At 34.5% G+C, this 118,522-nt stretch overlaps 1 protein-coding gene across 3 annotated transcripts; it reads right to left on the minus strand.

The window, feature by feature from the left end:
- Nucleotides 1-387: 387 nt before the first annotated feature.
- Nucleotides 388-63,317, minus strand: RTKN2 (rhotekin 2). Of its 3 annotated transcripts, XM_019731898.2 has the most exons (13): nt 62,984-63,290; nt 59,222-59,493; nt 57,000-57,196; nt 46,335-46,393; nt 41,052-41,105; nt 39,590-39,707; nt 36,961-37,155; nt 30,645-30,739; nt 22,059-22,165; nt 21,012-21,143; nt 10,146-10,311; nt 6,000-6,107; nt 2,914-4,682 (listed from the first exon to the last, which is right to left on the minus strand). In XM_019731898.2, the coding sequence occupies exons 3-13, from the start codon at nt 57,155-57,157 to the stop codon at nt 4,144-4,146; spliced, it is 1,731 nt and encodes a 576-aa protein (XP_019587457.2). In that variant the 5' UTR covers nt 57,158-57,196; nt 59,222-59,493; nt 62,984-63,290; the 3' UTR covers nt 2,914-4,143. The 3 variants fall into 3 exon arrangements, with proteins under 3 accessions (XP_019587456.2, XP_019587457.2, XP_019587458.2); XM_019731897.2 differs by lacking the exon at nt 59,222-59,493 and having other exon boundaries at nt 388-4,682; nt 62,984-63,317; XM_019731899.2 differs by lacking the exons at nt 57,000-57,196; nt 59,222-59,493.
- Between the last annotated feature and the right edge of the window lie 55,205 nt (nt 63,318-118,522).

The raw sequence follows: 118,522 nt of genomic DNA on the forward strand, positions 1-118,522 counted from the left end.
CCCCTCTCCCCTGAGGTGTTCCATGGGAATAAATTAAGTACTGAGGGAGGTGCATTAAAATAAGAAATCTTATGGCTGACAGCGACTGAGTATCCTCAGTCCCTAATTTTTTTTTTTATCCGAGTGACTTAAATTCGGGGGAAATTCTGCATCACTAACCTAAAATTAAGGTTACGTCAATCAAGATTTTTAAAAGAGTATACTGCAAGAAGGATTATATACAAACATTTTAATAAATGTTAGTTATACCAAGGCTATCGAATATTATTCTTAAAATAATTAGCATCAGCTATTGGATATCTCTTTCTCTGATTAAACTGACTTCGCAGCACTGTTTACTTCTATAATCTAGCCCAGAGAGGGAACCTAAGAAAAAAAGCTAGAAAATGTTTTCATGAATCAGTTCTTTTAATGTACAGACATTTTTAATCACATGACCTTAGCTTCCTTACCAATCTTTAATACTTTAATGAATACGTAATCCGTGATATAATAGTTTTTAATCCAGAAGTTTGACCCACATTGAATTAATAAAAATACAAACAATGCCAATTATACAAGCATGTCTTAGAAACGAACACACCTTACTATACTCATATTTTCAAATGAAATCTTGTCTTTCAAAAAGTCAAAGGTAACATCTTTTCTAGTAGCTAAGAATATGCATGATCCAGAATGAAGCATTTTCACATAATTATTATTACCAATGAAGCAATCATATATAAACATGTAAACATTTAAAAATAGTGATATCTTTGAAGTGTAAATGCCAAAAGTCAACTCTATCTACACTATAGGTTAAGACAAATAGAACACTGAAGACAGCTATACGAAAACAAATGGTCATCAGTTAAAGTTTAATTACTGTTCAATAATTCACTCTTTAGAAAAACAATGAGTTTTGATAAATTCTGACCCACAGGAACAGATATTTTTCCTGCCAAAGCACTTCTCTTCTTGTTCATGGTATAGCACTCTGTCTCTATCGGGTAAGGCTGCGCCTCATCCATGTAACACAGGTGATTACACTCAAATGGTATTTAACATAAATTGCACCAAACTGCCTTATTTCATTTTGGACTGAATTAATTAACTTCACTGTAGGTGGATGAAGTATTTAACATAAACCTAAAGAACTGTTTCACTGCTTAACCTACCATACATGAATTGTCTCTGAATCAAAAAGTATCAGGTAAAATAACATTCAGTAGGATCCTAAAGGGAAAAGATACAGCATTTATAATAGATGGATTCAGTTTTCCACATATATGCATATCCATCTAAAAGAAGTCAGGGGGCACTGCAAACAGTTAAGAAGGATTTAATAAAACTCACCAAGAGTTGGCATGCCTGATATTTTGAAAGACTGTTTACTTTAGGATGTATGCATTTAATAGCAAAATGCCTCCTTTGTTTTTGTAAGATGTTTAAATAAAAAGCTCACCACTTTGCAGCAATCAAAAATAATACTATCTTAATACTGTTGTAAGTTATTTATATCCCAGAGCTTGAAACGTAAATGAAATTTTCTAAAATATTATCTTCTGATCATCAGTATTATAATATCATAAAATATCTATTCTTTCTATTATGTTTCTCCAATTATAATATTATAAAGATCTGACAGCTAATTCTTTGTTTCAAGTTTATAGTCTTCATATATCAAGAAACAAATTAAGAAGACAAACAAAGAATGTGAAAAGCCAGCTCATAAAAAGCTGAAATGTCTTTTATTACATGGCATATTTTTCTGTCATAAACTTCCAGTTTAGAAAATGAGAAAACAAATACTTCTTTTGATGAACTCCTTAACAAACTGTTTAACTCAGTATTTTATTTTATTTTATTTTTAACTGTGGAAGGAAGGGAGGGAAGGAGGGAGGGAGGGAGGGAGGGAGGGAGAAAAGGAAGGAGGAAGAAGCCTCAACTTTGTATACCTTTTGGGGAAACTGAGCTAACATTTAACAAGCACAATGTCAAAGAAAGTGCCGTTGAAATCTTCAGCCCAATTTCAAAAGCTTTGTAACACACAGTAAGATTGGCCCCTAGAGAGAGCCTGAATAATTTTGATGGGGAAGGTGGTCCTTGGCCAGGCTTCACCTAAATGGTTCTAGAAAGAAGAGCTTCAGCCTTGTTTCAAAGTACCTCACTGAGGGCACAACTGCTAGGTAATTTCTCTATGAATAAATTGTCTTTCCTGTACAACTTAAATTCTTCTTGATATAATATGCATAAGAAATGACAAGAATATAATTTGGAAATTTTAACGTTGGTTTGTTATAAGGAAGGCTTCAACTGAAAAAAAATAAGAATGCTTAGATGCCACTTTCGGAAACAATTTTGCCTACAGCATCTTCTAGCTCAATAATTTAGTGGCAATGACAGTCACAAATGCTGTCAAAAACAGCAGTGAGGTTTAAAAAAATAAAAATTCAAACAACAATACCCTTTCGCTTTTTAATACCTCATTTACTGAACTGGCAATTACAACAGAGATTTACAAGAGGCTTCTAGTTAGAAAAAAATTAACCCTACCTTTTTAGCTTTTCATATATGTGTTGTCTCTAAATTCTATCAGGCAATCATATAGGTTTCTTTCTCAACAAACACTGTGTCTATCCTGATGTTGCCACTCACAAGAGACCTTTCGTATCATTGCTCCCTCGAGCCCCAATTCTTACTGGAGTCCTGGGCAAACACAAAAGTAACTGGCAGTTACATCATTCTATGTAAATGAAAAAAGACTCTGCTATGTGAAATTAAAGAAAGGCTCCATTTAAATTAATGTTATTTTTTTGTCAAGTGTCCATTTTATTTTGTTATTGTCTAGTTCTGATCCAAAGAGAATTCTTACGGGCTTTGAAAGGATCTCTAGAAATTATACGCAGGGCAGTAATTTTTTATTTTTTGCAATGACATTTAGGGTTCACTGTGATTTGAGATTTTTAGTGCAGTTGCTGACACATTATGGAAACTGTTTTATTGGGAAGTTCTGATTAGATTTTAAAAACTGTTCAGCTCTTGTTTACATGAAGCATTATTATAACAAATGGATTTGTTCCTTTAAGGTATTCAATCTCTTGCTATTTATTCCTGCCTTGATTTTATAATTCTGTTTGGGTCACTATGATTAGTTGCTATGGAAATTACCTCCTATGGAAATGATTCCGATGTCATTATTGTAAGAATATGACTTATAATGAATAATATCAATAGCAGACATCAACCCTTACCAGAAAAAGGAAATCTAATTAAAAATTTTAAAAAGGATTAATTTTGAAATTTATTATCATGGCCCACTTTTGATATTTTTGAATTGGCCACCTGCTTTTTAAATAAGTATTAAATGAATTTTAAGGTGTTAATCAGCTACTCATTTCCCCAAATTCCAATGTCACAATGGAAATTAGCACTATGCGTAGAAAAATGGAAGTGAAGAACATTTTATCTACCTTTTCTTTAATAAATGTTATGCTTTACTTTTGAGAGTTAATATCTACAGGATTTCAGGGCTCATCAAGGAAACAACTTTGAATAGCACATTACAAATTCCCTTTAAAAATTAAGAATTTAATAATCCAAACTTTACCCCAGGAATTTAAAAGGTCAGTGAGTTAATGAGTCAAACAATAGATGAGAGCCAGTGAACCATTAGATGAGAATTCCAGAATGCTAAGAAGAAATTTTCTTGGGTGGATTTTATAATTTGTGGTTTAAATAAAACTTTTGAAACATTCCATTAGAATTAAAATTCTCACAATGAGAATATGGCTCATATTTAACACATTTTAAATTACTAGACAGTCTCTCCCCAAAGAAATTTTAATGCTTTCTTCTGCGTAGTGCTTGTTCACTGCCTGGTACTAATTTAGGAATAAATTAACCCTTCCAACAATTAAGATATTGTCTAGAAACTGCCTCTTACACTCTGCTAGGAAAATCACTTACATTCTGAAAATCAAAAGTAAAAGAGAAATTCACTTCTTCACTATAAAACATTTTTATACCTAATAGCTTATTAATTATTTATGCAAATAACTATCTTATTTGTGTACATAATTTCATATTACCACATCTATAGCGCTTCTGAATCAAGATTCACAGTTACAGATTATGTTAAATGTTTTATACATTAAGGGTTTTCTATTCTTGTGCCTGTAACCATGATCTAGGGTCCAAAATATCTTTGATGGATTTCTGCCTTGGTGCTGGCACTGGCTTGGCTTCAAAATTGGTTTTAGTGTCTATGTGTTCACCATCAGTTAAACTATTTTTCCTGGCAGGAAGAAGTTTTCGAGGAGCAGCCGTTGGTTTCTGTAAATGATGCATTAGGGTTGATAATTTGGTATTTAATGACGAAGTTTGAGATACACTTCCTGCTTTTTCCCAGTTGTCTTTAACCAATTGATCTGTATTGCTCTGTGTTTTTAAGCTGAATGGGGCTTTATCAGAAGGAGGAAGGGGAGCTCTTCTCTTCTTCCCTTTCCCATCATGTAACTGCTCGCTTGCAGAAGATAATACCTTTTTCTGGATGACCACTGGATGATTACCCTCAAAGAGTGCTGCCCAAGGAGGAGGTGAGGCTTCTTCATGCTGACCAATAAGGAACTGTCCATTCGTCGCTTCAATTTTTTTTTGTATTATATCAGTTAAACTTTCAAGTTTTACAGGTGAATCAATGCCTGTAATAATTTAAAGAAAAAATACATGGGGAAAAAATTCAAAACAGTATGTATTTTATCAGAGTAAGTTATTATTTTCCAAACCAATACGCTATCTGTAATAGTCATCAAAAATAGACTAGGAAAAGCAATAAACAAGTGGGGTTTTTTTCAAGTGTTTACTTATAAAAATAACCATACTAATAAAACCAAAAAATAAGATCATGTATTGTGCACTGCACACACACACACACACACACACACACACACACACACACAGGCATACGTACATAAATATATGCATTCCTAAATAAATAAGTAAAATCCAGCTTTCAAAGGAGTGGAGTTACATCAGATTTTTTTCTTTTTAATTCTATAGATTCGGTATTTATTAAATAACTTCCCTTGAATTTAAAATCCATTCTGACTTTTAGGTAAGCGTGGATTCCATTTTTATAAATGTCTGCTATATAAACTAGGATGAATGCAACTGAATTATTCTTTCCTGTAGACCAGCAAAGTCTCTGTTAATAGAGTAAAAATACAAAACCAAAACCCCAGAGAAATTCAGTGAATCCCTGATACCATTTTGGTGATAAGAATGCTGGGAGAAATTTTCCTTGGCAAAAGTTAGAGAACAGAAATAAATGTCTATTAAGTGAATCACTGGTATTTTCAAATGTATAAACCTAAAGGCATCATTTTTAATCTAACATTTTAAATTATATGTCAGTGCAGGGACACTGGTGGCAAAATAGACTAGATTTTAATGTTGACTTGTGCTTGTTCACACTGTTCACTGAGGCATCTTACAAAGATAAATAAATATCCTTCAATGTGTGAGAAAAAGGAACATTAATGAGTTTAGAAATTTTAATTTTTCCAAAGTATTAAACTTAACCAATTTTTTTGACCTGAGATGAAAGCTTCAATTTATTAATATTCATTTATCAATACTACTTTAAAACAAATTTAATAAAATACAGAAAAAAAATTACCAAACATGATTACATTTTAGAATCTGCAAGTTTACATTTTCAGAATTTTCATCAGCTACTCAGCTAATATTTATTTTCAGTGCACCTGTATTCATTTTGAAGCTTTAACATTTTTGTTTGATCTTAAGCATTCAAACTAACGAAAAATGTGTATTCATTAATTTTGTATTAAATCATCTATTAAACATGAGTTCCTTAGTCTATAATCATAGTCTTTTTTCATTCATTTTGACTGTGCCCTGAAAATTTTAGCATTTTAATGTCAATAGAATAAGCTGCTTGAGTATGGACAATGTTGTTTTTGTTACCCTGCAGCTTAGAAAAGACAAACCCCACTTACTCATATCATGGTAGACTGAAGTCGCCTCTTTTGTCAAGAACAAAGGTGGTTTCCGTGGTGACATAATCTCAATTTTCATAAGTTCTTCACAACAATGCTTCCATTGGCCTAAAGAAAGACAGAAAAAGGCAGGCTAGTTTAAAACATAAATGTGAAGATGTATATTTCATTTTCAATAGATATCAACACATTTTTCACTTTGAAAAATAACAATGAATTTATAAAACATTACCTTAAGGAAGCCACACAATCTAGTACTATCCATAATTTCAAAGTCCAAGTCTAGGCATAAAAATAATCTATTTTAAAAATGAAGTTCTCTGCACAGATATTAAGCTAAGATCTCTAGGCTATTAAATGTTATACTATTTTACTAAATGGTCAATAAATAAAATTTCTATTCATGGCAAAAATTTATACAAGTTGTCTTCTTTTAAATATTAAATAAAAATGTCCAGTATTTAAGATAGTTGAAAAGTAAAAATCAATTCAAATATAGTTACCTAGGACACAGTAGAAAAAAAAATAAAGAGTAATGGTTCTCAAAAATGATTTTAACTTTGAAAATTCTAATTAAGAAAAAGAAATTGGTTATTTAACAATTACCTTTTCAAGATAATTATTATGCTTTTAAAAATCATACAACTCTAGAAAAACGCTGTAATTTCATTTAAGTAAAAGCTATATAAAAGCCTATTATTATAAAGACAGAACACTCAAAATTCTAATTGAATCTAATTTATTTTAGGAAATACACTTTAAATAAAGCCATTAGGCATTCAGAATAAAAAAATACTCTAGAATAAGTTGTTTCGATTATTAAGTTAAACTTTAAAAGTGTGGCCAGCATTAATTTTTCCTTTAATTTTATTTTACTATTTTCATCTTAAAATAAAACTCTCAGATTTACTTCTTCAGAGTGGGTATAAAAAAATTTAACTTTTCCATATTTATTGTGCTCCTGCATGCTGGATAACAACTGTGTGAGAAACTGTATGTGTATATATTCATATTATAAAAGTTTAAGTTATTGAGGGTCACCATTCTTACATCAGTAGAAAAGTAATTGTAAATACACATGTGCCTTTTAGACTGATTTATGATCTGTATTTGTTTTCCTTTTATTATAGTCTCAATATCTATACTCAATATCCACCTTAATTATTTTTCCATGGCTTAAAAATTAAAGACATTTCATGTTTATTCAAATTATCTGTTCATTTCTGTTGTTTTAAGTCTAATATACTGTCACAGTAATGTATGCATAAATTTTAAATCCATCACCTTAAATAGTTAAGCAACATAAGAAATCTTTTTGTATGTTTTATTATAATGCTAAATGCAGAATATCATAAAAATTTCAAAATAACCCACAGAGCAACTCATAAAGGGAATAAAATCTTGAGTTTGAGGCTTCAAAGGTTGCTCTGCAGAATGTAAATCTAATAGGATCTGAGATCTGATAACTTATTCCTCCCCTACACTTCCTTTTTTTAGATAAATATATAAAAGCCAGCTTTTCCTTCTTAGGGGCAGAGAAAAAGGCCACATCTAATGGAAAAATAATGAAACACTTTAAACTAGCAAACATTTCTCTGTCAAATCTTAGACAAATTATAAAGTGCAGTATTTTCTCTATATTGATAGATGAAAGCTTTTGATGGTTAAACTGGTAGCAGAATACTAATCATGCTGAAAATTGGAATATAAAGCCACATTATCCCATGTGTTACTGAAGTCAGAGGTACAAAAATGTGGTATGTTCACTGGTCAAGACTTCACAATTGAAACATTTTAACCAGTGAATAAATGAGTATGCCTCGTTATATGTGCTAACATATGCTAACATAAAGACCCAGTATGAAATATTAAATAAATGTTTTATTTACATAAAATCTGTATATTGAATATGTTTCCCACAGTATTTATTGTTACAATATTGCCAGTCAAAACAATCTGTTATGCTAAGCTGCTTATGTAACTCAATATTTATATTATTAAATATTTGAAAAAAATTTATTTTTCACCCACTATTCCTAGGCTCTACCCTTTTTGATCATCATCCAGAACAAGTGCCATTCCCCTTTTACATGTTGGTTAGCTCTCAAGTATTAAAAATTAACTATTACATCCCCCTTGCCTCCTAACTTCCGCTCCTCAGGCTATTCTTCTACAGGCTGAACAGACCTAATTTCATTAATGTTTTCTCATGATTTCTAATTATCTCACCCTCCTGATTTTCTACTCTTAAGCAGCGTCAAATAATTGAAATTTGCTCTAAACATTAAATTACTTTTTATTGTGTGCTGGATATCTATCCTTTACTTTGTTCTACATATCATATTTCACCTAAGACCACAAGAGGCTAGCTAGCTACGCTTATCACTAGGAAGGTAAAAATTTTAAAGTGCAAGTCAATCTTTAGGACAGTATAAACACTTCCATCTTTGCTTTGTATCTCCATACACAATGAATTTTAAAGTGCGAATGTAATAAAATTTATACTTTGAAAATTAGATTGGCAGATTTTATCCCTAAAGCATTTAGTACCAAAGAAATAGCCAGACCTAAGAACCCCGTTGTCATCGCTTTCTTATTACTTTGACAGTACAAAAATGCCATGAGATTCTTATCCCTACAACTCCCCTTTTTAGCACGATAAATTATTTTACGTAATCTGCAGAATGAAAATATGAGATCATCTGATAGTAGTTTATATCCAGACTATAATATCCTGGCATTTTCACCTCCTTTTACCCCTCCTTCCTGGTTTATAAAAATTATAAAAATCATTTCTAAAAATAATATAGTCTTTTGTAAGACAGACTCTCTAAATCAGAGCATTCAGGAAAGCAGTTAAAATTTTAGCAGTGATCAGCAAACAAAAGGAAGTTGTTGTCTTTTTAGTAACACCTAAGATCAACTGAAATTTTAAAAGAAAGAAATGCAGTGCATTGCTGATAAGTATGCAACAAATATTTAAACACCTAGTGAGTGCTTAGGGATAGTATTTAAGGAAAACAAGTCTTAAGGATCCCAAGAAAGCCAAGGAGGGAGTCTTCTGGTTCCCTGCAGCAAACCAGAAACCTTTTCAGGACTCAGTTTTCTCATTTTAGAGCAGAGGAAAATAATTTCTACATCACTAGGTTGTTATGAGTAATGAAAGAAGCCATATGGTACGTGGAAGGTAATCAATAAATTTAGTCCCCTTTCTGCCCCCTCTGCCACCAATCACTGTAATACTTGACCTGGCCATGGATCAGAGTAGGTTTATAAAACTTAATCTGAGTACTGCAGATATTAACTCTTTCATAGAGTTCTCAAAAAACAGCTTCTCTAGGATTATTTCCAGGAGTTGCACAAGTAACTATTGTTTGGAAATGGCTGTACTTGTAATTCTAAAGATAAGCATTCTAAAGACATAAAATACTGGTTAAATCTGACAGTAGGCTTAATTTGGTTAGAACTAGCCATTATTACTAGTCAACATTTTCAATATACAATTTCAGTATTTTCCTTTTGATAAAATTCTTCTTTAAATTGAGAATATTAGAGCCTCAAATATTTTACATACTGGAAATCTATTACATTACTATCACATTGTTTTTATAATCCATGCCCTTGGACTCTATTATTGAAACTCAAAAACCATATGTACGGGGTTTAAAAAAAAAATCTCCTTGGATGATGTCCACGATGACATTATAATGAATCTGGAGTTAACAGAAGGTTATAGAACAATGAGCCTCCTTCTGAACATTTCAATATTTTAGGATCATCACTAGCCTAGAGAAGCTTTTTATTTCTCAAATATCATTTTATCCCTTTGATCAAACACATTGCCTTAAGCAGCTAAAACCTCATATTTTGAAAAAACGGGGTCTAGTTGTTTTAAGGACCAGAGGAACTCAAAAATAAGAGGTAGGGATACTAGGAATTCAAAGGTAAGCTATGCTTTAGTCAGTCAGGCACTAGGGAAAGGTTGAGGGAAAGAAGCATCATTGCATGGGTATATGCTACCATTTTATTCAAGAGCATAAAAATTTTGATACAAACCATAAGATTATAATTTTAATATTTAGATTGCTGTGTGCATCTTTTCATGCTAAATGAATATACTACTAGAAAATCCAAACATCAACTTACTAAGATCAAAGAAATGCTGCCAGAAGGCTTCCATCCACTTCTGAAGATCTTCTCTATTGTCAGCTGCAAAAATATGAGTTATAGCCTGTCCAGCAACAGGGTTGATGACAGAGAAATTATGGATTCTAGTCTTGGCATTCTTATCCATTGCCCGAATTCTGGTTTCCTAAATAGGAAGACAAAATTGGTGTTTTACAAGAGAATACTTCTGTAATGATCAAATGTTTTATTGCTTAGCTACCATATTTACACCAGATGCAATTATAATCTTATTGCTGATCATCTGAAATTTAAAATATGTAATTTTGAGAACTTTCAATATTCAAACTGAAATCTAGGTTTTTAACAAAATGCTTTATATTAAAAATACTTTACATTAGAAAAGTAATGTTTCAAAGTATGCTACATATAGCACTTACGTTAAATTACATGAGATTAAAACATAACCTCTGTTTTGATCTCTCAGTTTAAGTTTGCTGTCTTTTTTATATACATCTTAAAATTTGCAATAAAACAAGTACAGCATGCCATAACTGCAATGTGAATTATGTTAACTATATTTCCAACAGTAATAAAATAGAAGAATCAGTAAAGTGTATTTCTTATTCTAACATTCATGGATAATACAGTGTTATCAGTTAAAGTAGTAAAACCATAACTGAGTGTTGACTGCAGCAAAACTGTTAGGGTTTCCTCATTAACATTTATTTCAAACATAATGTTCATTTACAAAACTCTGGCCAAAGATCCATAAAGTAATATAACCCTCATAATGGTAAAAACTATTTTTTCAAATGCCAAGTGCAAGACTCTAGAATAAAGGCCATGTTTTCATTTATGCTGATAGTCCAGACCTTCGTTCTGAGTGGTACTAAGTATGTCGCTGTGGTGATACTTATTGTGTCTGCATATAGAAGACAAACGTCTATTCCCAAGTCACATACAAGCACCGCCACACCAAAAGACAAGCTGGCAACTACATGTAGTTTCCAAGGAATCTTGGGGGGAAAGTCTGGAACAGAACTATATTATGCAAAGACAGGGAGTTGGATGCCTGGATCATGATTGATATTACACAATTCTAGAGCAGTGCTGTCCATTAAAAAGTATAATGTGAGCCACATATGTAATTTAAGATGTTCTAATAACCACATTAAAGGTAAAATGAAAATGGTTAAAATAATTATGTAATGATTATCACATTATTTGAAAATAATGTATTTTATGTAACCCAACATATCCAAAATACTAACATAGAATGGACAAAGATTTTGAGACATTTTGCATTCTTTTTTCATACTAAGTGTCCAAAATCCAATCTATCTTATACTTACAGCACATCTCAATTCAGACCAGCGACAGTTTAAGAACCTAACAGCTACTGATGGCTAATGGCTACTGTGTTGGGTAGAGCAGCTCTAGAGGAATATGATTAAACCTACTATAATGTGTGCAGGATATCTGGCTGGCAGTTACAAGAGTTGATTGAGAACGGGAAGAAATTCTTCACATTGTTGAGTTTAGAGCAAAGAGACACTGTATGTACAGTCACACAACAAAACCAACATACTCATATAGTGTGTCTATGTGGACATTATAGAAGTAGCAGAGTTAGGAAGAAAATCCATTCATTCCCTGAAAAATGGGTACAGATGGACAGGTGAACACCAAATGTACTATATGAGAAGTTATTTTTTGAAGGAAGGAATTTTTATTCAAAAATCACATGAGAAAAAAATGTATGTTGTATAAAGCAGCAACATAACTTGGAAACTCTGGAGCATCACAAAATGTAATGATTGGTAACCACTGTCATTTAAAAAAAGTAGGAAAGTGAGTTCAGGGGATTATAATGGATTTATGGCCAGCACTGTAATTTTATCATATAACAGGGTCTTTTTATACTTGTATGCAATGGTAATAAACTTTGTGAATTAACTCTTTTAAGTAATTATTTATAGATATTTAAAAATGTTGTCCGAAACGGCATCCTTGAAGCCTGAAAACGCATGTAATCAATCTCTGTAAGTTTAAAGCTTACTATCACTATCAAAGAATGATTTAGCTCTAGGAAGAATCTTTGATATACTTTTCTATCCGACTAACTGAAGGCTGACTCAGTGAGAGGCCGGGGGGGGGGGGGACGACCGTCTATTGTTATTATCATTAAAAAGACACCCAAATAATAAAATATGAAGTATTTTTTGTTGCTGAAATTGTTCTTCCCTTGACCTAAATCCATTTTAATACAAATTTATGACTACCTTGTCTATATAGAATTAAAATAGATTCAACTTTTAAATAAGAAAAGTGTGATTTTTCTAAATAGATATGAACATTTTTAATACAACCATATCATTTCAAATGAAAATCACTATGTAGAAAAGCTGATGAATTGAGTCATTTATATCCTTCTAAGATAATATAATGCTATAATATATAAATACTGTTTACTCCATTAACTCTGATAACCAAAAATATTTTTAACGAAGTTTTTAAAGGTGCAAATGAAACACAGAATAGATTATTTAAATTAACTTCTATATTTTATCACCCCAAATAATTTAACTAATGAGAAATTTTTTAAACCAAAAAGCTTCATGTCAAAGAAAAAGTGATTAGACAAAGTTTAATTAATGTTAGAAAGTTCATGCAAGCTATTTCTCAGTATGGGAAAGTACCAGTAACAGTGCTCAGGACTTCACTTCTCATATAAGAAATGGATTAGAAAACACAAGGTGAATTTTAGGACTGTTATCATTATGTTATCATTACACAATGAATAGATGATGGAAGTATCTCCTCTTAGCAGGGTATGAAGGGAAAAAACTTGGGTATTTTTGTCCACATTATTTCTACCACCAAACACATTGCCTGGCAATATTAATTAATACCACCCATTAAGTGACTGAAAATATTTAATGAATAAAAGTATAAGAAAGGAAAAGATCAACTCGGATAATGATAAAAAGTTTTACAGATCCTAGAGAAAATCTCTAATCCAAGTCCTTAATTTATAGATGAGAAAATTTACGTTCTAAGTGTTCTATCCAAAGTCAGAGTTTCCAGTTTTGCTTTTGATAATCCCAAACCTTTTAGTTGATTTTGGAGGTTTTATAGTCAATTTTTATTGATTTGTGGATAGATTTGAGATTATTCACTGTGAAATTTTAATCCTTGTTGGCTCAACTTTTATCAATCAGCACATATTGAACTACAATTTTCCACTGCATGAGATGGTGGCTACCCAGAGGAGGCCAAAAATATAATCTGAGAAACCAATTTTGTAACAAAATGTAACTCTAAAGTCAAAGGAAAGTTTCTTTCAGGTTATTCATAATTTTGAATTAAAACTGTACTTCAACCTCTCCATTTCTGTGATAATGGAAAATTACTAGTTCAGAACTGTCCTAACCTTACTTTTGACTACATGACTTTAAAAAAATTTGCTATGTACCCAGATTATGGTCTCTAAATACTCTTTGCTATTAAAAAGCACCTTAGATGCTCTTTAGATGGCTGATTACCAGCCTGGTTCAGGAAATATATAGGAGGATCCTAGAATATAGGGTGATCCAGAAATGAAAGATTACTAAGGTTGTATCAAATGGACCAACTTGGAGAAGTTTCCAGTAGCCAAGATAGGACAATCTGAACATCAATAGAATAACAATGGTAATGGACTGATGTATGAAATGTTTTTAAATCCATAAATTCATAATGATATTTAAAAACTTATTAGTCGTTTTTGAAGGATGCTAGGAACCACCTTCATTGTTTTGGTAACTAGTATATAAATGCAAAAAATCAAGCCGTTAGATTGTCTTTCCTGTAAGAATTGTACCTCAACTAAATAGGTGAAGTAGAGCTATCTCCACTAATAAATGAAGAAAGAAATTTAAAATATCACCAGTTTGCAATTCCTAATGAAATAATGGAGCTAAGCAATGTTCATCAGTGGGTGTTAATATGAGTGGAAGGCCCATATTATTATTTAAAATTCTTTTAAAGTTTTTCAATTATAGTTGACAAACAATATTAGTTTCAGATGTATAACATAGTGATTATACATTTCTATAACTTACAAAGTAATCACCTTGATAAATCTAGTACCCAGGCATATATGACTCCTGATAAAAGCAAACAATATTTCCTAAAACATATTTACTAACTAACCAACCAACCAACCAATCAACCAAACTAAATCTGAACCCAAAATACGGTGTTTCCCTGAAAGTAAGACCTAGCCAGACCATCAGTTCTAATGCGTCTTTTGGAGCAATAATTAATATAAGACCCGGTATTATATTTATTATACTATACTCTACTCTACTCTACTCTACTCTACTCTACTCTACTCTACTCTACTCTACTCTACTCTACTATACATGGTCTTATATAAGACCTGGTCTTATATTAAAATAAGACCGAGTCTTATATTGATTTTTGCTCCAAAAGACACATTAGAGCTGACGGTCCAGCTAGGTCTTATTTTTGGGGAAATACACTAGAGGAAAAAAACCAACTCTAAGATGCAATCAGCAAAACCCAGACTGTAGGATAAACGACCCACTTTCTTCAATTTCTTCAACAACGAATTGTGTGTGTGTGTGTGTGTGTGTGTGTGTGTGTGTGTGAGAGAGAGAGAGAGAGAGAAAGAATTAAGCCAACAGATTAAGAGATTTAAGAGACCTAATTGACTAAAATGTATGGCTCTTATTTGGATCCTGACTCAAAAAACTATTTAAAAAATTACAACACTGGAAAATTTGAACCGTCTGGATTTTTGATGATATATTGACTACATATATAGCTGTACATTTTCTTAAGTATGACAAGTGTAATATTTACAAGTAAAATGATATGGTCTCTAGGATTTCCTTCAAAATAATTCTATGGTAGGGGTAATGTGTGAGGGTACAGATGATTCAGTTATATTATTCTCTTTATAGATTATCTTGAAATTAAAAAAAAAACCAATTAAAAAAAATGCAGTACAAAAACCTAAGTGTCTGCTTTCTCATCTATAATGCTGAGATAGTATTTCACTCATACCTTCCTCAGAAACTTGTTCTAAAGATAAATGAGTTCTTTGAGAGCTGTTTGGTCTAAAGTTAATCAGGAATGGAGACAAAATTGCTGGCTAAAGTTGCTGGCTAAAAACAAGATTTAGACCTTGTATATATTCTAATAACAAAGGATACATAGTTTCATAATATATGACAAGGAATGTAAAGTATAACCATAAATTAAACCAAGCACTACGTATAATTAGTACTAGTGTGATATAATTATTTTCAATTTATGGCAATGAAACAAGATATAAACTGCTAATGGAATCGGCTGTTTAAAAAATTATTTTTGCTGTATTTAATAAAGGATAATATGAATAGTTGGCAGGGTTAAGACATTAGGACTAACATAATCAGAAGAAAATCCCCTGTGCTTCATAATAATTTTGCCTGCTAGAGTCCATGATAAACATAATGGTTAAAAGCAATTTCAAGACAATTTAACAAAGGTCTACCACCCCAACTAGTGTTATGACTTGTTTAGTACAGATTTTAATATTCATTAAAATGAAGTGATGCATAATATTTAAATCAAGAAAAGAACACTGATCTCAAAGAACCACACTTCTTTTCCTTTCCACTCCCCATTGGAAGTGGATAAAACTTTGGCTAATAAAATGCTTTCTACCATGTATAGGAGATTCAGTGGCTCCAGTTAAGTACCCATTATTGAGAATGTCTTACTCAACAACATTCACAAGGAAGTTTTTTGAAGTTGAAGCAATCACTTTGAAGTAAATCATCCTTTCAAATTGGGATTGAAAAGAAGAAGGGAATAGCTTTTAGGCTTTTCTTCCCTTAATGTGACTATTTCCACAGATGGCTCCCTATGAAAATTAATGAACTGACTAAGCCTTACAGGAAGTGCCATTTAGAAGGACAAGAATTATAGTTAGAGAACAGATTCTGTGATCAAAATAACAGAACAATTATTTATATACCTTAGCAACAGCAAAATTTATGTTGTCACATAATTTTTAAAGTAGCATTAAGCAAAATTATTATTTTCTAAATCATGAGAGAAGACAACCAAAATAAAGGAATTCTGGTTTGTATTTATTTAACATTATTAAGTATAAAAATATCTTAGACACCCACCATTGGAAGTGTACTAAAAACTAAAACAAAATACTATTCTTAAAAGTTTTATTCGGTCCTTACTTGCTCTACATATCAGAAAACACCAACTCGGCATTTATCAAAGCTCCTGTTTATTGAAGAATACATTAATAACTATGTCCCTTAAAAATTTCCAAAGTAAGCAAAACAAGTAAAACATGTATCTCATATTTTAAAACCAAGCAATTTAAAACATTCAATAGATAAAAATCTGTAAGTTTATTGTAATATTTGTGGGGTGGTGAGACATGACAGTCGTTTGCTACTTCTTGGAGTGGTAATATCACTCTAATACATATTGCAAATATCAATACAATACCAATATTCAATACCAATTGGCAATTAAAAGAATAAGCATTTCTCCTGCCTTTTCAGGAGGAACTGTAATAGTTCATTCCTAGTTGATGAGAAAAGGTCCTCAAAACGAATACAAAAGAATGCCAGATAATATATCTACAAGGAAAGACAGCATGGAGAAAAACATAGCAATCTCCAAGGTAATAACACATTCAGGCAAGGGCAATCACAAACCATTTACCTCTTAGACTACTTGCTAATTGTAAAGAGCTTACATATTCTAGAGAGAGCTAATGGTCACCACCTTAACCGAGTCTTTACACTAGGTATTGCCAATAGTGAGATAACCTGACAACATGTGCCTCTCAACAGGAGGCTCTATAAACTATTTGTCATCATCTATGAAATATTCTTATAAAAAATGTTTTAAAATAATCTAATCAAGCCTCTAGACCTAATTTACAGTTTAGAAGAACAAAGGATTCCCAATACTTAAATATTCCTAGATTGAAAGCAAAAGCTAAAAGAACATTTTGGGGATAATGGGATTCAATATAAACTGGATATTAGATGATATAAGAAAATTATTGTTAATTTGACTGGCTGTGATAATAGTATTGTAAATGTGTGTGTGTGTGTGTGTGTGTGTGTGTTTATAGATATAGATTTTTTTTTTCCAAAGAGGTTAGCCAAAAACATGGATAAGTAGAGGCTTTATAAGCTTTTAGCTATAAGATGAATAAGGTCCAAGGATTGAATGTAAAACATGGTGACTATCGTTGACAACACTGTATTGTATAACTGAAATTTGCTAAGAGAGTAGAACTTAAATGTTCTTACAAAAAGATTAAAAATAAAATAATACTGTAATCCAATGATTGTAGTAATTACATAAGTGTATATTTGTCAAAATTATCAGAATGTACACTTAAAACTGGTGAATTTTATTTTACATAAACTGTGCCACCATGAAGCTGATTAAAAATTAAATAAAATATAAAGTGTTCAGCCCCATATTACAAAAAAAGGAGAAAAAGATAAAGCAAATATGACAAAATGTTAACTGTTGAATCTAGATGGTTTACAAGTGATTGCTATAGTATTTTTTCAACTTTTCTGTCAATTTGAATAATTTCATATGTTTAAAAAAATAAGTAAAAATTACTTTAATTAATAGGAGACATAATTATATAACAAATGTCTTCTCAGAAGTTAACAAATAGATTTCTTGACTGAGATGATATTTGACATATTTAAATAAGGAGACCAATGGCAATTACTGTTACAAGAGTGAAGTTTTCAGGTGAATAGAAGAGTTCAAAGGAAACCTGAGGTAGAAGTACGAAATACAAAGGGAAAAGGTTCTACAGAGAAAGGAGAGGAATCAAGAGAAATTAAGATGACAATACTGTAAAGCTAGACAATGGAGGACTTTCCCATCAGTTTAATATTTGAGATTAACAACTAACTTATATTAATCTTTCCAACCTTAATTCTTACCTCATAGTTTAATCTTAAATTCTTTTTTGTACTTTAGACAAAAGTCGTGAACAATGGAAGAGATATTTGTCATCAGTGTTTAGGGTCAAATACAACCCATGTTATTCCCAAGTCTAAGACTGAGTTTATACAAATTAGTAGGTTTATCATTTTTCTGTGAATTTGTAATGGTCAATTGTGGAACCACCGTTGGGATTTCTAAGTATGTTGATTTCAGTCATCTTAATAATGGCGTTGATTGACTACAGAATCTTATTAATTGCCAGGTCATCAGCCTTTTATTACCACAAGGAAAAATGAGTCACTTGAAAAAAGGTCAATTCAGTCCAGCCATGTAAACACTGTTAACCACTTTTCAGGAATTAGACTCTTGTCATCAGACAAGAAAATACAGATGCACTGCCTATAATAACAGTAGTTTCCTTATAACTGCCCTCTGAAATTTAAATGGCAAAGATTCAACACATGCCTAAGCCATAGGTAGTGACTTCAGGCTCAGAACCTCATTTCAGAGCTACTTTTGACTTCCAAAACTGAATCAGAACAGGTATGGAGATAGGAAAGTCTAATTTGCCTTCCAAATCTAGTCTAGCAGTATGTTTATGAGGAAATAGAAAAAAGCAGTCTATGAATTATTATCTACCCATTAAGAAAAGAGTGAGCCATATAATTTTCCTTACTAGCTAGGCAAGTTCTAGCTCATCTGAGTCTATTTCGTCACTTGTAAAACAGAAATAATATACCCGTAAAACAGGGCAGACTTACCTGTTCTGACTACCTTAAAGGGCTGAGATAAAGTAAAATGAATACCTTGAAGACTGTTTTCAAATAAAATAAATGGCTTTAAATATACCATTTATTTAGATTACATTTTATTTGGTTTATGATTATCCATATTCCATTGTACAACATGTAAGAAAAAAATTGGTAGGATTCCATTTTTACTACATAGCCACTCAGTAAAAAACAGGTTAGACAAAATCATCTATGTAGAACTCTTGCCAAAAATATTTAACCTGAATCTAGTAAACTAATTAGTCAAATACAGATTTGAGGACTGGTCTGGACTTTTCAAAAAATGTCAATGTAATGAAAGACCCTCCCCCCTCAAGTGAAGGGCAAAATTTAGATGAAAAGGAAACAAACAAAAGACATGGTGACCAGATGCAATTTGTGATCCTTGACTGGGTCTTGAATTAAACAATAAATAAAAATTGGAAAGAACATTTTGGGGACAATTGGGGCAATTTGCCCTGTATGTCAGATAATATTATTTTATCAACAATAAATTTCTTGACTGTGCTAATAATATTATGGTTATGAAAGAAATGTCCTTGTTTTTAGGAGAAACATGCTGAAATATTCTAGGGAAGAAATGTTATGTTTTTTTGTTACATTCAAATGGTTTAGAAAAAAAACTTTAAACTAGAAAGAAGGCAAATGTGGCAAAATGTTAGCAAGAGTTAAAGAATATAAGTGAAGGGTACACAGGTGTTCATTATTCTATTCTTTCAACTTTCCTGTACATTTGAAATTTGCAAAAGACTAAGGTGGAGAAAAGTGAATGATAAATTAACAAAATGAAAATATAAAAAAATATAAAAATTACATCAATTTTCCAGTAAAATTGTACTTTCATAAACCTAATTTTCTAGACCAAAATAAATTCACTATGTTGCATAATAATATTGAGGTTTATTATTTAAGAATAACACTAATCTTTCTAATACACAAAACAGATAAATTAAGTGAATTTATTTATATAATCTAAGGTCTCACTGAAGAAGGATTCCCTTTAAGGAAAAAGCAGTGTAATTTCTAAAAGCAGGATAGCAACAGACCAAACTGGAAAAGATTACAGAAATTAACTCAAGTCCTTATAGGTTAGCAGACCAGTATCTACATGTTTTTCAGGGCATGCCACATTACATTTTTCTTCAAAAGAAAATTTACACACAAGTAGAACATGCAGAGTTAACAGATGTGATGGCTCATATTTTGTAATGTACTTCAATTCAACCACACCAAAGGCAAGCAAATTAAAACACTAGAAACAATTAAGTGCAGTCCATAAGCAGAAAACACAATATTCTGCTTTAGAAATGCCATTAAAGTATTCTTGAGTAGGAATGCTGTAAAAAGGGGGGGAAAAACCCTCTAATAAACACTAGACTTGGATGATAGATGAAGACAAATTTAAGATCCTGGGATAAAAGAAAGTCTGGTTTACGTGTATTGTGACAAGTTTTCCTACAGATTGCAGGTGAAAAATTTGTAACTAAATTTTAATAATCCCCTTTGTATGAAACGTGTGTGTGTGTGTGTGTGTGTGTGTGTGTGTGTGTATTTGATAGATTCTCTAGGTGGTGTAGCACTACTTTTTAAATGTAGTGTAAGTACTCAAGTATTCTAAATGGAGTGTCAGGCTTTCCTGTTCTGACAGAAGGTTGGACAACCGCCCATCAACCCCATAAGAAATCAGAAAGTATACTCAAGAATGTCTTTTTATGGGTTCATATGAATACTAACTAGAAAGAGTATCACTGTAACCTGAGCTAACAATTTATGTTTATATACTCTTAATTACACAACTTCATGAAAAATTTAAATATCCTATTATGGAGTTACATCCTCTGCTTTCAAAACTATTTACTGGTATAGCTTTCCAATCACTGTTTTTTTAAGGAAATATATAGTATTTCCTTTACCAGATAAGCTCTATAATGGAAAGAAAAATAAGATTACTTATCTTATGAACTAACCTATTTTTAGCAGTACTTCCCTTTTCTTTTTAAGATAGCAACAATGTAAACTGTATAAAAAGGAACAAACTTCATAAAATGTTATATCTTTATTTTCAAAATATCATTTTATTTACCTTGTTAATGGACACTACCAAAGCTGGTTCCACTTTAGCTTCAATTTCTTCTGGAGTATAAAAACAGTAGAGTTTACCCCCTCTCAGAACACAATATAACCTTCTCCAACTAATCAGACCTTCTACCATTTGCTGGGGGAAAAAAAAAATCAAGAAACTATCAACCTTAAATCATTATTTACCATCATAACTCAAAACTCAATAAAATAGTTAAATTATCAAAGTTAAATTAGCTGTTTGAAATTTTTAAATGTGATAGCGTTACCCATTAATTTACTGTGTAATAAGTCAATAGCCCAAAATCAAAGAGTAAGTTAATTTAGAGAAGAAAGGTTTAGAATTTTCAAAAGGATTAAATAAGCAAAATGGAGGTAATGATTACCACATAACTATTATACACATAAAATCATAAATCAACGCAGTTTTCCAGAAGCTATTAAAAAAACGAGTGCTTAGAATTCCACGGCAATTTATTTAAGGACTCAGAAAAATTATAAAAATAACTCATTCAAAACACAATTTTCCCTTACTGTCCTTAGACCATCGGAAAATGTTGACTACCCGGAAGAATGCAAATTTTCTTTCCTCTTAACGGATTCTTTTAGAAAAAGCTATTGATTCATTGGAGCCCATAATTAATTATTTACTGAATATAAATGACTATGGCTATAAATAAATCAGGAGTAGGTGGCACAGAGACAGCTTTGGAAGCCCAGAGGCCTACACTGTGCCAAAACCTGTCTGCCAGAAAGGCCTTTATGTGAAAGGTGGTGAGTGGTCGTCATCAGTTTCCACAAGGAGTCCTCTGTTGCTGATTATCTTGTTACTGGTATTAATGAGGCAGAGGAACCTGGAGAGGTAGTTCCTTAGCCTTCTAAACTGCATGGGACCCCTCCCCTTCCCACCTTCTCATCATCCCCCAGTCTACATCTAACACTGAGAAAACCGTTATTTAAAAGAAGATTTTACAAAATACTTCTCAACATCAGAAGGATTAAGATCTAAATTGGAGCTGCAATTATTATAGGATATTTAAAGTCCTCTAACCTGCTGATTCAGAAATCCTGCAAATGCATCTTCAGCCATACAAGCTGGCTGGGCGACTAATCGGCAGCACATGTTGCCATATAAGGGAAGCCAAAATGAAGACTCCTCTATTTAAACAAAAGAGAAAAAAATCAAGTTATATATGTTTATTTAAGGTCATTATACATTTTGGTTTTTTCTTTTTACAGTTTTTTTTTTTTTTTTTTTTGCTTTATATAAGAACATATGTAAAGGTTCATCCTTCTCAAATACTAGTACCATATTTAAAATCAAATCAGAGATATTAAACGGACAGTTTATAGCATGCCATCACCTGGAACAAGACATGGAACTTTCAGTCTCTTGACCTTGTTTGATCTTAAAGTAATTAATCAATAGAAGTAGTTCAGAGCACATAAAGTGAACTCATTTATTATTAAAAACATTCTAATAAAGTGATTTTTTTAAATTTTATTTTATTAAATTTATTGGGGTGACAATTGTTAGTAAAATTACATAGATTTCAGGTGTACAATTCTGTATTACATTATCTATAAATCCCATTGTGTGTTCATCACCCAGAGTCAGTTCTCCTTCCATCACCATATATTCGATCCCCCTTACCCTCATCTCCCACCCCCTACCCCCCACCCAATAAAGTGATTTTTATATGTTGAATCCTACTTTTGCTCTTTCATTATAATAGTTAGTAAAGGGATCCTCTGAATAAAACATTTCAGAACACAACTTTAAGATAATAATTTTAAAACTTTTTGGCTTTTCCTCTTCCCCTCCCCTTACTGAATAATTCAGTTATAAGCCATTAGGTGGAGCCCACCAAGATGGGCATCTGTGCCAGAGGTTTGGGGTGGAGCTGGGGTATGTCACAGCTGGGAGCTGGAGGACGAGAGTGAGTAGACCTGCTAGGCCTCAGAGGGGCTGAGGACAGATCACAGGAGGCACAGCCTGGAGCCCAGGGGGGAGCTGTGCTCAAGGGATGGCCTGGAACAGGGAGTCAGGGACCAAGCAGAGTAAGGAGTATGCACATTTGTGGCATAGCCCAGCCATGGGAGTGAGAGTCTGAAAGCAGTGAGGAAGCCATCCACACATTCAATGACCCAGAACAGTATGTCAGAGCCTTATAAGAAGGACATCTAAGCAGAGAGGCAGCTGGGTATGGAGTGTCAGAGCACAGGCAGGCTGAGAAGGGTGTCCACATGGGGTTAGGTCAGGGCAGCCAGGCCTGGGGAGGTAAAGCCTGAGCAGAAGGAGGAATGTCTACATGGGACAAGGGCCCACCCAGAATGAAGAGTCAGAGCCCCAGCAAGGAGAAGGAAGCATCCTTGTGGGGGCGATGGGAGAATGGTTGTGTTCAGGGAGACCGAGCAAAGAAGAAAAAGCATTAAAGATAACAGGAGACAGGTTTCTCACTGTCACAGAAAGGAATTACAAATATATAGAGTGAACTCTCTGTGGTGTGGGATTAGAACTGGAGGTACTAGTACAAACTCATGGTTTTCAACATATAGAGATTAACATGACAAAATATATGTGCATATATGTAGCTCTGTCTACTAAGGGGACTTAGGGAAAGCAATTCCCTAATGGTGATACTCCCATAGCAATGAATATACAGTGTTTCCCCGAAAATAAGACCTAGCCAGACAATCAGCTCTAATGCGTCTTTTGGAGCAAAAATTAATATAAGACCCAGTATTATATTATATTGTATTGTGTTGTACTGTACTGTACTGTACTATACTATACTGTATTATGTTAGACCCAGTCTTATAGTAAAATAAGACTGGGTATTATATTATATTATATATTATGTTACATTATATTATATAAGACCCGGTGTTATAGTAGAATAGTAAAATAAGACCAGGTCTTAATTTTTTCTCCAAAAGACGCATTAGAGCTGATTGTCCGGCTAGGTCTTATTTTCAGGGAAACACAGTATATGGAACATAATCTATTCTGTGAATCAGGGGTGCAAATAAAAATCTAGCATATGGCCCTTTGTTCACCTGGACCACACAAAAATGAATTTTAAAGTTTTCACTGTACTTCTGTTAGTAGTGTCTATCAAATGGCTAGTAATTGGCTGTTACTATTATTGACCAAAAGTCTTAGTACTCTGGAAAATAAAACATTTCTAGTAAAAGTAAAATTATTTAATATATAGATGCAATGTAGCCACGGTTTACTATACCAGTTAAATGAAAAAGACCAGCCTAAAATGAAGAGTACAAAGTAAAACAAAACAGGTTTTCATTAAGTTACCTGCTCAACATTCTATTATAGAATAGCACACAACAAATTGTTGGGGACTATTCAATCTTTTTTTGTTATTATCATGTTAAAGATGCTATCTTTTAGAAATAAAGGGCTTGCCTGAGAGAAATAAACACATATACACTACACAGGCAATGATTCCCAAATGCAGACATACAGACAGACAGACAGAAATAAATAAACATACAAATAAATAATCTTCTTTCCTAAAATAGGCTGGAAAGGAAATAAAAGTTCTGTAAAAGCATGCATCTGAGTAACACATCTGAAATCAACTTTGGGATTTGTGATTAAAGTTTGAAAACAAATTTCTTTATAAGCAATCTCAGATTTATTAATAACATGTCCTAAATATCTGTAAGCTAGTTGTTTTTAAATTAGGATTCACTTCCTAAAAACAGAATCATAAATGATTAGTTTTGCAGACCAGTTCCTAACGTTTGTTCAATCAGTAATGTACCGGCACCTAAATATCACATGTAACAATGTGCTTCTCTGATAAAACAAGCTCAGGTTTCATGGCCCACCAAGAAAAAATAATTCCTTCCTGATTGCAGTCGTTGAAAAGGACTATTGGATGTAGACTTCCTTGCCACATACCAGGCAATCGCCTGTTACTTCTAATCTAGGTTTCTTTACAGGTTAGGAGCACTGTGGATTAAAATGTAGTCGATCTCCTCTCTACTTCTGACAAGAAATATGGCATCTAGACTAGTCACTTAACTTATCTCAGTATAAATTTCTCATTTAAAAAATACTACCTATCTTAAGTAGGAGGGCTGTGAAAATCAAATAAGATAATGTGTATATGACATCTATCATTGTGTCTGGCATATAATAGATACTTCTCATAATTTCATATCCAGAGTAGTCTTACTCCCCAAACCATACCCTTTCCATTTTTCAATGCTGCCTCTCAGTCCTTGTGTCAACACATTTAATCAAAATACTCAATTCTTCTTTTCTAACCAAGGGAGGTATAAGGACAAGATGAAATGAAACAGGAAGTGAAAGAGCAGTTCGACTTTTCATTACTTAAAGATATTATCTAATTCATCTGTAGTTTCAAATGAGGAACAAAATGGAGTTTAAAAACGGCCGCAACAACAAAAACAATACACAGGCAAGAGAAAGACTCCAGATAACATCTCAGTTCCGTGTGAGTCAATCTTCACAATGTGGTTTCATTGTTTTGTAAAAAGTATAAAAATTTCTTGATGACAAATATAAACCATATCATTTTGGCTTTTCTAGGAAGAATAATAAAGTTGAGTTATAAATTTCAAAATCCTTGTATTTCCTCTTGATTTTATGGTAAACATCAACATAACTTTATTTAGGAAAACTCCATTATAATAACGTAGACTTAAATTAATGAAAAAATCAGGTGTCTTTTTCTATATAAAACTTTTCATTTTAAGATTTAATTACAAGTTTTTAATTTACACACACTTCTAGGAATATACTTATTACATAAAAAAAGTTAGGCATATAGGTTAGTATTTCTTAGATTATTTTCCAGTGGAATTTACAAATTCTAAAGTCAACAATTTTGGGGTGTTATTGCTTTAAGTATAGGTCTATTCAGTCTTTAATATGCTAATCTGCACAGTGTTTCTATAAGAATGAGCTATAACCACACAGTTTTCATGCTTATTTGCCCAGGAGCATTTTATTCAAGGAGAATGTAGTAATATCTTAAAGAACACTGAAGACAACTGAGAAATCACTGCTAAAATTGATGCTCCCTTTGTGAATTTTATTCCTTCCCCCAACTTTTCGGATGATTCGGTTGAAAGAATGGGGCCTTTTATTATCAAGTCCATTTTTCACACATGGGTAGTATTTTGAGTCTTTTAGTTGCTTTAACAGTAACCATGCCTGACCAGAAAACAGAGCAGAAAGAGCACAGCCTGTCCTGGATTATTTAAAGTCTAGCTCAACCACTTGCTAGCTGCATGGCCTAGTATATTATATTCTCTGAACTGTATTTTACTCATCTGTAGACTGTAAATGATAATGAGGAACTTGCAAAGGTCACAGAGCTGGCCAGTGGTAGATCTAGAATGTGAATCCAAGGCTGTGGCCCCACTATTAACCACTTCACTGTAATGTTTCCTTATAACTATATCTCACAGTGACTAAGAATAAAAACTGTGTTAAAAGTGCTTGTTTGCTTATTTATTTATTTCTATTTTATTGTGGTAAGAACAGGTAACAGGAGATTTACCCTCTTCACAGATTTTTAAGTGTACAATACAGTCTAGTTAACAAAAGGCACTATGTTGTCAGCGGATCTCTAGAGCTTATTCATCTTGCCTAACTGAAACTTTATACCTGTTCATTAGTAACTCTCCATGTCCCCCTCCCTCCAGCCCCTGGTAACTACCATTCTACTCTCTGCTTCTATGGGTTTTACTATTTTAGAGACCTCATGTAGGTGGAATCATGCAGTATTTGTCCTTCTGTGACTGGCTATTTCAGTTAGCATAATGTCCTCAAGGTTCATTCATGTTGTCGCATATCGTAGAATTTCCTTCTTTTTGAAGGCTGAATAATATTTTATAGAATAGCATCTGACACATAAGAGGCACTGAACATATGGTAGTAATATATATAATTCTAGAGAACTGTCACAAATGGGATGACAACGTTCATTTGCCAAATTTTCTGATAAAATTGATAATGCTACTACTACTGCCATACTTCAAGTGTGGGATGATGAAAGGCTAGACTATTCAGACCAATCCTCCTACTGAAAATGCTGAATCAACAATATTAAAAAATTTTTTTTCCAGAGCAACAAAGAGGTAACAAGACTACAAGAAATTATCAGTACAAATTGGATAAATGAGAACCAGTGAGTACAGTTGCTGTGTTTGTCTTGACAGCATTCGCTGCTGCCAGCAAATCTGAATTTATGATTTAATGATTCTGCAAGCTGAGGGAAACAGAACGAAATCACAGGGCCTGACAATGTAAGCAGTTTAATGGGAGATTTACCTCATACTAAGTTGATATCCCAAAGGAATCACCAATAGGGTAGTGGTGAGCCAGAAGCAAACCCGCCTTGCTATCCAGAATTCCCATTGCCTGGAAGTGAGGAGGAGGGATCCAGAGAAACTCAGACATGGCCTTTGGATAAAGTGGTCCTAGACTGACAGTCCCCCCATGTGCCAGCCAGAAGCAAACAGAAACACTAAACATCAACTTATTCCTATACTTGAACAACTTTCAATCACAATGACAAGTACATAAAGATAACCAGATATGCAGGAAATTGAAACATCATGAGAGAACGAGTAGAAAACAACAACAGAAACCAACCTAGAAAGACTATATATCTGAATTACTAGTCATACATTATAAAACAGCTATGCTTACTCTTTTAATAAAAACCTAAAAGATAATATTAACAATATATGCAGGGAATACAAAGTGGAATAGCAGATTTGAAAAAGTAAAATAAAACTTGTAGAGCTGAGAAATATAATAACTGAAATAAAGAACTTAGTATACAAGTTTAACAGCAAATCAGACAGAGCTGCAGAGAGAATAAAGGAAATGGAAGATAGTTCAATAAAAATCCAGAAAAGTATCAAAGACAGAAAAAAAATGAAAAGTACATCATAGAGGGTAAGAAACATAGAGAGTACAGTGAGAAAGACTAACATAGGTGTAACAGGAATGCTAGAAGGAGAAAAGCAAGAGAATGGAGCAGAGGCTGTCTGAATAGACAAGTGACATTTTGTGCAGAATTAATGAAAGATACCAATTTAGAGGAGGAGTTCAAAGAGTTCCAGAAGCAGCATAAATAAAATTAAATTCTATACCTATATCATAGTGAAACTTCAGAAAATCAAAGACAATGAGCAAATAAAAAGTTAGCTTCACAGAAGTGACACACTGACAAATGATTTTCAATAGCTAGTTAAAGAAGCCAGAAGATAGTGGAATTATATCTTTAATATTCAAAAATAACTTTTAACTGTCAAACTTCTATATTATATAAAAATACTTTCAGAAAGCAAAATAAGGTCATCTTCACACAAACACAAAGAACCAAGAAGTAGACCAGCAGAACATACTAAAATAAATTCTAAATTATACTTCAAGCAAAAGGAAAATGATCCCAGATGTAAGGTATAAGATACACATAGTGCATAGAAACATGTAGATAAATCTAAATAAATATTAAATGCATAAAACATCTTGTGAAATTTAGAAATCAAATAGAATTATAATACACAATAATAGCATATCGGTCAGAGAAATGGTATTTAACTGTTCCAGCATTATCTGAAAAGAAGGCAAAATTATGTTTTAATTTTAGCTTTTAATAAATATGATTAACAAAATTTCTAGAGGTAATATATAAAAGATGAGAAAAAGAATTATAACTTTAATTAGAAAAAGAAAAAACTGAAGTGATAAAACCATCAATCCTTAAAAGGCAAGAAAGAACAGAGAACCACCATGGGAGAGGTAAGACAAATAGAAAATACATGATATAATGGTAGATTTAAACCCAAGTATTTAATGTAATGTGGGTTATAAACTATTTGGTATTATTTTCAAAATGACCAAATGCTCCAGTAAAAAAAAAACACCACACAAATATTGTCAAATTGGATAAAAATTAAAATTCAATATATAACCCTGTTTGAAGCATATTTACAACATAAATATAAGTAGTTTGAGGTAAAAGCGTAGAAGAAAATACACAATTAAAAACTGTGTGCACCAAATAGTAAAGGCTCAAATTATATAAAGCAAAAATAGACAACCATATGAGAACTAGAAAAATATATAATTATAGAGTGTATTATTATAATTGTAATATAGAATATGTAAACTACAATCATTATTTCTAACAAATAATTAGCATATATAGAACACACCAATGAATAAAAACTGACAAACCTACTGCAAGACTGACAATAAAAAAACAGAGAAAGTACAAAAAGCCAGTAACAGGAATAGAAAGGAGGGGCATTGCTACAGATGCTACAGAAATTCAATAAAGTTAATGCTTATGATGCTTATAATCCTCAAATTCTAGATTAAATAGATCCATATGTATAAAAATATAACTTAACTAAACCTGATTCATGAAACAGTAAACCCCCCAAACCCTAAAACTATTAAAAATAACTGAATAAGGGATAATTATAATTATACAATGAAATGTAATTATACAAAGATATAATTATACAATAAAATACTATAAGCAAAGAAGTGCAAATATACTGAAAAAGAAACAAAAAGCAAGTCACCAAGAAGACATGATGGGATTCTATCTACATAAAGTTCAATCCAGGAAAAACTAAATTATATTATTTAGGGAATCACACATAGGTGGTAAAACCATAAAGAAATACAAGGAAGTGAATTTCATAGAAGTTGGGACATATTTACACCTAGGGTAATTGAGGGGAAGTAGTGTTGGTAATGTTCTAGTTATTGATATGGAGGTAATTATGCACACATTCATCTCATACTTATTTGTTAAACTGTTCAATTACATTTTATCAACTTTCCTCTATTTTTAATGTAATTTCTAGTGTGAAACAAAAATATTGCTGTAAAATTGTCCATCTCATCAGTACACAGCCACTCAACCTTTACAACAGTATTAATAAAGTACAATCTACTTGTAATTGTATATATTCTGCTTCAGAATATGAACAAGAATAAATAACCCAAATCTTATTTCCAAACTACTTTACCAACACCAGTCTATATTCTTCATCACAGGTAAAATAATCTGGGAGAGTGGGGAGCGCTCATGCTAAGTTTTACAAACCTTCCTAATAACCTAACTCTCTTCTTCACCTTGCCACATATTTCTTCTGGATAAACTACAACTAACAATATCATCCAGAGAGAAAACAGTTAAGACTGATTTAACCCTATCAGCTCATATCCTCTGAGTCCCACAACAGAAGGGGTGGCTTCCTCAATTTTAAATTTAAAAATTAGACAGGTCTTTGATTGCCAACTGGTAGGGTAGTGAAGTCATCAATTTCAAGTCAAAGACAAGGATTCAGAATACACAAAACCTTTCTGTTCTCACTAAGCTAGCCTCACACACAAATCTTTGGCAAACAGCATGGAGAAGGGAAACAAACTTTTCACTTGTGGGGAAAAGGGATGGACATAATTGAAAGAACCTACAGAATCACTCATGCCTACATTATTTAAGCCAATATCCACTTCAGGGGAACATGTTAAAACTAGAAATTATTACTGTCATCACATATATATGGACATAATCTATGTAATAAGTAAAATATAGACTGTACTTACCATTTCCATTAATAGACAGATTATGTGTCTTGAAACTGTCCTCAGCATTTTCCAAGGTCAAGGTAGTATGAGCTAGCAAATTATACTTTGCACCACTAATAGTGAGAAAGAAGACATGTTTTAAGTATTTTAGTAATCTTCTAGTACATAAAATATTTAGATGTTCAACAACAACAAAAAACCTGATTAAAAAGTGGGCAAAGGACTTGCATACATTTCTCTAAAAGAGTTATACAAATGGCCAATAAAAACATGGAAAGATGCTCAAGATCACTAGTCATGCAAATCAAAACAACAAGGAAATTATCACTTCACACCCTTTATGATGGCTATTCCTAAAAATCAACAAAGAAAAATAGAAAATAACAAATGTTGCCTGGGATATGGAAAAGCTTGAACCTTTGTACAAAGCTGATGGGACTATAAAGTGGTGTAACCACTATGCAAAACAGTGTGGTGATTCCTCAAAAAATTGGAAATATTAGGTTGGTGCAAAAGTAATTGTGGTTTTCCCAATTAATTTTAAGCTTTTAAACCGCAATGACTTTTGCATCAACCTAATAGCATCAACATATAATTCAGCAATTCCACTTCTGGGTATATAGCCAAAGAACTGAAAGGGAGGACTCAAGTAGATATATGTACACCCATGTTAATAACAGCATTATTCACAATATCCAAATAGTGGAAGAAGCCCGAGTGTCCATTCAAGGGTGAAAGGATAAACAAATGTGGTATATACATACAATGGAGTATTTTCAGCCTTAAAAAGGAAAAAAATTCTGACACTTGCTACAACACGGTTGTACTGCAAAGACATTGTGCTAAGTGAAATAAGCTACTCTCAAAAGAACAAATAGTGTATGACTCCACTTATATGAGGATCTAGAGTAGTCACATTCATAGAGACAGAAAGTAGCGTGGAAGTTGCCAAGGGCTGGGTGGAGTCAGGGAAACAGGGTGTTATTATTTAATGGGTACAGAGTTTCAGGTGGTGACCGTTGCACAACATTGTGTATGTACTTAATGCCACTGAACTATGCTCAAAAATGGTTAAAAGGTAAATGTTATGTATACTTTACCACAATAAAAAATGAATTAAAAAAACATTTAGATGTTATAAATGAGTTTATAGTTAACAAATGATTAATCAACTTAGCATGTTTATCTCTTTATGCTATTTTACCTTAAGAAAATATGAAAATTATTTGGTTTAACTTATTAAGTATTTCTTTTGAAAGATCTCCATTCACTCAAAAATATTAACTGAACCCTAATATGTGTCAAGTCTTATGCAAGGTGATGGGCATTAATAGTAAACGAGACTCAGTATTATATTCTGATGCAGGAAGGAGGAAAAAACGCAGAATTTATCAAATATTCACATTTGGAAGTTATAATGAAACTTTTTCTATGAAAGAAACAAAGGGCATGAGAAAACTGAGGACCTGTGTTAGGTAGGGGGACCGGGAAAGAACTCTCTAAAAAGGTAAGAGTTATGAACTAATAAAAGGATCTAGCCAAGCAAAGAAGGCAGAAAAACATTCTAAGCAGAGAGAACATGTGCAAAGAAGCTGAAAGATGAGAGTGGCTAAAGCACAGCAAGCAAGCAGAAAACATGGTACAAAACAAGAGTGAAAAGACAGACAGGGATTAGATCACCTAAGACGTTCTGGGCCTGGGAAGAAGGGTGGATTTAATTCCAAGTGTAATGGGAAGTCACTGGAGAACGTTAACAAGAAGAGTAGTGATGAAATCTGATTCATATTTATTTCCAGTAATGGTTCATATTTTCAGATGAAGAAACTCAAGTCCAGAGAATGTAACTGACTTGCCTGTAGCTAGAAAGTGCTATATTAAAAAGAGAACCCCACTATACTAACTACCTATATAGTTCATTCAGCAATAGTTTAAAATTAAGGTACTTTTAAAACAGATACAGAGTGACCATATTTTACTACTGCAAGAATTGTGAATGCAGGGAGCATGACTTTGAATCCAATGTACCACATGATATAACTGCTGAATAATCATTTCTAAGGTCATTAAATGAATGAATAAATAAATTACACTCAATAGCTGAGTAATTCCTTAGTTATATTTGAACACTGCATCATCTTTCACACTACCAAACCATTAATACCCTTGTTCCTCAAAACATAAATAATCCATTTTATTCTGGACAAGTGTTAGTATAGTTATTTTGTAACTTCTATCTAATTTAAAATGTAGTGTAGTGGCTTTTTAAAAAAGTTAATACACCTGTTTGTCAAGTAAATAATCACTCTCAATTTTACCAGTTTTCACAAGATGATTGTTTAAAATGATGTATATTTACACAATGAAGAATAATGTACTAAATAGTTCTTAAGGAACATAAAATAGTTAATTCAGCTATTAGAGGCACTGGGAAAATCTAGCTAAAAGAATTTCAGTAAGCTCAATTCCACAAATTAAATGAATAAATGAATCACATGAAGGAGCATGCTAAAAATTACCAAAAATGTTCAGTGTCTTCTTTCAGATCAAACAATAATACTTTATGATGATATTTCAAGTTACTTCATTTTTAAACCATGACTAATTACAATGGCAATACTTCCAAAACCAACAATGATCTCACTTTTAAAACATTCTTGTCAGGATAACATTTTCTTACTAAAACATTACACTCATTCCTTTTGGCCAACCCTAATATTGAGTTCCCAAAAGTTTAATCAGATACATTTTTTAAATCAAATAGGTCAATTGTTATAACTTTGGGGGGGGGGATGTCCAAAAATGTTATGAAAAAATAAATAACTATTATACTTTAAATGGTAGTCTGAAAAAATGCACTCTTTTGTCAGAAGAACAGCTATACTTTGTCACAGGCCATATTACTAGATAAGATACATGAGTATATTGCCCAAATTTGATCTCTTATGCCCATTTTGGCTAAAATTTAAAAGCTGTATTAGGAATCTTCTTATTGAACTAGATCACAATTAAAAAAATAACATTGATCCCTTTATGATTACTAATACTATTCTCCAAGTCTTATGGTGGTGCTGAAGTACTCAGTTAAGGAAGTATCAGTCAAAAGTGGTTTAACCTTGTATACTCTGGATTCACACCAGAAGCTCAACAGTATGCCAGTATTAGGAGAAAATGATTTGGTGAAATGTTGTAAAAGGTTGTATTCTATCTTTTGACCAAGTTTAATGGTGTAAATAAACAAATGGCATGCAAGTTTCATGGGAAATGTTATTCATAAAGGAAATTAATATTTGGATTCATGTATAAACCAAGTAGAATGACAGCTCTAAATAGAAGAATGACTACTTCAAGACAAATATGTCAATCCCTGTTAAACAGAACTTAAGACCAATAATGTGCCTCAAAAATTCCTTTAGGCTTTGAAGAAGAATATAAGTTAAATGCAAGTTCTAACATCACTTAGATTATCTTCTATGAAATTATAAACAATGAGTTTAAATTTTATTATAAAATATATGTTTATATTTTATAACCCTATGTTAAGTTTCTAAACTACAATGCTTCAGCATGACTTTAAAAAAAAAGCACTGGCCTTAGAACATTAAAATAGTAACAATAATAGTAAGAGCTACATTTATTAAATGCTTACAATATACCAAGTTCATGCATTATCTTTTTGAATCTCATAATAATCCTATGTTGTCAGATATGATTACATTACCATTATTCCCATTTTACAGAGAGAAAAACAAAAACCCAGAGAGTAAATTAATCTGCTTTGGGCCACACAAATAAATGACAGGATAACAAAATGTAAATATTCACTGCCAAACAATAAAGTTTTAAAACTGTTTGAGAGGTCTACTCATTTTTCTTATAGGCTTTAAAGGTGTATGAAACCTTGAAAATGTCTCTAAGGATCCTTCTAAAAAGAAATTATTATATCTAAGCATCCTTATCTTTCATATGAGAAAACAGAGGCCCTGGGAATCATGTACCTTGTCCAGAACACTATTTGTTCTGTCATTTCTTTTAAATAAGGAATTTTGCTGCTTAAAAAAGTTTTAAAACTACAGAACTCGGTGATTATCTCTAATGTCTCAGTTCTAAAATCTATGTTTTGTAATTGCTTATTTAATCATCAAAAAGAAATAGTTCCACTACCTTATAGTTGAATTAAAGCACCTTTCAGCAAATACGTGACATAATCTTAACCTAGAAAAGTTTTAAGATGGCCTTAATTCCAGAGGAAGAAAATTAAAGGGTACCCTTTCTCCTTTTGAACAACATTTATATTAGGGAAGACATATCTTCTGTGACTGGTTTTCAGTGGCTTGGACCCATTTATGGATCATGAAATCAATTTAATAATTCATAAACAGATTTTTTAATGGAAAATAACTTAATAAAAAGTTTGATAACTATATTATAAACAGCAAGAGTTAAGTATTGCTTCATGAAATCTGCTTATGTAGCTATGCACTCAGTCATGATGTAAAATTAAAATGTATTTCTTACTATGGGTCTCCAGCAAAATAGACTGAAAGCCACAATGCTAGAGTGCCAAGGCATTTTTCACATGTAATATATCTGACATAAAAAATTATTTAATTACATTATGATGACTGATATTTCCAGGATCTACACCCAAAATATTTTCTTTTTGTAATTATAGTAAAATTATTGGCATGCTGAAGGGGCTAACTCTACTAAGACATGCAAAGAAATTCTAGGAATGTAGCCTGATCAACAGTTTTCTCAAGATACATCAACATAAAACTATTTGTGAAGCAACAAACACAATGTTTAAAGAAAGTACCTGAAAGAAACCAGGGCTACTTGAAGAAATGGTAATTCCAAGTCTGGGCAGAAAAGTACAAGATGAACATGGAACATCGTGTGTCAGAAAGCAAAGAAGCTATGAGAGATTAGGTTGTGTCAAAAAGATGCAGGAGTCAGCTTGAAAGAGCCCCACTGATCAAAGATGGGACTATTTGGCTTCAAAGAGAATAATAACTATAATAGATTGAAACAGAAATATATAAAAATTCAAGAGTTCAAATAAACAGAACATTGATTACCTCCTCCATGCTTGCTAGGATATCAACTTATTCTAAATTTGGGTAAATAAAAAAAAAAAGCAAATGATTTTTTCCCTTTCTTTCATCATTTTTTTGCATTTATATCCAGAGAGTTCATGAAGGAAAGTTCTTTGAGAAAATTCCAGGTTTAAAAAAAAAGAAAAAAAAAGTAAAACAAATGTAGAAAGTCACCAAATGAAATAATGAAATAATGAATGACCTGCAATGACTGCTAAGACCATTAGATAAAAGATTGAGAAGGAACTTTATAACGGATGGATCAGGAGGGCAACACCTGAACCCACTGATCAATTTTAGTATATGTGCTGCCGAAGCGAACACCCACTGATCAATTTTAACATGACTAAAAGTGGGACAAGGCCTCCTAATGGGAGACAGTAGGAAGTACATATAATCAATATGAAGTATTATTGCCCTAGAAAAGAACCTGAATCTAATCAGCCCTCTAAATCTACCAGTTGTAGGAAATACAGGGTATAAAAAAAGATGTTTTAAAAAAACCCACAAGGATGCAATTAGCTAAATTAAAAAATATGGGAAATTCTATAAGATCTGGTTTCTTCAATAAATAATGGAAAGGAAAAAAGTAGATGGGAAATTGTTAAAGATTAAAAGAAACTTAAAAGACTCACTTGCACTGTAGACCTTTTTTGGATCCTGATTTGCACAAATAAACCACAACAGGAGTTTTTCAGAATTGGGGCAACTTGAATACAGACTGGATATAAGATGATATTAAACTTATTTTTTATTTTGTTAGGAGTGAAAATGGTAATGTAGTTTTGTTATAAAGAGACAAGTTATTTTTAAAAATCTGTAAGAACAAAGCATGACATAAATATAGAAATCTAATTAGCAGACTGTATTTTTTAAAATGTATAAGAATAAAGCATGACACAAATATAGAAATCCAATTAGCAGACTGATATGTAGTAAATACTTTGACATATAGATAGTCCCTTTTCAAGAAAAACATTTCATCTTTCTGGTAGATACTAGATTTCCAAATCACTAAAAACACAATCACCCAACTTCTTACTTTCAAAGTAAGGTATTAAGGCTACCTCAGCTGGGTAAATGTCAGACAACCAAGTTTTGTTTCTGCTTCAGGATGTTGTTTTCCATTTAAAATGTAAACATACACTCCACAGGCAATACTTTAAAATGTCACAAACATATAATTATACTATGTCACTGTAATTATACTATGTCACTACATTGTATTAGAAACTTACAAAATAGCAGAACTGAAGGACAAGCACGTTTCATGAACTTCTTGAAGCACTGAGTTTATTTTCTTTCCGGTAGCTTTACTTATAGATGTCTTCAGTTTCTTAGCTAATTTTTTTGGTGTGTTGATTATAGAAGATTCCTCTGTACAGCAACTATATAGTTCCACCTTTATCTGAAAGTCTGGCTTTGCTTCATTACTAAAAACAAGGGCATTCGTAATGTTAGAAATTTAACTGAGTAAAAATAAAATTATAACATCTCTTGATGTTTTCATACATTTAGAATCACCATTTGAAATAGGTTTATGCTAATATATGTTAATGAGACAAAAATCTCACTGTGTTTATTTAGTATCTAAATGACCTGAGTCACTGCAACATTCAGAGCTACCAGCTTCTAAAGTAGGTCAGTCATAACTCAAGTTAATGAATATGTACAGGCATAGTACTTAAAGAATAAAATGTCCTGGTCATTTTGCTGCCAATATTATTTCTCCTTGTTATTCCTTTAATAGTTATACTTAAGGTATTTACGTTATATATGCGATTTCCTGAAATGACTATTCTTCCAAAAGAAAAAGGTTTGAAAACAAAAAAGGAAAGAAAACAAAAAGGAAAAAAACAAAGACTTCATCTACTAAAATCTTTAGTTTTCATTTCTTTTTCATAGAGTCACTTACACTCACCACCTTGCCGCTACCTCCCCCCACAACCTGTCCCACCTTTGTACCTAAGAACTCTAAAATAAGATTTCATTATTTAGTTATTAATATGTAGCGGAAAACAAACAAACATACAAGAAATAACATAGAGATATAGTCAAGGTATGAACTCCTTGAAGGCAAGTGCTCTCTTGGTAATCTTTGTATTCTTAACCATAAAAGTTACTCAATAAAGACTTATTAAACAAATAGGCAGAAGTTCTGCAATTTAACAAACACTAATATTGGCTTTACCCCTCTCAGACACGATTGACTACCTTTTCTATACAAGACTGTGGGGGAGTTACTAACAATAAAATATACTTAAAACTGCAAAAGAGGTCCATCAGCAGGAGATGTTGCCTGTAGACGATCCATCAGCCTCAGAGATTTTTAAAATGCAGCACAGACTTTTTAAGATTTAAATGGCCAATCCAAAGTTTGGATAAATCCAAGGAATAACTTCCAGATATTTTTATAGTTTATTATTTGGCAACTTTTAAACATACAGTATTCCTGGTAATGACTAACAAATGTCAATATTTAGAGGAAAACCAGAGATTCATAAATATTGAATACTTATTAAAAACAATCATAACAAAAAGCACATTTTTAAACAACATTTAGAACATCTGACTGCAGTTATTTTTAGAACAATTTAAAATATTTACAGAATTTTTAAAAAATATATAAATTATGTGTTGTCTTCCCAAGTAACTTGCATTGTTCTGTCGCTGAAAAAAAATAATTTTCGTCTTTGTAGTAAAACGAACAATAGCAAAGCGATGTGAAGAGCTCATTAAAAAGATGATTTTGACAGGAAAAAAAATGTACTAGCAACAGTTGATAATGGAAATAAATGTATTTAGGTAACTAAGAGAAATTATTTTTTTAGTCTCAATTATGTAAGCATTTGGTGATATTTTTGGGATCCTTAATAAATTGCTTTGGTTCAATAGAGCTTGTAAGAGGGCCTGTACTACTGCTAACAACTTAGAACACTGCATTTTATTTTTCCGTGCTATACAATTACTTATGGGACACTGGACAGAAGCCACAAAACATGGTTTGCAATAGTTTTTTCAATGTTGTGTGAGTGGCAAAACGAGTACTCTCAAATCTCAACTGTATTGCTCCATAGCTGAAAATGGCAAAAACAATGTAGACTGATTTATTTTAATAGTTAAATAGCTATTCATATTTAGATATGAAGATAGTATCTTTCAAACTTTGAAAGAAATACAAATCACACACTGATTTAGGCCAATAGAACCTTTCACAGAGGCCAGGAAAAACTTATGTTAGTTAAAAATGATTTCTATGGCTACCTGAGGAGTTCTTTCTGGTGTCGTATTATGACCACAATAAAATGGGCCTGTAAAAGAGCAGACGCAATAAAAACAGCCCTGAGGATCACCCAATTTTTTATTGTTCTGGAGTACATGAAAGAAGTACACCATAAGAAAAAGAACACTTCGAAATTTTACTAAAGTGCTTTTTCTATGGTATGTATTTCAGGACTATCTTATAAATAAAGTTGTAATACTATTTTAGTAATTCTGAAACTAAATCTCCTATATGAGATATAAGAACTTGTTTTAGGCCCCAATTCACTCTATATACAATACAATGAGATTGTATTGTATTCATAGCTTAGTAAATAATTAAACTATAAACACTTACAAAAATTTATAATATCCAATGAGTCAAATATTTACTACTAATACTACATGATTTCTATTTATTTTAAATTGGAAAATTTTAAATGTAGAAATTGGATTCTTTTGAATAAAGTAATTAAAAAAATCCATTTAAACATTTAAAGCTCTTAATGCTTCAAAAATAATCCAAAGACCCAATAATTATAACCTCCTTTAAAAAAGGAAGAATTTTCGATGATTTTCATTCTCTAAAGAATAAAAAATACTTACAATATGGTTACATTTTCAAAACATATATCTGTGATTGTTTTATCCACAATCACCATGTCAGTATCAAAAACTTCAGCTCCCATTTTGAATAAACAAAAAATGGCATAGCGCTGTGATTCTAGAGGAAAAAAAAAAAAGTTAAGCCATGATCCATGTGATAAATCATGCCTATATTATGGTAGAATCTATTTGAAAATGAAAAAACTTAGCTTAAATATTTAATAGATTCTTATTCATACATTGCACCTTGTAATCCTTTTTATAGTGACCGTTCTGTCAGTATATATTAATACCTTACCCAACTACAAAAATTAAACCAGGGAATATCAAAAAATAAAGTAAAAAATATAGGCCTCTCAGCAGCCTAAAATAACCACCAAACTCATAAATTTTATCCCTAGAAAACTCTTTAAGCTTTAATTAATAGCAAATTTATTATTATATATATACAATTTACCTTTGTTATTTTGGTTTCCAAGTCTATTTAAGAAAAAAAGGTTTCTATTATAAGAAGTTAAGAGCAGGCACGTTAACAACAGCAAAACATTTTCCACCAAACAGCAAGGGAGGAAACCACAAAAACAATAAAAAGTAGACATGTGAACACAAAAAGCATAGCTGCTGGGCCTTTTAATATGGTGATGTTTTTAAAAAAGTATTAGGTGATTAAAGGGCTAAATCCTCATTATTGAGAAAATACAGCTCTTTAGAAAAACTTATTCTCTATAGTAATCAGAAAGATGTACTTAATTCCCACATGTATTCTTTGGTAAAGTAAATTATATTTCCTAATTGAATAACAAATACACTAACCTGATTTTGGATTCTTCATATAAAACTAATTATGCTCAATATGATTCAGTTTTTAAACTATGAGTAACAAAGCTATCACAATTGACAAGAAATATAAAGGATTATCATATCTTTACTGCTTTGCTTCTAACAGCCAGAAATCATTTGAGGTTAATTTCCATGACCTAAGCATTACAAGGATTAGTGAAGACTATATAAAGCCATAAAATGCTGAAGGGGAAAAAGAAAATCAGATCAAACTAAAAATCTTTCTCTCTTACATCCTGTTAAATAATCTGAAGTAACAAAGCAAGGCAGAAAAGATCTCCTAGATTCTGGTCAAATACAATAAATGCTATCTTTACCTTCACTCCTTAAACATTTTCTTTTGTTTCATACTTCCCTTCCCTTATAACTCGTTACAGACTGTCCTTGCAGAGGATCCTATCAACAACTTAAAGTACATTACATATGCATTACCTTAATTAGTATCAAGCAATTACAACACATCTATACTCAAAATTGGAAAAAAACCGTTCAGCAAGATTTTGCTTATTCTGTCAAATGACATGAATTTATTTCAGTATGGAAGCAGCTTTTTCTCCCAATAATCACAAATTTATTGTACACTAAAGAAAATATTTCCATTGCAAATTAAAATCATACATACGTTCTTTATTGCTGAAGTGATCAGAGTCTTTCCACATGAGTGGTATTCGAATATCTATAAAGAGAGGGAAAAATGACAAGTAATAATTTTGGTAAATTTCATTTCTTAGAGTGAAATGAACCTCTGAATGCCATAGTGGAGGCTGACCATTAAAGCCATATTATTTAAATATTCTAACACAGGTGATATTTTCTGTAAAAAAATAGCTTAGACTAGAAATGTAGTATCTGTTATACTTATTCAAATAATTTACTAAAAAAAGAACCCACCATTATTCAAGAAATTAACTTATTGAGTCTGTAATAAGCTTATGCCATAGTATTTTCATTGTGTGATTTATGTTTTTTAAATAGGTGAATTATGGGGAACCCAGAGTTGAATTTCTATTTTTGGTAAGTAGTAGCAGCAAAAGTAGTTAGGTAACATTTCAAAATCACAGAATAGTAGAGGCAGAAAGGGCTTTAGAACTTTCATCCACATGTAAGTTCTAGAAACTTACTAGTTCTAGTAAGTTCTAGTAAAAATGATGAAAATAAGTGACTTGTCTAAGATCATTGGTTTCTGGGAGAGACCCAGCTCTTGACAAACATACCCAAACCCTTTGCATTAAGATGTAACTCGTCTACAAAAGAATTTGCAGATCTTTGTATATGTTACTATCATTTCCGTTAAGAAATAAAGCTAAAAAGAGGAATGCATTATTCTTTCAGTCCAAGAAAAGGGCTTATGTTCTAAAAGTGATCTAAACACATTTTCTCTAATTCACACATTCTTCAAACTCTAAAGTAATTGTGTTAATAATTTTTATTCCAGAAGTTAATCCAGTGATTTGACACAAATTTTTTTCTTCCTAGTTTCCTCCACTCTTCCTGTTACTTTTAATGCTAGATTAATAGTAGTAACAATTTCCCTGACATTCCCATGCTATTTATGTATTTTCAAAGTTAGAGGATCAAGGTTGTACCTAACTTAACAGATGTGTGAACTACAGTATAATATAGCACAGTAGAGATCTCAATGGTAAAGTGAAGTTAGTTTTAATTACTCAGAGTACAAAAACTGTATAAATACCCCAAGCCTTTGTGGAAAATGTCTCTATTTAAGACCCTTCCCTGTTATACTACGGAAATTTATGTGCATATTTTCATACCTATTAATTATGTCACTTTCAAATAATTACAAATCTTAATGAAAATAAGCTGTTTGGCTCCATTTAGGTTGTGCTTCACTTTTAGATCCCACGATCCTTTGTCTACATCTTTGTTTGTTTAGAATTGTATTTTTAAGGTTCTTAATGCCTATTTCCAATTTCCTTTCTAGAAAAGCTTTCTAATATTCCTTCATCCCTACCCTACCCAACCACACAGTTATGTATGAGTACTCTTCCCACTGCTGCCTTAGCAGTTTTGACAAAAATATTACTTATTGAACTCTCTCCGTATGCCAAGCTAAACACTTCACATACATTTCATCAAACAATAATTTAAAAAATGTTTGCCAATTTAATAGTTAAGTGACAGGATTTGTTTAGATTTGCATTTTCTTGATTAACAAGAAAAATGCTAGTACATTTTATTGGCCACTTCAATGAATCTGTTTGTATCCATGGCCCATTTCTCAATCTCTCTTTTTTTAAACATACTATTTATGGTTTCTAGTTTTAAAAGTTAATTATTTAATATGTGTGAGAATTTGGGTATGTGAGGTAAAATTTTAAAATAATTATTCCTCTTATAAAAATAATAGACAAGTTAAAGCTCCATTTATATCTAATAGAATATCTTTTCTTTACTGATTTAATGATGCCATCTTTATATTGTTATTATTATTATTATTAGTTTCAGGTGTACAAAACAATGTAATAGTTAGACATTTACACCTCTCACAAAGTGATAACCCCCCCCAATCTACTACCCCTTTGACATCGTATACATTAATGATGCCATCTTTATCATATATACCATTCTAAGTGTCTGTTCCTTGACTATATACTTTATGATCTAATTGAATTATTTATTAATGACTGTCTATCCTAGTATCAATACTATTATAAACATTGAACCTTTATAATATACTTTACTGTTAGAAATACATTCTTCCCAAAACACTTTTTCACTTGCTAATTTATGTGAATTTTAGAATACTTTATAAAAATTCCCCCTTCAAAATGTTTTATTAGTATTCTATTGTCAAAATTAATTTGGGAACTGATAATGTTATAATAGGGTCTTTACCCAGAGTAGCTTGATAAAATGACCCTTACATTTTTATTAAGGTTATTCTAGGGGGTTGTTAATGTTTCTTTTTATTGTTTTAATTGTAAAGGAGATCTTTTTCACCATATTTTCTAACTAATTATTGCTGGTTTTGACAGCAGCCACCACTTTTTATATACTTATCTCAAATCTAGCCATTTTTACTGAATTCTTTTTTAATTCAAATAGTGTGTCAGTAAATTTCCTTAGATTTTCTAGGTCTGCAATCTATTATCTTCAAATAGTATTTGTCTATTTGTTTTCAGTAGTTTCATCTTTCATTCTTACTATTTTAGCTAGAAATTTCTAAAACTGTGTCAAATTATATTGATACAATAGACATTGTTATTTTGTTCTTGACTTTAATGGGATTGCCTTTATTGTTTTATAATTATGACTTGGCTGATGTCCTGTCAAAGAGCCTGCTTCTTGCTTCACCACAGTTGCTGACTCATTTCATTTCACAACTGTTCTTGTTCTATTAGGGTGGTATTAACTATTTACACTATCTTGGGAGGAACATGGAACCTGACTTCCTTTACTGTAGACCCACAGCCTGTGGGTCAGTTTTGCCCTTTCCCATGCCTAACTATGTCAGAGCCTCAAGAGGGGAAGGTAAACACTTCTTATCTATTTCCCAGGTGGTCATGTACTGTCAGATGGCAAAGGATGTGTAAGCCACCAACTGTTTCTTAATTCACCTGTAAATAGTAGAAATTCCTTCCCAACTCTTGCAAATGGTTGACATGGTTTTGGTTTACAGTACTCTTACCTTTGTCCTTTTGTGGGTCTTCATTGACATTGTAACGGTAAACCAAAAGAGTCATAATAAGATGGCTAACTCGATGCTTTCAGGCCCTAGACGTCTATCATAATTTTCAAAAGTGAAAACTGAGGCACTTTGTGAACTGATTTGGCTTTAGTCATTGAATTAGCAGTCAGTGAGTAAGCTCAGACAATTACCACAGTGTGGTTATTTGATGCTTGGCAGGAATGATCAGAATACACCTCAGTTATTCTTTTTACTTTTATGAAGATTTGGCCAGTGAACGTGAAGCTGCAAATGAAAAACCTTGGTATCTCCTAGCAATCAATGTAATCTCAGAAACATTATCAAACTTTGTTGAAAATATTCATTTTGATCAAAAGTCACATTTTCATCCCAATATCAAAAGAAAATAGATTTATAAAGGTGAATTAGCTTTTTGTTTGTTTTTATTTTTTACACATCAATAAATGAGATATAATTAAGTCTAAGCAAAGATGAAATGAAATTATGTACGTATCCCATTTTCTGAGACTTTCACTTCCTTAACTTAAAATTATCTCTTGGAAAGAAGGAACACATGCAGAAATAAGTTTAATTTCTTTACTTGAGTATTTGTGGTCAGGAAAATAGTTTTTTCTCTTACTTTAAATGCTTTTACTTAAGCACTCTTCTAAATGTAGTTAATGCTAATTTCATGAGTTGCTGCAGTCAATAAACTATTTATTATGAAATGACAATAGATGTTAACTCTTTAACATGTCATTTGAGTCTTTAATAGCAATTTAACATATCTCATTTGCATAGTAAATGGCACTACACTGGAAGAAAGAAATGAAGGATTATGTTTAAGTATTTTTAGAAAATCCTCTTTAAAGATCTGTAATATTTTATCTATCATGTTAAAATCTATTGAACAACTACTCATGTAAAAGTACTGTTTCACATCGAAAGGATGTGAGGTGTTTTATTCCAGTCTTATAATTGGAAAGAAGAAAACATGAATATAAATATAAAACAAGCAACCGATTTTTACACAGTTCAGTTATTTTTCTGACGAATTTTTTGATGAGGGCGATTCCTCTGATGTAGGGCAGTTACATCCTATGTGAAATTCAGGTCTATCCTTCCTGTGTGAGAATTTTTGTTTAATCCATAAAGACATTTCTAAAAACAGTTCCTTGGGTGAGAGGGCCTGAAATACAGCACAGGGTCCCTAGAGCTAAGAAAACACGGCTTTTGGCCAATGAAAAAACCTAGTTATTACTTAAGGATTGATGGAGGTCTGCTGTTTTCCAAAGTGTACTGGTGAGATATTTGTAAAGGTGCATTATCTAACTAGCATACACACAAGTCAGCCATGTATTCACCTCAATCTGTGGCATCTCCAAGCCATTGTCTTTAGCTTCCTTAACACTTTGGAGAAACTGAGACAACACAGCGTAAGTGCCATCTAGTGGTAAAAGATCTCCTAAATGCATTAGGAATTCAGAGAAGGGAAACTTCATTTCCAGCTGGAATGATAACAGAGAAGACTTCATAGATGAGCAAACAGATCCTGAAGACAATACAATTATTTCAAGAACTAACGGGATGTCAGAAGCATGGGGTGTGCAGATGGAACAGGGAGAGAAATGTCTGGCTAAAGCAGACAGCTTATGTATAGGAGTAGTAGAAGATATGGCTAGAAAAATAGCTGGGTCAGAATAGAAAACTCGGAGGTGAAAAGTTTGGTCTTTGTCCTATGGGCAACGAAGAACAGTCATTGTATGAGCGTCTGGGTCATTGTATGAGTCACTGTATAAGCTTCTGGGTATATAGTGATGAACAAAACAAACTTCATGGAACTTCTAGCCGAGCAAACATTAAAAACATTATTGAAACTTCTGAGCAGAAAAGGAATGGAGAGTCAAAAGACTTGAGTTTGCAGCCCAGCTCAACCACTTACAGGAAGTCATTTAACCTCTGAGTCTGTAGAAAAAGAGAACTACCCTACATATTTCACAAAGGTGCACTGAGGACAAAACTGCATAATATATATACTTTATATGAAACAGCTTTCTCAAACGATTTGTAAAATTCAATACATATGTAAGGCATAATGATGAAAACAGTGTTTTAGAACAAATATTCTGATAGAGGTATGCAAAATAAAATGATGGAAGAGAATGGACACAGAGCATTAAAAAACTCCACCAACTCTAGAAAGTTACTTTATAGAATTTATTCGGTAATACAAAAACAATCCATCTGTAAGCATACCTGATATGGCAATCTTTCCTTTACATGCTGTTCGTTCTTTACGTTCAAAATTCACATCACTGTCAAAAAGAAAAAGCCTAATGAAAAAAAAAATTATCTTTTCTAATAAGCAATTGTTTTAACAATCTTTCACAAATGTCTAAATATTAAAAGCAAACACACAGCCATGAATAATAATGACTTCCACTTAATATAAACAACTTAACTCAAACTTTAAGATGTTCAGTCAACAGCTAGCTGCTTTTAGAGAGATATAGAGTTATTCTCTTTGATTTTTTCATATAAGCTTTACATTCCCTGATGATTATATACTGGCTGATTCTACAATGAAAACCTTTGTGATTATTTACGTTTATAAACAAGATATACAATATTTGTACAACTCCCAGGAAGTATCATACCTTGGATCACCATTTCATAAATTATGTTTACGTTTCTAGCTTACCAGATTATAGTTGCCTGAAAAAGTTAATGAATGTCCCAATCACAAACTTGTTGCCCAGAAGTAACTCATCCTTATAAAATATAACAAACATCAGAAAAATTACTCTCTGTTCTATATTTATACACAGTAATATAATTTCCTTGAAATTCCAAAAAACTAAGCATATACTAAAACAATAAATTAACTAAGGTGGAAAAGAAAGGGAGTAGCTCCATAAAAAGAATAAAATATGGAAAGAAAAATATTATGACAATAGAAAAAAGTCTCAAAGGATATTCTTGGGATATAAGATACTTCCAGATCTGACTTTAAAATATACTTTTACCATTAAAAACAAACAAACAAACAAACAAACAAACAACCTTTCAAAATAGTTATCTCCTACTAGACCAAATCAATCCCAACCTTGAGTATTTCTCCAATATCCTATTTCCTAATATCCTGTATTTAAAGATTAGCATTCCATTTCTATGGCAATATTTCCAAGAGTATTCTTTGCACCATTTTTTTGGTCTTTATTTAAATTAGTTAACTAATTAACTGCTGGCTAATTTAATTAGGTACTTCAAATACGTGGTAAGATAGAAACTTTTCATCTGAATACTCTTTGATTTTTCTAAGAGGCCTTTTAGGAAGGATTGGGTGGGAGTTAGAAGTGTATCTAATTAATTTTCAGAAGAGTACGACACCATCTCATTGCATTTCAGTAGGCTTCTTAAAAAGATTGCATATATTCATTATCATGTGTCCAAATTTGAAAATAAAATATATCAGCCTACTTTTCTCTTTTACTCCCTTACTGGATTAAGCATATAAGTATTACAGGTGAAATATATACCAAATGAGCTACAATAATTTATTAATGTACTTAAGTTAGACATAATATGGTATTTACAGACTTGCATACTAGGTATAACTAGAGTAATGTAGTAGACTTAAAGACTTAAGTTCTCAGAATCCTATCTAATTACTTTATGGTCACACTGGTATTTAAATTAAAATACGGAATTGACTCTGTGAAAAATAAAAGTGCTCATTGATTATTTCACAATGTTTCATTGAATCACACATTTTATACTTAAGTTTACTTTGTCATGTTGGAGAACATTAGATTGCTTATTAGTTCATTATAGAGTGAAAAATTCTATTAAATAGTTTACTACATTTTGGTAAAAATAATATACTGACAGGTCCACTCAAAATCAAACACAAATCTCAATTTCCACAAATTGGAACAAAAAATACAGTATAAATGCAGTTGTTGGCATTTGTAAGTCATATTTCTGAAAACACCTTCTATATGAGCAATGTATAATATAAATTTTTAAAATACTTATTATTTCAGTGAAAAAGTACAAGAAAGCTCAAATACGGTAAGTAACTTGAGTATTAAGGAATAGGTAATAGATTATGCTAAAGTTGAGATCCATTAGGTATTACTAAATTGGATTAAACTTGAGGCTTTGGCAGGCAAGTGATACTCTGAAATACCAGAACCACCAAAAGCAAACTTGCTGAATATTTACCAAAAAGAAAGAAATGTTCCCCTCCCAACTATTCAACCACCTAGCAGAATATAGCTTTCTTCCCTGTAATTATAAATTACTTGCATGGGCATTTCCAGGACCAGTCAACAAACTTATTATATATAAATATTATTAAACGATAATATAATTTCAATTAACCATATAATCTTACAGAATAATTAAGTCTGTCTTTAAAAAAGTGAGAGACGAACTGAAGTAATGTAGCCTCATTTTTCTGAGGCTTAAATTATTTTCAACTCAAATATAGTAAATCCTCAAACTGTTATTTAGGGTGCTAAAATGTGATGTTTTCTAATTAATCCAAATTGACAATAAAATTATTAAACATTATTTAATAATGTGCTACTGTAGCTAACAGTTTGCTCCAGTTAAATAAATGTTTGTTTGAAAATTTGCAATGTTAACGCTAATTCTAAATGCTACAATTAGAGAGCCAGCCAGAGGAAAAAACAAATAACCACAAAATTATCCAAACAAAAGTATAGCTAAATAACAGTGTATCTTATAAACCCAGGTTGGAGTATTATTTTGGTGAGGCCTGTAAATACTAATTTAAAAAACAGATAAAAATACAAAAGACACACAACTTTATTATTTACATTACTGCCTGTAGGTAAATAAAATGACCAACAGAGGGTGCCAATCAGCCACCTTGTTGCTCAAAAATCTACATTAAAATTGACTGAGTAAATACAGATTACCCTATTTTATATTATTCCATGTGGGAATGTAAAATAGCATTTCCTTGCCAAAATAAGCAAGCTATCATGAGAAACAGCACAATGATGAAGTATTTTATATTTTCTTAATGAAGTACTAAAAGAATTCTAAGTGGGATTCTATTATTTGAAAGCAGGTCATAAAACCCTGCACCTCTAATGCAAATCAGTGAAAACTGTAAGACTCAGAAATGGTTAACATGGAATTTTAAACCATTCTGAAACTATGTGGTATAAAATTAATATCTTCATAAGGATCTTAAATTGAGAAGATGAGTTTTCTATTTCAAACCTTGACATAAATGCTTTTCAACAGATACTAAATGATATAAAGTTTAAAAAATAAAATCAGTAATGTCTGTCATTAATACATACCATGTTTTATTGTAGAAATACCAGCAGCATATAATTTTCACTTGCGACCTATATTTTTTTCTTTGTTTTTTAAGTTATAGTATATAAGAAATAAACTAGGCAACTGGAATATAAAAAACTATTTAATTATTGTGGCATTATTAAAATCACAATTATGTTAAATGATACACATAATTACGTCTCATAAATGACTTTGACTAGTATTGTTTTTACAAAGCCAAATAAAGTATTTCAGAAGTTAAGACAAGAGATAGGTTGGCAGGTTGGGGCAAGGGAAGAATATCATTGCCAAAAATGTAAGCTCTGTAAGTATAGGGCCTTGTTTTGTTCACTGTTGAATCACCAGTGCCTGCTATATAGCTCAGTATATTCTAAGGAACTCAATAAATGTTTGCTAAATATTAAATGAAATGAAATAGGATATGGTCATTTTGATGGAGCAAGCAGAAGATTTAGTAGATTTAGACCAGAGTCAATGAGTTGCTGTTAACCTCTTAGCCTCAGCATCCTCATCTGTAAAACGGTGTAAATATCTACCTACCTCATATCTACTGAATGAAATAATATTTTATATGTATTCTATGTCATTCTTTAAAATGTTATACTAATATAAACATTACTTTGTGAGTATTTATATGTTTGGCCTTGGTATTTAACTTGGAGCTTATGTGAAATAGGCACTAACACATCTGTTAAACTGATCAGAGTAAGACTTCCTAGTTCCTGTACGATAACGGTAGTCACCTAAATCGGAATCTCTTCAGGCATCCTCCAAAAGCTTGCAGATCAACAAGGAAAGCAAATAAGATTACCTATAGCACAGTTGGGAAACAGAGACTACTACAAACTTTATTTTATATGTAAGTGGGAAAATTAATCACTGAAATCATCAAAGCCAGCTCCTGGAGGCCTAACTCCAGTAAAGAGTCATTGCAAAATGCAGTATCAACTGTGATCTCCCTAGAAGAAAAAAGAATGGATGTAAGACCTGATGGATACAACAGCACTGGTTTCTGGGGAGTTGAAAGGAAGGGGCTCCAAAAGAATTCTAGTTCAGAAGTTGTTAGTCTTTTGGAGAAGAGTGACACACAATGGGGAAGGTATCCTTTGAAAGTTTGGTCATGAAAAAAAAAAAAAAAGGAGAAGAAGCAATTTAAGTTAAAAACCTCAAGAACAAAACAGTATCAAAGAATCAGAAAACCAACCATCCCATCAACCAAACTCCCAAAGACACCATTTATTAAAGAAGTTGCTCTTCACAGTTCCACTTATAGAAAACACTACTGAATTAAGAAACCAAGTGAGCCTTTCTACCCCCCCATCAGTTGGCCCAGAAAAATCCCATATTTCATTAGGGACAGAAAAAGGATCCAAACATCCATACAAAGCTACTATAAAATGAAAGTAGAAAGAATCAAAATGCTTCAGCTGAAAAAAATCAAAATGCTTCAGCTAACCACTCTCCAAAAAAATAAAATAACAAAAACTAAAACATGATACTCTAAAATGAATGAAGTACAATTAAATAAGCTATTGTAAATCTGAAAGAAACTGGGAATCTCAAATCTAAAACCTCAGACTAGTAAAGGACAAACAACAGGTAAATATGCAGAAAGAAGAAAAAATGAAAGACCTAAGAAGGAAATTGGAAAAAACTATAAAATCATTTCTAAAATGAAAATACAAAGTGCCCAAGGACAAAGAGATAAAATTGAAAGTACACTAAAAGACATAGTGGATGAGAATGAAAAACAAAACAAAACAAAAACGTAGTAAAAAGCTTAAAAACATTACAGAGAAAGTGATAGGCATAGAAGACAGGCAAACAAATCCAACTTTTGTGCAATTGGAGTCCTTAAATAGGAAAAAAAAAACTAATGAGATAAAGTTAATGCTTTATGCTGGAGGCTTTAACTCCAGAGGAACTTTCTGAAAATAAAACAATTGAACCTACCTATTGAAAGGGTCCTAACTGAGCCAAAATGCTCAGCCTTAGACATATCCCAGTAAAATTCTCAGCCTTTAAGATAAAGGAATCTATTTTCAGCCTCCAGAAAAAAAGACTAAGTCATTTACAAAGGAAAAATAATTAGACATTATGTTTGTTGATAACAAGACAACAATGGAGGAAGGTTTTCAAGAAACTCAAGGAAAGAAAGTGTTTGCCAAGGATTTTGCATCCAGTCAAGTTGCCCTTTAAGTGCCAACACTAAAGAAAAGTACTTTAAACATGCAAAAATGCGGAGAAAACTACTTATGTTGAGGAATATACTAGCTCATGAGCTTTTCCCCAAACGAGATGATTTTGGACGGTACGACAAAGGACATACAGCAAACATTATACATATCTAATTGCAGAACAAAGACTAAAACAAAGGTGGAGATACAAGATTAATATGTAAATATTATTCACTCCACCAAAAGAGGAATAAATGATCATTTTCTGAATAGAATCACCAAGGAAACTGATGATGCAGCACAAAAGAGGTCTTGGTAAGTAGAAAAGAAAGATAGGGCACGTCAGTATACACAAAAGCACTGGAGACAAGAAAATTCAAGCACTGTTTTGGGGATACAGATCTAGCATTTGGCTGAAAAAAATTTGTAAAATAGAAATTCGAGAGATGAGACTGAAAGTGTTTGAAATCAGACCACAAACATCTGGAATACAATGCCTATCTAAGGAATTTTAGTAAGTGGAAACCATTAGCTGTTTCTTAAGAAGTGGACTGACATAACCAGTCTTTTAAGTAGATGTATCTGGTTATAAGAAGCAGGAAAATGATAGGGAGATAGTCTAGGTTACCAGTCAAAAGACTAGCAAATTGACAGATTGCTGTAACTAAGCAATCCTATCATCTAAACTGAGGCAGTAAGCTGTCTCTATTCCACCCCTCACCCTAACTATCTCCTGTTTACTTAACCTAGAAAGCTTTTTATATCTCACTTTTTAAAATCGCCCTGCCTGTATTGTGAATTGTACACAAACTTGGGTATTTCTTGCATATTTAATAGACATAAAAAATAGGTGGTACACCAGAAGGTGTTTCATAACTACACACAATTTAGGAGAACAAAGCTTTTGTTATATCATTAGAACATTATAGTAATAGAATATTTAACCAGTTACCAATAGTCCCAGACACGTTTTTTTTAAAAAAGGAACAAATAATATGACTTTATCACTGATTTCTCAGTGGGAATTCCTCATCTAAACCACAAAAGGACAATTTTCTCAATTTTCCCAAGAATTGTACAAAACTAGCACTATCCTAGAAACATGGAATTTAAATCACTGTTTACAACGCGTGTCTTGGGGCATCAAGGGCTTAATTCTTTACTGAAACCCTGTTTTAAAAAAGCTGTAAAATGAAGCAACATCATGTGCTTACTTTAATAAATTCACAATAAACTGATAAATAACTGAAGCTGTTTGCAGAATGTTGTTTTTGTATAAAGAGCACTTTGAGTGGAAAATCTATTGGAAAACCCCTAAACTCAAGGACTATTTTTGATCTCCTTAATTCTCTCATCAAATTACTTACTCAATCACTTCTAGGTCTGCCTATTGCTAAATAATTTCCCTAAAACTTTGTTATTTCATTTATTTTGTCTCATCATCCTTTCAATACTCTCCTACTGGATAACCTTTCCAAACACCCATTTTATAATGTCTCTTCTTTTGCTGCAAATAAAATGATAAAAGATAAATAATGAAATAAATGTAAAGCTTGGGGTAGTACAAAACACATGGGCTTCTTTTTGGAGGGTGAGGGGTACTCAGGCTTTTAAGTCAAATGGGTTCATATCCCAGCCACACCTAGTCACTGTGTGCCCTTTGAAAGTTTCTAAGTCTTTAATAAAGATGTTTATACCTCTGTCTTAGTTTGTAATATATTTGTGAACACCTTAGCACAATATCTGGCACCCAGAAAGTCTGTCAATTAATACCAATTAACTTCCTAGCATTCCAAATTTTTTTGAATCTTGCTACCCCCTCCGCCCATTTCCTTTTCAACTTGGGCTTGATCATCATCTGAACCACACATATGTCTTTGCTGCGCTTGAATTGTTCATGCTCTTCTTCCACCCTTAGCTTTTATTTTGCTATTTTCCTTTCTTGGAATGCTGATTCCTCCTACTCACCTAACCAAACTCTCTCTATCATCCGTCATGATCTAGAAGATTCAGATCCAACTCTTCCATTACACCTTCCTCAGGTCTACGATTTCATACTGATTTGATTCTCCTTTGAAAAAGTTTAGATGTATTATCTGTATTAATTTTTTTGACATTTTATCATAAAATTTTAGAGAAGGTAGACTAGTGGTAGGCAGTAGACTCATTAAAATGCTATTTTAATTCTGGTAGCAACGTAAAAACAGAGCATTTTTCTTACCTTCAAGATGATCAAAATCACGCTAAGGAACAGACTGCTAAGTCTCTACAGCATATGACTGCAGAATATACATATAGTCTCATATTTTGATAAATTGTGTTTTTTGAATTTGGATATACTAGCACAGTACTTAGTAAGAGTTGTACAAGTAGTAGATATTCGGTAAATATTTGATTGACTAATCAAATGGCATAATTTACATAACTTTCTTCAAGGAACTAAAAAATCTATCATTAATCTTTAGGTCATTTTTATATAATAAGAAGGCAAGCTCTATAATTTCTAGTTACATTTAATCAGTGAACTCAGGTTGTTTCTGCATATAACAAAATGAAGTTATAAACAAAACAGTTCATACAGAATACTCAGGTGTTGTTTTTTTTAAAATAGAAATAGTTCAATAATTAAGGGAGACAATGTTTTTATATGAACAATGAAAAAATATGTGTGTAGCATCAAAGGTATTTTCATTTATCAAAAATAATCAATAAAGAAACTGAAAATCATACACATCTTCAGTTGAGAATCCTAGATATTTTTTTCTGTCTTTGTTATATAAATCCAAAAGGGATTTGGTTTATTTAACAGTTTTTATAAATCAGCAACTTCAGAAAAGTCATACTGCCAAATTATGGAAATGGCCAACTCACAATTAATTTTACAGTAGTCCCACCCTCATCTGTAATTTCACTTTCCACGGTTTCAGTTACCCATGGTCAACTGTGGTCCAAAAATATTAAATGGAAAATTCCAGAAATAAACAATTCGTACGTTTTAAATTGCACACATTTCTGAGTAGCGTAATAAAATCTCGCTCTGTCCCGCCTGAACATGAGTCATTCCTTTGTCCAGCGTAGTGTCACTATACATTACCTGCCTGTTAGTCACTTAGCGGCTATATTGGTTATCAAATCGGCTGTTGTGGTGTCACAGGGCTCGTGTTCAGGTAACCTTTATTTTACTTAACGACCCCAAAGCACAAGAATAGTGATGCTGCCGAGTCGGATATGCCAAAGAAAAGCTGTAAAATGCTTCCTTTTAGTGAAAAGGTGAAAGTACTTGACTTAACAGGAAAGAAAAAAAAAAATCATATGCTGAGGTTACTAAGAACAAATCTTCTACCCATGAAATTGTGAAGAAATAAAAAGAAATTCGTGCTAGTTTTGCTGTTGTACCTTAAAATGCAAGTTACAGCCGTAGTGCATGGTAAGTGCTTAGTTACGATGGAAAAGGCATTAAAATTTGTGGGTAGAGGAAATAAACAGAAAACGTGTTCTGATTGACGGTAATGTGTTGTCCAAGAAAGCACTGAGCCTATAAAAGGACTTCAGCAAGGGATCCCCTGAAACAAGTGACACCAAGGCATTTATTGTAAGTAAGGAATGGTTACAAAGATTCAGGAATAGTTTTGGACTGAAATACATAAAAATTACTGGAGAGGCTGTGTCTGCTAATGAAGAAGCTGCTGCCACATTTCCGGCAGAGTTGAAGAAGTTAATTAAGGTACAATCGTGGTTTCAGGCATCCAACTGGGGGTTTTGGAACATATCCCCCAAGGGTAAAGAGGGTCTACCGTAAATATTTAAAGAACATGAATATAGAGGACAGATATGATTCTCAGAGGAATATTCCATAAAACTGTGAGAGATGATACAATATTGTTTAGTCTTACACTGTCTTTAAATCAGTGCTTCTTAAACTTTTCCATGGAAATAGCCCCCCTTAACCAAACACCCTTATAAAGGCTAGAGAGAAGGAACATACATCCGCACCAGTAGAATAACCCAAAACTATGCCACAATTCTAAATTTCTCATTCTTTAAGTTAAAAATTCACGTTATAAGAAGATATTCTATATTTATTCTATGGCTTTGCATATCTCTTAACACATACGATAATCCTGTATTCTCAGTGACACATGTGACCTAGTTTGAGAAGCACTGACTTAAACCAATGTATGTCTATCTGAAAAATATTTTCCTAGACTATGATACTAGGATAATTTCATTTTATAAAGCCAGGGATAAATAATAATACAAATTATTTGACATTTATTGAATATTAATTATGTAAAAGGCATTACAATAGTTTTTACATATATAATCTTAATTTTCAAAATGTAAACATTATCATGCCAAGTTTTATAAAGAATATTAGGCACAAAGAGATTAAGTCGCTATCCCAAGGAAATAAAGCTAACAAATATTAGCTACATTGTACATAAGGCTTTGTCATATCACAGTCACATCAATATTTTGTTTTTACAGAAATCTCTTTCTCTGATCTGCGTTTTCACCTTACTTTTCAAGAATTTAACGGCACTGTGAACAGCCCAAAGGCCACTGGTGTCTAAAAAGAAACTTTTTACTAATGCTAGAGCTTGAAGACTAATCAACAATAGACTAATCAACATAAGACTATTCATATTTAAAAAAAACAAAAACCCCAACATCTAGTCACTAAGTTGAGTCAATACTTAGGTCCAAATAAGACTTTTCCTGAAATCCCCAGAAAGATTGTCCTGCATTTTAAAGAGCACGGGAAGTACATTTTATACACAAATCCCAGACCTGATCCAAAAGGGCAGCTTGGAGTGACAGAAAAAGAAACAGAACTTACTTAACAAATCCTAAGTGACCTCTCATTAGCTTCTATCACTAGCTAGTTACATGTCCTTGAGTAAGTTGTTTGCCTCTCTAGGATTTATATTCATATGAAAAGGATGTGCTAGCAGATATTTTAAGTCCCATCCATTCAGAAGGTTTTGTATCTTTTCAATTTTGCTGTCCACTCATTTCAATTTATATACCTAAGTTGCCATTACACTCACCTAGTACCTTCATTAATAGCACACTTTTAAATTAGTTTTTCTTTAATTTACATTCTTTATATTTAACTATTGGTCTCAGTCCTTAAAACATTCTGTCAGTTCTTGCTTCTTAACTATTAAATTTAGAATCTGGAAGTATTAAACACAACAAAACTTCCAGTGAAAAATGCTGCCTTAATAAATTTATTCTGAGCTCCACTGTCAAAATATTCATGTTATCAGAGGGCACTTCAGTATATTTTTAAAAGCTTCAGTGATTTGACATTTGACCTTAAGGCTAAATTATATATCATGTTTTTAATTCAAATATATAAGTACATTAAAAGTCATAGGTAAACTATGCCACTAACCATCTTCCAGTTTGATTTGCAATCTGTTCTTCTAATTTCTGTAGTTCCAATGTGTAAGCCATTATTCGAGCATTGCACACCATGAGATTCTTTACTGCATGTAAAATCTGGTCTTTCTGAGTGCTCAGAGAAAGGAGTTTCCATATTCCTTGTTGCATTCGAATTTCTAAATCTATTTTTTCTCGAATGCTGCAATCCTTAAAAAAAAAAGAGAGAGAGAGAGAAAAGCATTTTTAAAAGATAGCAAAAATCCAAAACTGTAACATTTCTTTTTATCACTAATAGATGGAGGTGTACTAGATATCATTGTAATTTTCTACTATACTGGCAAAGTAACTAAGTGTTAATGTATGATAGTATAAAAATATAGCTATCTTAAAAAGCTCTTTGCAAAACCTTAATTTCTTGCTTTATTAGGTAGTCTTTATAATCTACTGGACAAACAGAATAGAAACAAAAGTGAAAAATATTACATATTCTTACTGTAACTATACAAGGTTGAATAGTGTCTCTCAAATATGCCTGTCTTTAATTCAGAACCTCCGAATATCACCTTATTTGGCTATTGGGTTTTACAGATACAGATATAATTAGTTGAGAACACACTGAATTGGCATGGGCCCTAAACTCAGTGATCGGTGCCCTTGTAGGAAGGCCGTGTGAAGACATAGAGAGAGAACTCCATGTAGAGATGGAGGCAGAGACTGGAGTAATGAGACTGTAAACCAAGGGACACGAAAGATTGCCAGCAACCACCAGAAGCTGGAAAAGGCCAGGAAGGAGTTTTCCCTAAGGGCCTTTTGTGGGAGAATGGCCCTGCGGATACCTTAATTTCAGATTTCTGGCCTCCCGAACGATGACAGAATAAATTTCTGGGGTGTTAAGCCACTCGGTTATGGTAATTTGTTATGGTAGCCTCAGTAAACTATTATAATAATATAATAACTAATGTGAACAATATAGCACATGTACCTCTTCTTTAAGTTGGATTGTGGAATGGCACGATGTGGTTGATGGCACTGAATTAACCAAGGGAAAACTTTCTAAAATAGCAGATGCTGAATAAAGAAACTAAGGTTTAGCATCAGGGAGGTAACAATGCAAAGCAATGTTAAGCAATGTAAATAAAATCTCAGAAGCAACAGAGCAAAAATAAAAGCACTGTGCTTAGAAAAATGGGAGACATTTTGGCTACCTGAAACAGAAATTTAGAATACAGTTTTGGATATATTTTAGTTTTAAGAGTAAAAATGAAACTACTAAATCATTTAGTTCTGAAAGTCTTTTATTCCATAAAATGATCTTGTAATGGCCTGACTCTATATACTAGTTTCATCTGTAACACTAAAATTCTGTAAGCTGAAATGTACTGTTCTGATTTAATTCACAGTGGCTTTTTTTAAATTATAAATCATCAGATACTATACTATACTATACTACAAACAAGAAATAATGCTCCAGTACGTCGATTTTTAAAATAAAGTGACCATCCTGCTTTCTGTGGTTAAAAATGAATGTTATAATTTATCTTTTATTTTGATCAAAATCGATGTAAAAATGTGAATGGAATCTAGTAACAAAAGTTCCAGATATTAAAGACAATCTTCTCAAAGAGAAAAGCTGAAAGTTGGGAGAGCAATAGTCTACAAAGATTACCCAAAAAGAGAAACTGCAGTAGATGATTTAACTTGACTATCCAAATCAATCAGATATACTAGTTGAATGAAAAAAAACCAGATCTGTTTAATTACCTTCTGTAATTACATCATGTAAATCACCAGATAAAGTCTTCTCTTGTAGTATAACTCAAAACTGCTGTACTATATAAATGCAGTCATTTGCTGGTTTTCCTTCTTTACACATGACTGAACTTCAACAACTCCATTTCATCCTTTTATGACTTGTCAGCCCCAAAGTAAATTCTTATTTAATGTAATTAATAATTAATTTCAAGGATTATCTATGTGACCCACATATCTATAGAAATAAACTCTGGCAGGCTGGTTAATATTGGAAGAGTGCACATAGTGAGCAAATTGAAGCTGGGATGTATAGCTTTACTCCACAACTCAAATATAAACAAATACCATCTGGTGCCATTAAACTCAATTTTGCTTTGTAAATGCTACAGTGAGGCAGCCAGTTGAACTAGTACAGTGGTTCTTAAAGCTGGGAATTACCTCAGGCAGATAGGAAGGGTCTTATAAAAGTTTATGTCCTACCCCAATTAGGATCTCTGGAGAAGGAACCTGAGCATTTTTTATTTTTTTCAACTTCCTCTGGTGATTGGATATTCAGCCAGAGTAGACAACTACTACTGCTGGACTACTTAAAATTCCACAGGAATCTGGAAAGTTGCAACAACCTTAAGGAACCAGTAGATGGCCATAGCCACATTAAGGAATCAGTCTGGGCTTCCAGGGTTTCCATCTTGTAAATGAAGACTGTATTCTCTTCATCATTTATTGATAAAGACTTTATAAAATTATAGAGGCTTGGGAAAGAGCAGAGAAAAAAACGTAAAGTCAGGTGTGTTCTTTTAATGTATTTGTAAGATTAAATATGCATTAAGGAAGTGAGATATATCTAGCAAGTATTAATATCAGAATTCTATCCTTCAGAGCAGGAGTCAGCAAACTATAGCCTGGCTGGTGCCTGTCTTTGTAAAGAAAGTTGTGCTGGGGCATAGCCACGCCCATTTGTATGCAAGCTGCAAATGCAGAGCTGAGGGATTTCAAGACTGTCTAGCCAGCAAAGCTAAAAATATTTACTATGTCCTTTTAGAGAAATAATCTGCTGATTCCTAAACCAGCCAATTTAACATACATATGACATACAAACTATGACTCTACCTCTCCTGCTCTATCTACAGAGAGCGGATGTGGATCTGGGAGGGCTCTTGTGTTAGCCAGTCTTGTCTTCTCCATGCAACATCTTTCAGTACACGTCTCTTACTTTACACGCAGAGAAAACCTCTCTGGTCAAGCCATACTACTCTAGCTAGGAAAGGCTTTATGGAGTTGAAGGACTTGTCTTAGGAGGTGCGAAGTGTGCTAAGGTTGGAGTTGATGTCTAGTGCTATCCACAATGAAAATAATGATCACGCAATTAGGGCACCATTGAGCATTCAATGGTGATGCTTATTGACCTCAACGAGGAAGAGGAAAGAGCTAAAATCTTCACCGCTGCTGCCTCGACCATCATGGCAGATTCAAGACCGATTAGGACCCATGACAAAAGCATGTTTCCCTATACCCATCCCTCTTAAAAGTGTCTGAATGCAAATCTCCAGGAAGAGAAGAGGAGAGGGGAGGGGAGGGGAGGGGAGGGGAGGGGAGGGGAGGGGAGGGGAGGGGAGGGGAGGGGAGGAGAGGAGAGGAGAGGAGAGGAGAGGAGAGGAGAGGAGAGAATGGGAAGAGATCCATCCTCTTGCTATTTCTTCAATTTTCTGAATAAGGGCTTGCTTGTATACATGGCAAACAGAGGCCTATGGCACTGTCCTGATCTTGTAGGTATTTAAAGTCAGGTTGATAAAAATAAATGGACAGGGCAAGGCTAAAAGTGAAATAGGGAGATGACTTAAAAGTGAAAATCTAGATCCTGTAGAAAACAGAAACATAGGAGGATTTAGAAGCTAGAATGGTACAAAGGAAGTGCAAAGAAAATGGCCTTACTGTTGGAAGTAAGCACTGATTTAAAAAAAAAAAAAAAGAAAGAAAGAAGAAGATAAAGAAGAAGAAGAAGTTGGGCTGCTAGTTAAGACAACTGTACTAAGCCAGATAGAAACTATCATCCACTTAATGGATATAGTTAAACCACGCTAGCTAAGAGACCAAGGTGAAAAAGAAGATTGACCAAGAGTATATTCAGTATACATTCTTCTAAAAGAAATGGTGTGTATTTTAAGAATTGTTCATGTACAGAATAAAATCTGGAAATTGTTAATAGTGGTCATGCTGGGAAATGGAATTGGAGAAAGAATTCTTAAATTCATGTTTCCATATACGTTCACTTTTCTGCAATGAGACTGTATTACTTCTCAAATTTTATTTTTATTAAGATTTCAAAAGCTTAAACATTTGTAAGACAAGGTAGGTGGCCGCTCCAACTGCTCAGATGAATAAGACAAAAAAAGATAATAACAAAAACAGTCATCATCTCTTAAGCATGTTCTGGGTGCAAAGTACTGTACTAAGCACTTTAAAGAGATTCTCGAATTCCAACAACTTTCTGGGATAGGCATTTAACCATTCTACAGCTATAGAAACTGAGATTTAGAAAAGACAGGTAACTTATTCAAGGTTGCACAACAAGCAGATTTGGATTTGACCTTAACCTGACTCCAAATCCAATATTCTGTGCTGTGAGTAGTCACAGATGATTACAAGGTTTGAGGAGAGGTGTTTCAACAGTGTATGACCACCTCAAAATCTTTGGTCCTATTCCTATTAGATGGCAGGGTCATTAAAATCACAGGAAGTACACCAATTAAAAATTCAGTGTTAATCAAGTATAAAATTTTTATTGACCCTCAATATTCCTGCTAGGTTGAAACCTATTACTATTTTGCAATTAATTTTTCTCCAAGATTCAAACAGAAGGAATTCCACAACTAAATTAATTTGATTTCTTGCTGCCTGAGCAATCATTGAGTATTGTACATTCCCACATGTAAATAATTCAGCTTTTATGTACATTTAAATATTTATTTTCATTCCATGTAGCTAAATTTCTTTCATGACCATATCCTCTTATCTATTTTGTATCATTCCTAAACATTCCTGCTGCACAGAGCTCAATAAATATACTTGAATGGCTACACCAACAACTTATATGATAAGTCCAAGAACCTCAATAAATTGCCAATTCCCTAGAAATCAAGATTTCATTAACAACCAAGACAAAGTACATAACATTATAGGGCAGAAAAAAAGTACTTTACATCAAAGTGTTTGAAATATTTGAACAAGCTGTTATAAAACAGTATAAATTACTATAAATTACTGACAAAAGCACTGGCTTTTTTGCATAATGATTCTTAATGTTTTGCTTTATTTTTCCCAGTAGACTTGAAAACTTCCTAACAATTTTGTATCCGCTGAGGTTTTTAAGGTTTCTAGAACAGGTAAAGGTTTCTAAACAAAGGTTTTACCAGCTTTCTAAACAAAGATAGTAAGTTGGGGCATACACATTTGCTAACGTACCAATTTCGCCCTACAAAACTGGCAATTTCATATAGTTTAACCTACTTCAGAAGTAAGTAAACGGAGGTGGAGATTAAAATGGAGGTGACGATTCAGCGTAATGACATCACAATTTTCTTTTAAGACCCTAAAGTTCTGATTGAGAGTGGAAAGGATAACACTTTAATAGCTGATTTTGCCAAGAAACAATGTTGGTCTATATTAAGTAAAAACGTTTCTAACACATTTTAGGTGACTAAATAGAAAAATCATCAAACTTCTAGGCAACTCAAAAAGAATCCACTATCAAATCAACTTTTTCTAAAGTTCAAGGGTTGCAGTTTGCTTCTCCGCCCCGCCCACGTAAGTTTATGTTGCGCGCAGACATCGCTCCAATAATTGTTTTCCATCAGTCTAGTAAAATAAGCACACTGCTCTCTATTGGCCTCGGGTGAGCTTCTCGTAAAACCTAGGGCTCCCCTTTCCCATGCGTTACCTACACTTGCAACACGACGAAGGTCCAAACCTTGCGGGAAGGGGCGGGGAGCGGACAGGTGCGCCTGGAACCGCGCGGCGGTACCCCGGCATCGCTTCCCCATTCCGAGCCTGTTTCCTCCCTAGGAAATCGGGGGCGGGGTGTGTGAAGATTTGCAAGCTCCATTAGACCCTCAAAAGGCAGTCTCCTAGCCCTGTCCTTTGTTTCTGGCCACCGCTGAATACGAGATGCGGAGCGAGGGCTTTCCCGACGACGAGACAGAACGATCGCATGAGCACTTGAAGCCGGGCCCCCTCCTCACTCACCTGCTGTGCAGGAAGCCCGGTCAGGCAGAGATCGGGACCCCTCAGCGTCTGCCCCTCCATCTCCAGCGCTCCGGCTGAGACCGCCACCACTCCTCCAAAGATAAGATTTGAAAAGCCCGCCCCTGTCTGGAGCAGCGGAGGACGCCAACCGTCCGGCCGTACCAAGTCTCGGCCGTACCAAGTCCGGCTGCAGGAGGAGGGGGTACAGGGGCTGCCGATCGGGCGCGCGCACGCGCAGTGGGCGCTCCCTGCGCCCCTCGCCTCCCGCACCGGTAGTTTGCCGAGACCCGAGTTCTCGGTACGCGCTGGGATGTGGGAAGCGGCTGACTGACTTAAGGCACTGATTGGGATGTGGGCGGGCCTGGAACAAGAGGGGGCGGGGCTGTAGGGAAAATGTCTGCCACTGAGTGCACCTGACCCAGCTCTGGGTTTAGGCTGGTGGCAGAGGCACGCCCTTTGCACGGGGAGCCTTCTGCCTGCATCCCACCGGTGGCCTTCCAAAGCACTCGGAGGCCTCTGACTGAAGAGTGAAGTCGCTGGGCTCCGACAAACAGCTCATGGGCACAGTGTTTCTAAGAGCCCATGGTCTGGCTTCCAAAGGCCCGATTGACATTTTTTTCAGAGATTACTCTCTCCCACAGCACAAAATTGTTACCCAGGGTCACTCAGATCACAGCTTTATTGATCAGGCTGGTGAGACACCATGCCAGGCATTTCACAAGATCTGTTCTTTTACCCCAATGTTTCTTTATGATTCCAGATGCCTCTTACCCAAGTAGTCTGCTCTTTCTTGCAGAACACCTCTGTCCTTACTCTTTCCCCACCAACATCCAGGGTGACAGCAGAATGGATTGTTTTCCCAGAGCTCCATTTCTTGCTGTCCCTAAAGACCAATACAAAGATTCTTTTGAATTAAATGTTTCTGTTATTAATCATAATGGGAAAGTATGAAATCTTTAAGTCAAAATTGTAGTGCCAAAGATTTCAGGCCCTTTCTCTGGCCTTATCCTGACTTCCTCTTGAAAGGGCAATAAGATACCTCTTTGGCTTCTGACATTTTTTATCCAAATGGAAGAGTCTATCAAATCAACTCTCCCACCCTCACCTCATGGAAGGATTCTAACACTTTTTCTTCCATAAATAGGGCGACCATATTTTTTATTTGCCTGAGACAGTCCTGTCTGGATATGTGTCTCAATTTCCCACCCGTCTTGCACTTGTCCCATAGTGGGTATTAAATTATATGGTCACATTATCCATAAAGCCCTTTAAAAACAGTTGAAGATGTACTTAGAAAAATATAAGTGCCTTTCCTCTCAAATGGGTAATTTGCCTCTCTGAGGCCCTTTGGACTAGGTGATAAGATAAGCTGCCCAGCTAAGAATGACCCTCCCCTTACTTTAGGAATGACCCATATCCTTATACACAGCTATAAAATATGTAAAGCTCAAAATTACCAACACAGAGTTCACCTCATTGTCTCCAAACACAGATCTGAATTCCAGCGTCATTAGGTACCCTTCCCCTAGTGTACACCTCTCTCTCTTACACTTACCATTTTGTGATATAATTATTCCCTCTTCAGGGTAAGCTGCATAAGGCTCCTATAGTACCTGACTCATAAAAGAAGTACACACAGGGAGATCATCATCAGATGTATATTATTTTTTCATACAACACACACAGCTCTCAGGCTCAGATCAAAATACCTAATGTAATCATCATTTCATGGAAACAGAGGCAAGCCAACCAAGTTTAAATTGGACACTGATGTAGGAATATATGATGAGTAAATACTAGGTATGTATATCTGCAGAAGCATTTATTTATAATACTCGAAGAAAGAGATCTAGGAATGGTCATACTTAGTAATTATCTGTAGAATACACAGTTGCTATTAAAGAACTTTCTCTTTGGAGAAGAAGATGTGATGTGGTATTATCTCTTTATTATTCATCAAAGGATGTATCTAGGAAGTGCTAAAGATGTAACTATTACATGCTGATTAAAATACCTCAGAGTAGGAATGCTGCTTCCTTATTTATCCCTAGGTCCTTTCTTGTTACTGCTGGTTTCATCAGTTTTCCCTTGTGCATGTAATGTACATAAAATAAAAATAGAATAATCCATGGAAACTACCGAAAGGTTAAAGACTTCACATGTAGTAGTTTGATTAGCTTGAGAATGAATGAAACAATGGCCAGAAAGTAAGAAGTACAGTACTACCTATTACTATTTCAAATGTTTGAGAGATAATATTTGGGCATCTGTCGTTTGGAAACAACATCCCACCCTCCTTGGGCTCCCACAGTAGGTGGATTCTCACCCAGCTCATGCCTACACTCAGATAGGCGCTTCTACTGGAGGTTGAGTGATGGAGTTACTGTCCTACCAATATTACTTCCCATTATAAGTTTAACATTTAATGCTGATTATAAGTATTAATTATATCTAATATAACAAATAGACAATATTTAATAGTAGTTAACTAATTAAATATAAAATCAGTATTTGTAGATCAGACAGCCAATTTATTAAAACAATGCAAATATTCATTTCAGGAGAATGGGTAAAAAAATTATGGTGATTTACCCAATGGAATATTACATATCAGTAATAACAAATAAACCATGTAACATCATTGCTGAATCTTAGAAATATTGAATGAAGAAAGCAAGTTACAGAGGAGTATGTAGAATATATAATTTTTATAAAGTTGAATAATAAGAACATCTAAGCAATAAGTTGTTTAGAAATACATATGATAAAAGTTTATATTTAAACAGGAAGAGAGTGCTAAAAATAAAACTCAGGATAGTGACTAGAAAGGCGGGGAATGGGATGGAGACAGGGCATGCAGATAGATATAAAACTACTGCTAATGTTTCAGTTCTTAAGTTGGGTGATGGGTTCAAGAGTATTCATTTTATTTTATTTTATTTTTATTATTAGTTTCAGGTATACCAAACAATGCAATAGTTATACATTTACACCTCTCACAAAGTGATAACCCCCCACCCCAATCTACCACCCCTCTGACATCATATATATCTATTACAATTCCATTGACTCTATTCCCTATGCTGGACTCCATATCCCATGAAGAGTATTCATTTTCATGTTTACCTGATAGTGTACATATATATTACATATACATTCTATTGTATTTCATAATAAGAAATAATTCTAAAATATTCTTTACAAGTAAAACAATAGTGATAATGTGTAGTATTTTAAAAGATCCTTACTTGGCCACATAATACATTTTTGGCTTACAAAATTTGACTTACATTTGATTGGTTGCTGGTACGTTTTACTATGTGAAAGCGTGGAAAGCACAGCTACTAGGCAATGATACCTATGCCCAGTGAGAGACAATTGCCATGTAGATTTATCAGTGAGCACTTAAAGAGCCACTTCTTGGGGGCTTGGGTTGGGAGTGGGGTGGGTGGAATTTGCAAAGGATGAGAGGTTTTGTCAGCAGGTGAGAACAAAATAAAGTGTAATTTGAGTTATTACTGTTAATGTGACCTGCGTATCACTCACAGGCATAAGGATATTTGAATGACATTAAAATCATAGGGTTACTTACTGAGCAAGTAAATCAGCCAGAGAAATTAATTACATGACTTGAATAAATGGTCCTCAAACTGTGGCACACAAAGACTTTCCAAGGTTTATATAGGCTTGGGCAGTTTTAAAGGAATGATTGTTAAGATCTTCAACTTATGGTCCCCGTCTTATTATAAAATTGATCTACCTAAAACTTGCTTGCTGTCTAGCCCTCACATTGGTCTCTCTTTACAATTACCTTTTCCCACTTGACAAAATAAAAATATCACTTTCACCCATCTCTACTGCATTGCCCCAAGGTATAAAAACCATCTGGGTCCTGAAGGGACAATTAAATTTATTGGTATTGGTATTGTTCTAAGCAATGAACCAGGAGCTCAGTACTTACATTTATAAAAATGAAAAACAGATGTGGACTTGATGTTGAAACCTGTGTCATTCTAACATTATTTAATATTCACCCAGATATACACAAATAATTGGAAGGGAAAATGGTTCATCCATCTCATTATGAAATTTACTTCCAGGAAAAAATTTACTTTCAGTGGATAATATTGATCCATTATAATTTGTAATATAGTTATTTTGTTTTTATCAATTGTGTACTAGCAATAATTTTAATAATGCAATCCAAAAGAAAACTCTTAACAATTAAATCTTATATAGTCCATGAAATATAAAAAAAAGTATAAAATTCCAATTTATATGCATCTCTTTGCTGCGGAGAATGTGATAAGATGAGTAATAAAAAACAAAAACATTTTATATGAGCATAATATGCTGTGGAGAAAATGGAATAAAAATACAAGTTCAGATAGGAAAATGAACAATGTAAAGTAGTTCATATATATTTTTAAATGGATGTTGGCAGCTGGGTATCAAATCTTTAACAGTTTGAATTCCATTGTATACACTTAATAAATATAATGTTTTAAATTTTAAATTGTAGTTCTTTTCAATACACCAGCAATTACATCCTTTGTAACTATTTAAATGTATCCTACAACAACAGATGCCACCTTAAAAATACGTAAGGGGGAAAAGATTCTAAAAATTCTTTTAGGTGTTTTGCACAAAAAGTTTTGAAAATTGCTGAGTTAGGTATCTAATAGCACCAGATTACAATAACCGGATGCCTCTATGTTTAACAGAGGGATACACTTGCAGACTCACTCCCTCAAATTTTTCTCTGATTCTGCTGTCTCTACTTACCATCACCCCTCACAGTCTCTCATGTGCACCTCTAGTTTCCTGAACAGACTCAGTTACTTCTCTAGGTAATTTTTTCTTTAGGTGTATTAATGCATTAGGCTAAGGACAAATTCTTCTCTTCCTGCTTTGGTTCTGGAAATATTTTCTTTGTAGATGTTCATCATTGTTTTCTTCTTCTCAAGAGTATCTTGGCTATTAATGGACTTTTGCTCCTCTCTCACATAAAATTTTGAATCAGCTTCTCAAGTTCTGAAGAAACAAAAAAGGAAGACTGTTGGAATTTTTATTGGAATGAAATTGAATTTGGAAGGAAATTATATATTTAGGATATTGGCATTCCTATCCATGAACATCACATGTTGCAAATTTACATCTCCTTTAATGTCTTCCAATAAAGTTTTACCGTTTTTTCCACATAGGCTTTGCATATCTTTTGTGCCATATATTTTAGATTCCTTATATCTTTTCTTGCTATTTTAAATAATTCTTTAAAAAATATGTCTTCTGTTTGTGGCTAGTGTATAGAGGTAAAATTAATTTTTGTCTCTTGGTTTTATATCCAAGTACCTTACTAAATTCTCTTACTATTTCTAGCAAACTGTAGGTTTCTAGGGGGTATTCTATGTAGACAACTAAGTGTAAATAATAATTTTGGTTTTAAGAGAAATTCACCATATTATCTTTGTTGCTCTCCTTCTGCAAATGTAGCCACCTGAAGAAGTTGATCAGTGACCCAACAAGGTCATATTCACTGATGTTCCCTTCGAATGTATCCAAAGAGTAAAATAAAAAAGACAGAATCTTTCAGAGGTAGAACAAGGAGTCATGGAGAAGAAATGGACTGGAAAAGCCCCTCCAGGTCTAACCAAGGAACATTTCTGTCCCTTGAGTAGTGGATCCTTACAGTACCTGCCCACCGGGCTTTCACACCTGCTACAGACCAGTAACTGCTGTGTCTCCCATTCTTCTCCTTTCTAAGTGAGAATAGTTATTGAAGTTACCCAAACATGTTTCACCAGTGTATATTGGATGTTTGGGGAGCAGATGACCTACCTATGTAGTTCATAGGTTGTTTTTTTTTTTTGGTTCAAAGGGAACCACAGCCAGACCTGAAGCACACTTCTCCCTGACGTAGGGACTACAGTATGTCACCCAGAGACCCTGCTCTTTGAGCTTGATATTCCTACTAAATAGCACTTTTGGTTTTTCGCCTTCAGAGGGATGAGTCCATATATTGCCTATAGGAAAGAGAGTGAACTGAATATTTATTGCCTGGAAGGACTGACTCTTGTAATCAGTGACATTTGCCAAATATTTCTGGTTTGGTTCACTGCCTCATAGGTTTGCCCGTTTGCAGTTAGCTATGACTATGAAGTATGTTTGGCTGATGAACCATGAGCAGGAGTGTCTGTGCATCAGTTTTAAGAGCAAGTGTGTGATTTGCTATATTTTATTTCCCTCTGTCTCAGTGACAGACAACTTTCCAGATAGTGGATGTTACAATATCCTGGGTTTCAGACTGAGAGAATGAAAGAGAGTCCCCAGACATCTTGTGATGAATGTGTATTAAGAGCAAGACATGTTTTTGTTGTTTTGAGCCTCTGGATCTTGGGATTGTTTGTCGCTGCAGCATTACCTAGTCTACTCTAATTCATACAAGTACCAAATGAGAGACAGGATTTAAAGTGTAATCTTAGCCTTGCCATCTATGTGTCAGGTCACTTGACATTTCTGAACCTAAGTTTCTTTACCTGGGATGTAGGACTAATAACTAATAATTCTTGCCCTGTTTGCTTCAAAGGCTCATTTTTGGTATCCAGTATTGTGAACATATTTGAAAAATGGAAAACATTTGCAAAACTATGCCAGTAGTATCACTAACAGCATTGCATTGGTTTATTCCTATTACATAATGTCAATCCCAAGAAGAAAATATTAAGGAAGGCATGAAAACTCAAGATTTAAATCAGATAACAGTGGAATGAATGACGTGATAACTTCAGCATGAAGTAGTGATATTTCCAGCTAAAATATCTTAAAAAAAAAAAAGTAACCTTCTTTTATAACCATAAACTTCTTTAAAAGAGTTTTTAATGATTTCGAAACGTTATTGTAAGTTAAATAGGTGTGACAAACAAAATAGAACCAAAGGTAGTTTTAAAAGAAAAAAAGCTTATTTTGGTTTTAGAAAATATTTTATTTTCATTTCATGTGATGTGAGCGTGAACACTGAGTTGGCTTGCTTTTCACAAATTTCAGAGTCAAACTTATTAAAGTGCTTTGTTTTCAAAATCCATCTGCCTTTTTCTTACCCCCAAATTCCAAGTTCCCAGAGGTTGACCCTTGTTTTCCATTGAGATCACCACATTAGAAGAACAAATCCTAGTCTTGTAACAATACTCTTCTTATTAATTCCTGAAAACCCAAAAGCAGACGAGAACATCCTGTGACCAGTTTCCAGAGTGTGTGAACCTGTTTAGAAGTTCTGAATTGGTTCATGAAGACCATAAACTGATCATTAAAGACAGCTGTCTGTGAGGAGGAACTCTGGGTCTTACAAGATTGTTAATGTTAGCTTATTTACTACGTTATGAATGTCCAGGCAGGCTCCATGACGACTATGTAAAGTGCTGTGTTGACTGCTGCTGTCACAGTAATAATGATGAGAATGCGAGATGAGTAATTATAAATGAAACACTTAGCTCCTTCTCCTACATATCAGATACCTGCAATGGATTACTTATCTCTGCCCATTCTCATTGTCCAATGGGAAATCTAAAATTTTGGAATTTATTTTGAGCTGTATAAGTTTTACCGATTAGTTGTGCTCAAATTAGGAGTTAAATAATAGCTAATGCTAAGTGAAAGCCTGCTTTTTGCTGATCATTCTTCTTTCTTTCCATCAATTAACTGTGCCGTGAATAGAATGTCATTTCTTCAAACCATTTCTCCACTACTTACAGGAAGATAATCATTCATTTATAAGACATGCACTGAATTCTTTAGTTAAAATAACTAAATAAAGTGTAAAATAGTATATAGTATCAACAAGAAACTTTTTGTCACTCGTATCTCAAATAATGTGGCTCCGACTTCTTGAAAGGACACTTATGCATGCTAGAAAATATAGTTATCAGATATACATATTTATTTTTTATGTCCTAACCATATCTTCATCTCCTGGAATTTTATTTCTTTGCTTTGTGGATGTTGGTATGACGATGTCACTCTTTCTCCCTAGCACAGTATAAATAACCTCTGAGATTTTTACCTGCAGGTTTAATGTATCTTCCTTAATGTGTAGCTCTTAAGTACTTTGGAAAATTCTGTATGCCAATCATATACTTTACTCATATTTGGAAAGTGTCTAACCAAAATATTCTTTTTAAATGTTGCTGTGACCAGAAGAAGAAACTCATATAGATAGAAAATACCAGGTAATCTCCCTGCTGAAAGAATTCTTTTTTCAATCTTCAAAACTTATTTTTGTGCATAGTTTTCATTTAGTTGAATTCTACTTTGCTTCATAGTTTCTTATGCTCAAGCTAATTGTAGAAATTACCTACAAAATGATATGTATATGGTTATCTAAGATGAGATTAGTTTCTGCTTTTGGACATTACTTATTTACTGAAACTAAATTTGCCCCCATTAACTGTGTTTCAAATTCACAAAATTAATAAAATGAAAAGATGGTTAAAAAAAAATCAGGATTACCAAATTAGTTTTTCACATAATGCAGTTTTAATAAAAATGAATTTTATAAGTTTTGAAAATGACTGCAGAAAGGAATTTTTAAAATTCTTAAAAGTCCGTAGTGTATCTTATTGATTTTTCCTATATCTTAATTCATTAAAAGGGGAAACAAACTAATTATTGATTATGCATGTTAATCACCTTTTATTATTCAAACAAAATATATCCCCCTGAAAAAATTTAGTTTGTCCCAGAAAATTTATTTTAATAGAATGACTGGTTAGATCTGTTAAATAAATAGAAGATTTTACTATATATATTTTGAATATGAGAATGGTTTAGTAATTATCACCAAATATACAAGATAGGTGCTATACTATGTTTTTCTAAGGTACAGAATAAAATCTATTGTGTAATAATATTGGCAATAAAAGATATAGGTTGATGTCAATTCTTTATGGCTTAATCTGGTCAGAATTTTTATGATTATTCACAAAATGTATTACAGGACTTTAAAAGAAGATTGAATTACGGAATTTTAGAAATTAGAACAAGCCTTAGAGAATATATATCTAGTTCTATTTCATAGTTTTATAGGAGAAGGTAGAAACAATGCAATCATTATAAAATATTATAAAAATAAGAAAAGAATCGACTACTTATTAAGTACATTTAATATGTCACTAGGGCATATTGGCAATTTCTTCCTACAGATCTTTAGTAATATGATAAATTGCTGGTTTTCATTTCTCATGTATTTGTATAAATATTGATGTATACTATATGTCATCTTGAGCTACAAATCCTATAGCTGATAAAAGAACATTTTACAAAACAGTTTTCTGATGAGGCCTTTTTGATGACAACATTTACTAAAGGACATGAACTGGTTGTTAATGGTGGACTACCACAATATTTTTCCATCATTTAAAAATGACTACTTACAATATTGGCAAAGGTTTCACCCAGGTAGCAATACATGATTTCCCCAAGGGCTATCTCCTCATGCTTACCTCTCAACTCTGACAGCAGTATATGAAAGGCTGTTGCTACAATTTGTCTCTCCAGCTGGGAGCTAAAAAGTTATATGTGCTGTTAGATGTGTGGACACTTAAACGAGAAGAAACGAGAGAGTGAAAAAGAGAAGTTGCCCATTACTGAAGAGCTTGCTGTGCTACTTGTTTTCCTGCCTTCTGTACCCAATTGTCATAGTTTATATAAGATTCATTAATCAACCAGGAGCTCAGTGGTCATGACAGTTGCAATGTCTTTTAAATAAAATGCTTCCTTGACTGCACTGTGGTACAGCTGCACGTACCACAGAACAAATATATCCATTCGTCCACAGGGAGAGCCATTTTTTTTTCTTCCTTGCAGTAGTAGCAATTTTTCTTTTCAAAAATAAAGCAAAATCTAACTTTTAAGACAGAACTCTTGAACAATAGTCACATCTCTCTCTCTAAAGCCAAGAGTCAGCCTCAATCTTGTTGAATTTATTTTCAGGTTTTATTAGAGAAAGATTACCATTAGAAGTGTAACCACACGTAGCCTTTCATCTGTTGAATTTTCAGCCTTTAATTTTTTTTCAGATGGAATGTACAACAAAAAGCTTTGACACCCTCAACCTCGACTCCCCTATACTTTGTAAGAGTCTATGTCTTGAATTAAATAATTTCTCAAGATCATTATTATTTATTTCTGTGGCTACTTTTCAGATATCAAATTAACAAGATTAATATCAAAAGGTTATACAACACTAGGTAAAATGTCAGTCTGATATCACAGTAATCAATTTTAAAAATGGGACCACAAATCCAAATCTATTATTATGATCATATTGATGATGGTATGAATAAAGTTATTCATTTCAGACTGTTAATAAGATGTCTTTCATGTATCATTAAAATAACTTATGTCAAGTAGTTGGCTAAATTATCGACATAATCTCAGTATTAATGATTTCATGCAAATGTCTAGCAAGAATAACCAGTCAAAATTAATTAATGATCAATTAGGATAGATTATTTCTCTTGGCTCTCATTTGCTTTCCTAATAATCAACTTGCCTTTTTTCTAAAATAGGTCAATATGAAATGAGTCCTAGTCATTTGCAGTTCTATTTTTTAATAAACCAAACCTCTTTAAAGAAATGAGTGATTCCCTTGTAAGTTATTAATCTTTATGGATATTATAAATTGTGTTTTCATCCTTTAAATTTGATATGTTCATTTTCTCTTTAATTATTGTGTACTAATATGGTAATACCACAGTAATTTTATTAGTTCTACTTCTAATACATTTTGTAAAAATTGGTTTATCTTAAAATGAATCATATTTGACTTAATAGTACAAACATCCTTCTCATTATTACACTGTTTATTGGGGGAAACTTATTTTCAGGATGTTTAGCTAAAAGTACAAAAGGGAACATTAATGTCTTTAATTTTTAATTATTTTTACTCTGATTTGTATTTTTGTGACTCAATGTTTGTTTCACAAATCTCTCATTAATTTAGGCTAGAATACAAAGATTAAGAATCAAACTCTGACTTTTTTTTAGCAGAGGATATAACATTAGCAAGTCATATTACCTAGCAAGCTGTAGAAAAGAATACAGATCTGAAATGTCAAGTAAGAATTAAACCTGTGAATCTTAGGCATGTTGAAGAGATGCTGAATCCGGATTCTGACAAAAAGTATTATGCTCTTCCACGGTTACTATATTTGAGAAAGGTCATTCCCTTTATGTATCTGTAGAATTTACTGCTTCATTTAACAATTTTTCAAAGTTACAGATGAATGTTAAAATGGAAAAAATTATGAAAATAACTGTAGAATAAAGATAAGCAGAAACATTATCCTGAAAACATAATTATTTTTAGAAATTCCACCAGTTAATTATTCTTAATGTTAAGTTTATAATTTAATGTAACTGGGGTCAATTTGTTTCTCACCTACATTACTGAAAAATAGTATATATTTTCCTAATGGTTTTGAATTAACAGCTTATGTACCTACTCTTAAATTATTTCTATGGATCTTAGTATGCTAAATAAATGGCGTGCCATTTTTCTAATTGCTTTCTGCACCTTCTAAATATTCTCCCCATTTAAAATTGGAATTGGAGCCTGTTTGCTTAGATAATAATTTAATCTTTTCAATAGCCCTATGATATAAGGTATGAATTAGAGACTTTGCATATAATAATACAGCAGCAGCAGCAGCTAATATTTACCTGGTATCTTTGTTTTGCAGTCATTATGCTTAGTGCTTTATATGTCCTATCTTATTTAATCCTCACAACTCTGATGCAAGTAAATAGAGAAGAGGAAAGGAAGAAGACTCACAAGGTAAATAACTTACTGAATTCACACAGCTAATAAGTGGCTCACCTGACTGGGACTTAAACAAGATTTGTTTGATTCTAGAGATTACTATACTACCTTTCCAACTGCAATGGAATGGAATGGAATGGAATGGAATGGAATGGAATGGAATGGAATGGAATGGAATGGAATGGAATGGAATGGAATGGAATAGAATAGGAAAGAATAGGATAGAATAGAATGGAATACAGTATAATACAATACAATACAACACAATACAATATAATGTTAGAATCTGTTTATTGTTATAAAGAAGAAAGGTCAAAACTCTGATCTCCACCATAGACAAGATTTTGAGAGACATATTGTAAACTCTAAAAGGCTGCCCCATAATCACTCCTAAACCTGATCATAATCAACTGGTTAAGGAAAGTGAAAAGTGTGAGGAGGAATGAAGTTTAGAAACTGTGTGCCCCTGGGAAAGGGGTATTAACAGAAACCCAAGACAGGTTGGGGATCCAAGATCAAGAGGTCCTGGGCCTCACTCCTGGGTAGAGATTTGAAGAAGTACTAAGGTCCCAGAAAAGAAATATCTGTGAAGCGTCTAGGTAAGTACATGCACTGGAGAAGGGCTTGGCAGTTTCCCTTGCTTTCTGTGGGAACAGAGAAGGGTGCCAGGAAGGAAAGGTCCTTGACCATGTTCTCAGAGCCCAACACAGCTTGGGAGCAGCATGCAGATCCCAGGGCACCTTGAGAGTGGCACTGAAGTTGCAGAAAGAGAACTGGACCTGAAAAGACCTTGCAGATGGGCCTGAAGTTACACTCCTAGCAACTTCTGTGGAACTACAATGAGGGAAAAGGCAAGACAGTAGCCATCTCAGAAGATGTCACTGAAAGAAGTTGCTAGGGTCAGGGACCCCTCCCAAAGGCAGTGACACTATACAAGATGGCCACCCCAGGAGAGAAAACAAATCCTGAATTGACTGGTCACAAAGTGAAATTTTAAAACATATTAGAAATATATAGATCCTGTTCACATAAATGAAATCTTTAAGTAGAAACTAAAACGAGAGTTGTTTTTATTTCCTACTGGTCACCCAAATGTTCCAACCCTAGACTGAATGATTTACTTGATTTCATTGTTTTATCATTTGATTGGTGATGTCATCAGTCTGAGGATTTTAAGTATTCATTTTGATAGTTTTGTGGGGGAGGGAGGTTTGCTCACCCCCATCATGCATTCACTGCTTTTGCCCTGCTCTGTGCTGTGGAAGCTGACCCCTTTGACCTGCATCTCCCAGACTCCTTGCAGCTGGCTTCTAGTTGGTTCAACTGGTGGGAGTCACTGACAGTAATTGGAGGACAGGGGAGGGGACAGAGCAGCCAGTGTTTTATCCGTATTCCCTCCTGCTTTGAGTAGTGGCTATAACCCTTCCCAGGCTCAGCATCTACTTCAAGGTTCCAACTGCCATTGGACTTCAGTAACAACATTTCCTCTCTTTGCCCCTTCAGGCATGTGGGCTCCAATGACGTCTCCCTGTTACTTGACCCAGGAACCTCATCATGCCTTGCTGTTTCCCTTCATTCTGCTCACAGCTCAGGGGACAGACCCTTTGTTAGAATCTCTTGAATTTTCTGAGTTGGATTCTCTGTCTTGCAGATATCTTGACCGATACAGTTTATTATTATTATTTTTAAAAATTTCTAATTTAGAGTGTCTTGTTGGGAGCTAATAAAGAGATTCAAGTGGGAACTAAAACTCCCATAAGCCACTCCTTGGTGGTAATGATCTGGGCATAGAGTTATGAATAAACCAGGCATGATTCCTGACCTGATAGGGCTTCAAACTAGAATGAAATTTCTAACACGTAAGGTCTCATTTCTCAAAATGTCGTCCTTCCTCAGATGCACCTGGTATGTTTGTTCAAAGCTGATGCCCAGCCCTGACCAGGTCTCCTAATTTTTGTTCTACATGGATATTGATATTCAAACTTCTTCCTGTAGCACAGTTTTCCAAATGTATAAAGTAAATAATTCAGCATTTGATTAGCATAAAATTACTTCAGTACTGTAAGAAACATTTCCATTGTACTGCATTGATTAACAATAACAATGAACACAAATTAATATTGGGATATTATGATTGCATATTATAGTCATAAAGTACTTTAAACATTTGCATATTACAGTCATAAAGTACTTTAAACATTCACATTTTGGGAGGGGATTACAAAATGATGGGAAAATTTAGATTCACACAAACTAGTAATAGAAATTACTACTTTTCAACCACTCACCTTGCAATCTCAGGGTGTTCTTTATTCAATTAAACAGTGGTGGTAGAAGTAACTTCATTCTGTACTTTTAGGCAAATCAAGTTAACATATACATGGTAATAAGTAGGTAAATATCCAAGTTGTGTTTTTTTTTTAAATAAAAATTTTAAAAATAATTGGAAAAATATCTAAAAAGTAAAATTTGAAACAAATATTTCTGCTATGGAACGCCAGGGTTAGTGAGGGGCCCTTCCTGAAAATGACTATACTGAGCATTGTGTTAGACTTTGTTCTGTCTACTTAATATAAGATAGTGATTTAGCAACACTTTTGTTAAGTAGATCAATAGAGCCAGCAAATTTAGATTGAAGCAAATATATTGTGTTTTTCTCTGGGCAATTGACTTAGTAATTAATAACTTAAATCATTAAGTAAAAAATTAAGCTGTTTAACATAGGAATAGTGTATGAGGCTAAACTATTAGGAAAGATATATCTAAATATTTAATTAATTGATTGATTAATTATATTAGTTTCAGGTGTTCAAAAAAAGACCATGGTGATTAAATATATATACATCACAAAATAACTCCAGTAATTCTATTACCCATATGACACTGTACATAGTTATTATATTCCCTATGCTGTACTATATATCCCCGGGACTATTTTTTAAAAATAATAGTTGGCATTCAATATTATTTTGTATTAGTTTCATGTGTACATCATAGTGGTTAGACATTTATATAATTTATGAAGTGATCCCCCCAATGAGTCTAGTACCCATCTGACACTATACATAGTTTTTATAATATTATTTACTGTATTCCCCATACTGTACTTTACATCCCCATGACTCTTGTAATTACCAATTTGTACTTCTTAATTCCTTCACCTTTCTCATCCAGGCTCCCAAACTCCCTCCCATCTAGTAATCATCAGTTTGTTCTCTGTATCCACGAGTCTATTTTTGTTTTGTTTGTTCATTTATTCTGTTCTTTAGATTCCACATACAAGTGAGATCATTTCTCAGTCTGACTTATTTCACCTAGCATAAAATGCTCTAGGTCCATCCATTTTGTCACAAATGATAAGATTTCATTCTTTTTTTATGGCTGACTAATATTCCATTTTGTATATGTGTACCACCATTTCTTTATCCAATCATCTATTGATGGGCATTTCAGTTGTTTGCATATCTTGGCTATTGTGAATAGCACTGCAGTAAACAGAAGGGTGCATATATCTATTCGAATTAGTGTTTTGGATTTCTTTGGGTAAATACTCAGGAGTAGAATTGCTGGGTCATAGGGTAGTTCTATTCTTAATTTTTTGAGGAAACTCCATACTGTTTTCCATAGTGGCTGCACCAACTTGCAATCCCACCAACAGTACACAAGTGTTCCCTTTTCTCCACATCCTCACCCACACTTGTTTGTTGATTTATTGATGATGGCCATTCTGGCAGCTGTAAGGTGATATATCTCATTGTGGTTTTTATTTGCATTTCTCTGATAATTAGTGATGCTGAGCATCTGTCTAACGGCCATCTGAGAAATGTCTGCTCAGGTCCTCTGCCCATTTTTTAATTGGATTTTTGGGTTGTTTTGGTGTTGAGTTGTATGAGTTTTTAAATAAATTTTGGATATTAACCTCTTATCAATGTATCATTGGCAAATGTCTTCTCCCATTCAGTAGGATGTTTTTTCGTTTTGTTTCAGTTATTGTATTCTTTATTTCTGACTGGTTGTTTTTTATGGTTTCTGTGTCCTTCTTTATGCTTACTATCTCTTTGTTGAAGTTTTCACTAAGTTCCTTAAGCATTCTTACAACCAGTGTTTTAAACTCTGTCTCTGGTTTGTTGGTTGCCTCCATTTCATTTAGTTCTTTTTCTGGAGTTTTCTCCTGTTCTTTTATTTGGGACTTGTTTCCTCATTCTGGCTGCCTCTCTGTGTTTGCTTCTATGTATTGGGTAGATCTCCTACATATGTCTCTCAGTCTTTGCCAGGTGATCTTATATAGGATGTGTCCTATGTGGTCCAGTGGTTCAGTTTCCCTGGACACTTGTGTGTGTGTTCCAGGAGTATTTTTTGTGTGTGTCGTGTGTATTCTCCTGTTGTAGTTGAACTTTAATTGTTTTTGGCATGTCAGTGGGTGGGATTGACTCTCAGGCTGATTGGCTGTGAGGATTGGCTATGCCCATAGTGTATTAGCTGCTGTGTGGGGGCTGACTCCTCAGAGGGAGATTCACCTGATCAGGCTCTTGTGCCTGTTAAGACGACCCTTTGGGTTTGCCATTTGTGGGGTTAATTGAGTAGTGCTGTGGTGTGGTCTGAAGACAGCCTCTGGGTGTGTTGTTTCTGGTGCCTCCCTTGCAAGCTAATTTCTGCCTTGCCTGTGACCAGCCTTGGGCTAACTGGTTAGAGCTACAAAACTATATGCAATTGGTTGCTGCCAATGTTGGGCCTGGAGGGGTGTGGGGTTGCCTCATTGTTAACCAAGGCTGGCTGCCACCAGTATCAGGCCTGGAGCAGCTTAGCAAAAGGCCCAGAGCCCCCCTAGGCCTATTGCCACCTGCCAGTTGCCTGTAAGGCTCAGCCACTGAAAGAGCCTCCTTAGTTGCTCATTGACTGGTGTTGACAGTGCCCCCAGTGATGTTGCCTGAGAGGATGGGGTGGGGTCCCTGGGATTCATGGGGTGTGGTCCGTAGTTTTCACAAAGTTAATGCACATTCAGTTCTTGCACAGGTGCTGAGCCTGTGGCCACTCTGCAAAAGGCCTAGAGAATACTGTGGCCAGCCATTGCTTGCCTCGGGCCCAAAAAACCCTGAGAGCCACCCAAGAAAGGCTGAAGCATGAACTGGGACTGACCACCCACCACCGAAAGTTTGCCAGGCCACTTTAGGCCACCTGCTGTTGTACAAGCCTCCAGCAGCTGTGGAGCAGGGCAAGCTGCCCAGGAGCTGAGAGTTCCCCTGTCAATGCAGAGATAGCTGGGTAGGGTAGGGTCCAAGGGAGTTACCAAGTTGGTGCATGCACATGTGGATTTTATCAGACCAATGGGGTCTCAGATCTGGCCCTTTGGGGTGGGTCCAACGCCTCCTGTAGGTGGGCTCCATACAGGGATAATGGTGGCTGCCCCTCTAGCTCTTGCCCTAAAGTCATACAACTCAGAATTTCTCTCTATGTCTCTGGCGCCTCTTGAATTGCCGTCCCTCCAATGGAGCCCAGGGTGAATGCTTGCAAGTGAGTGAGTCTGTGTGCAGACCCTTTAAGAGGATGTCTGGGTTTCCAGCCACCTACCAGGTCACCAGGACAGATGGATAGAATTCTCGCTGATATTCACTGACAGATGTTGTGGGGACTCCATTTCCTGGCACAGGAACCATAGGCTGAAGAGTCCCATGTGGGGCTGGGACACGTCACTCTTCAGGAGGGACCTCCACCACCGAAGTGTACTTCCTGGTACTCAACCACTACGCTTGGGTTTGGGGTCAGTCTGTTTTGCGTATCTATCCCTCCTACTAGTCTCGATGTGACCTCTTCTCTATATCCTTATCTATAGGGGTTCTGTTCAGCTAGTATTCAGGTATTTCTCGAGGTTGATTGTTCTATAATATAGTTGTAATTTTATTTTGTTTATTTATTTTTTTAATTAAAGTTTATTGGGGTGACAATTATTAGTAAAATTACATAGATTTCAGGTGTACAATTCTGTATTACATCATCTATAAATCCCATTGTGTAAGAGTAAGTTCTCTTTCCATCACCATATATTTGATCCCCTTTACCCTCATCTACCACCCCTTCCCCCTTACCCTCTGGTATATTTTATTATTTTTAATAGACAAGTATATATAAATATTTTATTTTAATAATGCTCTTTATCACTTGAATTTAAATCATTACATTATGCAAATGTCTTCATTGAAGAGAGAATATTTCTTCAAAACTCTAAATTAAGTAGAGCTTTATCAATTAAATTTACAGCAATACAGCATTTAGAAATACGTAATTCTTCATTTTACAATACTTCCCCTTTAAAAATTTGTCGTGGTTGTCACAGATTTGAAATACAAGGCACCTAATGCTATAAAAGGATAATACAGCATATGTAGTGTAAGTGAAGCAGATCTTTTCTCAAATATTCTTTCTAAAGTCCCACAAAATTTGCGTGAACATGCTTGTTACATAAATTAAATATTTCTTGTCTTAATTTCCAATATTCTACAAAACTCAAAAACAGAATCCATACCTATCACAGGCAGCTGATTTTAGCATTTTACCTGTAAGAAACACTGATCTACACACTTAAATGAGTTTTTGAAAATATACATAGTCCAGCATATAACAACTAATACGTGTAAGATAGTCTCCAGAACATTAGGATTATATCCCTTGATTAGTTTAAATTATTTTATCAGCTGAATTTTTTGAGATGTGTAAGTCAGGTTGGTCCTTTAGATGGACTGTGGACTGAAACTTCCTGTAACTGTAGTAATATATACACAGCAACATACCAAAGTAATTCATTATAAAATGAAGAAAACTGATACAAGGAAAATAGACTTTAGTGTTCCAAAGAACTGAAACTGTTAATATTCAGACTAGGCACTGAAACGTTTTTCTACAAAAACTTGCCAGAGATTTTCTCTTCGCTGTAAAATATTCCATTGTCAAGCTGGACTACAGACAACAGCCAAGTAGCTCCATCCTCCTCTGAAACACTAAGCACGGGAATGAGATTCTCACACTGTGCGCTGTTTTGTGGAATCTCTGAAAACCTCTGATGATTTCTGCATATAAAGACAAAAATTCTGATTTCCACCACCACAGGATCCCAGTTAGTAGAATGGCATAGGAGAGTTACAATAAAAATGAAAAAAAAAAAAAAAAAAAAAAAACAAGGATAGCACCAGCAAAAAATAACAGAAAACCTCACCTTTTCCATACTCATGTCAGCTATTATGGACAGAGGTATTATAAGGCTTAGTACAAGTGTGCCTATCAGTGATGAAATAAGAAAGCAGCCCCATACCCACACGAACTCTAAGAGAACTGTTCCAGTAAGACCATTACTGATAATGTACATTAATACTTCTTCATTGGGAAACTCAAAGTCCTCAAATCCAGTATAATGAAGTAAAAAGAAACCTGGCCACAAGAGCAGCAGATTAAACAGACCTACAAAACCAAAGAACATTGGGATATCCAACTAATCTTGTTTGATTTGTCCCCAACTTTTTCCAGTTTGTCTAAATATTTTTATCATCTTCACATTTTAAGCACTAATTGTTTGCATTACATCAATTTTAATTATTTTTAACATATGATTTGAAATATACCATAGGTTAAAAAAATATTTGAATGCCTTTAGAAAGAGTTAAAAACTGCCCCTGGGATTAGTATTCACCTTGGTTCTATGATCAGATTATATTTTTACTCACTAAAATACAATTATACTCAGAAGAATATATGCATACATATATATTATATATATCAATATAATTGTGGTTGGGGTACAAGGCTCATTTTTTTATACTACTCATTCCAAATTAATCCAGCTGCCCTGTTGATATCTATTTTTCTAAACCTCTTATGAAAGCTGCAAAAATTTAGTATTTATAAAATTGTCTTCAAAATTTGGATAAAATTCATGCAAAGGCAGTAACAAGTTTGCTTCTCATATGTACAGCTATAATTAAATTTGAAAATAAAAAAGCCATCTGTCCTGGCTTTTGAAAAAAATAAAGCAACATCATTTAGAAAAAAACTGGAAAGAATATTTAATTTACAAATGGTTCAAGTCTTTAAAAGTCACTGAAAAAATACACTGAAGAAATATATTTACTACTGGAAGTAGCCTACTTTTTTCGTGTGGAAAAAAACCCAAAAAACTCTGAGTCTCAATTCTGCCAGTCAGCTGAGTGCAGCTTTTATGTCTTTATGCTTTTTTCCTATAAGAAAATTTCTCCACAGTGAGCAATGGAAGTGATGTGCATTTGCAGAATGTGTGGTGGATAAAAGAACACATTAATCATATATTCTAAAAATAATCTTATCTCAAAGATTGAAAATAAGATAAAGAGGAAGAAGCCTATAAAATATTAACCGATTTTATGTTAAAATTGTACCACAGCCTGTTTATTAAGGCTCAATGATCTCCCCAGTAAGTGCATGAGTGCTCTACTTAACACACATGAATGTTTGGGTGAACCGATATGAATAGATGGACAGAAAACCCACTTTCGAAAAATGAATAACCTTCATAATTTTTACTAATTCAATAAAAGTACACCAATGCATAATAAAAAGATATATTTTAAATGAGATATCTTATTATACATGATTGGTGACAAAGGACAGAAACTGACTTGAAGTAGCTTAAATAAATGAACTATTTCTCCCTGAAAGATCCAGGGAAAATCAGTGTGGTAGACCCTCCTAGTGGCATACATCCCTGTACTACCATTTTTTTTTCTTGCTGAAAGAGCCTATCACTCATTGTGGAGGTGAAAAATTCCAGACCTGCACTTACAGCTAGGGTATGGGCATGTGACCAATCCTGGCCAATGAGATATAAACAGAAGTCAACTTGGGACCCTTGAAAAATAACGTTCCTTCTCGATAAAAAGAGAGAGAATCCACTTTTCTATTTGTCTTTGGTCATGGTTGTATAAGGATGTAATCTTGCTGTAGGTTGGACAAGAGGTGTGGGCCAAGAGCCCTGATATGATATACTGAATCAGTGCTAGAACAATCTACCCCTGAACTCTTTGTTATATGAGGAAAACTGATGTTATATCAGTTTTAATGCAATGTTTTATTATTTGCAGCCAAAGCCATTCTAATTGATATTGACAATTTCAGGCATGGCCGGGGTCAAAAGCTTAAGAGATATTATCAAACCTTTATCTGTTTTTTCCACAACTCTGTGTTTTTTGTTTGTTTGTTTGTTTGTTTTTGCCGTATTGGCTTCATGATCAGGCCCCAGGTAGTGGCCTCAAGTAGGTTCAAACTAACATCAAATTTACTGATATCAGTTTTAGCCTAAGAAGAACTTCCTCCATAAGAGTACAGAAAACAGTCTTGAGATTTAGTCAGATTCCTCTGACTTGAGTTCTCTACTGTTCCCTGGAACAATCTCTCCAGCCAAGGCCATGAAATACAGTGATCAGGAGCCAGGGGTGGGGTCCATCTTACCCAAACTACCCAGATCGTAAAGCGATTTCCAATGTCGTTGTTAACTGAAAAACGGAAGTGGATGCTATGTTGACAAACAAGACAAAGAAGCAACAAGAAAATCCAGATGTTCAGTGTAAGAATAAAAACAAACAAAGAAGTAAAGAAATAAATAAACGATTACATTGCCGAAATAAAGAATGTATAGTGAAAAATGTAGTCTTGGAAATAGGGAGACTTTGGTTCTAATGACGAATCTTTTAAAGACAGCTTCTGGGTATGATAAAGATGCTGAGGACACAGAAATTCAGACCCACAGCATCTGTCCATCCAGTCAAATGAGAGAGATAGAGGGAAATCAGTAATTTCAACACAGCAGGTAAATGCCATGTACACTGTGTTTTATGGTTTTGCAAAGGAAAGGCTGAGGGGAGGTATGTGACTCAGTCTACAGGCTTCCACAAAACCTTCCAAGAGTAGGTAACATAACAACTGAGTTTTAGAAACTTGAGATGGTAAGAACATCATAAGCAAAAACCAAAGAGGCAGGAGCACTGTTGGTGCATTTGGCTAATTCTAGGCTACTTCCATGTCTGCTGGTGGCCTTGGACAGGTTTTCTAGCTTCTCTGCTTTCTTATCAGTGGGTTGTGAAGTAGGAAAAGGATGGATAGGGCAGGACTTTTCCAAGATTCTTTACAGATTTGAAATCTGATTATTCTATTATAACTTCTTGTTACAAATATCTCTAATTGATGTGACAAAAGCCTATAAAGACAAAGAGTTTCTAATTTTGATTCAATCATGAAATTGACAACTGACCCAGTTTTCTAACTATTGCCAGAAAAAAGACTTTAGTTTAACACTGAATAACAGATAATAAAAGTCATCACGTTTGGAAAATGTTCCCCTAAAATTAACTGCCTTATAGTTAACCCATTTTCTAAGGATACATTTTACTATTTTTCTCTCAGTGAGTTCACTAAGAAGCTAGGTTGTTAAAGTTAAAAGTTCATTTTGTGCTTTTCTGAGCTGTTTTGTTTTGGTATGCACCTTTTTAAAGCTAAAATTCTCTTGTTCTTCCTTAGAAGTTTCAAGGAACTTTTCACACTCATTTACTGGAACATGTTTATTGTCATTATTGTGAATATCTGAATTACTAAGCCCCTATTGCACTTCCACTGAATAGTACAAAAAAAGTTCAGAATTGTACAAAACGTTCAGAAAATAAAGAAGGGAAAACAAAAGAACAGAAATTACTTAGGGGGATTAAAGTGGATGAGAGAAAATTTCTTCTGAGATGGGTCCTATGATGAGAGGTTATGAACACCTGAGTCAGATTCTCAGCATCCTGAACTTGGCACCTATTTATACTAAAAAATAAAATAAAACAAAGCATCACTTTATTTCTTAATGTCTTTTCTCTAATAAATACACATTTATTCTCTTTGACTTTGGCCATGCTATGAAAGTACTTTTACAAAATAGCCCCATTTTAAACTTATTCTAAAATGTATTCTAATGTTCATATTAACTTGGAATAGACCTATATTTATAGACATCTTAAACTTTGTCTTAGAAAACATCTTCTTCTGTAGAAATACGAAATTTTCTCATATCTTTTCCACACTCTTTTCACTACAACAGAAAATTCTAATGTCTATTAAACTCAACATCTGAACATGAGAGAGAACCTAATACTTGTTGGCCAAATAGTGAAAGATTTCAGTTTTGAGGCTTAGCATTTTAATGTCCTGTATTTCTTATTAGATTCGAGAAATTATATTCAAGAAAGGAGGCATTTATTATGCTTCTGTTATTTTTTCAGAAATTAGAATGGTAGGAATAGAAATGAGCTTTGAAAATATTTGAGACTGTATAGATCTATTCTGCTACCATGGGCCTGTTTATTTCAAAGTTTGACAGCAAATTTATCAGAAAACAACAATGTCATACATATTAACTGCGTGCTACATTAATTTGAAAATATTCATTATGACAAGAAATGAGAGGAACAGAATGCTCTATTTGTTTAAGTGATCAGAAAACTCATTTGGAGGAATAATGGGCTTTCTCTGGAAATCTGACACAGGAAACTATGAGAAGGCACACGTAGCTTATTTAAAGAGTGTCTTTGTGTTTGATTTTATTGGAAAGGTTTTTCTTTTTTTTTGTAGATGAATCCAGGTAATTATTTTGGAAGACAGAGTGTTCTTATGTTGTGCCAAGCTAACTGAATATTCAACTCGCTGCAGTCAGTGATGCGAAACTAACACCCAGGGCAGGAAAAAGAGAAATACTACAATTTAATGTATATTGAGATGAAGGAACTCACCTTAATTTACCACTCTGAATGAAGGGATTCCCCCTCCTCTGAATTCCACTCTATTAAGGGAAGTTCTATTAAGATTTGTCATACCATAAATCCCAGATATTATTGCTCCAATCCATTCTTCACTCACCATCTCAGCTGCTGCTACTTGCTGTTCATATGCTAGGGCTGCACTTGGAGGGCAAGGCCTTCAGAGTGACCACTCAAGGTCACACAGGCCCCCCCTTTGCTGACCCTTACAGCCATTACCACAGGCACCGTGGGCACCAAAAAGCCCTGAGGCTTTGCCACAACCATTGCATCAGCCATCTTTGGCAGCACCACCAGCATCAAAATTTTCTCTCAAATTAAAAATTTTGCTCTGCAAAGGATGCAGTTAAGAGGATGAAGAAACAAGTTACAGATGAGGATACATTTTCAAATCACATGTCCTACAAAAACAACTTATGAAAAGTATATATAAAGAATTTTTAAAACTCAACAATAAGAATATAATCACCCCAAATTAAAAAGGAGCAAAAGACTTGAATAGATACTTTTCCAAAGAGAATACAGAAGGGAAATATATACATTGAAAGATATTCAATATCATTAGTCACTTGGGAAATGCCAATAAAAACCACACCACAATAAGATATCACTTCAAACTACTAGAATGACTTTTTAAAAAGACAGTATCAAGAGCTCTCTGCCACCGGAACTCTCAAACATTGCTGATGGGAATACAAAATGGTACAACCATGCTGGAAAACAGTTTGGCATCTTCTTATAAAGTTCCACATACACTTATTATTCAGCAATTCCACTCCTTGGTATTCACCCAATTGAAATGAAAACCTGTGTTCACACAAAAACCCATGCACAAATGTTTATAGCAGCTTTCTTCATCATCACTAAAAACTAGAAACAATTCAAATGTTCTTCAAAAGGGGAATATATAAACAAACTTTGCTACATCCACACAGTAATAAAAAGGAACAAACTATTGATACACGCAACAACTTGGAAGAATATCAAAGACATTGTGCTGAATGAAAGAAGCCACACTTAAAAAAACTCTAGCAATAGACAAAAGATCAGTGATTGTGACACATTAGGAGTGGAAGACAATGTGACTACAACAGGATAGCATGAGAAAGTATTGGGGTCAAGGAACTGCCTATATCCTCCTGACTTAGGTGGTGGTTACATGAATCTATGCTTGTGTTAAAATTCATAAAACTATACCCATCAAAAAAATCAAACCAACCTGTTTTAGTTCTCTAATACAGTACTTAATGTTCATCTCTGTCTGATATTTTTCCGCTTATTCATTTATTGTATGATGGTCATTTATTGTTACATTCCACCAGAGTATAAGCTTCCTAAAAGCAGGCATGTTGTTGGTCTTGAACATTATTATCTCCACCTACAGTGCCCGGCTCATAATAAGGGCTCAAATCCTATCGATTTCAATGCATGTTGTCCACTACGTATGTCCATAAACATGTGCAACCTGGGAATAGAGCAGGGGGGTAGAGAAGAAAGGACCATCAACTTTATTTATTATCTTAAGACCAAATAAGTACAAAACACTTTTAGGTCTATTTTGAAACCCAGTGCTGAAATGGTGGTGATAAGACGTAATGCAATCCCATACAAAATTTCAAAAGTAAAATCCCACTTGCCAAGAGAAAATTGTTTGTTTTTACAGAGCACACTATGTCTTTTGAAAATTAACTACCTAATTATACCTCAGAAGTTGGTTTATCGTGCTGAGTGAGTCTGATTTTCGTGATGAGTCTGATTTTCCATTTAATATAAAGGAACAGAAGTTCTGTGCATGCCAGAGACAGGGAAATCTGTCCTCCTTTCCCGTGTCTCCCACCCACAAGCCCACTGACTGTTCTCTATATTGTGGGCACATCCATTCTCCAAATTGTGCAACACAGAATGCTGCTGATTTCCTGACATTTAATTGTCATTTTGCTAAAAAACAATTTTAGGCTAATAATAGAGGTGAACTCTTCGTACAAGTTTGTAACAACCCAGGGGAAAAATAGAGGCTGAAGAATAAAGTTTAGAAGCAGAAAACAATTTGTAAGAGGTAAAAGACTAATTTAGAACGTGTTATTTGGAATCTAATTACATTTCCAATGGTGATTGCAGACCAAGCACTGAAATCTTGATTCAAATCAGTAGGAGAGTGAGAATTTCTCTTTTGTGAGTTTAAATAATTTGGAAATTATTTCATTACTAAACGTTTTATGCATGTGTCCTCTAATGTATTTTATTTCAGTTTTGACTGAGGTATTCACTAGAATTTATTGATGGTTTGTGTTAGTTCTCTGAATGTTAGAGACCTTGACTTAATGTTGGGTCTCTGAATGTTAGGTCTCAGAGACCTTGACTTACAGACAGAGCCATGTCTGCAAGAAAACAACAAAATGTCTGTTGGCCGGCACCTGCAGGCAGAGCCAAACTTGCGATAACAGAAAACGCCACAAAACAACTACTGGCTTGCAGGCAGTCAGCATTTTCTGTTCAAACAATGCTACCCTGTCAGCCCAGCCCCTATAAAATCCTCCTCACCCTCTCCTTCAGGGCTGCAAGTCTCCTTTAGGCGTGCAGCCCGGACTGTAGAAGTCTTTGCTCAGTCCGATATACTTTTCTCTCTTACAATAAAAACTTTCTTAACTTGCCGGACCATGTGTGTTCCTTTATCAGTCGACCTATCAGTTTGCTTCTTAGGCATTTACATTTGAGATATTAGAAGAGTGTTTTATATGTTTGGGTCCCATTTTCCACAGCAGAGGGGGTTGGGGTGTGAAGAAGGAGCTGTCCACAGGGCAAGCCAGGGAAGTGGAAGCTGTCCAGGTCAGCCAGAGAAGGCAGACAGCTTAGAAGTGAGGGTGCACCGGGAAAGGCTGTCCAGCTCAGAAGGGGAGGGGGCCGCATCATTAGCCCTGTTGAAGGGGCAGAGCAAAGATGAAAAGGTAGGGAGGTGATAATGTTGGTAGCCAGAAGATCTCTAGATACTGTAATTTGGGGCTTTATTTTTTTAATTGGGTGGATCCAACAGAGAGTTTTCAATTTTTCAGTTTCCCAAGTAAGAACACTGACAAACACTGCCTGTTACTTATTCAGCAGCCTTTTCCACCCCACTATAGCCAGACTTGTTCAGTCAGACAGGGGAGATTGCTTGATCTTAGGAAAGGTAGGCCTCTACTTCATAAAACCCTAGACCAATGTGTTGATTGATTCATTGATTCATTCAGCATGCATTCATTCATTCATTCATTCATTCATTCATTCATTCAATGTTAATCAAGCACCCACCATGAGCCAGGCATAGTTGTAAGTGTTAGGGATACAGCAGTGAACAAAACAGACAAAGCTCCTGCCCTGAAGGAGCTTATATGCTAGTGAGAGGAGACACTAGATAGTCAATAACTAAAACAATAACTAAATACATAAGCAAACAGAGTATGTCAGATGGTGGGCTAGGGAGAAAAATTAAGCAAGATGAGCTAAGGAGTGATGGGCTGGGGGGTAGGATGATTGTTATTTCACTTCACACTGATGGTTAGAGATGGCCTCAATGGGAAGGGAGTGAGTCAGACTGGTATCTGGAGGCAGAGGACAGTGCAAGCCCAGAGGCCTTGAGGAGGTGGTGTACCGGGAGTGTTCAGAGAACAACAAAGAGGTCAGGGTGTTTGGAACAGAGTGAGTGAGGGGGAGAACAGGAGATAATCAGACAGGGAATACAATGGGGAGGCCAGACTGTGTGGGGCTGAGTAGACTATGGTTTTCACCTTGAGCACAATGGGGAAACCGTTGGAAGTATGAACAAAGGCATGACATGATCTGGGATTTGTGATTTTTGTTAAAAAAAAAGCTCTAGGGGCAGCAGGTTGGCTCAGTTGGTTAGAGCACAGTGCTCATAACACCAAAGTCACTGGTTTGATTCCTACATGGGCCGTAAGCTGCGCCCTCCACAACTAGAGTGAAAACAACGATTCCACAACTAGATTGAAAACTACGACTTGACTTGGAGCTGAGCTGCGTCCTCAACAACTAGATCGAAAAAAACAATGACTTGACTTGGAGATGATGGGTCCTGGAAAAACACATTGTTCCCCAATATTCCCCCCAATAAAAAATAAATAAAATTAAAATAAAAAATAAAAAAGCTCTGAAGCCGTCTTGATCAGGTCAGTGATTGGTTTATAGGCTGTTATGGGCCTCATTTTGTCTGTTGAAATGTAAAGGGACATCTATTGGGGAGGGCTTCCTTGATCAAATTTTTTTAAAAAAACTAAACATTATGAATAGAAGGCCTTTGCCCTTTCCCCTTTCTGCCTGGAACTTGAATGTGATGCCTAGAATTACAGCAGCTGTTTCGCTACCATGAAGTGAGGCGGTATCCTGCTAAGGATGGGGTATCATGCTCAGCATGGTGGAGCTAGAATACAGAATGTGCCTGTATCTTCGAGAATATCACTGAACCTTTATAGCAGCCCTTAACCAGCCTACTGCCAAACTTTCTGTTAGACCTATTTTAGTGTGTTCATTTTCCTTGTAATTAAATTAGAAATTGGAACTGTTGAAAACAACAACCATTACACACTCAAAATTACATTTAAATACATTTACAATTAAATAAAGAGAGTGGGAAGGGCACAACCTCAGAATATGATACAAATTTTTATTTGAATCAATTTAGTTTTATAAAAGTATCATAACTGAGTATTAATTATTCTTATTTCCCTGAAGGCCAGTAAAAGCGTCATCACAGACTAATCTCTAAAGCATAAGGCTGGATGGAACAACTGGGCAATTCAGCAAACTAGGTCTTTAAACAGTGGTCATGATTTTTTTTTTTTTTTTTTTTTTTTTTCTGTGGTCATGATCTTGATGCATCCTACTAGGGTTTGGGTCACGCTTCAAGTTTGGGTGATCATATGTCAAGGTTTGCTGAGGACATTCCTGGCTTATGCTTGCTGTTCCTGCATAATCTTTAGTAGTACCTTCTTTCACCTTCAAAAGTGTCTTGGTTTGGATAATAAATTACATCACACACACACACACACACACACACACACACACACACACACACACACTCACTGACACACAGGAGTGAATAAATAAAACCTTCCTGAAAAGCTTTATAAGGTTTCCTTTGGAAATGGGACCAGGTTTGGGCAAGAGTTATAGTTTATATATTATTTGTTTCAATTTTGTATCAAGTGTATGTTTTACTTTCAAAATAAAAAAAAATAATAAAACAATTAAAAGAAGTACCTACCAAATAAGAAGAAGGATTCTAAACTTGATTGTTCCTATGTAGGAAGTCAATCATGGACAAAAATGTCAGATTCTATTGGAAACAATATTTGAATGAGACAAAAAGCTAATATTTGAGAATAAATGTCAGTTACTTGGCTCTGAGAGTGTGGTCAATCCATGGAAAATAGGTTTTGAGACATCTGATTCTCGTGCTGGCGGTACCATTTACTCCATGCCACCTCCCGCCAGGATCAAGGTGCTTCCTAACACTATTGTAGCTCAGGGATTGAAGACAGAATGGAAACATTTTCGGTAACATTCAATAAACATTCAACACAGGTTTTCTGAATTCCTACTATGTATGAGGCATAGCACTGGGCTCTGGGGTAATTAAACTGATCTGCTCCCTGCCCCTGTGGAATTTATAGTCCAGCAGGAGAGATAGACAACAAACAAACAAACAAACAAACACATATATAAGGAATTACAGATTGCAGTAAGTGTTATGAAGCAAATGGAAAAGGCACAGTGCTAGAGAATAAATAAGTAGATGAACTAACACTATGTTTTGCTGGAATAACAACAACAATAAGAGCTGAAAGCTTTTATTTCCTCCTTCTATGATGGGAGGTACAGTCCAGGAGTGGAAAGGAGACAGGATTCAGTCAGAATAGTCCAGTTCTGGTTCCACCACATAATAATACTTTGGTGGTAAAGATGACAAATATTCCAAGCCTCATTTTTGTAATCAACCTTCTTTACTCATAAGGTCGTTGTGATAAACAAAACAAAGTTAATCAAAGCAAGAAAAATACTATAAAGTACTACTTATGATCTATTCTCTCAACAATGATTTATTGAGTACCGTCTTTGAGTTCAGCTTCTGGGCTCGGAGATTGATAATACAAAGCTTCAAGGTACAGGCAGTAGTCACAAAGAATTCATGTCTGATTTGGGGAGATAGATAAAATATGTAACTATGTGAGCGTGTGTGTGTGTGCGTGAAGTTTGCTCTTTTCTTTTTAAGGATGCTTTTCAAAGTATGCTTTTTAGACAAACAGAAGTAAAAAGTTTACATATGAGATTGATTTTAAAGGCCTTTTCAAAGTCTTGCTCATGCAATAGTGGAGACCCAGCCCAATGTTTGTCATCATTTATATCTGCTATCGTAGGCAATGAGAACAAATGTTTACAATGGGATACTGAGGTTAAATCTTTGTCATGTCATATGAATCACCAAAGTTTAAATAATTATCAGTATATTTTTGTATTTTATAGCTGTGAAAACAAATAATTTCTATGTAATAAAAATGACCACTCTGGAATTTTAGTTTGCCATAACATATTATTCCATGATGGCAACGCCAGATAAATGAGATTTCTCTTAAAAACAAAACAAAATAAAACAAAAAAAGGCACTTTTTAATTATGGACCATGGATTTAAATTATGGACCAAGCATGTAACACAAAGAATTTGTGGATGAGTTGAAGATGATTTTGCCAAAACTGGAGTCATGTAAAGACTAGGAGGACTTGGAAACATTGTTCCTATAGCTCGCCTTTCTCAAGTGTTCAAACAGAGCCTTTATTTAAATTAAAATTAAAATAGAAAGCTTAAAATATCTCTTTTGCTCTTTTAAACATGGCGACTCCACAATGTTAACTCAGTCATTAAGAATTATTTTGTTGACAAGTTCTACAATTGGTTTGCCTCAAGAGGTTGAATTTTTTTGACAGGGTGAGATATTTTGATTTGTTATCTCTATACTTGTAGATGCTCAGAAATCACTCAGATCGACATACCCTCTAAAGTGGCCTACTTCTTTTTCAAAACTCTCACATTCCTACCTGTGTTTAGTTTGATCTTTATAAAGCATCTTATATGAGTGCTACCTGAGATGTGTGGTACTCAATAAAATTCTTGAAATAATTAAGGACATGTTCTCAAAATTGAATAAACAACACAAAGAAGTGGGTAAAACTTCTAGAAAATTTCTCTTGGCAATTTTATAAGAATAAAATGTCCATATTGCCTTGTGCAGTTATCCACATGGCCTTACTCTGCTTAACTGGGACTTAATTATTCCTGTTTCTGGGTTATTATAGTTCCCTGCTTCCTTTCTTTTCCCCTGTTGCAACTTGACATTTGTCTTCGGCAAGAGACTAAATGATATGACTTTTAACATTTTCTCTATTAATAATTCTTGTTATGCATAAGATGGAGACAGAGGCTGAAGGCATTTATAGAAAGGAAGCTCATGGCTTCCTGGATGATAATTATTTCCTGTCGAGTGGTAACTCCAATGAGAGCAATGACCATGTCCATCACATTCAACACCACATCTCCAGGACCTGGTATGGGAATTGGGAGCTGACAGGTGTTCAGTAAATATTGATTGCATAACTTAACTCATCTCAGCCTTGGGTCTTGCTAATGTGTATGACACAGGCTAACTGTATAACCACAGTCAAATCACTACAGTAGGATGGATTGGCCAATAACTAGTTATAACACTGGGCAAGGTACTTTGTTTCTCAGTGCATGGCTTTTTAATTTTAAAATAAGGACTTAGGATAAGAGTACTATTTTGGAAACTTTTTTGTTTGTTTTTTAAAGTAATGAATCATTGTTTCCCCCCAAAGCTATCTTAAGTGGAATATCAATATACTTTATACAGTTACCAAAAGCAGAACAAATTTGGTTTGAAAGAGGGTCAGAACCTCCCTTGCTTGGCAACCCTAACCTCATTGCTTCCTTTCCCAGGATGAGCCTTCAGTCACCTTTTGTGGAATCCTAGGGCCCCAGAGAACACAATTTGAAAGTCACTGGTTTAATTATTTTTAATATTCTAGTTTGAAAATTGTATGACCAACATGAAATGATGTCATCATGAAGAAAGAACACACAGTTCTCAATAATAGCTGGAGGCAAGCTCTAGCCCTGTGTTGCTGTGTGATTTTGTTTCTTATCTATCAAATAGAATGATGCTGCTTAAAAGTGGTCTGCTGATCAATGACAACACAACTTAGGAGGGAATTGTTCTGGTTACGTATTGCTATAACAGAAACTCCCCAAATCTTGGTGGTTAAAATAGCATGCAAGTCAGGATCAGGCAGAGTTTGCCTGGGAGATTTTTCTGTTTGCTTAATGTTATTTAGCTGGAAAAGAGCTGGACTGGAGGATCCAAGACAGCTTCATTCACATGGCTGTCTCCTTGGTAGGAATGGATGGCTGGAAGCTTGGACTCAACTGGAACTGTTAACTGGGGTGCCTATCTCAGGGCTTTCCATCATAGTAGACTTAAGGCAGTCAGATTCTTAAATGATGGCTCGATGCTCTAAGAAGAATGTTCCAGCAAATAAGGCAAAAGCTGTGTGGCCTTTATAAGCCAGCCTTGGAAAACACATAGCATCCCTTCTGCCTTACTCTATTAGTGGAAGGTATCACAAGCTTGTCAAGATTCAAGGGAAGGGGCTGACGCTCAACCCCTCAATGGGAGGAATGCCAAAGAATTTGCAGCCATGTTTTAAAATGGACACTCCAGCATGTCTTATTACTGCCGAAGTCAAGGAAAATTGGTAGAAGTGAGTAATCCATTTCTCTCCACTGTCACAGGAGAAGAATATTGCAAGTGATTTCATAGTTTCTTGAAAATTTTATGTTGAGGTTAAATGTACCAAGTCAAATCAAATGACTACTGAGTTTCTTGAGTTCTATGCTTTAGGCAAACCTCATACCTGTGCTACAAAATGTTTTGGCAGAGTTCTTTGCCATCAGTATCATTCCATATAAACAAGGCTTCTCTAGTTAAGATGTGTTATAAACCACTCAAGCATTGTTTGGGTAATGAAAACAGAACATGCACATTTGGAGGACTGCTTTTGGAATTGGGACTCTACGAGTTCCTGGTATCTAGGCTTTGTTATGCAACCAGAATCACTTGGATATTCTTTTCCTGCCTCCCAGTAATACTAGACTAGAAATAAATAAGTTGAAACTATAGAAGTTATGTTGTCTAGGGAAACATATTGGATGTGGTTTGGGACACAGCTCTTTTTGAAAAATGTATTATTATGTGAAAGGAGAATGTGAAAATGTTTAGGAGGCTAAATTACTTATTGTCCTTGATAGTGATAAATGGACTTGGCTGGGCTTTTTCTACACAAATGAAAGGTAACAGGGAGTCTTGTTCTTCCACCAAAAATGATTTTCTTTTTTTACGTCTGTTAATTCCATATGTTGCCTGGAGAATTTTTCTCCAAAGTGGAATATATAACTCAGAATTTTTAAAGACACGTAAGGGAAAAAAATTTCAGGAATCAAATTACTTTTGTGGAGAAATGCCACAGAATTTTTTTCACAAAATGAAATATGAGAATTTTTTTAGTGTCTTGCACAAGACCACTTTACACCAAGTGGGTCTGTAGTCAATAAGGATATAACCACCAAAAGGTCTCTTAATCATTACAGCAGTCTCTATAACTACCAGAACAGGTTAACCCCTTTGTTTAAATTAAGGTAATGGGTCAACAAGAGTTCTTGCTATGCCTCAGAGAGGTAATAATTGAAAATTTTCATTGTTTATTGCTTTCAGTTTTATATGCCACATGTGAGTGAAGTCATATGGTTCTTGACTTTTTCACAGACAACAATTTAGAGGCTACCAGAGGGCAAGTGGGAAGGGGGTGGTGCTAGAAGAGGGAAAAAGGAGTCAAATATATGGTGATGGAAGAAGAACTGACTCTGGGTGGTGAACACACAATGCAATATAAAGATGATGTTGTACAGAATAGTACATTTGAAACCTATATAATTTTACTAACGAATGTCATCCCAATAAATTTAATAAAAAATAAATAAATAAAAATTTTCAGTAAGTGCTCTAGAGCGCAGTATTATTACCTAGGTAACATGTCATCACTGAAAGAAAGGGATAGCAGTGTTCTGAGAGCTTGTGACACAAGGGAAATGGGAAAAGGTGACATTTTCCTGAGTGCATTTTTACCTTAAATAAAGTCTGCTCTTACTAAGAAAGAAGGTCAGCATTCCCTTTACCAAATAGGATGGACATCAAAGACCAAATTTTGAAACCAGAGAAAGATAGCTATGGGAGAGCAACATAAGCTATTTCCTGTTATCTGTTTCCTAGACTGGGTCTGAACTAGCCAAATAAACTGTAATCTGAGACAATTACCTGAATAGAAAAAAAAGAAATGACTCAGCTAATGGGAAGGGGGATTTTATGCTACTTTCTGGGCCAAAGCTAAGTGTGTAGAAAAAGTTGGGGGTGGTGGCGGTGATGCTAAGGACAGGGGCTTTTGCCAGATTCACATTTGGGTCCCTGGGAGAGACAGCCTTATGTTTCCCATATACAAACCTGGGAGCTGGACATTTAAGTGTGAACTTGGAAGTTCTCTCCATGATAGATATAGGGAAGACTGAGGTTTAGCTTTCCAGAACTCTTTTAATTCCTGTGTGCCACAGATTGGACCAGTGGGTGCCTGAAAGCTGAGATAGGGAATGGGGGTCAAATCAGAAGATTGTTCTATGGAAGTCAGCAGACCTGGGCAGGATGATATTATAGCAGACGCTGTGGGATCAGACTCCAAGCAGAGGCATATGGAGGAGATGGGAGAAACCTAGGAAGTCTTAAACACCAGTAAGCCGTACGGTAGACCAAGTCCGTCTGAGAGCACCACTGAGCCTGAACACGTTAAGAAAGACCAGACAGGAAAGGACACCAGTTGCCAACTTCAGCTGCAGATGCCAGCATGGAAAGCATGACCAGGCAGAAAAGAGAGATCAGGGATCCTAGTTTCCCTCACCAAGAGATGATTTAATCTACCCCTAACCCGATATTGTTTGGGGAGAATTAAGGTAAATCTGAGGAACCAATATTTTACCCAGAGCCACACAAAAGATAACTATTTAAATCATTCACATAGGTGGTTAATGCTATTGCTTTTTAAAACTATGCTTCATTTTTATAGTAATCTAGTCACATGATCCACAAATTGAAACAATATACAGAGCTTTACAGGAAGAAGTCTTGCCTCTCGTCCACCCCATTCCTACTAGTCCCCCAACAGCACTCCTCTCAAAGGTCACCATTTTCATTGGCTTCTTGTGTATTTTTCCAGTTCCTTTATGCTAACAAATGTGAATGTATGTTCTTAACCTTATTTTCTTCCTTTTCTTAAGTCAAAGGTAGCAGAATTGTTTTTTAATGTTTTATTGGGAAATATTGGGGAACAGTGTGTTTTTCCAGGGCCCATCAGCTCCAAGTCATTGTCTTTCAATCTAGTTGTGGAGGGCGGAGCTCAGCTCTAAGTCCAGTTGCCATTTTCAATCTTTAGTTGCAGGGGGCACAGTTCACCATCCCATGTGGGAATTGAACTGGCAACCCTGTTGTTGAGAGGTCACGCTCTAACCAACTGAGCCATCTGGCCGCCCCTCCAGCAGCTCAGCGGCAGTTCATTGTCTTCAATCTAGTTGTGGAGGGCGCAGCTCACTGGCCCATTGGGAATCAAACCGGCAACCCTGTTATTCATAGCTCCCAATCTAACCAACTAAGCCATCCGGCTGCCCCCAGAATTGTTTCTGACCCTCATTTTCCCATTTAAAAATATATCATTGGGATTTTCATATCAGTAAGCATATAGTGTACTCATTCTCTTGTTTGTTTTTTGAAGGGTATTTCATTATAAGGATGCTTTAGAACTTATTTAACTCTTTCCTTATTGATGGCACATAGATAAAATTTTGCTGTTACAAACAATACTGCAATGAATAGCTTTATAAATATTTTATTTTGTATACATGCAGGTACATCTTTAACAAAAACCTAGGGGGTAAACTTTAAATGAATGTGTAAGGTGGATGGAGACATTTATGCCACAGAACACTGTAACATTGCCAAGTTTCATTGTCTTAGGCACCCAGTGAAAACGATCTTTAGGTGATCAGATCAGTTAATGGGGAAATAAAGCCACATAAGGTTGGGACATCCAAGAATATTGTTAGTAAGTTTGTGATTACTTCCTATCCACATACCGTGTTTCCCCGAAAATAAGACCTAGCCGGACAATCTGCTCTAATGCATCTTTTGTAGCAAAAATTAATATAAGACCCGGTCTTATTTTAATATAATATAAGATCAGGTATAATATAATATAATATATTATAATACCGGATCTTGTATTAATTTTTCTTCCAAAATATGCTTTAGAGTTGATGGTCTACTTAGGTCTTATTTTTGGGAAACATGGTATATGTACATACAAGTACACATTAAAAATATAAAATTGGGCTCAAGAGTCTGTAGACTGTTAAACTGTTATTATAACAATTGCAAGATAGAGGCCTACTAAGGCCAAGCCATGTGAAGGGCTTACTGAAAGGATTTACACAGAATGACAAGGAAATTGTCTTAGCAATCTCAGAGCAGGGGCCAGATTAGGGCCTGCCCCTTGTGGAATGAGCTAGAATGTGGGTCTGGATCCTTAGCAGCTGCCAAGACCTGGGCATCAGGAGCTGGAGTCCTCGTAGCAGATCTGTGTGACAACATGACTGATTGCCCATCATTTGTCTTTTTGCCCAGCTTCCAACTGGTTTTTGCTACCAATTCTTAATTTCTGCTCCCCCATATTTTCAGTTTGCTACTTCTTATAGTGGCTACTCTAGCTTTAACTCTACCTTGTGACCTTTTCATTTGAGCTTTCACCCTTATTGTCTTGTACTTCCTGAGTGTTTAGTACAAACTTCAGACTTTGCTCTCATTTTCCATCAAGCCCACACAGATAATAGGTTGCTGGAAAGTCTATTGATTGGTCACTCTTGGATCTGTTACTCATTCCTGAGCCAATCATGGAAAGTGGAGGGAGGAGTCATGTAGTAAAACAAGGTCCTCCCTCCCTGACTGTAAGAGGGTTGGATGGAGCTGATTTTGGTAATAACTGATGATGGTCAGGGCAGACACATTAACTTTTCCAATATACCAGATCATGATAACATTTTTCCATGTTTAATATCCCCACATAATTATAAATAACTGCATAGTTGTATATCATGTGGAAATTCTGTCATTTATATTATGAATTCCTGTTGCTAGACATTTATATTTTTTCAGTTGGTTTGAAAAATCTTGTTAAAATAAAAATGAGACCAGGTTTGAAAATCCCCCAAGCAGACAAAACAATTTAAGCCACATAAGCAAAACTAAATCTAGCTTATTTTATGAACATAAGTGAAACTTAGGGTATTTCTTATCAATGTCTCTGATAATCATAAAACTTAAGTCATCTTCCTAACATTGCATAAGATAATCACTTTTAATCTATTCCCTGCCATCTGGAAACCCCCACGGTTATAACCAATCATTGTGAATTAGGCTAAACCACTTCCTCATTTTCACTTTATAAGCACCCTTGTAATGTCATGCCTTGAACTTCATACCAGTTTTGGATTTGAAGTCTCCCTGTCCTCCAACAGCTTGTTTCTCACTCTAAAAATATTCATAACAAGTAAAGCCCTCTGAATATTATTTTGACAATACAAACAATATTCCAATAAAAATCAAGGGAAGAGATGCTGCAAGTGTTTGAAACAGGGCCAGCTTCATGAGTATAATCTATGCAATTGCCCAGGGCCACTGCATTTGGAAGGTCCCCATGCTTGGTTTAATGTTCTGCAGAAATTAGTAATAATAGTTGAACAAGGGGCCTTGCATTTTTGTGTGTGCTGGGTCCCTCAAATTATGTAGCAAATTCTGGTTAAAAAATATATGCAAGAAGGAGACAGGGATGAAACCATGATGCATGTTGAAGGGAGGTCAAGAAACTTATCAGAACCTGACTGACATTTCTCCCATATGCATGTGTAGAAAAATACGATATTGATTAATTACATGGTGTGTTTTTCCCCCATGACTCTCCTGACTTCCACTGAGGCAGCTTCTGGAAAAAGATGACACAAGAGAAAGGAAGAACAAGTAAGCAATTCTTCATGCTAGAGTTTTAAAATAGACCTTTGGAATCATAGCAGAAACAATTGTCTTGAGAGGAAAGGTGCTTTGAGTTACAAGACCCTGGATTCTGAAAGCTTCAGAGCAGAACAATGGTTTTGAAAGAAAATGTTCTCAGTTCAAGACATATTTCCCACCCTTCCAACTATAATGTCCATAAGAAAGAAGAATCAGAGGACACAGACACCGATGTTTTCTAGAGAGAGACCCTGGGCCTCCGTCCCTGCTGTTAGGGCTGGTCCTGGAGAAAGTTTTGGGACAGGATCACAGCAGAGAAGAGCTGTGTGCCTCAGTTTCAGTATGGATCTAGGAGTGGCAGCAAGTTTTATGGGTCCCCCCTCGGCAGCATGGTGGGGAAGTAATAGGGTAGATGTGGTGAAAGGGTGTCTGTATAGAGGAGCCTGATACACTCTCACATGGTCCTCCAAACCCAGGAGACCTAGGAAAGCCAAGAATGCTTTCTGGAGAGACCAAGTGATGGGCGAAGGCCATTGATAGAGAGTTGGACCTAAGGGATTTTATAATCAGGAGTAAATGGGATCCATGACCTGAGGCTAGGGGGAAAGAGGATATCTTAGGGGATGCCATCAAAGACAGACAAGGAGCACCAGGGAATGAGTCCTTCCCTGATGCCTCAGAATTGCCTGGATTAGACTTAACCATGGGCAGAGACAGGGTACGTTAGATATCAGGGTAATAGGACATAAAAATAGAAATTAAGTCAGTTGCAGAAAAATGAAACACATTTTAAAAACTCGCACTTGTGGCCTCAGAGTCTTACCTGCTACACATATTTTTCATGGGGGCAAATATTTGAGCTTAAATATCCCTTGGAGCTCATCAAACACTTGAGAAACATGTGACTTAAGAAAAAACACTCGTCCGTTCTTTTAAGAGTTTTTATATTTCATTAATAGTTGAACTGGTGTCTGGCTCCTAAGATACTTTGATAAACATCTCAGAAGTGGACACAAGGTGTTCACATTCTTAGAGAAGTGATTTTTCAGATTTGGCATACCTTAGCAGTGGAACCCTCTCTTCAAACAAAATATGAAGAACCTTAAATAGCCAAGAGAGGGGTGTTCTGCTGGGAGATCATTCTCCTCCTCCCTCACTGTCCTCTTTAACCCCCTGATATGGCCCTGGAAATCCCTGTAACCTTGACTCATGCACAAGCTGGAAAAGCACCACTTGTTCAGACTGCTCCCATCCTGATGGCTTCAAAGATAAGCAATGAAATGGTGACATCGCCCTTAGCCACTGGTCCTCAGTCGCCATGTCTGTAAAGTGATCAGGATGAAATGGCTCAATGGTGTGGGAGTCATGAGAATCTCCTGAGTGGCTTCAAGGATATCTATGCCTGCTTTCCTTGCCTTCACTGAGATTAATCTGGAGTGGGGCCCAGGAATCTGCATTTTTAACCACTCCCTTCTGCTCCCCACAATTCTAACATGCAGCCACCATGAGAACTGTAGAGGAAGGTGCTCATTGAGGACTGCTATTAACAATAAAACTCCATAAGTAAGAATTTGGAGAAAAAAGACATCACATTTTAACCAAATCTTTAAGTGATTGTAATAATTTGCTGGTTTACCTTAATTTGACGATCTAATTGGAACAAACTCGAGAGGGTAGGAGAGTCCTTTGAGGACTCATAGGAAGTAGAAATCATACATTTTCAATTTCAGTGGTGTTAACTCAGACAGTGAAGCAGAACAAATACTATTCTCCGAAGAAAGGAAGAATTTCTCTCCAGTAAAAAGTCCTTGAAATAATTATTTGTCCTTGACTCTTTGGAAAAGCATGGCTCATTGCCAGCTGGGTATAGAAGAAGGATGATTTTATTCATGTGAATGCCAATATTGCCTTCAGGAGGTAGGAATGTTAAAAACAGTGTTTGAAAATTTTGGAGCCTCGTTACCTCATAATTAAATTAAAGCTCAGCTACAATCTTGCCTTCTCTGAGAAGAGTATTATTCTATTTTTGTTAAATATTTAAAAATTAACCTATAAGGAAATGAAAATCATCATTTTAATCTTACCTCATATTTGTTTAATAATCTCAAATGATTAATTTTCTAATTAAGGAAATGGAATTGATTTTGGAAAATTATCATGTAGTATTCATGGTTGAAGTGTTCAATATTTCATATGACATTTAGCCCAGTTTAATAAAAATTCTTCTGCAGTTTTCTAAAAGAGCATTCCCAAAATGTGTCCTATTGCTGCTGTAAGAGGTTAATAGAGGTCTCAAACACACAAAACATTTCTGTATTGAAAGACATCTGGGAAACTCAACATATATATATATATATATGTTTGTGTTTGAATTTCAATATGTTAATTAAAATTCTTAGAAATTTCCTTTATAATAGGTGTTTTTTTAAAAAAAACTTTTTACCTCAAGATTTTTTATAGACATAGAATAAAAGGCAAAGACAGATCTTTTTTTTAAAAGTTGTTATTCCCAGTCCCATCTCTATTTACTCAAAGACCACAACAAATGGGAACCCATGTCTTCTGCTTCTTGGTTCTCCAAATAGAGATGTTGACAGATTATATGGGCATTCTAAGCAGCTTTTTGGGACGCTTAAGCAGATCAAGGTCTGAATAATGAGGTTCCTCTCAGAATTCTGACTCGGAAGCAGATGAAAAGATACAATTTTGGGGTGAGTTATTGATTTTTATCCCTTCATCAGGGTGAATTTTGACATGTGAGGTAGTAGGTGCATTGTCCAATATGATAGTCCTTAGCCACATGAGGCTATTTAAATTTAAATGTAATTAATTAAGATGAAATAAAAACTAAAATTCAGATGCACAGATGCACAGGCCACATTTCAAGTGCTCAATAGCCACAAGCGAACCTTTCCATCATTGCAGAAAGTTCTATTGGAAACACAAAGAGAGAATGTTGGTCCCAGCCATTGAACCCTAACTCAAGATAAGAGTTTTCTGTACTTTCTGTTGGTCTGGGGCCTTCCCCAATCCATCTACATTAAGCTCCAGCATCTTGACATTTGGTGTTTGTTTTATATTTCACACGATTTTGTCTCTAGGCACTATTTTAGTCCCTACCTTAGTGTTCAGATGTCTATTTTATTTTTATGACTCTGATGGTTAGCTGGGCTCTGTTGGTTCTTCCTCTTCACATGGTATTGACTAGGATCTCTTGTGAGAGTTTCATGTGACCTGGAAAGTCCAAGATGGCTTCACCTACATTCTGGGCACTTTAGCTGCCATGACTGGAATGGCTGGGAGTTGGCTGGATCTTTCTCTGTCTTATATTATAGTTCAACTCTTGTTTCACCCCATAAACAAGTGAAAGCAGAAGCTGCCGTACCTCTTAAGGAATGGGCCTAGAATTGGCCCAACATGGCTTCCATTACATTCTATAGGTTACAGCAAGTCACAAAACCAACTAGAGTCAAGGGGAGGGAATATAGTCTTCACTGCTTGATGGGAGGAACAATGATCTTTGCAATCTATTATACTACATAACCCTTTTTTGGTCATCACACAAGATAGTTCTTAAGGATAAATGTATAACATAACTGTATAATGAATAGCAACACATAAACTTTTACAGTTTTTTCATGTAGTAATATGTACTCATAAATAATATTTCCATAGCATCTAGGAACCAGAGCTTGTAGAATCATAAACTGAGATGCTTAAAAGAAATTCCTAGACAGGCAGTTCATAAGTAAAAGAAATACTTAATACTAAAACTCATTCATAATTTAAGGATGCAATTAAAAAACAAGATATCATGTTCTACAAATTATGTTTTCCATATTTAGAACATTAATGACTTCCAGGATGAGAATGTGTGTGTATGGACAGGGGGTGGGATTCAAGATAATATAAACTCGTGGAAATGTACACTTAAACAACTTTTTAGAGGGTATTTTGACAATATTTATCAAAATTTAAAAGGCATATCATTTAAGTCAGCATTTCCACTTATAGGAATTTACCCTCATTCCATTAAATCCTTAATCAAATCTCTCTTTTAGCACACTCCATACATTTAATTATCTTTTGTCTCTTGGGGAAAAGGAAAAATATCAAATTGTGAGATAACAGTTGTTCATAAGTAAGTCATATTAGAATCAGCATGCTCCTTTTTTAGAAAGAACCACTTCATATTATTGCCACAAATTGAACACATAATGATTATAGAGTTTATGGGAAAAAATCTCTGTTAAAGAAACTGATCCAGCATGCTGTTTAATTAGCATGAAGGATCTGGGACACCCCATTGATTTCTACCTTAAGGAAGGTAATTAAAAAAACCAGACTTGCTCTTTGAAGATGTCACTCACCTGTAGGCAAAATCCTCCATGATCATCTTGATAAAACATGGTGAGTCCAGACAGCTCAGATATTTGAAACAATTTTGCTCACCAGTAGCAGACTGAAACCAATGTGGTAATATCTGAATATTGAATAATGTTGCTTTGAGTAGAGAATAAAGATGCTGTATAACTCTTTAACTAGCTTCTAGATCTCTCAGGGCCCTGAAATGTATGCCCCATTATTTATTATAACCAAATTTAAGACTTGCTTAGAGAGTGATCCTTGATTTTTAAGCACCTAATTCAGTTTGACAGATAAACTCACATAAATATGCAAAGATTTCCATACAGGATTGACGGTTGCAGTATTGTTTGCAATAAAAAATAAAAAAGGAAACAACCCTAGTAGGGATTGGTTATCTGGATGATGTACAGCCATACAATGGAAGGCCAATGTATGTAGCCATGAAAACAAAAATGTAGAACTATATGTGCTTGTATAAAAAAGATGTGTAAAATATGTTAAGTGAAAAAAGAAAGGTGCAGAACATTATGCAAAATATGTATTTGTCTAAGTAAAAAAAATGCGTGTGTGTGTGTGCACGTGCATGTGTCTGTGTTTGAACACAGACAGAAGTTTTCTGAAAAGAACTTTGTAAGAAATTTAACCAGAGGGTCAGGGGGGAGAGGGGTGGTAGATGAGGGTAAAGGAGATCAAATATATGATGATGGAAAGAGAACTGACTCTGGGTGGTGAACACACAATGTGATATATAGATGATGTATTACAGAATTGTACACCTGAAATCTATATACCTTTACTAACAATTGTCACCCCAATAAACTTTAATAAAAAAAAAATGTTTTACCAGCTATCTAGGCATCCCTTAGCTCAGTCATGTTAACACAAAAAATTAACTATCACATGAGTTTGAATCCACTCTTAAAATATTCCCATTCATCCACAGCTGTAGATACTGGATTATTTTTCCCCCAATATTTGTTGTCTCATGTATAGAAATAGACATAAAATATATCCTCTATTAGTGGTTTAAAAAATGGAATCTTTGTTTATGTTTGACTTAGGCTTCTGATAAAATACCAGGCCATCTTTCCATGTGAAGCCAAGCAGCTTGATTTATCATGTGTATCTTTGTGAGTAGGAAGAGGTATTTAGTATAAAAATCTTAAAGGAAATAGATTTCTCAGTCTTTCCAATTTACTCTATGAGCAAATTCTACAAAATGTTATAAAATTTAACCCATAAACTCTTTAGTCATAAAATCTCTGGTAGATATCATCACATGCACCAAATTTAATGATTCTATAATATTATCCAATACACAGCCTATGTTCAAATGTTCCTGATGTCTTAAAATATATTTTTGAATCAGAATCCAAATATTTGTATATTATATTTGGCTATATGTTTCTTAAATATATAACCCAAAACTTACAGACCTAAAAAGAGGAATATCCAAGTCCACAGGATAGTGATGAAGCAAGCAGTAAAAATATGTCCTTGTACACTGTTGGTGGAAATGTAAATTGGTACAGCCATTATGGAAAAGAGTTCCTCAAAAAATAAAAAAATAAAACTACCATATGATCCAGCAGCCCCACTTCTGGGTACATATTTAAGGGAAACAAAATCAATTCCTGGAAGAGATATCTGCACTCCCATGTTCATTGCAGCATTATTTACAATAGCAAGATATGGAAACAACCTAAGTGTCCATCAATGGATGAATGGATAAAGACAATGTAGTGTATATGCACCGTGGAATATTATTCAGCCATAAAAAGGAAGAAAATCCTGCCACTTGTGACAACATGGATGAACCCAGAAGGTATTGTGGGAGGTAAAATAAGCCATATAAGAGAAAGACAAATACTACCTACTATCATTTATATATGGAATCCCAAAAAATCGAGCTCATGGAAACAGTAGAATGGTGGTTGCCAGGGGCTGAGGGATGGGGAAATGTAGAGATATTTCCATTATAAGACGAATAAATTCTGTGGATCTAATATACAATATGGGGAGTATAACTAACAATTCTGTACTGTATACTTGAAATTTGCTAAGAGAGTAGATCTTAAACGTTCTCACAAAAAAAAGGAAGAAAATAGAAAGAAAAGAAACAAATCACTAACAAAGATGATTTGAATAATAGGATTAAGACTTGATCTAAATGACATACACAGAACACTCCAACCAACAGTGATAGAATTCACATATTTTCAAGCGTACATGGAACAAACCTTAAGTTATCACATGCTGGGCCATAAAGTAAGTCTCTACAAATTTGACAGGATTGAAAACATAGAGAATATGCTCTTTTATAATGATAGGATTAAACTAGAAATTGATAAAAAAATAGAAAATACCCCAAATTTTTGGAAATTAAGCAAATACATTTGCATAACTTATAATTTAAAGAAGTCATACTGGAAGCATCTGAAATATAATAACATGGGGAAATACTTCAATAAACTATGGGGGGGATTTCTTACACTGGAAACAAAAAGCACTGATCACAACGGAAGCATTGAGAAATGCTTAAACTTAGAAGTGAAAACAGTAGTTTCTTTTGAGAGGAAGGTAGAGTTAGTGACTTGGGAGGAATACAAAGGAGGGGGGGCTGGTAATGTTCTATTTCTTGATTTGGATAGCATTTACATGAGTACATTCACTTTGTTAATTCATCAAGCCACACATTTATAATTTGTTCTCTTTTCTGTATGCATATGAAAGTTTAGAAAAAAATTGCAAGATATGATATCTATAAATAAATCTAACAAAAATTTGCAATTCTTTTAAAGAGAGAAAATTAAAACTAAAACTAAATAAAAGATGTAGAGAAGATTTAAAGACCTGCACTATATTAATAGATTGACAGATTCAATAATGTGGAGATGGCAAAGATATTGAGAGGCTAATCTAAAAATTTTATGTGGAGTAGCAATGACCTAAAATGAGCCCAGATACTATTTTATCACTTATTTTTTTTATTGTGGAAAAATACATATAACATAAAACTTACATTTTAACCATTTTAAACTGTACCTTTAGATAGTGGCATTTAGTACATTCATAACGTTCAGTAATCGTCATCATTATCTATTCCAGAATATTTTTATCACCCCCCCAAAATAAAATCCCAAACCCATTAGGTAAGTTAATCCCCATTCTCCTTTATCCCCAGCTCCTGACAACCAGTAATCTGTTTTCTGTGTCTATGAATTTGTCGATTCTGGATATATCATATAAACGAAATCATACAGTGTGTGGCCTTTGTGTCTGGTTATTTTGGTTAGCATAATGATTTTAAAGTTCAGCCACATTGTAGAATATATCAGGACTTTATGATTTCTTATGGCTAAATAATATTCTATTGTATGGATATGCCACATTTGTTCGTCTATTCATCAGTTTCTAGTTTGTTTCTACCTTTTGGCTATTGTGAGTAGTGCTGCTATAAACATTTTTGTAAAAATTTTCATTGGAACACCTGTTTTCACTTCATTTGGGTATATTCTCCATAGAAGTAGAGTAATATGGTAATTGTTGAATTGTGTGGAATTCTGTGTTTAACTTATTAAAGAACTACCAAACTATTTTCCACAATGGCTACACCATTTTGCATTCCCACTGGCAATGTATGTGACCTCCAATGTCTATACATCCTCACCAACACTGATTTTTGGTTTGTTTTTGTTTTTAAATTATAGCCATCCTAGTGGGTATGAAGAAATATCTCATTGTGATTTTGATTTACATTTCCCTAGTGACTAGTGATATCAAGCATCTTTTCATGTGCTTGTTGACCACTTGTAGACATTGTTTGGAGAATGTCTTTTTATAAAAATCCTTTGCCCATTTTTAAAAATTGGGTTGGTTTTCATTATATTTTTGAATTATAAGAGCTTCTTATATGTTCTAGATGCTAAACCCTTACCAGAGATACGACTTTCAAATATTTTCTCCTGTTCTGTAAGTTGGATTTTTATTCTCTTGATAGTTTCCCTAAATGCACAAAAGTTTTTAATTTTAATAAAGGCTAATTTATCTATTGTTTTTCTTTTGTTGCTTGTGCTTTTGATGCCATCGCTAAGAAACCATTGCCAAATCATAGGTTATAAAGACCCTCTTCTAGTTTCCTAGGGCTGCCATAACAAATGTCCCAAACAGGACAACTTAAAACAACAGAAATTTACTGTCTCACAGCCCTGGAAGCTAGAAACCCAAAGGTGTCAGCAGAGCCATACTCTCTTTGACAGCTCTGGGGGAGAATCCTTCCTTGCCTCTTGCAGCTTCTGGTGTTTGCTGACAATTCTTGGCATGCTTTGGCTTGTAGCTGCATCACATAGGTGACTTCTTCTTGGATGTCTTCACATCATCTTCCTTCTGTGCATGTTGGTCTTTGTGCCCACATTTTCCCTTTTTATAAGGACACCAGTCATGTTGGATGAAGGCCTACCCTTAGGATTTCAACATAATTTTGGGGGGGACACAATACAATCCATAACAACCTCTTGTTTGCCTCTACTGATATCCTAATCCCAGGTAGCAGAAAGTAATTTATCTGCCTGTACATTTTTTTGAAAAATCTCTCTATGTACCATCTTTGTTGCCCTGAGAGATTTCCAGTTACACAAAATAAAGGCACACTCTTTGCATTAGTCCTCCAGGGAGTGACCAGACAGGTGAAAAAAGACAACTACAATTCTTTGAGAACAAGCTTAGCTCTGCTCCCTCCATAGGCTGCTGTCTCATCATTGAGCTGGAAAGAGGGGAATGGGGCAAAGGTGGATTAAAATGCCTCAGAGAATTCCTGCCAGGTTTCAGTTGCCCTGTTCTTAAGTATTTGCTTGGCTGCTTTCCAGAGTTCTGACAAAGTTGATTCTGACAGTTTTTGTCAGTTTTTCAGTGTTTCTGTTGAGAGACAGGCCCTTGGAGTTCCTTACTGTGCCATTTTTCCTGCCATTCCTCAAACATTTTTAAGAAATAGAATAACATAGGGTCTTGCCATAACAGTTATTAAGAGTTATTATAAAACTAGAGTCATGAGAGAGTGTGGTTTTGTTTTAGGGTTATTCAAATTGATCAACAGAAAAGAAGAGAAAGCACTAACGTACGCTCCAATTATATTGTTAGTGGCCCATTTTTTAGTTTGATTGATAGGTATCTGTTCTTACATATAGCTTTTTGACTGTGTCAAATATTGTAAAATGAAACATGTTTGTTTACATTCTAACTATTTGGAAACTGAGAAATATATTTCTGGATAACCATTGGATTAAGGATGAACTCAAAATAAATTATGAACTGTCTAGAAAGTAATATAGCTTTTTGACTGTGTCAAATATTGTATAATGAAACATGTTTACATTCTAACTATTTGGAAACTGAGAAATATATTTCTAGATAACCATTGGATTAAGGATGAACTCAAAATAAATTATGAACTGTCTAGAAAGTAAAACAAGAATATCACTTTGCATCAAAACCTGAGTCTGCTGCAAAAACTACACTAAGAAGTGAAAGAAAGTATTAGCCTTAAATGCTTTCCTTATTGAAGAAGAAATAACAAATGAACGAAAAAGGAGTGAATTCATAGCACACATCTTAAGAACACTGAAAAAGACCAACAATATAAACCAAAAGATGAAATTTTAAAATAAGAAAAAGTTAGTAAAGTATAAAGCCAAAAGAATGTAAAGATAAATAAAGCTTTCAAAATGGAAAAGATCAATAAAATTAAACTCCTCTTAAGTCTGGTGAAGGAAAAATAGAGTAAAAAATACCGATTTTGCTCAATTCTAAGAAGGAAGCAAACAGGATTCTGTGATGAAAAAAAAACTTAGGAGAACTAATAAAGATAGCAGATGGGGGAACTTTTCCTAATGTAAGAATGAGAAGGAACTAGTCTAGGTCTAGGACATTTTGGGGAGGTGATAGGAAGATTTCGAGGATGTTCTTGAAGTCAGCAAGTATAGTGTGTTCAAAAAATTCAGTTTCCGTGTCTAGGACTCAGCAAAGAAGGCTCATATGAGGTAGAACAATGCCTGAGTGAATCAATGATGTCACAGAATCTGTCTTTCTTTCCAAAGAGCCACAAGTTGGCAACAAGAGGAAAAATAAGAAATATATCTGATTATTAAGATACACACTCTTAAAATATATTATATGCAGAGGTAAATTGGATAATCAAGGCCTGGATAATATCTGAGCACAATTCCAAATCCAATCTCCAAAGGGAGATTTTTTTTTTTTTTTTTTTTTTTGCCTCTCTCATGTATTTTTTAACTCAGGGAATTCTATTTGCTTTGCTCATTTCATCATGTAACTTAACACATGGGTTAGTCACTTCCTGTGTGGCCAATCTACTATGTAAATAAATTGGGTCCCCAGAAACAAGGAAGTATATGAATAATCTCTGTGAAGCTCTTACTCATCATGCATTAGTGATTTGAATACTAATTAGTTTTTGTCAAGTAGGAGGGGAAGCAGGAGTGAAATGGTGGCTGATTGTCATTACCTGATAGTAATGAACATATCACAATATTATTGTAAAAAATAATATCCTACTGTCCTTTCACCCTGTTAAAGAAATGAATCTTTACCTTACTTTACATGGAAAGATTTGGAGCAGATAGGGACAATTAATAAAATATGGTTTCAAAAAGAATAAAAGTTATGAAACCTATACTTCAACTTCTAATATGAGGTCTGACAATTAAGTTCGCAAGCTTGTCACCATGCGATTACACTGGCAGCACTGTACAAACAGCTCGGTAAGGTTTCATAATCTTGGTGTATCAGTGTCTCACAGCTGTGTTTGTATCAATGTGTGGCAGTGTTTTGCTGAGTGGCGTTCATTATTGTTGTTGCATGTTTTTGTGTGCAATCGCGAGAATGTCTGAGCTTGAATTAGAGCAGCAAACAAATATTAAATTCTTGTTAAAATTGGCAAGAGTAGAAGTGAAATCAGGGACATGTTAGTCCAGTTTATAGGGATAATGCCATGAAGAAAACGGCAGTGTACAAATGGATTCAATGTTTTTCTGAGGGGAGAGAATGCATCACTGACGAAGACAGGTCAAGATGGCCAATAATGAGCAGAACTTATGAAAACGTTGCAAAAATTGGTCGAATTGTGTGTCAAAATCATCGGCTGACTGTGTGAAGCATAGCAGACCAAGTAAACATCGATAGAGAAACATCTTAATTGAAAATCTCAGTAGGAGAAAGGTGTGTGCAAAAATGGTCCTGAAGGAGCTCACCAACAAACAAAAGCAAAGGAGAGTCGAAATTTGCCAAGACCTTTTGGGGATGCAAGATGATGTTTTGGGCCGTGTTATCACTGGTGATGAAACATTGGTGTACAACCCTGAAACAAAGTGTCCAAGTGCACGGTGGAAGTCAGCCAATTTTCCAGGGACAAAAAAGTTCCGTCAGTCCAAATCGAGAGTCAAAAAGATGTTGCTAACATTTTTTTTGGTACCAGAGGGATTATTCACTATGAATTTGTACCAACTGGACAAACAGTTAGCCAAGTTTACTATTTGGAAGTGCTGAAAAGGCTGCGTGAAAAAGTTAGATGACTTGAATTTTTGCCAGCAATTCATGGCTCTTGCATCATGACAATGCACCAGGTCACATGGCACTGTTTGTGAGGGAGTTTTTTGCCAGTCAACAAACAACTGTATTGGAAAACCTCCCTACTCACCTGATCTGGCCCCCAATAACATCTTTCTTTACCCAAAGAGAAAGAAAATATTGAAAGGGAGACATTTTGATGACATTTATGACATCAAGTATAATACGACGACAGCTCTGATGGCCATTCCAGAAAAAGAGTTCCAAAATTGCTTTGAAGGATGGTCTAGGTGCTGGCGTCAGTGCAGAGATTCCCAAGGGGAGTACTTCGAAGGTAACTAAAGTAATATTCAGCGATGAGGTATGTAGCACTTTTTCTACGATGAATTCTCCAACTTAATTGTTAGACCTCGTATCTCTCCTAATCATCAGACCCCACATACAAGGACTTATTAAATAGATTCAGCTGTATATTTTCAAATTTGAAAAAGTTAAAGTCATTCATAGTGTGTTCTTTACACAGTAGAATCAATTAAAAATATATATAACTAGAATAATGCCAACTGCTTGATAATTAAACACTTTAGCACCAATTAATTTGACAGTTTGGGTGAAATAGATAAATTCCTAGAAAAATATAACTTTTCAAAACTGTCAGAAGTGGAAAGTCTGAATAACTCAATATCTATTAAAGATATTTAATGCATTATTTTAAAATCTCCCCCAAAGTAAACTCTAGGCTCACATGGTTTCACTGGTAAATTCCTGAAAAAATTTAAGGAAAACAAAAAATAACATGAATCTTGCACAAACTCTTCCAGAAAACAGACAATGAGACAACTTTTTCTGATGCAACTTTTATGAGATCAGTATAACCACAATTCCAAAACTTAACAAGAACATTAAAAGTAAGAGAATTATAGACCAATCTTTCATGAACATAGATGTAAACATCTTTAACAAAATAATAGATGATTGAATCTCTTGATAAATAAATTGAGCTTATTCTAGGAATGCAAGATTGGCTTAACACATTTAAAAATTAACCCAACCACATTCACATAAAGGAAGGAGAAAGGTTATAAGAACATCTTGATAGATGTAGAGAAACAATTTGACAAAATTTATCTCTCCCTCATTTATTGTATGCTAAAAAAAACTCTTCACAAACTGAGAATAAAAGGCAACTTTCTTAAATAAAAAAATATTACAAAAACACCCCAGCAAACATCATGAACAGTGGTGAAATATTAAAATCTTTCCTTCTAAGATTGGAAATGAGACAAGGATCCCAGCTACTTATAGTCAATGTTTTACTGGGGTCCTAGTCATCGCAATATATTTTTAAAAAAGGTATTAGGACTTGAAAGGAAGAAAAGAAGCCATCGTTGTTTGTAGATAGCATGAGTATATGCCAACAAAATCCAAAAGAATCTATAAACTATTTGAACTAATAATTGAAACTGCAATGTTGCTAGATACAAGGTCATTATTTAAAAATCATTTGTATTTCTATATATCATTCACAAACAAGTATAAAATTATAATTTAAAACATACTGTTTACAATAGTATTAAAATATAAACTACATAGGAATATTTTCTAACAGAAGATTTTCAATGCTCCAACATTGAAAGCTACCAACATCCTTGAGAGAAACCAAATAGCTAAATAAACTTAGAAATAAACTTTTAATATTTAAAAAGCTCAATATTGTAAAGATGTCATTTCTTCCCAAATTGATCTATAAATTAACACTATCCCAATCAAAATCCTCGCAGGATTTTTTTTTTTTTTTGAGAAGTTGGCAGGCTGATTCTAAAATTCATATGAAAATAAAAAGGGTCAAGGATATCTATAGGAATTGAAAAGGAAGAACAAAGCTGCAAGATTCATTCCACCTGAGAACAAAACCGATGATAAAGCTATAGTAATGAAGACTTTATGGGATTGACACAAAGTTATATAAACTAAACAATGAACTAAATTAGAGAGCCTACACATCCATGGTCACCTGATTCATTACAAACGAAACAATGCAATGGGTGAGACCATTATATTTTCAATCAATGTTGCTAGATCAATTGAATACAACTGATGTTTTAGAGAGGAATTAGACTAGAAGGTAGACACTGAAGAACACTACTTATTTTCACCTTTGAATAATAACGACCAAAACAAGCTATCTTTTTTAACTCACCTGATCTTAGCCATGAAATGCCTAGTAAAACACATCTCTTAGCACAGCCTAGGGAATCATTCCTGCACTGCAATGAGGGCCTGGTAATGGAAGGGAATCCTTTTTCCCAATTAGAAAAATTATTTTTATAGCCTATATTTTATTTTCAAGTTCAGTTCTCTGCTGCCTATAGTTATGGCTTTTCCCCCCCTCTCTGTCTCTAAAAACAAACATAATTTTCACCTAAAATAGTAGAATAAAATTGCCTATTCCAGGTCCTAGAAAACAGCCCCTATTTTGACAGAACATCAGTTCCATAATTTATTCTTCACATAATTACATAATTCAAACTCATTATCTAACAATTCCCCTATTTTAGCTGTATCTTTTTCTGTATATTTTATTCCATAGCAACATGCTTCCTAGTTCTCCCACAACCATTTCACTTAGGGGAGCTGTCTCAAAGGTTTCTCTTCACATTATAAACTACCAAGAAAGGAAAGGGCTTGAAACTTTGTGAATAATAGACTCTGAAAACCTTCTAACATAGCAGTCATCCACTGCATATTCAATAATTAGTTTTTGAAAAGGGCCCTTAGAATGCCAGGCAATTATCTAACCACTCGAGGTACAAAGGAATAATGGTCAAGCTCGTAGGTTCTGAATTTTTCTATAAACTCTAGCTACATAATTGACTACATCTCTAAAAATGATGTTTACTTTACCTCTCTATGACTCAGTTTACTCATTTATGAAATAGGGATACTAGTATCCCTTTCCCCTCATCTTGTTAAGAAGGTTAAATGGTACATTATGTGAAAATCATTTCAATCCATCCTTGGCACACAGTAGATGTCAGCTGTTATTACCAGAAGAGATGACACTTAATATTTGCCAAATCACCTATTAACAAACTTCTCCACCACTACCATGGCTGCCTGTCATGTTCTCTCCCCTAACTATCCATCCATGCTAGGAAGGAAATGACAGTCAGTCACTGGACTAGCAACTAGGATTGTGGCACTGTAAAGTCCTTAGTCCATCCCAGCATTTGCCTTTTATGAATGGGGACAGTAAAGCCCAAAGATAACGCTCAGCTTGAATTGAATCTCACAAAGCTAATTAGAGGGGGAAGCTGGTATTAGCCCTTCTGTCTCCACATTCCTAGTCCAGACCCTGGTCTGGAATAACCTCCAAACTGGAAGATTAGCCCATTCGCTCTCATCTGGATTATGTTTGAGATCACCAAGGTGAACAAGTCAGTCACACTCCTAGGAGAAGGGGGTGGGGGGGAATTTGCTATAAGGTGTCTATTTTTAGCCTCTCTATATGGCCTGCTCTCTGCAGACTCACTTGGGCTAACAGACTGCTGTGGGATTTAAGGCTCTCTCTATGGTGTTGCTTGGTGGTTGCTATGCCAACGAAATTTAACAGAAATAGAGTTTTCTAGTAGATTATCCTGAAAGAGGCTTTAAAGGCAGATTATAGCTCCAACTCTGAAGCTTAAGTGATGTAAGTGATTAGTACTGGTATACAGTAGGTGCATAATACAAGTTAAAAAACAGAATACATGAGTGCGATTAGTTGCATTGGGAACTGAAGATGTAGCAGCAGAGAACTGATCTGCTACTCAAAGTTAATATTTAAAGTCAGTCTGGTGCAAGTTTACTTATATTGTCTCTGAATTTTCATAATTACCTGACACTCTCTGTGTGAAACGATTTGCGATTTGCCTTATTCCAAAGGACTTCCTCTGATGTTCAGGCCACTTACTAGCTCTGCAACCCAGGGGGCTATGGCTGCACACAGATGCTTGCTGCAGACATGGAAAGGGTAGCAGGAATCTGACCCCGGGCACCCTTGCAGGCCTTTTATGGAGGGAGCTTACTCACACCTGAGAGGGTTGGTGTTCAGTCCTTCTAAGGATGCTTTTTGGCAAATGCAATCATCATACTTAATTAATGTATTTTTTATTTAAACAGTCTCTCTGGTTCAAGAAATCTGAGTTTGAAAGGCCATCCTCTGGCTACAAGGAGTGAATGTTATCAAATAAGCAGAGGATCAAGGGAGCTCATAAATCTCCATTCAGTTTCCAGGTCTTTCAACAGGATTCTCTGACAACCCTGCCTGATGGGTTCTTTTGTCTCTATTAATCTATTGTCTCTATTAATCATTTGGCCTCTCTCTCCCTCCTTCCCTTCCTCTCTCTGTCCTTCTCTTCCTCCTTTCCTGCCTATTCTTTCATTCTGCCTTCCACTTTCTTTTCCTCTTCCCCTCCCTCCTTCCTTCCACAGCGGCAGTAAAAAGAACAGTCTTTTGGAGTCAAAAGTAGATTCAAATCCTTCTGTCTCTGATACTTACTAGTGGTGTGACGTTCAGCGACTTTCATTATATCTTGAGCAGCATATCCTCTTGTGTACAAGGGACTACCAATGTCTGTCTTGGATGGTTAAGGTAATGAAAGTGGTTCTCAAACGTTAGTGGGCATGAGAGTCACCTAGGGAGATAGGAGAAAGTGCAGCTTCTCGAGACTCATGCTCATAGAGCCCAATCCATTAGGTTAAAGTTCCAGGCACCTGCATTTTAACACGTTTCCAGACTTCAAGGGTCCTACTTTGAGAAACAGTGTATACGCTTATAAATGCTTAGTAGAATGAGACATGTGGTAAACACACAAAAGGCAGAAGTTATGATCATTATTCATTCAGTAAACATTTACTGAACATCTACTGTATACCAGGCATGATACCAGGCTCTGTAGATATGTCTCACTTAACTTTTTTTACTATGAATTTAATTTTCCCTATACGTATGCCTTGTCCCATCCCACTAACTGTAAGTTCCTGGAGGGCAGAATAAAGCAGCATAATGTGGTATAGGAGAACATGCTAGAAGACATGAATTCGAATCCTCGTTCTATTCTTTATTAGCTATATGACTTTAGGCAAGTCATTTATCTCTCTGAACTTTATTTTCTTAATCATAAATTGGAAAGGCAATGAGTGTAGTGGTTAAAAGTCTAAAAGTTTGAAGTCCTGGTTCTAATGCTTTCTAAGTGTGTGATCTCGGGAAAGTAACTTAATTTCTTTAAGCCTCAGCTTCCTCTTACATAGAAAGGGGATTCATTTGTTCAACATTCATTCCTTCAACAAATATTTATTAAGCACTTTCTATGTGACCAATACTGTGTTAGATACTAAGAATATATTGGGGAGTAAGACAGACAGGGTCCCTGACTCATGTAGTTTACAATTTAACAGTGGGCACAAACATTAAATAGGTAACTACACAAATAACCAATTCATTATGATACATTCTGTTGCGATAAATTTAACTAGCTAACCTAGCCTGGGAGTATCAGGGAAGATCTCCTGGGAGAGGGGATACTGAAGCTGAGCCCTGAGGGATGAGTAGGCATAACCTGGAAAAGAAGGACCTGAGATGGGAAAAAGCTGGACTCTTTTGAAGAAGTAAAGGGATACCCATGTGGCTGAAACTGACTCTACCAGGTCCAGCCCCACCTCACAGGTGTTGAAAGGATGAAATGAGATTATAAAGTGCTTAGCACA

Source organism: Rhinolophus sinicus, linkage group LG07 (genome assembly GCF_036562045.2).
Source record: "Rhinolophus sinicus isolate RSC01 linkage group LG07, ASM3656204v1, whole genome shotgun sequence".
NCBI lineage: Eukaryota > Metazoa > Chordata > Mammalia > Chiroptera > Rhinolophidae > Rhinolophus > Rhinolophus sinicus.

Coding starts and splice junctions, on each gene's coding strand:
- RTKN2 (XM_019731897.2), bottom strand. CDS start 63,043: ATGGAGGGGCAGACGCTGAGGGGTCCCGATCTCTGCCTGACCGGGCTT. Junction 30,740..36,960: donor TCCTTCAGTTCTGCTATTTT/GTAAGTTTCTAA, acceptor TCTCACTATTAG/TGGTGCAAAGTATAATTTGC. Junction 21,144..22,058: donor CAGGATTTCTGAATCAGCAG/GTTAGAGGACTT, acceptor TTTTTCCCCCAG/CAAATGGTAGAAGGTCTGAT.